Consider the following 144,179-nt stretch of genomic DNA (forward strand, 5'->3'; position numbering starts at 1 on the left):
TTGGTGTAGCCACTCTGGAAAACAGTGTGGAGGTTCCTCAAAAAATTAACAATAGATCTCCCCTATAATCCAGCAATAGCACTGCTAGTAATTTACCCAAGGGACAGAGGAATGCTGATGCATAGAAGTATATGTACCCCAATATTCATAGCAGCACTTTCAACAAGAGCCAAATCATGGAAAAAGCCTAAATGTCCATTAACTGATGAATGGATCAAGAAGATGTGGTTTATATATATAATGGAATACTACATGGAAATGAAAAAGAATATCTGGCCATTCGTAGCAACATGGATGGAACTCAAGGGTGTTATGCTAAAAGAAATGTCAGGCAGAGAAAGACAGATACCATGTTTTCACTCATATGTGGAACAGGAGAATCTTAACAGAGGACCATAGGGGAGAGGGAGGGGGGAAATAGTTAACAAGAGGGAGGGAGGCAAACCATAAGAGACTTTTAAATATAAGAGCAAACTGAGGGTTGACAGGGTTGGGGAGAGGTGAAAAGTTGTGATGAGCATGGAGGAGGGTACTTGTTGGGATGAGCACTGGGTGTTATATGGACACCAACCTGACAATAAACTATAAAGGAAAAAATTAACATGAAGCTACTGTCCTGCTATCTTCAAAGAATCAAGGTCATAAAAGAAAAACATGATATGTGGTTTCTAGATAAATAAAGACTAAAAAATTATGAAAACTAATGGTGTGTTTGTTATTTAATTGGGCCTTACTCAGAGAAAGACAAATGCTTCACTCATATGTGGGATTTAAAAAATAAAACAAATGATCAAAGAAAAAATGGAGATAAAAAAACAAAAATAAAAAATAAAAAAATGACTTAACCATAGAGAACAAACTGGTGGTTACCAGAGGGAAGGTGGGTATGAGGGTGGGTGAAATAGATGAAGTGGATTAAAAGTATACTCCTCATGATGAACATTGAGTAATGTACAGAATCATTGAATCTATATGTTGTACATCTGAAACTAATATATAGCACTGTATCTTAACTATACTTGAAAAATATTTAAAACTATAAGGAATATTATTGGAACAATTAGAGAAACTTGAATATGAATTGTGTGTTAGATAACATTATTGAGATGGGGCTGTTTCAAAGCCTGATACTTCAGAGTCCCATGGCTTGGACCCACAACTACTCTCTGGAGGAGAGTCTTGCTGGCTTGACCGAGAAAAAGATCACTCAATCTTGCAGTGGCAGAGGCCCAGAGTTTATGCGAAACCACAATACAAATGGCACCACGTTTTTCTGACCTTGGGCATCTTTGTTCCAATATCAGTAAACATGGCCACCCTCTGGAGGATGAGGGGGTCCACCAGGATGCTTGCCTGCAGGGATGCCATATGGCCTGTACCAAATACATTCCAATCAGGGGAATTTCTTCTCCCTGTATGGCACACAGACCCCTCAGAGTGTGCTGCCTCCTCATGAGGATTCACACCACTTCCTAACCAGAGCACCTCCAGGCACTGAGCTCTGAAACTTCAGCCTCTGCACTCCCCTGTTTATGCAATCCTTATGGTATTGAACTCCTCTCCTTTTTCTCTCTCAATGGTTTGACAAACAGATTTTTTTGTCCAGTCCTGTGCAAGGGTTTTCACTCTTTCTCTTTCTCTTTCTCTTTTTCTTTAGTTACTTTCAGGGGGAGTGTTTTTCTTGTGTGATTCTGATATGCTGCATTCTCCGCCTTTCTCTTTTTTCCTCTGTCTTCTCTCCATGAAAATAGTTCCCTATGCTCTGTGGCTCCATGGCTGTTCTCTTCCACAGTTCACCTCTCTGCACCATGCACCTGCCAAGTTCTCTGACTTTAATTATGTAGATTGTTGCATTAATCCTCAGATCAATTTCCTAGATGTTCAAAATGGTTCGACGCTGGTCCAGCTGTGTTTCACGAATGAGACAAGCTTAGGGTCCCCATATTACTCTGCCATCTTAACTCTTCAAAATGATTCTTAATGGAAGTTGAAAATATCAGATATTTTAGCTTATTGTCATCAACATTTACTTCCTCCAACTCCCTTTATCTAGATCTCAAGCTTCATAAGAAACTTTCCATTATTGAGGGACCTGTATATCTTCTTACAGGCAAAGAATGCTCTGATCATGTGCACTGCCACCATTCCACCCTCTGTAATAGTTATTTCTCCATTTAAATTAATAAACTATTTCTGCTTATGAAAGAAATTGAAAAAGACACAAATAAATGGAGAAACATTCCATGCTCATGGATTGAAAAAACAAACATGAAGTGTCTATACTATCCAACTCAATCTACACATTTAATGTAATCCCTATCTAAATACCACCAGTATTTTCTGCAGAGCTAGTAACAACAATCCTAAAATTTATATGGAACCACAAAAGACCCATAATAGCCAAAGGAATCCTGACAAAAACAAAACAAACAAACAAACAAACAAACAAACAAACAAAAAACAGAACAAGAAGCATAATGATTCTGGGATTTCAAGCTATACTGCTGTAGTCATCAAGACAGGATGGTACTGACACAAAAACATATACATAGATCAATGAAACAGAATAGAAAACCCATAAACGTGCTCACAACTATATGGTCATCTAATATTTGACAAAGCAGGGAAGAATATCCAATGGAAAAAAGTCTCTTCAACAAATGGTATTGGGAAAACTGGATGGTGACATGCAGAAGAATGAACCTGGACCAATTTATTACAATGTACACAAAAATAAATTCAAACTGGATGAAAGACCTAAATGTGAGACAGGAAACCATCAAAACCTAGAGGAGAACATAGGCAGCAACCTCTCTGATCTCAGTCAGAGTAACTTCTTACTAGAGACATTGCTGAAGGCAAAGGAAACAAAAGCAAACATGAACTATTGGGACTTCATTAGGATAAAAAGTTTCTGCAAATCAAAGGAAACAATCAACAAAACTAAAAGGCAGCCAATAGAATGGGAGAGAATAATTGCAAAGACATATCTGATAAAGAATTAGTATCCAAAAATCTATAAAGAACTTACTAAACTCAATACCCCAAAAACAAACCACCTGGTTGAGAAATGAGCAAAACACATGAACAGACATTTTTTCTAAAGAAGTCATCCAGATGACTAACAGATACATGAAAAGATGTTCAGCATCACTTATCATCAGGGAAATACAAATCAAAACCACAGTGAGATACCACCTCACCACCGTCAGAATGGCTAAAATTAACAACACAAAAAACAACAGATACTAAAAGGGTGTGGAGAAAGAGGAACCCTCTTGCATTACTAGTGGGAATGCAAACTGGTGCAGACACTATGGAGAAACTACAGAATTTCCTCAAAAAGCTAAAAATAGATCTACTCTATGATCTAGACATTGCACTATTATTTACTCAAAGGATTCAAAAGTACAGATTTGAAGGGGTATATGCAAACTAATGTTTATAGCAGCATTATCAACAATAGCCAAACTATGGAGAAAGCCCAAATGTCCATGTCCATTGGTTGATGAATGGATAAAGAAGATGTCTTATATATATGTACATACACACACACACACTGGAATACTACTTAGCTACCAAAAAGAATGTCTTCTTGCCATTTGCAACAATGTAGATGGAGCCAGAATGCATTATGCTAAGTAAAATAAGTCAATCAGAGAAAGACAAATACCATATGATTTCAGTCCTAGGTGGAATTTAAGAAATAAAAACAGATGAACATAGGGGAAGGAGGGGGAAGAGAAGAGAGGGAAACCAACCAAAAGAGACTCTTAATGATAGAGAACAAACTGAGGGTTAATAGAGGGAGGTCAGTGGGAGATGAGCTATAGATGGTTGATGGGTATTAAGAAGGGCACTTGTTGGGGCACCTAGGTGGCTCAGTCAGTTAAGCGTCCGACTTTGGCTCAGGTCACGATCTCACGGTTCATGGGTTCGAGCCCCACGTCAGGCTCTGTGCTGACAGCTAGCTCAGACCCTGGAGCCTGTCTTCAGATTCTGTTTCTATCCTCTCTCTCTGACCCTCCCCTGCTCACTCTCTCTCTCTCTCAAAACTAAATAAAACATTTTTTTTTAAAAGGGCACTTGTTGAGATGAGCACTGAGTTTTGCATGTAAGTGATGAATCACTAAATTCTACTTATGAAAAACAAATGAAAAGACATAAACTGGCATAAACTTTTAAAATTTCATCTCTTGAGCTTGGTTAATGTTAATTTGTTTGATTGGCTGCTCTAGTAGGTTTCCAACCCTGCAACCATGAGAGTCATCTGAACTGTGGTAAATTCATCTAATTTGGCTCATTTGTCCCTTTGTTTATTTGTGCATTCATTCATGTAGCATATGCTCTTGGTGACCTAAGTCTTATCAATGTTGTACATGCCAGTACTAGTTCTAATTTCTAGCATCTGTATTTTTTTGCTTGGGACATTTTCTGATCAGCTGGAGCTTCCAGGCTCCTACTACAGTAAGCCAGCAATGTGAGTAGTCAGTGGGATAGTGTATAATAAAATCTCCCGCTTTCTACTGACAGGATAACTGTGAAGTGAGTTTTCTATACTTTCTTCCAGAGTTCCTCAGCAGAATTATTTACTGGTTACCCACAGTGGCTACTTGATTGATAATGCCCACTTTATTCATTGTCCTCCTTCCCTAGCTCACTTCCTTGCTTCCCTACGAAAGTTTTTAGGATCACTTCTCAAATAAAAGACTTGTTCTCAAATTATCTCAAATCTGTTTCTGGGAAACCCAAATTAAGACAACTTCATCTACCCATTCATTCATTCATTCATTCATCATATTTACTCAGCATTTATCATGTGTTAAGTATTGAGTCAAGTCCTTAGCAACACATGGTCTCTTTAATCATTATTCATATCATCCCCTTCACAAGTGGCAGAGCATTTGACTGCATATCATCCCCTTTACAAATGAAGAAATTAATGCCTAAAGAAGATACGCAGCTGGTCCAACATCACAAAATGGGACTTAGTGCTGGAAGAGAATGCTGGCAGATCAGGTTGGCTGAGACCCGTAGAATCTGAGTTTTGAACTGAACATTATGGAAAAGGAGCTTCATTTGGGGGTAATAAGTTGAGAATATTGTTCTGGTATACAGGTTCATGTTATACCAGGTTCAATTTCTGGTATACAGTTCATGGCCCACCATTTTGCTTTTATGGTAGACTCACAATTACACATACCTATTTGCACTGACTGAAGGAACTTCAAAGAGGATTGTTGCTTTTACAAAAAAAAAAAAAGACATATAAAGTGAAAATAGTGTTCAGCATTTGTTTTGCAGTGAGCCATAATAGAAACAGTGCCCACCCAGGGCAGTGAGTGTCACCACCCAGTTTTTTCTCCAGCACCAAACTGCCAAAACTTTGAACTGTGTTTATGAGTATCTGTACTTTATTTCAATTCATTGTGTATGTCCTTTAGCAAGATGTATCGTAAGGGATCATAAAAGCCTAAGGAAAAAAAAATTTTTTTTTTGGTCTGGGAATGCTAAAAAATTTCTTCCATGTAAATTAATGGTAATTGTTTCTTCACTTTATGTCATTTCAGCTTATGAAAGATTTCACTTGAGTATTCTACTTTTGGAAAGCAGGGGAAAGCTGTAATACTGTTAGGGCTGACTTAGTAATTTAAAAAGCATTTCAATAAAACATATTTGAAATTCAAAAAACTATCTTTGTTTTCTGGGAAAGCAGCAGCAGCAGCAACAACAACAACAACAACACACACACACACACACACACACACACACACACACACCTGGATTTAAATCCTAGCTCTACTAAGTTTCAGCTGTGAGACATCGACAGGTTACTTATTCTAAGTTCAATTTCCTAATCCATAAAATGCATAGTATTCAAACTTGTTGTAAGAATTAATGAGGTTTATTCAAGCAATGAGCACTTAACGGATGCACAAATGCAATTTGTGGAAACAAACTGTCATGTCAGAAACTTTGTGTTAAGTACTAAAATACAGATGTGATTAGTACTATGCTCAACCAAACTAAAAAAAAACAACATAAAAAATATTTTATGTGATAAATAATATCTACATTACTATATTTAAAAATTTTGGTCTTTCTATATCATGACAGTTTACTGTCACAAAGCAAAACTAAAAAAAAGGCAAGCTTTAGGTATACTTGTTTTAAGCAATCTCAGAGTCCAAAGTACATTTATCATTTTGATAATTTTGCATTGTTCATGTCATTTATAAATTGAAATATCGCTTGTCGATTCCAAACTATATTCATGATTCTTCCCTAGCCAGATGTTTTTCTTTAGTTAGCATGAAGAAAAACAGGACATGTATTCTGTACCATTTTTAATAATTAATTCTTCTTTTCCATTAAAGTAGGCACAAAGCATGATAGCACTTCCAGGTTTTTGCTTCAATGACTTTTTTAAAAATTCCAATATAGTTAACATACAATGCTATATTAGTTTATGTAAAATATAGTGATTCAGCAATTCCATACATCACACAGTGCTCATCACAAGTGCCCTCCTTAGTCTTCATCATCTTTTCACCCATATGCCCACCAACCTCCCCTCTGGTAACCTCCAGTTACCTCCAGTTTGTTCTCAATAGCTGAGTCTTTTTCTTGGTTTTCCTCTTTTTTATTCCTCTTTTATTTCTTAAGTTCCATAAGAATGAAATTATATGGTATTTTGCTTAGCATTAAACTCTCTCCATATATCTTGTTACAAAAGGCAAAAATTTCATTATTTTAATGGCTGAATATTCCATCACACAAACACACACCAAATCTTTTTTATCCATCAATCTACCAGGGGACAAATGGACATTTGGGTTGCTTCAATAATTTGTCTATTGTAATGCTAGAATAAACATAGGAACATGTGTTTGTGTTTTTCTATTTTTTTGGTAAATACCCAGTAATGGGATTGCTGGATCATAGGGTAGTTCTATTTTTAACATTTTAAGGAAACTCTATATTGTTTTTCACAGTGGCTGCACAAGTTTGCTTTCCCACCAGCAGTGCAGGAGTGTTTCTTTTCCTCCACATTCTCACCAACACTTGTTTTTTCTTGTGTTGCTGATTTTAGCCATTATGACAAATGTGAGGTGATAGCTCATTGTGGTTTTGATTTGGATTTCCCTGATAAGAAGTGAAGCTGAGCATCTCTTTGGTGTCTGTTGGCAACCTGTATGTCTTCTTTGGAGGGATGTCTGTTTATGTCTTCTGCCCATTTGTTTATTGGATTACTTTTTGGTATTAAGTTGTACAAGCTCTTTATATATTTTAGGTACTAATCCTTTATCAGGTATCATTGTAATTATCTTCTTCCATTCAATAATCTTTAGTCTTTAATTTTGTTGGTGAAGGAGATTAAAAGTGCACTTCTCTTAATGAGCACTAATGAATTATTGAATCACTACACTGTACATTTGAAACTAATTAATACTGCAAGGTAGCTACACTGGAATTGGAAAACAAAAAAAATGAAGTTGACTGCAAAAAGGGCTCCAAATGACTTTTTAAAATAAGTACTGCTCCAGCAATGGATTTATGTGGGGAGTGGAAGGAATTGGGGCTTGAAGAAAAGTGGGGCCCATATCCAATGGAGTTTGGTCTTGGAATTTGGACATCATCCAGAAAGCTATGAGAACCAGTGACAGATTTGAGGTGCATGGGTGGCTCAGTAGGTTGAGCATCTGACTTCAGCTTAGGTTACGATCTCATAGTTTTGTGAGTTTGAGCCTCACATTGGGCTTGCTATGGTGAGTGAAGAGCCTGCTCTGGATCTCTCTCCCTCTCTGTCCCTCCTCTTCTCTCAAAAGTAAACAAACATTAAAAGAAAAAAAAAAATAACCAGTGAAGATTCAAGCAAGGATGCAATGAAATCATATTTGTTTCTTTAAAAAATATCCCACAGTGTGATTCAGTAGCCAAGTACTGTAATATGGATCACTATTGTGTTGGGTTTGGGGGATACAATAATGAATAAGGTAGTATGACTCTGTGCTTCTGGAGTTTACATTTGAGTTTAGGTAAGAAACAGTAAGGGTCTAAATTAAGGTAGTATCAGAGGGATTATGTAGAAGAAAATAGGTGTTATATAATAATGACCATAATAGCTAATAAATGTTTATCACCACTTATTGAACATTTCTTATATGTTAGGCACTAAACACTTCATATGTGCTGTGTGCCCATTCTCCACACAGCAGCCAGAATGGTTCCCATAGGTTAAATTTTGTCATACCTATCTTAAACTCTTCTAGGGGCTTTCCACCTCATTTAGTGCAAGTACCCATGACTTCAGGATGAAGTGCAAAGCCTGGGCTGTGGCCCACTCTGACTTCCCTGATCTCATCTCAACTCCTTTTCTTACTGTGTTCCATTCAGTGTCTTCCTAAGTGGTCCTAGACTTCACTAGGTACCTTTCTGCCTCAGGACCCTCTCTGTTTGAAATACTCTTCCTCTTATATCTCACAGCTCATTCTGTTAAGCCTCTGCTTAAATATCTTTTCAATGACACCTCTCTGACCACCCTGCATGATTCAACTCCTGTAGCATCCTCTATTCTCTTCACCTTCTTTTGTATTTCTCCTTAATATTTATCACATTTGTTGGGGTTTTTTTTCTCTACTAGATTATAAACTCCACGAGGGCAGGCTTTGTTCATTGCTTTTTTTGACACCTAGAGCTGTGCTGGTACAGGTATTTAATAAATATGTACTGAATGAATGAAAGAAGGCTTACAGTGACCCTATGAGGTCAGTATTATTTTTTTCCCTATTTTAATAAGGAAATTAATTAATTTATTTAATTAAAAGTTCTATATTTTTAAGTGGCAGAACTGGGATCTGCATGGGATCTTAAAAATCTCACTTTTGTTACTATATGCCCACATTATTCTAAGAGCTTTACATGTATTAACACTTAACTCTCACAATAACCCCACTTTACAGATGAGAAAAGTAAATCCAGGGATAGATTTATGATTTTGCCTGACATTTTTGCACTTGCTAATAAATTGGGAGCCTGTGCTCTTAAACATTTTGCTATGCTAATTTTAAAACCGATGCTTTGAGGAATATGCAACTTTGCCTCTTAATTGCCAGAAGAGTACGAGAGAGGAATAAATCTAGGATTACTAACATTATTATGATTGAGAAATGCCACAGATATAAGAGTCACCAAGTCAGCGAATGTAGGATGAGTTGGTTTCATTCTCCCTTAACTCCAGACATCCACATCCAACTGCCTCCTCATTTCTTCATTTGGATATTATGATACAAGGTCAGCTTCAGTAAAAGGGATGTAGAATAACTATGGCAAATTAGAGAAGTTAGCTGTCTTACACTAAAGTTCAAGCTAGTACACAGGCTTTGATTCATTAAGTCTTCAAGGACCCACCCAATTGTCCTTCTACAATAGCTCACAATGTCTACATTTCCATCATCAGAAAGGGATAAAGGAAAGAGACATCTCATTTATTTTAGAGTATCATCTGGAAGTTGCCTAATCCCACTGGCCAGACCTACTGACATGGCTACATTCAGAGTTTATTATAGGCAACCATGTGTCTGGCTAGATAATTCTATTATTATGGATGAAGAGAAGACATATTAGGAGTCAACTAGTAGTCAATCTCTATTATAGATATCCACTACAGTGATATAGGTATTTCAAATTTAACATTCCCCAAACCCAATTCCTGCTTGTTCTTCCAAAACCTCTTCTCCCAAATTATTCCTATCTCAGTTAATGGTGGAAAATGGAACAAATAAGCAGTTCAATTTTAGACATGTTGAGTTTTACGGTGCAATAGAACATCCAATACACATTTCCAATAAGGGGCTGAAGACAAATGGTTTCTGAGAGAGATCAGTGTTCAAGATTCAAACTTGTTCCCTGACTGAAATAAGTGATAGAGGGAGAGAATATGTATACGGTAATGTCAGACACTGTATAATATAGCAGGCAAAGGGAATTAACGATGGAGAGGAGGAGCATTATTGAAGAAGAGGGTCCAAGACACAGGAAGGGAGGATGGAGGGTGAGTTGGTTTCATTCTCCTACAGGGTGATGGACCTAAGGGAGTAAATTCTAGGAGGCAGTGGTTAGGGGTATGGAAGCCCACACAGGTCAGATATCATGAGAATTAAGAAGCAATTTTTGATTTGGCTATTACTGTCATTAACATAAGCAGTGTATTAAATGGGGGCAAATGCTAAATTTCAGTAGTTGAAGAGGGACTTAGAAATGACAATCCAAGTATAGACAGGTCTTCTGAATGGAAGGGACACAGTTAGTAGAAGGAGAATTCGTGAACAAGAAGGGGAACAACCAACAGACTAAGAGTCTTGAGATTTACCCCCTCACACACTAGCAAAAGGAAAAAAAAAGCTGTAAGAACGAAAAATGGCTCATACTTTAAGACAGGAGATTGGGGGAGTGTAAATAAGGGTGGAGGTGTGAAGGAGTTCATCAAGTGTATAATGCTAAATAATAGTATGGATAATAAGTACGATTACTAAGCCCTAACATTTATTGAACACTTACCATATTCTAGTCAATGTGCCAGTAATTTTTACCAGCAAACATCAGAAAATTTGAAAGACAAAGAGCAAAGTGGGTTCCTGAACCAGGTCTGACACTAATGAAAAGGCCTATGTGTAACTTCTTCATATTCAAAGGAGGATCTGGAAATCCTCCATGATTTTGGTAAAAAACAGGATATTCACTGTGCCATTTAACTAAGGACAGATTTATTTCTTGTCAGTCTTTAATTTTTTTGATATTCAGGAATTTCTGCCCCATTTTGATGCCCCAGGTTGTATAAAACTGAATTTCATTTATTCAGGCAATTTATACTTAGGTAGAATAGTTACAAGTATCCTCACATGCTAGATACTGTGGTAACATTTTGCTTTGATTATTCTAACAAAATTCTTCAAAGATTTTCATTCTCATTTGCCTATTTTGTTAATATGCAAAAAAATTCTTATAAGACTGATTTTAACTTGCCTCTTGTATAAAATATAACGGCAAACTGTTTCCAAATGAAGACCTGTAATGGAGGAAAGTGGAAAACAGTATAAGGAACTGAGGAAAAATTGAACATGATTTAATACTGACATTTATCATTAACTGTTCTGGGATCAGTTAAATTCCAGTAGCTTACTCTTTATAGTTGTTTATACTTGGGAAGCAGTATCTAAATATATCTATATATCTATCTATAGCATATATCTATATATATGATTAGATATACATATCTACATATATGACAGCTAAATACAGTGCTCTGTAAGATTGACTATTAAAAAAATCCTTTAAATACTAGATGAATGGGATCTCATACAGTACTTTAAGGGCTTAGCAAAGTTGCAGGCCGTTAATACTGCATTGTTAGTGATTCCATTTAGCTTTGCTAGTTTAAGTGTCACAGAGCCATAAAAAAGCCCTTTTAAATAAAATGGTGACCTTGGTACTAAAACTGAAGACGCATGGCTTTAAAAATGTGTTGTCACATAGGTCAAAATTAGCATCCATTCTGCTGATGTCTACCAAGAGGCCACATTCTTCCCCAACAACCTACCGAACCTCAAAACTGCGAGACAGACTTTCACCTTTTGGTAAACTAGTGACAAAGTGTTGCCGAGAGACCTAAGTGGATGACCTTGGTCCTCTGAAAGCTGGCTCACACTCTCAGGCTACCTCTGTAGTATTTACAGAAAGGGATTGGGGTCGAAGGCCTGGTATCCGGAGGCTCCAGTCCGGCCGAGGGTCTGGTAGCTATCAAAACCCCCCTCCCCCTCCCCTCCAGCGGATTTTCAGAGCCGATTTGTCTCCCACCAAAATCGAGAGCATCCGAGTCCTAGCACGTTTCTCGACTTGGGTAAACCAGGAGACTCTCCAACACTCCTGGGGGCGCTGGGGGCATTCGGCGTGTACACGCTTTTTTCTTGGGGGGCCACAAACCCACAAACAGCGGTGGCTCAAAGGAAATATCGCCCCCTTCGCCCCGACCTAAGATGGCGACCAACCCTAGTAGGACTCCGGGGAACCGCAAGCAATTTCCCCTTCCCAACACCCCCTGCGCTGGCGACGACGGCAAGCAGGAAGGGGGCGGACTCGGCAAGAGGGGGCGGACCACAACGCTGCACCTCCCGCGCGCACCCCGGCCCCGCCCCACGTCCCTGCGTCCCGGCCCGAGCCCAAGCCCGGCCGGGCAGCGCGCTCAGGCTGCTGGGATACTCGGCCCGCCCAGCAAGTCCTCCCGGCTTGCGCTGCGGCCGCGAGATCCGCGTTTTTCCCAAGATGGTGGCGCTTGGTTCGGGGTGACTGCAGGAGACGACAGAGCCTGAATCCCCTTCGTCAGAATCTCGACACACCGCCTTCCTCTCGCCTGCGCACCTCGCTATCACTTAGCCATCCGTAGGCCCAGGCACTCGCCTTTCGCTGCTGCCTCCGACTTGAGCTTCATCTCTGCGGACCTAAGCGATTACGGCCGCGGACAGCGGTGCCTCCTTCGGCTCCTTCTTGGGGTCGCGCTCGGAGCAGCTTACAGTCTAGCCCCGGCTCGGCGGGCCCCGCAGCTCCCTAGTGGGCAAAGGCAGCGGCAGAGCGTCGGCTGGTGACGAGCGCGGGATTTTCTGCGGCCCCGATACCCCCTCTCCCGGCCTTAGTCTCCGGAGAAGGAAGAGCGGGTCCCGTATGAGCCCCGGCGGTGGCGGCAGCGAAAGGGAACGAGGCGGTGGCGGGCGGAGGCGGCGAGCGAGGGCGACTACGACCAGTGAGGCGACCGCTGCTGCGAGGGCCACAGCCCAGGCGCGGGGGCGACAACAGGTCAGTGTGGCCGAGGACGAGGCCTGGGCCGGGGAGGCCGGGCCGCATTTCCCTTCGTTTTTTCTGTTGCCCAGGCCACCCTGCGGGGCTGGCTTCGGCAAAGGTAGGGACCCTCCCAAACCGCGGTGCGGCAAGTATTGGGGGCGCATGGTTTGGAGGGGTCGATGCCAGAAGTAGGCCTCGGGTAGGTAGGTAGCAGCCGCTGCTGCTCCCTTAACTGTCAGTCCTGGCTGAGGGCCTGAAGGAGGGTTTTGTCGCTTTAGGGGACGCGAGCGGGCCCGGGGCGGGGCGTGCAGGGCGTCGAGTGTTGGCCCTCCTTGGAGCGGAGGAGCGTAAGAAACAGGCCTGGCCTTTTCCTTTCAAGAGGAACTCTCTTTTCGAGGTTTTTGCCCTGTTAGTGAAAAATGTTTAGACGTATGCTTCGGTGGATCGGGATTTTGGGGGTGGACTGGCGGGGAGGGCGAATGAAGAGGAAAATCAAGCCCAAAGGTTGTGTTCCTAAATTATTGGGTTTTTTACATTAAACATGAGCTACCGGGCTTGCCAGAGTGTCTGTTAAATGCAAACCTGCAAACATTGGCAATTTTTATTTTCCCTTTTCAGTTGAGAAAATGAAAAGGACTCATCGTCATGGCGTGGAGGTTTTGTTGGTAAAGTCAGAATTGAATGTGGCAAATGCCTTAGTCCATAAAATTGTTAGCAAAATTTTAACATAGACACTCATTGAGTTTATTCTTCAGAGATAATTTAGTCTCTTAATTTTTTTTAAAACGTCCTATGGGCCTATTAAAACAGAAACATTACTAAATCTGTCTGGCATTATATTTATAAAGTGGCTAGGGTGCTGTTGAAAATGTAGACGAATAGCAATATGGGATTTACAGTCCAGAGTTACCCTCCATAAATCATGAGAGAATATGGATATGACCTATAATTTTGGAGTATTCCACTGCTTTCAATATTGAAAGAAGCAGGATATTATTCCAGAATATTCTAGGGGAAGGAAGAGGGCCTGAAATGGAAATAACCTAAAGTTTATAAGTACAGCTGTCAAAAGATACCTGTCAGAGTCACTATAGATACCCAGTAAATCTTGAGTGAATGACAAGAGGATGAGAAGTGTGTACTTCATACCTCTGACTAGTAAGCATTCTTTCTTGGAATATAATTGTGTAAACCATGTAAAAAAGTTTAGAATTTAGGAAGATAAAAATAAAATTTGGCTACAGTAGTATAGTGGAAGTAATTTTGGAATTAGATCTTGCTTATAAATCAGCTATTTATCATATTTTTAATGAAATGAATACAGTATTAGTGATGATGCTGATAAAACTAAAGAGTGACCCAGGAGCCCTTTAAAGAAACTAGTAATCATGACTGCAAAAGTAAGAAATAAATTCAACATATAATGACCCTGTATTTACAAAATTAGAATTGGAAACCAAGAAAGTCTTATTGTGTCAATATTTATTAACTAGCATTAGTGTGCTATGTATTATGTACACAATTGTCTAGACTTTGCCTAGTACCTGAAGAGTTTAACTTTACAGAGAGAGAAAAATTCAGAGAGGAACCTCTGATTCCTTTTCAGAGGTTTTGTAAGCTGTTTTTGTTTTATCTCTCCTATATTGTACATTTTTTTTCATGACTTAAATATTTTAAGTATACTTATTAGTCAGAATTGCAAGGAAGACACATTCTCATCTTGTCCAGTTCATTTAACAAGATTAATTGGTTACTTATAGTGTCTTTGACATTTAACATTTAATCATTTGTATTTCTTAAACTTTAGGTCATTTTTAAAATTATCCCTCCAAACCGCTCCCCCACAAATCTGAAATAATTTGCAGTTTCAAATAAGCAGTCAGTGGAATAATCCAAAACTGTGAATCATACCTAAATTTTTCAACCCAAGCACTTGAAATGCTTATATTCTTAAATGATTACTGGTTATGTACTTCAGTCATGTTGCATTTTTTTTGTTTAGACCTAAACTTGTATTGGTCAGAATGTAGAGACAATTTAGGTTATGTACACATGCAGCTGTTAAAAAGATTTATTTTCTCATTTTTATAAAGGAAGACAAATTTTCTCTTTTTATGATAATTCAAGATTAGAGTTTTGGCAGATTTTGACAGTCTCTGTCTCCCCGCTACAGTGCAAATGTAGATATAAATTCAAAGACATTACAGTATGTCCAGTGAAAACAGCTTTGGGATTAGATCCCATTTTTAATTCAGGGCTCACCCTCATTGTCTGATCTTGGCAAGTTACTTAGTTTTGGTGAGCTACAGTTTTGTCATCTGTAAAATGGAATGGTGAAACTAACTCAGGGTTGTTAATGAGGATTAAAGCTTGTAAAATGTCTAACAAATAGGCCCTTTGTAAATATGCTTATTTGAAGTCTTCTTACCCAGTTTTTCTGATTGGTCTCAAAGCACCTTACATACTGTGGACCTTAGCATGTTATCCTTTACATGGTTTTCATTCTCACTGCCTATGAACTCACTCTTTAAGGGTAACCAGAAAGTTACCAGAAAGTTTACTATTCATATTTGAGAATGGGTGAATTAGTTATGAATTAGTAAATAGCTAACATTTTTTGGGTTAGGGTTAGTCTACTATGATAAGCTTGGTTAGGTGTAAGGGATACAAAGATAAAAATCATGTCTCTGTCTTTTGGAAGCTTATAGTCTAGTTACTTTGTCCATATAACACCATTTTTTGTGAAACATTATCCCGTAATGGAGCCTCATTCTTCTGTGCTCTCCTAATCTTAGGACAGTTCTCTTGGACTCAACACTTTTCACCCGCAGCTGCTATTCTGAAGAATATATTTTTTACCCCTTTTCAACAACTATTTGACATATATGAGATACTTCATATCCTTATATCTTGGTCCTACTCCATCACCCAAGATCTGGCACATAGTGTGTTTGTGTTTGTGTGAATGGGGATATATTTAAGAAGATTTTTTTTTTTTTACTTCGACAGTTTCCTATAAATACTTTGATATTTTTCTGGGGTGATTATCATCCTATCTTCTAGATTTGTAGGAGTTTTATTTATTATTATTATTTTAATGTTTATTTATTTGAGAGACAGATACAGAGTACAGGCGGGGGAGGGCCAGAGAGAGAGGGAGACACAGAATCTGAAGTATGCTCCAGGCTCTGAGCTGGCAGCACAGAGCTCGATGTGCGGCTTGAACCCACGAACTGTGGGATCATGACTTGAGCTGAACTGGGGTGCTTAACCAACTGAGCCACCCAGGCATCCCTAGATTTATAAGAGTTTTAAACCTGAGTAGGACTATTCTTGAGCTCAGTTACTCCATTAATTTTACACATGAAGAAATTGAAGTGCAAAGATTTAAACAGATTCTCTTAAAGTCACCCAGAACCACAGTGTGAGTCTCTGGACTAAAGTTCAGGGCTCTTTGTACCCTATGAAACATCTTCTCTCCTACCTGTTGGGAGGAGTAGTTTGTGAGTACCCACTTTATGTTTGAGTGTTTTCTACACTATTATTAGAAGGCAGACTTCACAAGATGCCATCATTGGGCCTTTTCTGACCATAGCAGTGCAGGAAATGGAGCTTTTTCTTCTAATAAAGGAAGTCAAGTAAAATTACAGTAAATATAAATAGTTTTAATATATAAACATATTCTGTCTAAAGCATATGTTTAAAATATTTAAAGATGCTAAGTAATTTTTTTAATGAAATAAAAATCTGTAGTAAGTCCCTGCCTACTTTCATTTTCATTTAACCTGAGAAATGTCACATATAGTGTGCTTTGATCTAAATTATCTTTAGCAAGTAAATATCATTGTGGATAGTAAGTCAAAAAGATTATTTTTTAATAATTTTTTTTTATGTCTTATTTATTATTGAGACAGAGAGAAGCAGCCTCAGCTGGGGAGGGTCAGAGAGAGAGGGAGACACAGAATCTGAAGCAAGCTCCAGGCTCTGAGCTGTCAGCACAGAGCCTGATGCGGGGCTCAAACCCACAAACCGTGAAATCATGACCTGAGCCAAAGTTGGCCGCTTAACCGACTGAGTCACCCAGGTACCCCAAAAAGAAGATTATTAAGTTTAAGGCCAATCTGAGAATGAAACAAAGCTAGAATCTGTTTTTGGAATATTGGCCTTTTGCATATAGATTTAGCTGATGGTTGTTTTGATTCTAAGCTTCATGACTGTGAACTCCTTAAAATTATATATAAAATTTTAAGTGTTTCAGAGTCTCAGCAGGTTCAGTGGACAAAAGCCACCAAGAATCACTCATGTGGAGGAAGAAGCACTAATTTTGGTGTCAGAAGATTGTCTAGCTTCCTAGCTGGTCATGAGCAGGTCATTTATTTTTTAAAGCCTTTGTTAACTTCTTTCAAGTAAAGGTGATACTTGCTTTGTGTGTTTCAAAGGATTGTTTTCAGGTGTGATCACTCTCAAAAAAGTGGAATAATAAAGTGACCTTATGTAATTTAGTGACTTAACCTAAAAAAACAAATTGGTTAATATTAAATAGGCGAGTGGAACCTTGGTATATTTTCATGCTTTTCTCTATTAACGTGTTTAACCTTTTCATAGAAGTATTATTTTGGAAAATATTTAGTTCTGAATTTATTTTAAAGTTGTTAACTACATTTAAAATAATAACCCTTAATAATTAGTGACATACTGTCCAGTATTATTAATCCACAAACACCTCTAGTAATTTGCTTTACTTTTCACCTCTTCTTTTAATTTGACAAATGGCAAGTGAATCATATGCTTGACCTCAGGGGCATAGAAGTTTTGGAGACATAGCTTCTTATTGGATAGATTTTTCGAGAGTTTCAATTCTAGGAAGTCTTAGGAATCTATAAGGCATCACATGTGGATCATGGAAAAGAATCCTATGTAAGACTTTATTACAGCATCTCTGCTATAAGTAAAAGCATGAAGATAGCATATGAGACCTGAACACTTACTATACAAGTAGGATAAAATGTTCCTTAAATGACTCTTGGGTGGGTAGAATGGAGTTTAATGTGGTAATTCTTAACAGTTCACTATGTGGTGAACACTACCCTTCTAAGGTCAGTTGAGGTTAGTTTCTTTATGGTATGCAGGCTTGTAGCTCTTTGTTCTTAATGTGATGATTTATGTCTCCTTTATATCAAGAGGGATACCTTATCCATTTGAAGCTTCTAATAGAGTTCTACTCTTGAATGTGAGAGATAGTCTTAGCATTTCTTTTGTAGACTGTGACCACTGTTCTAACCCATTTACTTTTATATTCTTTGTGATCCAGAATGCATTCTGAATTCCCCCCCAATTAAATATACAGACAGTACAGAGAATAATATAACAATCATGTATGTACCATTCAAATTGAACAAATGTCATATTTTGTCACTTCCCTGCTTCATCTTTAAAAGTAATGTTATTTTCTTCTCAGATGATATGTCTAGCACTGCAGCTACTACAGGAATTTCTTCATAGTACTAACAGATTCTTCTCTTATCAGATGTAAAGCATAATCTCGTTCTTTGAAAGCGAAAGGATGAAATTCCCAGCAGTTTTTTTCTACATAAAGCTAATGGGTCATAGAAAGACATGGGTATTCATAAGCTTATTAATTACTTTAATATTTTTTTTCATTAGGAATTCTATTTATTGTTCCTCTGTGTGTGTGTATGTGCCAATATTGATAACATTATAGTGTGTCATAAATAAGGATATTAAATATTTACCTTTGCTAAATATTTACAGTTTTTATTTTGGGAATTAAAAAAATATATGTTTTTTGAGCACCTGTTTTATGTGACATGTATACTAATTGATAAATCCCATTTCACACAAAGAGTAATTAGGTAACATATTTCTTGTTTTCTGAAGTAAGCTGACAATGTGTCATATTGAATATTGGTTACAGAAACTATGCTGTTTAAGAAATTTTAAATTAGAGCTTCTTAAAAAAATGAAAAGTTTCCCTAGTTACTTAAGTTGCTTCACTTATATTCAATTTTTTTTTTCACATTTTGTTATGTCTGTGACATAGTGCTATAGAGTAAATGTTTATGTCCTCCTAAATTCATATGTTGGAATTGTAACACCCAATGTAATGGTATTAGGAGCTGAGTTCTTCTGGAATTGATTAGAGAGTAGAGCCCTCACTAACGGGGTGCCTGATAAAAGTGCATTACAAAAGATTTCAAGGAGTTCTCTTGCCTTTTCATCCATATGAAGACGTAGCCAGAAGACAGCTGTCTATGAATCAGGAATCTAGTTCTTGCCAGACATCGAATCTGCCAGCACCTTTATATTGGGCTTCTTAGACAACAAAAATGTGAGAAATTTCTGTTTACAAGCCACCCACTCAGTCTGTGGTATCTTTGTGTTAGGAGCCCAAAATGGACTAGGACTCATTAAACATGTTTAAAGAACAGAAAAGGAAAATAGAAAATTAAATGGATAAAGTTTGGTAGGGATATACTGTACTTGACAGAATGGAAGAGCTTAAAAAGGGACTATAGTGTTGAAATGAGAACTCTTAGTAGAACATATTAAAAAAAAAACAACTGAGCTAACTTTAGTCTTACATAAAACTAGATTTCTGCATTTCAGGTATTATTGTATATTTCTTTAAATTTCATTATTGTCCAGTGTACTATATTTCAGACTATCTTCAAAATGAAAACGGAAGGTCTTATGGTCTCACTTATCTCAGTAGGGAGTTCACTCACTCTAAAATTCCTCTTCCATTGTTTGGGCTAGATGGAAGGCAAGGAGGGGGTAAACTTAAAAATAGATGGATCTCAACTGGAGAATAGGTAAGTCACTTAACTGAAATTAAATAATTTTTTTGCTCCTGAATTGAAGATTTTGTGAGAACAATAAACATTTTAAAACATGCAGTTTTATGTATTCGTAAGTGCTTGATGAGTGAACTGCTTTCTCTTTAGTTTAGAACTACTTTTGGATGTCTGCTGTGGACTGATGAACTAAGTATAATGAGGAACAAAATCCTCTAGGCTTCAGAACTTTAAATAATTTTAAGTAGATAGAGGGACTAGGGGGTCAGTCCAGACAGTGGACCAAAGACCTGTCTATACTATAGTCCCACTTTACTGCCGATGCCTGTGCTGTATTTGACAGGGTTTCCTAGGAGGGATGTGTTTGTGTTCTACATATTTCTAGCTGACATCAGATGTTGAGAAATTAAGACTGATTACTGTAGCCTACAAATTTCTTTTTCTTAAGTGATCGAGATTTAATTCCCCAAAGTACTATTTTAGACATGTTTAAAATTTCTGTGACTACAATAGTATTTATTTTATATATTCTGGTATTTTTCCTTTTATAAAGTAAATAGATTAAGTTAGATTCTCTCTAAGGTAATGTTCAGTTTATAAAGTATTTAAAACAAAATGGTACTGTATTGTACCTTTTTATCCCTTTAAAACAGTACTTTTTTTTGAGATCTGTATGTTGGTATATGTAGGTCTAGTTTATTCAGTTTGCTGTTTGGTATTCCTTTGTATGGATATATGAAATATATGTATTTCACTGTTGATGAATATGGAATTATTTCCTTTTCTGCCATTATAAATAATCCCGGAGTGATTGTTTTTATACATTTTTTTTTTTGGTGTAGGTTTTTGGGGAAATTCATTAAAGTGTAATTGCCTGAATAGATTGTGAATAAACTTTAGCTTTACTAGATATTACTAATTCTTCATTAAAATCATTACACCACTATACGCTTTATCAGCAGTATAGGTACAGTTCATTTTCCAGCATCTTAGCCCATACTTGATATTGTCACATTTTAAAATTTTTGAAAATTTGATGGATATGAAATGATACTTCATTTTAATTTGCGTTTTCTTGATTAGTAATTCTGGATGGTGGGTAAATGTATTTGAACTTTATTATTTTGGGTATATTTAAATATTTTATGAATTAAATGTTTAAAAAGAATGAGACATTATCATACAGCATTTATGTTGTAAAGGACCTTGATGAACATCTTATTCATTCTTCTTCACAGTGCAGCCATTGTAATATTCTCTTACATGATATAGAATCTCATCTTTTGATGTCAAAATCATGAGCCTTTTCCTTTATGATTTGTATTTTTTATTCAAGAAACCATCTTTTATGTTGTCTGCCAGTAGTTGATAGGTTTATATTATTGTTTGGGTTTTTTTGCATTTAGGTCCCATGTGGGAGGGAATTAGGAATCAATTTTTTTCCATATGGTAAGTTAATTTTTTGAACATTAAGTATTGATTCTTCATTATTTTTCTACTGTCATCTGTTATGTGCTTGGGTTTGATTTTAGTTCTTTTCTTTTTAATTTAGTTTTTTGTCTTTCTCTTCTATAAACACCAGTACTACATTGTTTTATTTCACATAGCTCTGTATTAAGCTTTGGAATCTGGGAGTACAGGCCTCCCCTTTATTAATTTTCAGAACTATCTTGACTCTTAACTTTCATTTCTTCAGAACTTAAAATCATTTTATCAGATTCCTTTGGAGATATTATTTGGAATTGCATTGAACATATAAACTGAGAATTGATGTGGTTTATCTTGCTATTTATTTGATTCTTCTATATTTTGCAGTTTTCTTCAAAAAGGTCTTTTACACATTATTAAATTTATTGCTAGGTGTTTGATTAAATTTTTTGCACTGTAAATAGCAACTTTTTTATTTCATTGGGTCATTGCTGGTAATGATTTTGTAACCATCAACTTAGATGAACTCCTTCATTTCTAATAGTTTATAATTCTTTTGGGTTATTGTGAACAAATAACAATTCTGGCTTTTCAAGTGATTGTTTAAAAATGTAAGTCTAACCTTGTTATTTTCTATTTAAAATTCTTCTTTGGCTTTCCGTTGCTTTTAGAATAAATTCAGAATCTTTTATTGATCCACGAAATCCTGCATAATCTAGATTCTTTCTCCTCAGCCATCTCTTTCTCCACACTCCCCTTTGTTCAGAGCCATCTAACAGGACTGGCCTTTTCAGTTTTTTGAGCTGTCTAACCTCTTTCTAGTGTCAAACTCTTTGCCAGTGCGTTTCAATTTTCCTGGAATACAGCCAACTAATTTCACCTGTCCTTGAGGTCTCAGGGAATATTGCTAAATATTCCTAAATATTACTCTGGGAAGCCTTCCCTGAGACTTGCCTTGCACTCATTGGTTTTAGTGTTTTCTTGTATTAGGCTGTTTTTGAATCCTGCTTTTCCCGAGCAAGTACATAATCTAAACTATAATTAAATAAGTTCCTTACTCCTGACTTGAAGAGAAATGTAAATGGTTCTATTTTATTTTAATTAATTAATTAATTTTATTTATTTAAAGATTTTATTTTATTTTTTTTTTTAGGTAATCTTTACACCCAATATAAGGCTCAGATTTACAACCTTGGGATAAAATGTCACATGCTCCACCAATTGAGCCAGCCAAATGCCTTCCCTCCCTTTTATTTTAAATGTATAGTTTCAGGCATTTATGGTGGGTGAATGAAGGAATGTTCATGTACTGATTGATCTAAAAATACTACTCCAGTTGGTGACTGCCCAAAAGAATATAAATAAGCCATTTTGAGGGATTTTACTAGATATTAGAAAATTAAACATCTTCAATTTTTATATCCTTCAAGTATAATCTTTAGAGCAACAATTTTCTGTCTTTTTAAAAATTTTAATTTTTTTATTTAAAAAAAGGTTTTAACATTTATTTATTTTTGAGAGACTGGCATAGTGTGAGCAGGGGAGGGCAGAGAGAGAAGGAGACACAGAATCCAAAGCAGGCTGTAGGCTCTGAGCTGTCAGCACAGATCCTGACGCAGGGCTTGAACTCAGGAACTATGAGATCATGACCTCAGCTGAAGTTGGCTGCTTAACCGGCTGAGCCACCCAGGTACCCCAACAATTTTCTGTCTTTTAACAGATACAGTGTAGTTCACTTAAAATTGTATGTGGCAAGTGTTCTTAAAAGTACTTTGAAGTTAAATTAGAAGCCAGTGGTGTTATCCTTGAATCAGATTTTATGAGTTTATTTTTTTTAACTTTATTGTATTTTGAGAGAGAGGGAGAGAAAGTGTGAGAGCTCATGCAGGCAGAAGAGGGGTAGAGAGTGAGAGAGAATCCCAAGGAGGGTCTGCACTATTAGCTCAGAGCCCAACAGCAGAGGGGGGCTCTGTCTCATGAACTGTAAGATCATGATTTGAGCTGAAATCAAGAGTCACATGCTTAAACGACTAAGCCACCCAGGCACGCCAGGTATTTATGAGTTTAGGTATTGTATTTGGTAGGCAGATGAAATACAATAAATATGAAAGTATATGTTCATGATTATTTCAAGGAAAACCCACCTACTTTTAGTTAGTTCAGTATGTTGTACTATACGTTTTTTTCTTTTAAGTTTTTATTATTTGTGTCTATGCCTAAAACAGGCTGAAAGCTAGCATAATTCTAAGTTTAATTTTAGGTTAGACACGGTGTAAGATTGAACTCAAATGAACTAGTGCAGAAAGAACCTGGAGGGAAATTTCACAATACTGTCACTGGGACTGTGTGGTACATTTGCTTCTATTTTTAGATCATAGAATTGTTGACCAGAATATGTGATTTAACGCCAGGAAATTGAGATAAATCTGGTAATTAAAATTTCTAAGAGATTTCCACAGATGATACTTGATCTACTCTTAATCCATGTAATTAAACACTTAAGTAAAGGTACCTTATTGGTGGGAAAATAGCATTTTAATATTGGCCAATCATGAGTGTACATTTTGTAGTTATTCAGGTAGGTGAATAAGCATAACATATTTAATTTCTTAACTTCACAGAACCCAGAGGGAGGGGCAGGCTAAATGTCATTTTAGAGAGTTCAGTTCTTTTCCAATACACAGCGATTGTGATCCCAGAGTTTTACTCCTACATACCCCTATATATAACTGACTATATAACCTAGATTTGCAGCATAGTCTCAATTTCAAATATTGGATTAGGGTATTCTCATTAATCATAAAACCAAGAATTATAACATTTAAAAATTTTTTTTAATATTTTACTTACTTTTGATAGAGACAGAGCATGAGACGGAGAGGGGCAGAGAGAGAGAGGGAGACACAGAATTGGAAGCAGGCTTCAGGCTCTGAGCTGCCTGATGCAGAGCTCAAAACCACGAACATGAGATTATGCATGACCTGAGCTGAAGTCATAGGCTTAACCTACTGAGCTACCCAGTCCCCCAAGAATTCTAACATTTCTGTATTTCTAGAGAACCTGGTTGGTTGACCCATCCCCGCCTTTAAATATTGGTGTATATAATTTTTGAGAGAGAGCAAATGCAGGTAGATAAATGTAATAGAAGTATAAAAATAAGTGAAAATTTCTTAACTTATTCTAAAACATAACAGCTATTAAATGTAAGTGTAGAAAAACATAAAATTGCCAGGCAAATGCCAAGCAAATATACCTGTATAATTATAGATACCTGTAGCTTTTTTTCTGAGAGGAAAACCTGAAAGGTTTCTTTAAAAAAATCAGACCACATATATAATTTCAAACTTTATTGAAATATAATTCACATACCATACATTTTACCCTTTTAAAGCATATAACTCAATTTTAGTAATAGTTGTATGTAGTATATTCAAGTTTTAGTATATTCAGTTGTACAACCTCTAGCACTAATTTTAGAACCTTTTTATTATCCCAGAAAGAAATTCTGTACCTGTTAGTAGTCATTCCCTATGCTGTTCTTCAGACTCTGGCCATCACTAATCTGTTTTCTTTCTCTATAGATTTGCCTGTTCTAGACATTTCTTATACATGGAATAATAAAATATATGCCCATGGCTTCTTTTACATAGTATTGTATTTTCAGGATTCACTCATGTAGTATATAACAGCACTTCATTCTTTTTTTGTGCTGAATAATATACTATGAATATATACACTGTTTATTCAGTTAGTTGACAACTATTTGGATTGTTTTTACTTTTTGATTGTTATGAATCAAGTTTCCATGAACATTCATATACAAGCTTTTGTATAGACATACATATTCAGCTCTCCTTGGTATATATTTAGAAGTGAAACTGCTGGGCCATAGGGTATCTGTGTTTATCATTTTAAGTTGCCAAAATCCTCAAAAGTGGCTGCACCATTTTACAGATGAATCAGCAGTATATGCAGGTTCTTTCTGAGAGCACTACTTCCATGCCAAAGTTCATTGTCTCTTTATTTTAGTAATTTTTACAGGTGTGAAGGTATCTCTTGGTAGTTGATTTACATTTGTTTAATGACTAATGATGATAGAAATATTTTATGTACTGATTGGCCCTTTGGAGAGGATCTACACAGATCCTTTGCTATTTTTTAATTGAGACTTTTTGTTTTGTTTTGTTTTTGAGAGCTTCTGTTTTTAAGAGTTGGGGGACTGGCAGAGAGAGGGAGAGGGAAAATCCCGAGCAGCTCTGTGCTGTTAAACTCAAAGCACCATATGAGGCTCCATCTCACAAAATGAAATCATGACCTGAGCTGAAATCAAGAGTCAGCCGCTTAATGGGCTGAGCCAACCTGGTGCCCCTTTCCATTGTTGGGTTTTAAGCATTCTTTATGTTTTGGGTGCAAGTCTCTTATCAGATACATGATTTTCAAATATTTCTTCATATTCTGTAAGTTTTCTTTTTCACTTTCATGATTGTTTCCTTGAAAAACCTGAGTTTTAAATTTTAGTGAAGTCCAATTTATGAATTTTGGTTGTCTTTGGTGTTGTTATTTAAGTAACCATTCATTGCCTAATCTAAAGGTTACAAAGGTTTATGCCTATTTTCTACTAAGAGTTTTGTAGTTTTAGCTCTATATTTAAGTCTATCGTCTGTTTTGAGTTAATTTTTTTGTATGGTTTTGTTAAGATTTAGATCTGGATTGCATTTAGCATTTCCATGGATATTGTATGCAAATATTTACCTTATTTTTTTTCCACTTGGGTAGACAATTCTCTAGATCCTTTCTTCACTGATTTAAAATGCCACCCTTTTATATACTGTTTTCATAAACTAAAAAAAAGTAAAGTTTATCAAAGTATAATTTACATACAGTAAAATATACCCATTTTTAAGTGTACAGTTTGATGTATTTTGATGCATATATATCTTGTAACTGCTACTACAGTTAAGAACTAGAACATTTGAATTACTCCCCAAAAATCTTCCTTCAGTCATTTCTCTCTCTTGGCTCCAGGCAACCATTGTTTTGCATATTAGTTTCGCCTTTTCTAGAATTGTGTATAGTGCTCGCTTCAGCAGCACATATACTAGAATTGTGTATAAATGGTATCATAAGTTATATATTTTTCGTTTGGCTTTGTTCCTTTAGCAAGTATTTGAGATTTTTCCATTTTGTATTTATCACTTTTTTTGTTTTGTTTTGTTTTTTGTTTTTTTTTTAATACAGTATGGCTATATCTGTTTGCTTATTCATTTTTGTGTGTGTGAACATTTAGATTTTTTCCAGCATTAGATTATTGTGAATAAAGGTACACTTTGTGTGTGTCTTTGTGTGAACTTGTTTTCATTTCTCCAGGGTTAAACTTTAAATTGGAATTACTAGATCACATGACAAGTTTATGTTCAGATTTATAAGGAATTATTTTCCAAATTGTTCTATCATTTTGCATTTAGTATATGATATTCTCAAATTGCAGACATTCTGATGGGTGTGTGGTAGTATCACATTGTAGTTTCTTTTTCTTTATTGTGAAATATACATAAAATTCATCACTTTAACCATTTTTAAGTGTACAGTTCAGTGGCATGAAGTACATTCATATTGTTGTGCAGTCATCACTGGGACTCTGAAATGATTTCATTGTCCCAAAGTCAGATTCTGTATCCATTAAACAATAACACTCCACTGTTACTTTCTCCCTCCCTATAGCCTTTAGTGACCACCATTCTACATTGTCTTTAAGAATTTGACTATTCTAGCTACTTACTTTAAGTGTAATCATACAGTATTTGTCCTTTTGCTTCTGACTTGTATCCCTTAATGTTTTCTATTCCAAGGCTCACTTATAGCATGTATCAAATTTTCCTTTTTAAGGCTCATTAGTATTTCATTGTATGTAAAAATACCACATTTGTTTAACCATTCATTCACTGGACACTTGGGTTGCTTTCTCCTTTTGGATTTTATGAATACTGCTGCTATGAATATGGATGTACAAATAATTCTTCAAGTCCTTGCTTTCAGTTCTTGCATTTTTAATACTTAGGTATATACCGAGGAATGATATTGTTGGGTCTTATGGTAATTGTTTAATTTTTTTTTTGAGGAATCAACATTACATTTTCTACAGTGACTGTACCCATTTTACATTCCTACCAGCAATCACAAGGGTTCCAGTTTCTCTACATCTTTACTAACACTTGTTATTTTGTTATTAAAAAAATAATTTTCATACTCAAGTGATTTGAAATGTCATGGTTTTTACATTTGCTTGATGATTGATTTTCAGATTTTGTGTATTTGCTGGCCATGTATGTATCTTTGTGAGTATCCAAATACTTTGCTCATTCTTTTCAGGATACAGATTCTTTGTTAGATATATGTATTTCCTCTGTGCCATTACTGATTGTTTTATTTTATTCATTACTAAGAGAAGAAGAAAGTATAATTGTGAACCTGCTATCTTTTCTTCCGGGTGTGTCCATTTTTGCTTCATGTATTTTGAAGCTCTGCTATTAGGTGCATTTATATTTAGGAGTGTTAGGTTTCTTTAATTAGTTGATTCTTTACTGTTTTGAAATTTCTCTGTGTTTCTCTGGTAATGTTCCTTCTCCTGAAGTCTACTTTATCTGGTATTAGTATAACCACTCTTCCTTTGTTATGATTCATGTTTGCATATTATATCTTTTGCAACTTTGTCATTATGTGTAATGCCTTTTTTTTTAATGTTTTATTTATTTTGATACAAAGAGAGACAGAGTATGAGAGGGGGAGGGGCAGAGAGAGAAGGAAACACAGAACTGGAAGCAGGCTCCAGGCTCTGAGCTAGCTGTCAGCACAGAGCCTGACGCGGGGCTCGAACCCACAAACGTGAGATCTGACCTGAGCTGAAGTCGGAGGCTTAACTGACTGAGCCACCCAGGCGCCCCTGTATAATGCCTTTTAAATAGTTATAGTTGCATCTTGCTTTTTGATTGGTTTTTGCAATTTCTTGCTTTCTCAGTGTTCACTCCATTTACATTTATTGTAATTATACGGTTGGGTTTAAGACTAAAGTTATTATTTGTTTTCTCTTTGTCCCATCTATCCTTTTCTTTTTCCCTTTCCTGTTTTCTTTTATATTGAGCATTTTTATGGAAGTCTGTTTGATTTCCACTATTAGCTTATACCTTATTCCTCCACCCCAGTGGTTGTGCTAGTACTTCCAATATGTCCCTTATTATATTTTATATTTCTCCCTTCAGAAATACACCTTTTAAGAGTATATTGTAAGAATTTTAGTCCAGATTTTGTTTACTGTCTATTATCCTTTTTTGGTATTGTAGTCTTATATTTCTATATAATTTATAAACTCCACTTATTTGTACTTATTTCTTTAAACAGCCAATTGTTTTGTAAAGAATTTAAAAATTTTAAATTTAACTTTAAAAGCCATGTTATTAAGACAAATTTATCAACATTTTCTTACATTTATGCTCATGTTTACCATTTTCATTTTTCTTTGTGTCAATTTCTTTATGTAGACCCAGGTTTCTATCTTGTGTTATATTCCTTCTACTTAAAGATTTTAAAATATTTTGAAATGCAGGACTGTTGGCCAAAAAAATCTTTGTTTCTATTTGTATGACAACACTTCTATTTCACTTTTATAATTTTATTAAAAAAATATTTAAACTCAACAGATGTGAAATATGAATGTAATTCCACAATTAACATTTTGCTTTATGTCTGATCTATCCATCTGTTAATTTGTTTTATTTTTTTTGATGCTTTTCGAAGTAGGTTGCAATTATTTGTATTCCTCATCCTTCATTCAGCATGTATATTGTCAACTAAAACTTAGTAATTTAGTATTAACTAAATTTAGTAGATTGAATTTAGCTGAATTTAGTAAACTCCAGTTTTTTTCTTTTTCCTTTTTTAACATTTATTTATTGGGGGCTGGGAGTGAGAGTGCGTGCGTGCGTGCCAGGAGGGAAGGGGAGAGAGAGAATACCATGCAGGCTTTGCACCAGCACATGGAGCCTGATGCAGGGTTCAAACTCAAAAACTGTGAAATCATGACCTGAGCTGAAACCAAGAGTTGGACACTTAACCAAGTGAGCCACCCAGGCGCCGGTCCAGTTACCTATTTCTATGTAACGATTGTTACCTGTAAACATCAACATTTAGTTTGCTTATAAATCTGTACTTTGGGCAGAGATTGGCAAGCACAGCTTGTCTTAGCTTCAAATATGTTGGTTGGAATGGTTTAATGACTAGGGTAACTTGATAATTGGAGGCTGGAATCATCTGAAGGATTGCTAACACATCCTGGAGATTGATGTTAGCTGTCAGTTAGGACTTCATCTAGAGTTCAGGTCTAGAATACTTACATGTTGCTTTTGTATGTAGTTGCTAGGCTTCCTTGCCAAGTGGCTGGCTTACTCAATATATGGTAGTTAAATGCGGAGAGTATCTCAAAAGAGAAAGGCAGAAGTACATGGCATTTTTATGACCTAGCCTTAAAAGACAGAGGATCATACTCTCTTGATTGGAAGAATCACAGAGGCCACTCAAATGCAACAAGGGGTCTACACCCAAACACCTGATGGGAGAATGCCAGTGTTAACCTTGTAAGAGCATGTATGATACGTTATATTGTAGTGGCTATCTTTGAAAAATAAAATCTGCTACGTATATCATTTCATGAATTTTGACAAATAGGTACACCTTTACAACACAAAGTCCTATCAAGTTACAGAACCTGTACCGTTCGTAGTCAGTACCTGTCCCCACATTACTCCTCCAAATCAACCATTGTTCTGATTACTTCCATTCTAGATTAGTTGAGCTTGCTTTAGCATTTCATATGAGTAGTATCATAGTATTTATTTGTATGAGGTTTCTTTTACTCAGCATAATTGAGATTCATCTATATTGCTGCATATATCAGTTTGTAACTTCATTCTTACACTGTTGGCAGTGCCTAGCTGTTATGAATAAAGCTTCATTGAACATTTATGTGAAATTGTGCATGGATATATGTATCTTTTTTCTTTTTTCACATGCATGGGAATGTGATTATAGGTTATATAGTAGTTATAATACCAGGTCATTCCCCAAATCAGTTTGTTTTGTTTTACACTCCTACCTTCAGCATATGAGATTTCCAGTTACTCTGTGTCCTTGTCAACATTTACAGCTGTTAGTCCTTTTGATGTAGCCATTTTGGTAGATGTATAGTAGTTTCCTTTCATATTTGGAAGGATATTTTCACAATACATAATTCAAGATTGGCGTGTTTCTCTTTGAACCTTTGTTTCTGATGAGAAGTCTGTAGTTATACTTCTCTTTTTTCTCCTCTGTACTTAAAGTCTTTTCTCTCTGGCCCCTTTTTAAGATTTTATCACTGGTTTCCTCTGTGCTTATCTTGCTTGAGAATTGTTGAGTTTTTCTGCTTTGGGATTTTTTTGGATTTGGGCATTTATGTTTTCATCAAATTTGAAGAAATTATCAACTATTATTTCTTTATCTTTTATTATTTATTAATTACTATTTTTAAGCTTGTTTGAGAGAGGGAGAGAGAGAATCCCAAGCAGGCTCTGTCAGAGTGGAGCCCAATGCAGGGCTCGATCCTGCAAACTGAGATCATGACCTGGTACAAAATCAAGAGTCAGATGTTTAACTGACTAAGCCACCCAAGCACCATTTGATACTGTTTTCAGGTCAAATATTTCAGTTTCTAGAATTTCCATTTGATTTGTTTTTGTGTTCCATATCTTTATTCATATAGCCTTTGAATTTTTGAGCTTATTTATAATAGTATTTGAGAGTCCTTATCTACTGGCTCCATCAGTTCTTTCATTTCAGGGTCCATTGATTGGCTTTTCTGTGGATTCTAGGTCATAATTTCCTGTTGCATATTTAGTAATTTTTTAATCAGATGCTGGACATTGTAATAATCTGTTGTTGAAGGACTGGATTTTGTGTCTTTTTTAATTAAGAAATTTTTTTATGTTTCTTATTTTTTGAGAGAGATACAGAATGAGAGCAGGGGAAGGGCTGAGAGAGAGGGAGACACAGAATCTGAGGCAGGCTCCAGGCTCTGGGCTCTCAGCACAGAGCCAGATGCAGGGCTCGAACTCACGAACCCCAAGACCATAACCTGAGCTGAGGTTGGGCACTTAACTGACTTAAACAACTGAGCCACCCAGGTTACCCCTTCTGTTGTCTTTTAGAGTGTTTTGGTAGCCAGCTAAGTAACTTGCTGGTCACCTTGATCTCTCAAGGCTTTGTTTAAAGCTAGTTCTTTACAGATGTCCCCAGTGTCAGTGTATTTTCACTCTGGTTAGGGGAATTTAAGGATCTCCCAGTCTCATATGAGCACTGGGGATATTTCAACACACTGCTTCTCTTTCTCCAGCTTCAAGGAGTCTTTTACTGTTTAGAAGCGGACTTAAAGGGCTGCTAAGTGGCAGATTTCTGGAATCTTTTCTCTGCATAGTTGCCGTCCTCTGTGGCATTCTGTCTTAACAAATTCTACCCACTTCAGCCTCTGGAACTCTTGGGTGCTTAATTTTCACTTTAGTGACACTGTTGTCCTATGATTAGCTTTTCCCTTCATTCCTTGCAGATAGGTACCTCCAGATAGAAATCAGCATTGGGGGGAATCACTTCATTTCTATTTTGTCCTCTCATGGATCACAGACTTACCTGGAAACATCTGTTTCATATATGTTGTCTGGGTTGTTTTGTTTTGTTTTTTATAAGAAGCAGGTGTTAAATACTTTTGGATCTTTCTCTGGACTTACCTTCTGTTCCACTTACCTATTTACCTAGTGACAATACCTTATTGGGTTTTTAAAAGTAAACTTTTAAAAAGTTAACTTATTTTGAGAGAGAAAGAGAAAGAGAATCCTAAGAAGGCTCCATGCTGTCAGTGCAGAGCCCAATGCAGGGCTTGATCCCACGAACTGGGAGATCATGACCTATGTCAGATGCTTAACGGACTGAGCCACCTAGGTGCTCCTAAAATAATCTTTTGATTGAAATACAATATACAGACAGAAGAGTGCATGTAAAATGTACACATAGCTTGTTGACCTTTACACACTGAGCACATGTTTAGCCAGCATTCAGATCAAGAAATGACATCAGCAGCTCCTTTGAAGCCCCTTATACTTTTCGTTACTATCGCCTCTCCCCCAGGAATAACCACTATCTTGACTTAGAATAGAATAGATTAGATTTGCTTGTTTTTATGCTTTATATAATTAGAATCCATCACATTTAGTTGTGTGTGCGTTCTCTCACTTAACATATTTTTGGCATTCATCCACATTGCTCATTGTAGTCATAGGTAGTTGATAATAGTTGTGTATAGTATTCCAGGTTAGGAATATACCATGGTTTATGCATCTTGCTGTTGAGGGACATAATTCAGTCACGTTTAGTTTGGGACTACAAAGAATATTGCTACTCTAAACATTCCTCTAAATACATGCTCATTTCTGTTTATGTACATAGAGAATTTTTAAGTCAGAGTATGCATATATTTAGTTTTAGTAAACACTCCAATTTTTTAAAAGAGTTGTACTGATTTTAATTATACTCTTTACTGTTCTATGGTTTAATCTCTGGTAGAACAAATTTCTTGGGAAAAAGACATTCTTTTATTAGAAAATGGTGTGTTTGGTCTTTAACATTTTTATTAAATTGGCATTGGATTAAATTTGTGTTGATTGGGAAGAAATGATACCCTTCTTTGTACATGAATTCCATTTGGAACTAGTGCAAAATCTGTCCTCAGGCAATGGATCCTGATTTTTTTTTTTTTAGAATGGAGGCGTGTCAAGAGAACATACAGCATAGTCTCCATTACTATGTAAATAAAAATATGGATAAGATGATCCCTACCATGAGCAAGTTCTAATGTACATTTGTCAATAGATAGCTATAATTTAAGGTAGAACATAATAAATACAGGGTAGAAGTTATTAAGTTACTTAATGGTATTAGGAAGCTGTAGTAAGACCCAAAGACAGTGGTTATTTACAGAAGAGCTTAGAGAACCCTGTGAGATACAACCTTTAGAATGAGTAGAGTTTTTAACAGGGTATGGTAGATTGCTGGGGGATGGAGGTTAGCAAAGGATAAGGAAGTATTTCTGAGTGAAGTGTCCTGAGAAATAAAAACGTGGAAGTCAGAAATACAGATGGAAATTTTGTAATAACCAGTAATCCAGTGATGGGACTAGATCATCCAGTACTTGGTAATTATGTTATATAGTAGGCAGTAAGTGTTACATGAATTGGGTAGGGGTCAGTGATAAGGACCTCATGGTAAGTGGAGTTTGAAATTTATTCTGTAGGCTTTGGGAAAGCATAATTTGAGCTACAGAGTAATATAGACAGTGTCAGGGTTTTAGCAAGAGATATTCTAGCAGAGGGAGTAAAAGATAAAGGCAAATGGGAGGAAGAAATGAGGGTCTGTACTCTTTTGGTATGCAGGGGGCAAAAAAGAAACCAAGAGATATTTCAAAGATAGAGTCTATAGAATTTGTTTATAAATTAGAAGTGTGGTACACAGGAATGAGCATTGTCTCTAGAATCAGACAACTTGGCTTTGAGACACAACCTTTTATTTAGTAGCTGAAGGACCTAAACCAAGTCCCCTAACAAAACTTCCTTCCTCTTTTATAAGATGATTATTCTGAGAGGATCTTCAAGAACTAAAAGTATAAAAATGAATGACCCATCGGGCACCTGGGTGGCTCAGTTGGTTAAGCATCAGACTTCAGTTCAGATCATGATCTCACAGTTCGTGGGTTTGAGCCCCTCATCGGGCTCTGTACTGACAGCTAGCTCAGAGCCTGGAGCCTGCTTCAGATTCTGTGTCTCCTTCTGACCCTCCCCTGATTGCACTCTGTCTCTCAAAAATAAGTAAAAAAACATTTAAAAAAATGAAAAATGAATAAGCCAGAGTCTGGACTGGCATATTTGGGTCAAATTGTGTATAGTTTGATCTGAAATGTTTGGAAGATTTGGCTTTATTCTGACAACAACTAAAAACCAACAAAGGAAGAATTGGGATAGTTTTGAAATATGGGGGATTTCTGAGGTAGAATTAGTAGCATTGGGTGAGCAGTTTGCTGTACCAGGAAAGAAGGAGCCTTATTCTAAAGTTATCTTCAAAATATGACTCAGGGGCACCTGGGTGGCTCAGTTTTAAGCGTCTGACTTTGGCTCAGGTCATGAGCTCATGGTTTGTGAGTTAGATCCCTACGTCAGTCTCTGTGCTGACCGCTCCAAGCCTGAAGCCTGCTTGGAATTGTGTCTCCTTCCCCTGCTCATGCTCTGTCTCTCTCAAGAATAAACATTAAGAAAATAATAATAATAAAGTAAAATATAACTCAAAATTTTCCTATTTGGGTGACTGAGCTGATAAAGCTATTAACTCACAGCTACTATTATCTCTTAATCTGTGCGACAAATCTTGCTCATGCCTCAGAGTGTAGTTAACATGTCACTTAATGAAGAATGCCGTCCGTTTTCCTAAATTGTCAGAACTCTATATGCATTTACCATATGCTGTGTTTCTCCTTAACAAAAATTATGCATTGCAATTACATTATTTATTGTGTTTTTTATTATTTGTGCCCATTTTGCCCATCACATGAGGACAAGAGATTATGTCTAGTTTCTTTACCACTGTGCCTTTATCCACTTCATATGCACTCAAAATCTATATATATAATTGATGTGTAACACTATTAATTTCAACTAGTAGACATTTTTTGAATGAATGATTAAGAATTTGAAGTTTAACAAGTTTCAACCCATACAGCAGTTAGGCTAAATAAAATGAAAGGGAGAAAATAAAGAATGGCAACAATATTTTCATTCTGTAGCTAGAAGGACAACAGGATTAGCCATGTTGGAATGAGTTTTTGGGAAATAATGGAATTTAATTATATGCTAATGATACTTTGGAGGGTATGTATATCAGTGGTAATTGAGAGTAGCAGGCTTATAACTTGAGATAAAGACTTAAAGATATAGAGTTAGGGATCCTAAGTATAGACATGCTATAGAAATGGATGGCATTGCACAGAGAATTAATTTAGGTTCAGAAAAGGGGCTAGTGCAAGAAACTTGGGTGACCAAGAATGAGGCATAGGAAGATGAACTAATAGAAGACCTAGTTGCTGTCTTAGAAGAATATAGGTGGCTACAGGATTATGAAAGCCAGTAGAGGTGAGGAGTACTCGTGTGAAGTGTTATAGAAACAGTAGGATTAGAGGCCACAGTATTTAGAATACACAGCAAAGATGATCACTTCTATAAGAAAAATGTCAGTAGGTGGAAGGTTTTGTATATAAGCAGTTGAGGTAATAATGGTTTTCAGGTCTTTCCAGCAGTTAGTTAAAGGGAGGAAAATAAGGAACTGGTACTCAGAGGTTAATGTAGTTGAGGAGTTATGTGGAGAGTACTATATGAAAGTAGTATTTAAACATTTTATTCTAACAACAGAATGGATGAGGAAAGTCTTCAGTTGTGAAATTTATAAATTTACAAAGCTTAAAAGTGTCAACAAATAGCCTTACCCATAAATTTAAGACATCATAACCATGGTTCGAAGGCAAAGAGAAGTGCTGAGGGAATACAAAAATGATGGAAAAGGTAGCCTGTGAAATTAAGTTTTGACCAGGGTTAGAAGGAAGTGAAGGAAATAGGCTATTGAAGGGGAGGTGAAGGACATAACAAATGTAGTAATAATACACAGACCTATGTCTATGTGTGTTTTCATATATAGAATGAAAATTAACAGATGGAACATTTTGGGAATAAATGAAAATGTTAGGGGGACAGAATGAGTTAGAGGGAATGTAGATGGATAAAGGATAGATTACATTTTTATTCTTAGATTATTAGACTGGGCTTTCTGTTAGAGAGGGACACATAAATAAACGCACTAGGTCTGGTATTAGGGTGCTAATGGTTAAATTTGCAAAGAGACTATCATTTCTGGTGCTTAAAGTTTCTCTTATCCTGTATCACACTAGATTTGGTATATTTTCCTATGATTATGTGTTTCCAATCTTCTAAAGCACAGTATTTCAGATTGGGATCTGTGTATCACCTGAAATGTATGTTAAAAATACAGATTCATGTACCCCCCACTTTATGCACTGTCTCAGTCTGAAAGTAAAGATCAAATATCCATTTTTTATAGATTTCCCTAGTAGAGTCTATTGTGGAATAGATTGAGACTTGGTTCTCTAAGGTTTTAAAGCTTGGTTAATTTAAAAAATATATGCCATGTATTCATTTTCTATCATCAGCCTACAACACTAGATGTGTTTATATTTGTTTTATTTTTAGTGAGAGCCCAAGTGAGCAGGGGAGGGGCAGAGAAAGGGAGAGAGAATGCCAATGAGGTCCTGTACTGACATCACGTAGTCCGATGTGGGGCTTGATCCATAAACTGTGAGATCATGACCTCAACCAAAATCATTGGATGATTAACTGAATGAGTCACCCTGGCCTGCCCCACCCTCAGCCCCCATGGGTTTCCTAATCTTTGGGAGTTGGTTTCTTCATATATGATCAAAGGAATGATTAAAAGACTGCAGTTCTTATTCCACTGAGAAATACAAGTGAGTTAAGAATTTACAGTGATGGGGCGCCTGGGTGGCTCAGTCGGTTGAGCCTCTGGGCTACAGCTCAAGTCATGATCTTGTGATTTGTGGGTTTGAGGCCTTCGCCAGGCTCTGTTCTGACAGCTGGCTCAGAGCCTGGAGCCTGTCTTCGGGTTCTGTGTCTTGCTCTCCGACCCTCTCCTGCTCATGCTGCCTGTCTGTCTGTCTCTCTCTGTTTTTAAATAAAACATTAAAAAAAATTCACAATGATTATTTGGGTGTATGTTTTAAGCTCAGAATTTGTTTTTTGATGGGGTATGGTATTTTTATTTTGTTTCGCCCTGGGTTTTTTGGGATAAGTTTTGATAGACGTTATATGTTTGATTTAAGAAATAATCATTGCTTCCATGTATTGAGCTCCTTTTTTTGTGCCAGGTAGCATTGTCCTACATATTTATAAAACATTTTCTCTAAAACTCACAACAACCTGACACCTGAGATTCAGATATGAAAGAACCTGCCCAAGTCTTTAAATCTAGGGGTTAGTGGACAGATGCTCATAAATGTACCTAACATAGCAGATGCTCATGATAAGTTAAGATATTACATATTATGTATAAATACTTATCATAATCTTAACATATCATAAGCATCTGCTATGTTAGGTACATTTACCTATAGCTACAGTTTTCATGTATTCAGCCCTTTTGGAGGGAGGGAAGAATAAAGAAAATGACAAGGTCTAAAGTTTGAAAGCATTCAGGCAACAGGGCCTGTCTAACTACTGTTGCTTGCATCCTGGCAATAGCATTAAGGATTGTACTTAAAATATCACTCATTAAGCCATATAGCATTAAGGCAGTAGCACTTGTCTCTTGGTATGTTTTCGTATATTCATAAATATTACAAAAAAGGAATTTTGGCAAAAAAAATTTTTTTAGTTTATCCAGTTGTCTCTGAAAAGAATTGAGTCAGGTGTTTTATATTTTAGGTTAAAAATCTGTAAGAACCTGATTTTAGAATTCACCAGCTCCTCGAAGTGTGGCGAAATATGGTATGTTTCTGTTTTATTTTTTGAAATTCAAAATTGCATGCATATCGTAATGTCATAGTTAGAATAAGGACAAACATGTTTAGCAAATTTGAGTGCCTGCCATTTTTAAGCATTGGGCTAGGTGCTAAATCACTATGCTGCCAGGTAGACTGTAAGGGACATAAGTGAGAATCTGAAAAAATTAGGTTAGTATGCTGTGAGAAGTGAAATCTTATGCATGAAAAGATTGAAGGGGGCAGGTTTGGCTGTTAGATTGTGAGTTAATAATAGCTTCCATTTGTTAAGCTCTTACTATGTGCCAGACACTGTTTTGAGCAGTTTAATATGTTGGTTCATCCTCAGGACAGCCCTCTGAAACAGACCCTACTGTCTTAGTTCTCCCTATAAATGAGGCTCAGAATGGTTAAGGAACTTGCCCAAGAGTTGCTGTTTAGTAAGTGACCAAACAAGGACTTGAATCTAGATTGTCTCTGGAGCCCGTTTGTGCTCTGTTAAGCATTGGACCTCATATAAAAGGAGACAGTAGAGAGAATTTGACTCAGTAATTTTCAAAATACACCTAGCTCTTTAATGACTTAATTTACCTCAGTTGATCACTCAAGAGGTTACCTTTCTCATTATTATGTTTACAGGTTGGAAAGTTAGACTTCATTGGGTCTTCTAAATCAGAGGGAACCCAAGAGGGAACATTGTTCATTTCAGAGATGCCATTGCCTCTTTCTCATGTGACCTCAGGAATGTTCTAGGCTCTCATTAGGAGACAGGTAGCTATGATAGGGAAATCTGGGAAATTGGATTATTTTTTCCAGGGAGTATAAGTCCCATATATTATAGAGTCCCATAAAGTTACTTGAATACACTAAGGCCAACTCTCACCCTTATCTGAATTTGAAGCCCAAGTTCATAGGCTGCTGTAGAGATATGGACTCAAGCATTGATATTTCAACTCTTCTGTTAGTATTCTCAGATACCTTACTGTTTTATATTGAGTTTTGGGTCCATGCTGGTAACCACCTTCTGAGGTTGGCTGTTGTCATTTTGGAGAGGTCTTAACTATCAAGGGTATTTTTTCTTTCTCTTAATTTTTTCATTTTTTCCTTAGTTCACTTTTTGGATTTGGCCTGGATATACAGTTTGGTAGGGAAATCAAGTAGAGGAAAACTAGTTGCACAAAATGAGTTCTCAATACTGGAATATTTCAGATGTATGTCTTTGCCGGAACTATGTAAGATTAGGATGCCTGATAAATTTGAACCATGACAACCAAGAAAGTTGAGCTAAGGCCAGGTAAGGGGATAAAAAGATACTAGGCTGAGGGAGGAAGGAGAACATGTTTTTATATTTTGCCAGTCTCTTTCACAAATTGAATATTAGTAGATTTATGGCTGAGAAAGAATAGAACACATTTTCATGGCGTACCCAACCGGTTTGGGCTAATGTTAGAAGATTACTCTTCTTAATGTAGGACTAGACTTTGGGGGTGTATGTGTGTGTGTGTGTGTGTGTGTGTGTGTGTGTGTGTGTGTGTGTAACTGTAACTATCCCTTAAGCATTTGGCTTCCTGGAAAACCTTGTGACTGTTAATCTCATTTAAACAGTTGCCATAAATAGTGGGCTCTCAATCCATATTCAAAATCTTTGCATATATTGAAGTTATGAAACTCTGTATGGTAAAAACTAAATCAAACCAAAAAATTCTAACCCTGGATAGGAAGTCAGTAGATCTGAGTTTTAATCCTAGCTTTAGCACTAATTCTAAAATCTTGGGCAAGTCAATTAATCACTCTAAGTCTGCTTAATTTGTTTTGTTTTTTCCTTAAATTGTTGCTGTAGTATCTGCCCTGATTAGGTAGAGCCAAAGTTGTCATGAGACTCAAAACAAGATACTGTTGACCAAAGTGTTGTGTAAACTGTAACACTCTAAAAGTACAAGGGATTATCACCACACTTTCTCAAGTGAAGAGATCATTTAAGGGAAAAAAATAATGCTGGAAAATAGTCCCTTAACAGCATTTCTATAATTACTCTTCTGATGAATGTTGCATTGACACCTGATTTGAAGCTTTGAAGATTTTTTTTTTTTGAACAATGAATTGGATTTATATATTAAAGTGTTCTAACTAAAGATTTGTTTAATTTATTAGAGTTATTAAACTACGCTCAGATCAAGTTAGCAGCTAGACTGGTGTGACAACCTGTTTTTAATCAGTGACTCAAAGCTGTGATCACCCTGATGTCACCGAATGGCCACAGCTTGTAAAAGGTAATTTTGAATGTTATTTTACAGCCTTTAAAAAGGCTGTTATTGTAAAGTAAAATATGTGCTGTAAGAAATGAAGAAAATGTATAGTTGGCAGGAATAGTGCAACTAGGAGAGCTAAGTGTTAATGTGCTTCTCCATTTAAATATCCTTTGTAAAATATTTTAGGCTTCCTCCCCCTAGATTTATCTGTATAAGTAAATAAGAAAGTATTGCTCAAAAATTTCAAGTTTTTAAATAAACAAGTTATGAACATTATAAAAACTTTGGTAAAAAAAATTCCCAATGTGCATTTTAAGATGTGCCTTTTATGTGGTGAGAGTTTTAACTAAAATACTTCTCTAGAAATTTTTACAACTTCAATAAAACTTGGTATAATTTCCTCTCCTAGAGAGTTATTGTGGAGGTAAAAGGAGTAGCTTGCAGACTGGACAAGCTGCCCCCATTATTGTAAGTGAGCTTCCATTTGAATGTTCTAGCTCATGCAGCGGTATGTGAATTACTAGGCATTTTGTGATCAGTTTTCTGTGATCCAAATCAAGACTGAAAATTGAGACCCTTCCAAGGTTTATTTTTTATTTTCTAATATTACTTATTGTTTATTTTAAAATGTCTTTTCTGGTTTGTTATTGTGACAAACTAGGTTAACTTAAGGCAGTACTTTTTCTTTTGAGTATGTCCTGAGCATGTCGTATACTGGATCCTTACTTCCAAAAACTTGACAGTAATGAGTAAAGACTCTTGAGTAGCCAAAGTAAAGCTTGGAAACTAAAGCATGATGGTAGATATTTCATAGTTTTGAGAATCACAATCATACTTTTAGGATTTTTTTGGTAAATTATTTAGAATATAACAGAAATATAAGCGGAATGACTAGAAGTTTATTCAAACATGTACTGTTACTTATTACTCATTGCAAGAAAAATGTTAGCTAGTTCTGTATATAATCACTTTTTTCTTAATTAAAAAACCATTTCCATTTTGAGTAGAAAACAACTTGGGCTAACCATGTTTAAGAGACCAAGGATAGATCTCTTTTAGGGTAATACTCTTTGAATCCTTTCTTATTCTTTTGTTCTTCTGTTAGACTGAATTGGTTTAAATTATTTGCTTTGACTTATAAGTGGTTTTTAGTAGCTTACTTGAATATATATTAACTATATAATTTGCTGACAGTTTGATGCTAATGTTTACATATTCTCTTGTTTAGGAAACCGAGATTGGAAAACAGAGTGTAGTTACCATTTGATAATGTATTTAACATCTATCTCATTTCTCAAAATTTTGTAGCAGTTATATATTGTGCTTCTAAGACTTGGATTTGTTTTCCTTCCTGTGTCTTATCTTTTTGCAGTAGTATTTTAATTTTCCTGTCATGTCTTCATTTTTTCCCCTCTTTCTCTTCCCTGTTAATTTTGAAAGTTTTGCCGCCTACATGTTTGAAAGCTTCTAATCTGCCTCTCTTCCCTTAGTGCCAGCAGGTTTATTTTTTGTTTTGCAAGCCTGCTCTGCCTCCTTACAGTATGACATCTGATGCTGGAGGGTCGCACTTTCAAAAATGAGTCAGCTGGTACATGGGGTTATCATCAGTTTTTAGCTCTTCTGTCTGAGACATACAAACAAGTTTGGAAGCAATCTTGGGGTACTTACCCACAAGGCTGGTGGAGACCAGGTGTGTCACAAAGGTGATTTGCTTGCTCCCTGGGGAAGAGGGTGGAGTGAAATTTTTCCATTTGTGTCAATGCCAAGTCACTGCCACCTCCAGCATGCCCCAATTGTTAGTTCTAATATAACTTTGTGCAGAATTGAAAATGTAAATATACTGCAGAGGAGCTAAAATATTTGAGGTGCTGGAGTCTTTTTGTTGTTGTTGTTGTTTTGTTTTTGTTTTTGGGCATTCTTGTCCTTGGACTCTGAATGAACTGCATTGAGGGGTAATTTTGAAAATATGGTAAAGAAGTGAGATTTTTTAAAAGCTAAGAAATGTGGAACGCTGTTTTTGTTTTTTTCTTTCTTTTTTTTTCTTTTTTTTTTTGCTGGTGGCTCTGAGTTTAAGATTCTTTTGTTAAAGTTCAAAATTAGAAATTTCAAATCAGTGATAAATTAATAAATCACGTCCTTATGATGTCATTTTGTAAATTTAGCTTTTTGATCTCTATATATTTTGAGTTTGAGTGCTAGAAATCAATATTATGATGATTCATCTTACTATATATTGACCAATACTGTTTATGAAACCAAATAGGATAACAGGAATTTATTTTTTTTAACAGCATGGTAGGAATAGGCAAAATTGATTCATATCGCAAAATGAAAATAAAAGACTTTTTAGTGTAACTGGCAACTATTTATAACTGAAGTCAATTTATAATCTATAGTAAAATTTTAATATCCCAGGTTGGGATACGTAGTGCATCTTGCCAGTGTATTTTCAGGGAAAGTTAATTTCATTGTTGAACCAAGATAATCATGATTAGAATGGCAAATCTGACTAAAAGTGTCTCAAAATTCACCAAGGCTGTTAGATTTAAATTTGAATTATCCAGAGCAGAAGTTGGCAAACTTTTTCTTAATGGGCCAGATAGTAAATACTTTAGGCTTTGTGGGCCATATATCCTTGTCAGAGTTTCTCAGCTCTGCTCTTTTAGTGTTTTGAAAGCAGCCATAGACAATATGTAAATGAATGAGTATGGCTGTATTCCAATAAAACTTTACAATAGAATAAAACTTTACAACAGATGCCTGACCCAACCCTTAGTTTGTTGTCTGAGGAAATAGTTTGCTGACCCCTGATGTAAATATAGTTTGGGACTGTGAATACCAATGAATACTTTCAATATTGTGGATAATCAGTAGTTGGCTGTAGAAAGTTTCATAGTTGTATGTTTTTATTATAAATATTTGATTTGTGAATAATTATGATTATATATTGCTTTGTATATTGATATCCAAATATAGTGTTTACAGTTTTCCTTAAAAACAATGTGCTTTTTTTTTATTCGTCCAGCTTTTATAAAAACCTGTTGAGTGACAGTCTGACTTGATCATGTTTTTTTCTTCTGTTTAAATCTTTAGTTACTTTTAAAACTGTTAACAGTTAAATCTTGTTTCCAAATTTGTCTTCTAAAATAGTATGTCTGCCCTTTTTGGAATATGGAATATTTTGCTTAACTTTCCTCAATTGCATTTTACAGATCGCCAGGAGAACCTCAGTCTGACGACATCGAAGCTAGCCGAATGTAAGTGTAACTTGGTTAAGGCTATGATGTCTTTTAAATTACCCTAGATTATTTTAAAGGTATCATATTATTTGAAAATAATTTCCAGTTAAAAGAGAATAATACACTAAAAAATAAATTGGGAGAGAGGAATGTGCCTACTATTTTCCCTACCAAAATAAATATGTCTAAGTGTGGTAACATATCAGTATATTTCTACTTTTAAGTGGATAATTGTACCCTCCTGGATTCTAAGGTATTTTTGGTCACCTAGTTCTGGAGTCGAGCTCCAGCTGGTCCAGGGTCCCCTGAAGGAGGCAACTGCGTTGGCAAAAATGGCGGCGAGAGAGCCTCTGGCATCTCTCTGGCATCTCTATCTTGCCAGGTTTTGTGCCTTTATTTATAGATTTATGACATCAAAAAGTGGAATTTTTACAAATAATTCTCAGTGATAAAAATGCTTTGAAAAGGGTGCAGAAACAGATTTTACAGAGGCATTTTTGCAGAATTACTCTAATTACAATGAGGTAATTTACACATCATAGGATAACAGGATATTCTCAGTGAAAAGCGGGTAACATACATATTTGTTTGAACCTGTAGTAAATCTTACAACTAAGAAGATAGCAGGATGTTTTCAGTGAGAAGCAGATAGCAAACACATTTTATAACAATAATGCTAAGATTCAGGCAAAAACAAGGCTAGGAGGCATTCTATTTGGTTCATTAGAGGAAGAATGTGTTCATGATGGTTAGTTAGTAAACCTTTTGTCAGCCTTGTTCTTTGATATTGAAGGTGTAAGCCCCATAGGCACCCTAGATGTGCAGGCCTTTGCATATGAGTTTAAGTTGTAACTACTCTTACCTATCCTCACAATGGGCACAATTAGCATATGTATGCACTGTAACTTATGCCTGGCTCTTGTTTGTTTCTTATTCCTAAATTAGGCTCTTTTTCTGTGCCAGAGTAAATATTATTCTTGTGTTCTTTAACCCTCTTTATTATCCATGTATTAAATTTGTGAAGCTCAGTAGAAGAGCCTTTCGACAAACATTTGCAGTGCTTTGTTTAAATTCCTCTTTTTAGAGTTGGGAATATGGTTCTTCCCATGAGGTATCTGTGTGGGGAATATCTGTCTGACTTGGAACATTGTGAGGCCTAATCAGTAGCAACAGGCTTAATTTCACATGAGCAGTAGTAGCAGAAGGAGATGCCAGTTTCAGCCTCTCATGGCAGGAGCCGTGCAATATCTGTCATTTCCTTACTGTGACCAAGTCATCCAGCAAGGCCCGTGCGGCTCCCAGCAACCTAGACGTTGTGGAGAAATGGGGAAAAGTGTTCAGGTTGACAGTCATTAAATACTCACTATATATAAAGCAGCTGGTGATGGCTTATGGCTACAAAGATGCATAATAATTAGTCCCTAACCCAAATAATTTTATAGTCTCCTCAGTATGAAAGACACAGAAGGAAATCATCTTTATGGTAGAATTATACCGAGGATGCAATAGGAACATAAAGGAATACCGGGTTACCTAAGTATTCAAAAAGAACCTAATCCAGGTGACAGGGAAATAGGGGTGGCCAGGGAAAGCAAAATTAAATCTTATAGTGTAACTGGAAGTTAGATAGCCAGACACATGGGCAGGGTTGTTCTAGACAGAAGCATGGGTAAAGTTACAAAGCTGTATAGTGAGTGTAGAGAACAGTAGGCAATTGAGGATTTTTAGATCATAAGCAGGAAAGTGAAAAATAACACTGGATAGAAAGGGCCTTGCATGCTATGTGAAGGGCCTGGCTGGGCCTGTCTCTCATAAATTCTGGACGTCAATAAAGAATTTGCTAAGGAAGGTGCTGTAACCTTGTTAGACATAGGTTTTTAATAGTTTTGGCAGCGGAGAAATAGAATTGAAGTCCATGGTGGCAGGGTGACCAGGGCTTTAGGAGTTCAGTCAATGACAGCCTTAAGAAGGGCAGTGATATAATAGGAATTCAAGAGAACATCCTTTGGATTTAAGAAAAGTATTTAGAAAGTGAAATAGTTAAGACCTCAGTGACTGGTTGTAAGAATTTAAGATTTAAGGTCAGGTAATAGGAAGGTGGGAAGCAAGGTTTCTGAGGTAGTAAGGGTTGAAATGAAGAATATAGGTATAGGAATTGCTTTTGAATAAGAGCAAAGACCCCTGTCTTCTGAAACTAGATGAGGTAAAGATGGATATGTGATGCTAAATGTGTTTGCAGATGAGAATGGGAGAAGACAAGGTCTTTTTTTTTTTTTAAGTTTATTTTGAGAGCAAGAGAGGACAGGGGAGGGGCAGAAAGAGAAGAAGAGAGAATCCCAAGCAGAGACCACTGACAGCATGGAGCCTGACCTGAGGCTCTATCCCATGAGTCGTGAGATCATGACCTGAGCCAGAATCAACAGTCAGATGTTTAACTTGACTAAGCCACCCAGGTGCCCCAGTCAAAGGTCATTTTTACTTGGAGTATTTTCTCCCTAAATTTGTGTAGGTCTGCTACACCACTGTTTCTTTGTCCTTTGAGATGATACTAGATACTTGAAAAGGAGGTTCAGTTGTTGAATAAATTTGGGAACTGCAGAATTAAACAGGTTTCTTTACTGAAAATAGTGGGATTACTTTAAAACTGCTGAATTATACATCGTGAATCTCCAAGAAGGGATTGTAAAAATGTATTTCTCAAATTTATGTGTCCATGTAACCTTTTTCTTCCCCCATTTTTTTGTGTGGTAAAATACATGTAACATCTTTATTATTTTTAAGTGTGCAATTCAGAGGTATTAAGTACATTAATATCATTGTGTAGATTCTCCACAGCTCTGTTCATCCTGCAATACTGAAACTATCTCCTTTAAACAGTAACTCCCAATTTCCCCTTCTCCCCACCCCCTGGCAACCATCATTCTACTTTCTATCTATTATTTTGACTACTGTGTTTCATGTATATTTGTCTTTTTGTGGCGGCGTATTTCACTTAGCATATTTTCAAGGTTCATCCATGTTGTAGCATATGTCAGAATTTTCTTCCTTTTTAAGGCTGAATAATATTCTGTTGTATATATATATAACACATTTGTTTATCATTTAACCCATTGATGGACTCTTGGGTTACTTTCATGATATGTTCATGACAGCACAGATACCTCTTTGAGACCCTGCTTTCAGTTCTTTGGGCATATACCCAAAAGTAGGCTTGCTGGATCATATAATAATTATTTAATATTTTGAAGAATCTCTGTACTTTTTTTCATACTCTTGTCATCACTTGTAATTATCTGTTTTTGATAATTGCCGTCCTAATGCAGTGATTTTTTAATTCTAGTTTTGTGAGTATGTAACTTTTTAAGGAACATGTTTTAATAGGACTTTGGGAACACAGAGTTTAATTAGGGAATTTGAGAAGACTATGAATGAACACTTGGAAAGTGACTATGGGGAATGGGGGAAAAGTAGACCAAATATTATTGAGTCTCATGCTACTTAGTGGTTGAGGTTAGGGAACTTACCATACTTGGAGGTTAAATAGCCAGAAAAGAGGCATGATATTTCAAGGTTGGTTTTTAGCAGAGCAGATGGGAAAGAACTACTAGTGACATGTGCATAGGTTGTTAACACTGAAGTAAGTTGAATTTATATGTCATTGCTGGTGGCCATGATTAGATACATTGTAGTGCCAGACGGAGGTATTAGACTGGTTATCAAAAGCCTTGATAGGTCAGAGAGATTAATTTGGTGTAAATGAGATTTTAATAAGGATAGATGATAATGATCAGGGGTGGGTATGTAATATGCCTAAAGTAATGATTGGCTGGCATAGACAGGAGGTGAAGGTTTCTGAAGAAAGCTGAGTAAGTATTTTGGGTGAGAGGGAGCTAAAGTCTTGGAATAGATCGTGACCACAGACCTTAAAGTCAGCATTCCAGTGTTATAACTAGGGGCAAAATAGAGCCTTTAGTATATGGGTATACTTTGCCAGAAGAGAGGGGAAAGGTATTCAGGTAGATAATACGATTTCCAAAGTGTAAGTTGTGTTTGTGTTGTGTTTTATTTTGTTTCAGTGGACATTGTTTTAAATACAAGCAATCAGAAGAATAATAGTGTACTTAACGGGTTTTACTGATCTATGAAACCCTCACAAAAAAGGGATGCAAGATAAGCAGTGCCTTTTGAGTTAAAGCCAGGCTTTAGTGAAAGCTAAGAGGTTGAAGAACCATTATATAAAGCAGTTGAAGATTAGGGACAACCTGTATTATAAATGTGTTTCTAGAGATCATAGTTTATTAGTGGATGAATCAATAGTAAAGAATAGAAAAGAGTACATGAAGCTTGGCATTTTGTAGTAAAAATGAAGATAGCAAGAATGTGAGATAGGATATGAATCACAAGATTCCAGATGAAACTCTGGTACTAAGTTCTGGTTGAATTCAGCAGTCTTTCATACTGTTTAACTTGATCATGTTAAGGTAGAATAGCAGGAAATTAGACTTACCATGATGTCTTGATAATGGTGTCTATGGTTCCAGACATAATCATTGTAATGCAGCTCTCTTTGTGTCTGTCCCCATTTCATAAATTCCTGTACCTGTCGAAGCCATAACCAGGCAGTAGTTTAGTAAGGTGAGTAGGTTCAGGCTTATTCTACCATAATTTTATGAGTTTTTATGTACAAAATAGAAAATGAAAGATTCTTGGTTTTACCTAAGAGTTATTCTAGGATCTTTGAATAATGGCAATATCTTATATTTAAATTTATTAAGTATGATTTTTTTGGGGGGCACTTGGAGACACATTTGCATTTGGCATCCTTTTAGGGAACATGTTGGGTGCATTCTAAATGGTAATTAAATGAAATTAAAGAATATACCTATTTTTAGGAATTCTTAGTGTTGCCTATTTCCTAGGGTGCAGAAAAACAGTAAAAATCTTTAACAGTTGCACGCCATGTAACTAGAAATAGCCTAGAAATAGAACTAACACAATAACCCAGATTTTTTTATCCAATTGTATGAATATTCTCCTGTATTTTTTAAAAATTTATATATACCACATAGTGGAATCTTTTTGTATATATTAATTTAGACTGGTCAGTTTTTTTTTTAATGATTTCAAAGCAATTTCTAGCAACTTCAGATTTCTTATCCTTTGGTAGTTACTATCCAGTCCTATCTTCAATGCTTAGGCTGTGTTTTCAGGTGTATGACTAAGTAAATTAAAGAAGGGTAAATGTATCAAGTGATTTTTGGTTTTGTATATATCAAGGCTATTTAAATAAATAATTTTCTGTAAATGTTGGTATGACCTAGGACCCAGGCTTCAGGCCATCATTATTTTTCCTCCAGGTTGGAGTTCATACTTTCTATTTCCAACTCTGACTTACCCACTGAATTGTAAACTAAAGTATCAATAATTAAATGTCTGATTCTCAAACTTAGCAAGTCCAAAATAGGTCTTGATTTTCACCATCTCAAAACTACTTGTTTTGTAATCTTTTTGCCATCTCGATTATTAGCAAGTCTTTTTTTTTCCCTTCCAGCTTATCCAGAACTTTGGAAGCATCTTTAATTTCTCTTCATCTCACTCAAGTTATCAGCAGATGGTGTTGGCTACACCTTTAAAATATCATAATTGTACCACTTGTTTATTTACATCGTTTCCACATCTATCACTCCAATTAAAGCCATTATCTTGGGCCAGAAGAATGATATTGTTTCCCGGTACTCTTCCTCGTTCCTTCCTTGCTCCTTTCATTGTATTTTCTGTGTAGCATTCAGTGTGATCTTTTTAAAATCAAAGTTAACCATGTTATTTATGCTCAAAACTTTTCAGGGGCTTCCTGTATGTCTCAGGGTAAAATCTAAGGATCTTCAACACCCTGTAATGAGCTCTCTTTCGCTTGTGTGGCCTTTCCATTTCTTTTGCTTATCTTTATCTACACTGGCTTTATGATCTTGCCCTTATGTTTTGATGTTCTTAAGATTTGTGCCTATTGTTTGTGACCCTTCTCTATGATGTCTACATGACTTCCTTTCACTTGCCCCAGAGATCTCTGCTCAAATGATGCTTTATCAGAGGGACCTGCCTTGACCAATTTTATCAAAGAATGGTTATGTTCTTTGTTCTCTATTACCCTTGCCCTATTATATTTATCATTATGGGATTTAATGTCATTTGGCTTCTTATTGGTTTGTTTGTTGTCTGACTTATTTAATACTAGTATGGAAGCCTAATGAGAGTGCTTGGCCTACGATAGGTAATCAGTTAAATACTTAATATATGAAAGAGTAAAATGACTAAATTAATGCAAAATATTTATTTCTGCCTTTTTAATTCCCTTGCAGAAGTGTAGGGAGACTTTTCTGGGATCAGTTTATGTGGAAGTAACGGATATATATACATATATACACACACACCTACATACAACCCATGGAACTTATGTAGTAGCACCTGACTTACCATATGATAAACCACTATACTCAGTACTCCACATGCATTCTATTATTTGATAAGAAAGGTGAGCCTTTTTAAAACACAAACAAGAACAAAAATATTTATTTCTTTAGGTATGTAAAGTTTAATTTTGTGAATTCACAGTTTATTTATTGACATATAGTTGACACATAGCAACACATTAGATTCAGGTATACAACATAGTGATTCAGCAACTCTACATTATGCCATGCCCACCACAAGTATAGCTACCATCTGTCAGCATACAACACTATTACAGTACTATTGACTATATTCCCTATATTGTACCTTTCATCCCTGTGACTTACTCATTCTTTAACTGGAAGCCTATATACCTCTTGCTCTCCTTCACCCATTTTGCCTATCCCACCCCTCTGGCAGCCACCAGTTTGTTCTCTGTATTTATGGATCTTTTCTGCTTTTTGTTTGTTTTTGTGTTTGTTGTTATTTTTGGGGTTTTTTTTTTAGACTACACATGTAAGTGAGGTCATATTTGTCTTTCTCTTACTTCACTTAAAATAATACCTTCCAGGTCCATCACTGTTGTCTTAAGTGGCAAGACTTTGTTGTTGTCTTTAAAGCTGAGCCTTTTAATCAGATTAGACTATGGAGATAGAGCTTGTATCCTCTGATAGAGATTGTAAAGAACTAGTACAATTTCTTAAATTTTTGGTAAAATTTATCAGTGAACTCATTTGGTCCTAGCACTTTCTGTTTTGGAAGGGTACATATTTATTCAGTTTTCATATTAGATATAGGCCTATCAGGTTGTCTGTTTCTTCTTGTGAGTTTTGGCAGACTGGGTCTTTTAAGGAATTGGTTAATTACATCTACCTTTTTCAAATGTGTGGGTATAGAGTTATTCATAGTATATCTTTTAGCCTTTTAATGTTCATGGGATCTGTTGTGATGTCCCCTATTTCATTTGTGATACTAGTAATTTGTGTTCTCTATTTTTTCCTTCATTAGCCTGGCTGGCTATAGAGGAGTGTTGATTTTATTAATCTTTTCAAAGAACTAACTATTGATGTTGATTTTAATCTATTAGTTTCCATTTTTCAATTTCATGGCTTTCTGTTACAATGTTATTTCTATTTTTTTGCTTACTTTGGATTTGTTTTTCTAGTTTATTAAGGTGGGAGTATAACTGATTAATTTTAGATCTTTTTTTTCTAATACATGCATCCACTGTTAATACATTTCCCTTTAAGCACTGTTTTTGCTGCATTCCACAAGTTTGGTAAATTATGTTTTCATTTTTATTTAGTTCAAAACAGTTTATAGTTTCTGTTGCAATTTCTTTGTTGACTTGTTTAATCTCCGTGTGTTTGGAGATTTTCCAGTTATCATCCCATTACTGATTCTGTAGGAAGAGGATAACTGTTGTAGTGCAAGAGTAGACATTGTATGATTTCTATTATTTTAAATTTGTCAAGTAAGATAAATCATATGGCCCACAATGTGATATATCTTGATGAATTTTTTGTGTGAACTTGAGAAAAATGTGTAGTCTGCTGTTGTTGAAGTAGTCCAGTCATGTTGATTATATCTAATTGTTTGATGGTGTTGTTGAGTTCAACTATATCTCTACTGATTATCTGCCTGCTAGATCTATCCATTTCTGATAGAGGGGTGTGGAAGTCTACAACTACGATAGTGGATTTATCTATTTTTTTCTTGTAATTCTATCAGATTTTGCCATATGTAGTTTGATGTCTGTTAGGTGCACACATGTTAAGGATTGTTCTGTCTTCTTGGAGAACTAAACTATTTATCATTATGTTGTGGCCGTCTTTAGTTCTTATGACTTGCCTTGCTTTTGAAGTCTGCCCTGTCTGAAATTTATGTAGCTACTCCAGCTTTCTTTGTATTATTGTTAGCATGATGCATTTTTTCCTTTACTTTTAATCTGTATCTTTGTATTTGAAATGTAAACAATATATAGCTGCATATTATTTAAAAAATTTTTTTTTAATGTTTAATTTTGAAAGAGAGAGAGAGAGAGAGAGAGAGAGAGAGCGCGCGCGCGCGCGCGCAGGTGGGGAAGGGGTAGAAAGAGAGGGAGATCCAGAATCTGAAATGGGCTCCAGGCTCTGAGCTGTCAACACAGAGCCAGACGCAGGGACCGTGAGATCATGACCTGAGCCTAAGTCTGACGCTTAACAAACTGAGCTACCCAGGCAGCCCTTGTTGTCATTTTTTGATCCACTCTGGCAATCTGTGTCTTTCAGTTGATGCATTTAGACCACTAATGTTTAAAGTGATTCTTGATATATGTGAATTAATACCTAGCATTTTTGTTACTGTTGTCTGTTTGTTGCTCTTGTTCTTTTAATCCTATTTTTGTCTTCTACCCTCTTTCTTCCTCTTGTGGTTTTACTTAAGCATAGTATATTGTTCCATTTTCTCTCATTTGTAAGTAGATCAGTTAGTTACTCTTCATTTTTACTTTTCTTTTTGGGGGTTGGCCTAGAGTTTGCAATATATATTTATATCTTAACCTAGTCTACCTTCAGGCAACATTCTACATATAACAGGGAATATGAGTACCTTATACTATTCCTTGCTTCTGTCCTTGTATCATGGCTGTCATTTCAATTATATTTTTAAAATTATATATCCATATATAAAGATAAATTGTTGGCATTATTATTTTGAACAAACTGTTACCTGTTAGATCAATCAAGATAAAGAAAAATAAGTTATTTTATTTCCACTTACTCCTTCCTCAGTGGTCTTTCCTTCTATAGCTATGAGTTTCTGATCTATATAATTTTCTTTCTTTCTAAAGAAGTTCTTTTAATATTTCTTGCAAGGCACTTGTACTGACAACAGATTAACCTAATTTTTGTTTGTCTGAGAGTCTGTTTCTTTTCTACTCTTGAAGACTAATTTTACAAGGTACAGAATTCTTAGATTGGTGGGGTTTTTTTCTTTGATGCATTTTCATTCCACTCTGGAATGGAACAAACTTGCATTGTGTCTGAGTAGTCAGATGTACTTTTTATTTTTGTTCTTCAGTAGCCATTTTCCTCCTGGTTTCTTTCAAAGTTTTTTCTTTATCTTTGATTATTTGTAGTTTGAAAATGATATACCAAATGTGTTTTTTTGGTTTGGGTATGGTTTTTTTTAACTTATATATATCTTTTTTTTCCCTCTCTTTTGGTGGGTGTTTTTTGTTTCTTTTAACATTTATCCTTTTTGGTGTTTTCTGAGTTTCCTGGATTGGTGATTTGATGTCTGATACTTATTTGGGAACATTCTCAGTCATTATTGTTCCAGTTGTTCTGATTCTGTCACTTTCTTCTTCTGATATTCCCACTATGTGTATATTATACTTTTTGTAGTTCTCCCACAGTTATTGCATATTGTTTTTGTCAATCTTTGTTCCCTTTGCTTTTCAGTGCAGTTTCTTTTGGTATATCTTCAAGTTCAGGGTTTCTTTCTTCAGTTGTTTCCAGTTCACTATTAGGCTCATCAAAGACAGTTTTCATTTCTGTTACAGTGTTTTTGAACTCTGGCTTTGAGATTTTGGGGCCTTTGGTTTTTCTCTGCTTACATAGCTCTGCTGTTCTTTCATGCTGTTTTATCCATTAGAGTCCTTAGCATATTAATCATAGTTTTAAATTTCTGGTATGGTAACTCCAGCATCCCTGCTATATTTAGTTCTTTGTGCTTGCTGTCTTTTCAGACAGTGTTTTATTGCCTTTAGTATGCCTCGTAATTTTTGTAGATCGCTGGATATGATTTCCCAGGTAAAAGTAATTGCTATAAATAGGCCTTAATAATATGGTGTTGCAGAGCAGGGGGAAGGGAAGCATTCTGTAGTTCCTTGTTTAGGTCTTAGTCTTCTATTGAGCCTGCTTGTGCCTCAGGACTGTGAACTTTATCATTTTTTTCCCCTCTTAGGTGGAACAGGATGACTAGAGGGGGCTGGAGTTGGATGTTTCCCTCTCACAGGCTGGTTAGGCTCTGATAATACTGGCAGATTAGGCTGTAGTTAACTAGTTTCCTCTCAAGGTACTCTGATGTATCTCAAATACTTCCTTTTTCCTCCCCTCCTAGAAGCATGAGGGGATTTTTCTCTAGCATTTGCTGTGAGAGCCTGGTTGAGCTTTTTGAAGTAAATATCACAAAATTGTGGGGACTCTGATGTGACTAAGTCCCCTTGGGAGTTTTTAACTATTAGACTTTTGTGTGGTGAGCCTCCAGGAGTCTGTCAATTGCAGTTTAGTGTTCCTTTCACATCACAGGTTCCTCTGATGGTTTCCTGCTCTCTGTTTCGGTAAGCCATGGCTGTGTGTATTTGCCTAATGCTAATGAAAAGTGTTAGGCATTGAAGTGGCCTGAATCATAGTTGGTCTACTTTTCTACCAAAAGAAGCATCATATAGGGGCATCTGGGTGGCTCAGTCAGTTGAGTGTCCAACTTCAGCTCAGGTCATGATCTCGAACAGTATGTGGGTTCGAGCCCCATGTCGGGCTCTGTGCTGACAGCTGGAACCTGGAACCTGGAGCCTGCTTTATATTCTGTGTCTCCTCTTCTGCCTCTCCCCAACTTGTAGTCTGTCTCTGCCTCTCAAAAATAAATAAATGTGAAAAAAATATATTTTTTAAAAGAAGCATCATATAAACTTAATACATTCTATTTTAAATAGAAGATATTGTGCTTCTGGTTAAGAGTAAGAATGGATGAATAGTAGGGCTTCCTCTGGCTGATCTTCTCAGAAAGCAGAATGAGCAAAACCTGGCAGGCTTTGTTCAGGTACTCTAATAAAATGGTTTTTAGAATCAGTGTGAATTTTGCATTTTATTCATTATATCTTATGTGTCCCTAAAAAAGTTCTGAGAAACAGTAATGGACATTATGTACTTTATTACATAGAACTTGCTAGCTATAAATGGGATTCAAAGTTAAAAGATGTAGTCAAAATAAAAAGGATGCTAATCCCTCTAAATTACTTAAAAGCAGGACTTCCTGATTTAGTAGGTCCTTTATTAGCTTCTGCAGTATTCTTCCTACGATAATTTTAAGGATTAAAGGACACAACATACAAAAACCATTCACTGTAGGTTAATATAGGTTAATGAATATTGTTTTTGTTATCATTTCAGCTTGTAGTGCTACCTTCTACCCAGTTGCTCATAACAGAAACCTAGGTATTCAGCTCTTTCCACTCATTTACCCCCTATATGCTATATTTTTTAAGTATCTTTTGCATTAGTTTCCTTCTCTTCATTCCTGCTACTACTGCTTTTTTTCCTGGTTTATTAGAATAGTCATCACCTAACTGGATTGCCTGCCCCCACTCTGGTCAGCTTTGATCCCAGTTTACAAAATGGAATTATCATAAAGGCAAATTTGGCTTCATCACTGACCTGCTTAAACCCGTTAGTGACTTGTATTGCATGTATTCTTATCTAGTGGTTTATAAATAGTATGTGAATCTTCTGTAATTTTTTTGCAAGATGGAATATGTGTGCATTTTTATGAGGAGAAAGTCATTCACCTTTATTAGATTACTTCCCTGCTGACTAAAATCAGAATTCTCTATTTCTTAATAATGTCTCATAATCTGGCTTCTCCCTGCCGCTTCATATTTTTGAGTCCTGTTTTGAACTTTATTTGTTGAACTTGTAATTGTCATAAGATGTTCTCAGGCCCTTGTGCCTTTACTCATTCTTTTCATACCTGAAACATTCCTTGTATTTTGTTGTGTCATCATCTCCTAGTCATCCTTTGTGGCTTATCTTGGCTAAGTTGTCTTTCTTTATATTACCATAAATCCGTATTTCCTATGATATTTAAGTCATCCAGCTTTCATCTCTTTTAAGCAGTAAATTTCTTGAACAATGAGCCAATATAAAAATAGCTAGAGAACTTGGAATACTTCTGGATTCTCAGGCAGAGTTTAAAGTATGCTGAAGGAGACATTTGGAAGTCATCAGTTATTGCCTTGAAAAAGATGAAACTGTTCAAAGAGAAATTTAAAAGAAAGTGGACTGTGGGGAGTGTAAACATTTCTAGCTTTGGAAGGGAAGTCCCTGAAGAACAGCCAGAGAGAAGGGAGGAAATCAGGAAATGTGTCCTGAGCGCCCACAATAAATTTCCAGGTCTGCATTTCTCAGCAAGGTTAAAACAAAATAAGGAGTGAAAAGTGATGACTATCAAGAATAGTTTCAGTATCACTAGATACAGAAGTTAGGTTATTGGTGCAGTAAGCCTTGACCTTTTCGTTTCCCACACAGTTATTCTTGTTCTCCACTGATGTTTCTGGACTGTTGTTATTCTCTCAGCATAAAAATACTTGCTCCTTTGAAGCTGTGCATTCTGGCTGTCATTTTTATGGCTATGTCTGTCTTCATTGTTAGTCACTTCTCAGTCTTTGAAGAACTCATACTCCTCCACTACCCCAGATCCTTGGACATCTTTGTGTAGCTTAATTTGTAACTCCTAGTGTCTCAATTCCCCAACCATTTTTTGTTAAATAATCTTCACCTCTGTTTTGCTGCTCCTTTCCATCTTCGTGGGCATGCTAATGTTTATTGTTTAATGTTAATTAAAACACCCACCTCAGGTTGTAGTCTCTGTATGCTTTCTTACTTGCTTTCTCTCCTGTTTTTATGTCCTTGAGAGGTGTCCTGTGGCCCCTCTACTGTCTTCTAGTCTCAACATTCTGGTTCTTCTACTTCTGATGTGGAATGTTCAGTCAGATCCAAGAGACTGAATAATCATTATATATGTTGCCTTTTCACTCTGTTGATTATTTCCTTTGCTCTGCAGAAGTTCACTGTAGTCTCATTTGTCTATTTTTGCTTTTGTTTTATGTAGTTTTGGTTGTGCTTTTGGTATTACATTGCCCAATCCAGGGTCATGAAGCTATGTTTATTTGAGTAGTTTTACAGTGTCAGGTTTTATGCTTAGGTTTTTATTTTTTAATTTTTTTTAATGTTTTGAGAGAGAAAGAGTCTGTGTGTGTGTGTGTGTGTGTGTGTGTGTGTGTGTCTGTCTGTCTGTGCGGGCATGCACATATGTGTGCATGAGCAGGGAAAGGTCAGAAAGAGTGGAGGATGGAAAATCTGAAGTGAGCTGTGTGGTGAGATCAGAGAGCTTGGTGCAGGGATCAAACCATGAGATTATGACTGGACCCCAAGTCGAATGCTCAACTGATTGAGCCATCCAGGTGCCCCTATTTGTTTTGATGTTTATTTATTTATTTTGAGAGAGAGAAAGAGGGAGAGAAGGAATGAATGTGAGCAGGAGAGGGTCAGAAAGAGGGAAAAAAAGAGAATCCCAAGCAGGCTCTGCCCTGTAAGCACAGAGCTCCATATGGGGTTCGATCACATGAACTGTGAGATCACAATCCAAGCCAAAAAGAAGAGTTGGACACTCAGCCAGCCAGGCCCCGTATATTTAGTTCTTTAGTCCATTTTGGTTAACTTTTTTTTTTAATGTAGTGTAAGATATAAGGATCCAACCTCATTTCTTTTGCATTTGGATATCCAGTTTTCCCAGCACTATTTGTGGAAGAGACTCTTGTTCCCCCATTGCATAACCTTGGCACCTATGCCAAAGTTTATTTGATCATATATGTGAGTTTATTTTTGGGTTCTCTGATGTGTTTCATTGGTCCATGTCCTGTTTTAATGCCAGTACCATACTGTTTTGGTTTCTCTAGCTTTGTAAGATGTTTTAAGTCAGAAAATATGAGACTGGCTTTGTTTTTCTTTCTCAAGATTGTTTTTGTTTGGGTTTTATTGAGATTCCATATGAATTTTAGATTTTTTAAAATTAAAACATGCCATTGGGATTTCAGTAGGGATTGAATTGAATATGTAGATTGTTTTGGGTCGAATGGGCATTTTAACAGTATTAAGTCTTACCATGAACACAGCATTAAGTCTTACCATGAACACAGCATTTTTACATTTGTGTCTTTAGTTTCTTTCAGCAGTATTTCATAGTTTTGATTGTACAATAGTCTCTCTTTATCCATGCTTTCCCTTTTAGTGTTTTCAGATACCCATGGTCAACTGCAGTCTGAGAGCAGCAGATGATTCTTCAGTATTGTTAGAATTTGGTCAGTAGTAGTCTAACACTGCATCACAATGCCTCTATGATTCACCTTATTTCATTTCATAACATAGGCATTTTATTATCTCACATCATTAAGAAGGTTGAGTACAGTACAGTAAGATATTTTGAGAGAGACCACATTCACATAATTTTTATTGTAATATATTATAATTGTATTTCATTATTAGTTATTGCTACTCTTAACTGTGCTTAATTTATAAATTAAACTTTATCAAAAATATCAGTAGGAAAAAGTATCATCTATAGGTTTTGATACAGTGGTTTCAGACATCCATTGGAGTTCTTGGAATGTATGCCCCACGAATAAGGGGAGACTTATATAAGTCTTCTACTTCCTTGGTTAAGTTTCTTAGTAAAATATTTTATTCTCTTTGATGCTCTTATAAATGGGAATATTTTTTAATTTCCTTTTGCTCACTGTTTAAAGAGATATAACAGGATTTTGCATCCTGCAATTTTACTAAGTTTATTAGTTCTAATAGTTTTTTTACAGGGTCTAAATTTAGGGTTTTCTACACATAAGATCATGTCATCTGCAAACAGAGATAATTTTGTTTTTTCCTTTCCAATTTGGATGCCTGATTGCTCTGGCTGAGATTTCTAGTACAGTTTTGAAAAGAAATGGTAAGAGTGGGCATCCATGCCTTGTTACTTATTTTAGAAGGAAAGCTTTCGGCTTTTATTATTAGGTAATAATAATCTTAGCTCTGGGCTTTTCATATATGTCTTTTTTTGTTGTTGTTGAAGTAATTTCCTTCTTTGTCTAGTTTGTTGAGTGTTTTTATTATGAAAAGATCTTGATTTTTGTCAAATCATTTTTCAGTCAGTTGAGGTGATCATGTTATTTTTGTAATTTTGGTAATTCATCGTATTGGATTGATTGATTTTCATATGTTGAAACATCCTTACTTTCTAGGAATAAATTTAACTTGGTGATGATATAACTCCTTTAATGTATTGTTGAATTCTACTTGCCTAGTAGTTTATTGAGGATTTTTGCATCAATAATCATCAAAGATATTTGTCTGTATTTTTCTCTTCTTGTCTTATTTTGGCATCAGGGTAATGGCCTCAGGGGATGAGTTTGAAAGTTCTTTTCAGGTTTTTGGAGGAGTTAGAGAAGGATTCTTATTTTTCTCTTTTTTTAATCATTGGTAGAATTCTCCATTGAAACTATCTTGTCCTGGTTTTTCTTCTTTGGGGGGTTTTGTATTACTGATTCAACTTATAAGTTGCTTCAGATTTTTTATTTCTTCATGATTGTGTTCTGTTAGGTTATGTTTCTAGAAATATATTCATTTATTCTAGGTTTTCCAGTTTTTTGGCATATTTTGTTGACAGCAGTCTCTTAGGATTTTTATTCTTATGGCATCCTTTCTAATGTGTCTTTTTTCATTTCAGTTTTTTGAGAATTTTTTCTAGGTCTAATTAATGATTTGTGGATATTCTTACTAGTCTCCAAAAACCAATATTAAATTGTTGAAGTTTTATTTTTCTATCTCTGTTTCATTTAATTTTTCTATAATCTTATTATTCCCTCCTTTGACAAACTTTGAGTTAGTTTTTCTAATTTCTTGAAGTCTTAGGTTGTTGATTTGTAGTCTTTGGTTTTTAACATAGGCATTTACTACTGTGAACCTCCCTTTCCATACTGCTTTTGTGGCATTCCATACAATTTGATACGTTGTATTTTATTGTCATTTGTCTCCAGATAATTTCTACTTTCCCTTCTGATTTCTTCTTTTGACATGTTTGTTTTTCAGGACTATGTGGTTTGATTTTCACAAATTTTGTAGATATTCAGGTTTTTCTTCTGCTTTTGATATCTAGCTTTATTACACTGTAGTCAGGAAAAATACTTGGTGTGATTTCAGTCTTCTTAAATTTGTTAAAACTTATTTTATGGTATAGCATGTGGTCTCCTGTGGAAAATGTCTCATGTACAACTGAGAAAATGTGTATTCTGTTGGTGGGTGTAAAGTCATGTGTGTGTCTTTAGTCCATTTGGTCTAATGTTCACGTCCTCTGTTTCCTACTCGATTTTCTTCCCCATTATTGAAAGTGAGATATGGAAATACCCCATTATTACTATGTTACTATTTCTTTTCCTCTTTAGTTGTTTGTCATTGTTTAGTATATCTGGGTGCTCTTCTGTTAGATATGTATATTCATAATATATATTTCTGGTGAATTAACCCTTTTATTATATAATGTGTCAGTTGCTTTTTTTCTATATATATGTGTGTATATATATATAGCCATTCATATATAATTTTCTTTTCTTTTTTGGTTATTATTCACATAGATGTCTCTTTCCATCCTTTCACTTTTAGTCTGTGTATATCCTTCTATTTAATGTGAGTCTCTTGTAAGTAACATATAGCTGTGTCTTGTCTTTTTTTTTTTTTTTTTAAATCCATTCAGCCACTCTGTGTCTTTTGATTGGGGAGTTTAATCCATATACCTTTAAAGTAATTACTGATAGGGAAGACTTAATATCACCATTTTTATGTTTTTCTTGTATGTCTTGTATTTATTTTTTTCCTTTTTCTCTGTGAGGTCTTCCTTTGTGTTTCATTGATACGTTTTGCAGTAACATGCTTTGATTCCTGTCTCATTTTCTTTTGTGTATCTTCTCTAGGTATTTTCTTTCTAGTTACCATGGGAATTACATAAGACATCTTATAGTTGTAATTTATTTAAAACTGATGGCAATTTCAATTGCATACAAAAAAATCTGCTTTTTTCTGTCTTTCCCTCATTTTCTTTCTGAAGATACAAATTACATCTTATGTTTTGTATCAATATATATTTATAGTTTTTAAAAATGTTTTCATCTTTCATATCTACCTGATTGATTTAATCACCACCATTACAGTATTACAGGATTCTGTATTTGTTTATATATTTACCTTTACCAGTTTTATATTTTTACATGATTTTGTATTTACCGCCCCTTCCCACCCTTCCCCCCAAGTTGAAGAACATCCTTTTGCATTTTTTGTAAGGCAGGTGTAGTAGCGATGAACTGTCAGCTTTTGTTTATCCATGGAGGTCTTTATTCTTCAGTTAGAAAGTCAGTTTTGCCAGATACAGTATTTTTGGTTGGCACTTATTTTTTTCAGCACTTTGAATATATTATTCCACTTCTTTCTGGTCTTTGTGAGAGATTTCTGCTGAGAAACATGCTGATAGTCTTATGGTAGCTGCTTTTCTACATGACTAGTCATTTTCCTTTTGCTGCTTTCCAAATTCTGTCTCTTGACTTCTGACTGTGATTATAGTGTGTTTTAGTATCAACCTCTTTGGGTTCATTGTAGTTGGAGTCCTTCAGAACCTCTTAAAGTTAGATATCCATTTCCTTCCTTACATTTGGGAAGTATTTGGCCACTACTTTTTCAAATAAGCTGCCACATTCTTTGTTTTCATGGGATTCCCCTAATTGCATATATTAGTAGGGTTAGTAGTGTCCTGTAAGTGTCTTGGGCTTTTATCACTTTTCATCATTTTTAAAATTTTCCTCTGACTCAGGAATTTAAAATGGCCTGCTTTTGAGATTGTTTTCTTTCTTTTTTTTAAGTCTGCTGTTAAATGCCTCTCGTGAATTTTCAATTGTTTTTGTATTCTTTTTATTTCTAGAATTTTTGATTAGTTCTTTTTATGTTTTTTGTGATGAATTCTTTTTCGTTGTTAATGCATGGGGATTTCATCTAGTTGTCTCCTCTTCTCTTGTAGCAAATTGAGTTTCCATAAGACAGTTATGTTGCATTTTTGTCAGGTAATTCATAGATCTCTGCTTCTTTAAGGTCATTTCTAGAGGTTGGTTTTATTCTTTTAATTGGAATTGGACTGATTTTCTGATTTGGGTGGGATGGTATTTTGTAGTTTATAATGTGCCTTTTTAATTTTTTGTATAGATTTTTGCCTCTGATAAAAACAACCACCTCTTCCAGTCTCTTTGAATTGGCTTGATAGAGGGGAAGACCTTCATTAGAGATTCTTGGTATTTCTCATATCTTTTATTGTGGTGTATTATTTTTGTACTTGTAATTTCCCAATTAAAGATTTTGTTGGTTTCTTTTTCAAGAGCGTCAAGTACTCTAGTAAGCTAGTGTTTTCTGTAGCCTCTAGGCATCCAGTATATGCTGGTTCCGTCAGTGTTCCCAAGTCTGGCCAACAAAAACTAGTCCCTTCAACAACTCCTTTCACCCCAAAAAACAGGAATGTTGGACATAATTCCAAGGGGTGAAGCTGCATGTTGAGCTTTTCATCATGAGTATGAACTGTGCCATCTTAGGGAAGCACAGTTGAAATTAAATAGTTTTTCTTAAACATTTCTGGCTCTTTTTGGCTTTGAGCTTGCTTGGGGTACTACAGCTTTCTAGCTGGTTTCTGTCTCGTAAGGGGTTTTTGGACCATGTACGTATATAAGTTAATATTTCTGTGAGGAAATTAAGTTCTGGAGCTTCTTTTTCCTCCATCTTGCTGACATCTCTCCTGGTTGGCTTTGATTTTTGTTCAGATAAATTTAGTACTTCTCCAATTCATTTGGCTGGAGGAAAATACCAGAAAATTCATTTGTCACCTATACAGAGCTAACTTTGATATATAGTAAATAATCCTTAGTGTAATTTCAAAGGTCTATGTAAGAAAGAAACTCTCCTTGTTTCTCAACAGTATAAAAACTATTATTTCTAATAGCTCTGAGGTTTAGTCTACTCCCTGAACCCCTAAAAGAGATGATTTTGTAAGAGTGATCCAAATATTTATCATTATTATTATAGTTGTTTTTGTTTTATTAAGTACTGGATTGATTCAAAACTAGCTTTAACGTCAGAAAACATGGTATTAGTGCCATTGATAACATGTTGGTTTTTCTATTTTGGCCACTGATGGCTGAAATCATTTCCTCTGACAGTTGACCACTCAGAAGTTATAGTATGTGTGGTAACAGTATTTTCCCCCAGTGTTTTATTTTGACACTTACAAACATGCAGCAAAGTTGAAAGTGTTTTGCAGTTAACACAATATGCCTACCATCTAGATTTTACTATTAATACTTACCTTGTATTATCACATATCCATCCTTTTGTCCATCATTCCATCTTTATTTTTTCATTTCAAAGTTAATTGCTGACCTCAGTGCTCTTCCCTAAGGATGAAACTAATTTTTAAAAGATTTCTGTCAAGTTTTCTAGAGTAACTCTGGCCCTGTACATGTAGTTTATTCCATAGGACATTTATTTGCAGAACTGTCTCACTGAGCCAAGGAACTAAAATAAGTAAATAGAAAGTGTTATCTGTTTTATGTATTTATTTTATTTATTTATTTACTTATTATTTTTGAGAGAGAGACACTGAATGCAAGCACAGGAGGGGCAGAAAGGGTGGGGGGGAAGACCCAGAATCTGAAACAGGCTTCAGACTCTGAGCTGTCAGCAGAGAGCCTGAGGCAGGGTTTGAACCCACAGTCCATGAGATCATAACCTGAGCCAGAATTGGACTCTTAACTGACTGAGCCACCTAGGTGCCCCAGTGTTGTGTGTTTTAAATGCATATTTTGAGTTGTCTGCTTTGAGAGCTTTCTCATCACATCTCACTTGGCACTCCTCCATTATTGACTCAATAAGAAAAGTCCATGAGATGTGAAGAAAATATAAACTATAGAAAGTGAGCCATATTTCTTAACTTTTTGAGAAACTCCTGTACTGTTTTCCAGAGTGCCTGTACAAATTTGTATTCCCACCAGCAGTGCAAGAGGGTTCCCTCTTCTTTACATCCTCACCAACACCTTTTGTTTCTTGTGTTGTTGATTTTAGCCATTTTGACACATGTGAGGTAATGCCACATTGTAGTTTTGATTTATGTTTCCCTGATGATGAGTAATGTTGAGCATCTTCTCCTGTGTCTGGGCCACCTGGATATCTTCCTTAGGAAAATATCTATTCATGTCTTCTGTTTTTTAAATTGGATTGTTGGGTTTTTGAGTATTTTATGTTTTTTTATATATTTTGGATGCTAACCCATTATCAGATATGCCATTTGGAAATACCTTCTCCCATTCGGTAGGTTGCCTTTTAGTTTTGTTGATTGTTTTCTTCGCCATAACAGAAGCTGTTATTCTGATGTAGTCCAAATAGTTTGTTTTTGTTTCCCTTACCTCAGGAGATAGATCTAGAAAGAAGTTGCTGTGGCCATTGTGAAAGAGGTTACTGTGTGTTCTTCTATAGAATTTTTATAGTTTCAGTTGCACTACTAAGTATTTAACCAGAGAAAATGCAAAAATGCTAACTCCAAGGGATCCATGGCACTTTGGTGTTTGTAGCAGCATTATCTACAAAGGCAAAATTATGGAAACTTTAGCCCAGGTAACCCAACAACTGATGAATGGATAAAGAAGATATGGTATATATACACAATGAAATATTACTCAGCCATAAAAAAGAATGAAATCTTGCCATTTGCAGCAACACTGATGGAGCTAGAGAGTATTATGCAAAGTGAAACAAATCAGCCAGAGAAAGACAAAATACCGTATTATTTCAAAATACCGTAGAATTTAAGAAACAAAATAAACAAACGTGGTAGGGAGGAGGACACATTGGAAGAGAGAAAAACCAAGAAACAGACAATTATAGAGAACAAACTGATGGTTACCAGAGGAGTGGTGGGGACTTACAAGTGCACATGTGATAAGCATTAGGCGTTGTATAGTAGTGTTACATTGTACACTTGAAACTAATGGATTTAAATAAAAACTTAAAAAAGAAATAAGCCATAGCTCCTTTACTTGTAGTTTTGATTATGAGTGGCAGATGAGGTGTCACTAATAGTGATCCAGTTAGGGAAGGGTCTCTTCATTTCTTTCCTTTTTGCTGTCTCTTTTTCTTTTCTTTTCTTTTCTTTTTTCCTCTTCTCCTTCCTTTTTCTTTCTCCTTTTCTTTAATCATAGTTGGAGAAAAGTGCACATTTTGCTGCATTGATTTGTTGAGGGGAAGAGTGAGGTGACCATGTGATTAGATGGAAATGTCACTGGAGAGCAAGGAACACAGACTCTAAATTAAGAGTTGGGAAATTTTTTCTGTAAAGGGCCAGGTGGTATTTATTTTAGGATTTAACAAGCTGTACAATCTCTTTTAAAATTACTCTGCTATTGCAGGCAAAAACAGTCATAGACAATATATAAATTATTGAGCTTGGTTATGTTTTAATAAGACTTTATGGGGTTTTTTGTTCATTTGTTTTTGTGGCAGGCTAGATTTGGCCCACAAGCTGTGATTTGATGATTCCTACTGTATAGGGATTAACCTTGAACAAGTTATTTATAAAAGTAACATCATTAATGTACACATTGCCAACATAGAAGCCTTTTTTAATGCTCTAGATTAGATGGGGATACAGAATTAGAGATAATTTAGGATGTCATTGGTGTGAGAAAAGAAGAAAAATGCTTAATATGGTTGATTCCACTGATAACATGAAGGTTCTGGGATAGCCTCTTTTCAGTCCTTTTTCAGCTGTGTAGCTGCTATTTTCTGTGTCTTGAGCAGAGAAGCAGAGTGAATAGAGAAGCCTACGTTCCCCTCTCTGGTATTAAATCTCCCCTTACTGGTATTAAAACCCCAGGTTTTTGAGTCAAGCCTGGGTTCAGATCTCTTATCAGATGTATGACTTGTGATGTAACTGCTCTGAGCATCAGCAGAATGATGGTTTATCTAGCCAATTCCTAGGCTTATGAAGATCTTAGTAAGAGTCATAACAGTAATAGCTAACACGTGGTGCTTACTATATCCCAGGCAGTGTTCTAACTATATGTGTGTATATATATATATATATATATATATATATATATATTCATTTAATTCCCTCACAACCATGGTAATTGTATACCATCATTTTAATGATGAGGAATCTGAGACACAGAAATGTTAAGTAACTCATTCAAGGCCACATAGTTAATAAGTGGTAGAGCCAATATATGAACTTGGGCAGTCTGGCTTAGTGCAAGCTCTTAACTGCTAGGGTTTACTGCCTTCTAAAGTAAGAACATCTGTAGCACATAGGTTCTCAAGAAATTATAGCTGTATTAACTTTCTACAGAATGTTTTGGTAACTCTTCAAAAAACTTAGTGTACTTGTGAGATAGCATAAATATGAGATGCAAATTTTGACTTTTCAGGTTTTTTTGCTTTTTTCAATTACATATTATTTTGGGGATTTTTTTTTTCCTGTAAAAGAGTCGTTAGTATTAGTATTAAGAATTGTTTTGAAATGAATCACTTTCTGTGAAGCAGTCTAGTGGAAAAGAGCCAGAAGACCCCTGACTCCTGTTTTTGTCCTGATTCTGTATTTTCCTTTGTGTGATCTTGGGTACATAATTTTACTCTTTCAGTTCTATCTCTTTTAGCTGTCAACTGAAGATAGTCCTCAAAGTAATGGGATTCAAATGAGATAACCTATGTCAAAGTGCCTAACAGTGTGTCTTAGTATGTTATCAGACTCTCATCAAATACTAATACCTTGCACCTACCTATTATGTAGAATAACCTAAACCTTAGAACTGAAAGGAATTGTAAGATGGGAGAACTGAGACCCAGAGAACTACTCATTCAGGACTGTATAGGTAATTAGAGGCAAAAGGAGTTGTCACTTAATGTACGTCTTCTAATTTCTCACTCTTCCCGTAATTTTACTGTTCATACTCCTTTGTGCGTTACATGTAGATTTTTCTTAGGAAAAAACTGACACTCCTATTAAGAAAAATAACTAGATTGTTTGGTACTTTGAATTTTGATAATTAATCATTAAAAATCATAGGGACAGTTTAGTAAATCTTAAGGCTCTTTAAGTCATGTATATGAAGTTATACATTTCCTCATTTGTATTTATTTTTAATATACAAGTAGCGTGTTTATTATAGAAAAATTGGAATCAAAATATGGAAGAATTAAAAAAATCCATTCATTCAACATCGGTTAGAGAAAATTACTATTAACACATTGAAATAAAAGTGGCTTCATCTTAAACTTACAACTTTGTAACTGACTTTGTCAACTAGTGATAAATGAGGAAGACTATCCCTTCCCAAATTCAGATCTTGGTAACTTCATTTATTCCATGTGAATTGTTATCAGTTCATTTAAGTAATCCCATGTTATATAAATGGGCATGTCATTTTTTCCAAATTTCATAGATACTGTATTTTGCATAATTGTCCATTTAATTTCACTGATTTTTTTTTTATTTTTAAGACTTTTGATATGTGTTCATACTTTTCCTCCATAATAAAAATACATACTTATCTACATTTTCACTAGGGAAAGCTACTGTATTTGGGAGATGATGGTATAAATCTTCTAGAACCTATATTTGTCTTTCTTTACATGTCACTTTAGTATTTTGAATAACGTCGTATCTCGAATAATCTTTAAATTTCAAAAGTTGGATTGTTTGTAGCTACATATAAAATAAGTAATGCTCATGAAATTTTTAAGTGTGTTTTTTAGGTTTTTTTTCCCTCTGTATGCATGAATTTGCATGGCACATTTAAAAGATAGATGCATCAGAATGAATGTTTTTGAGTTACAGTTAACCCTTGAACAACATGTTTGAGCTGTGTCCATTTACATGAGGGCTTTTTTTAAAATATAAAACTTACATATTGATAAATCTGGTACAGTACTGTAAATACATTGTCTTATGATTTCTTAATATTTTTTCTCTAGCTTACATTAATATGAGTATATAATGCATATATGAAATATGTGGTCTTTATATTATTGGTAAGGTTTCTGGTCAATAGTAGGCTATTTGTAGTTAAGTTATGAGAGCATCTAAAATTATTTGCAGGTTTTCAACTGTGAGATGAGAAGTGTTTGTACCCCTCATGCCTACATTGTTCAGGGGTTAATTGTGCTAATCTTTGCCACTTGATTTAGAAACAAAGTCCTACTTTTGAGACAGAATTGGACTTAATTTGTATGTCCCTTATCTACTGCTCATTTACCTTCCTGTTCAGTTTCTCATGATTAACAAGATGTATCTCACAATTAACAAGATGTGAACTCTACTGCCTTTTGCCATTTACCCTTACATGTTAGTAAGGTAATTAATTGTAGGAACATTTTTAGAGTTAGGTAAATTTATTTTTTATGGTTTTGATTACTTGTAGTTTTTATTCCTGTGTAAGTGAATTTGAGACCAAAAAGAATAGCTATGAATTCTGTTTCCTTGGATCTAGACCACTTTCCTTAAATTACCATAATCTCACATCACCAAAGTAGAAGCAGAGATCTTAGAATTGAATAAACCATAGAGACAGATAATTGTAGTCCAGCTTCTTGCTTGATGAAATAATCTCATCCTCAGTATCTTTGGAAGCTCTACTGAAACAGCCAATGAGGAAGGTTAATCTACATACTTTAAATTCACAAGTAAATGATACATAAGATTTTGCCCTAAGGGAACTTAAAATATTCCAGGTTCTTATGACATGGGATTAATGGGCAAGTTTAAGAACATATTTTCAGTTCAAGATTGTATGCTCAGTATCATTTTCTTACAGTATAACATTTATAGGTTATTTTTAAATCCCTGATATGGTAGATAATTGGAGAAGAAAACCTTTTTTGTTCCAAATAGAAGTTGTTAACTATAAATCAAGTATTTACAAACTATTAAAATAGTAGTTATATAAAGGAAATTTGGATTGATACTTTTAACTAGACTCTTATTTTCATGTCAGTTTCTTAAAGTGATAAAATACTAAAACTCTTCACCATAAACCTTCTGATTTTCATCTGTTGTGCTAGTTTAAGCACATATACCATCAACTAAACTTTCACCCCCTTTTTTTAAGCAAAAGAAAAACATATTCTGTTAAAACAATGATTTTGATAAATATTGCCATTCTTTATCATAGTATCTTAGCATTTATCTAGTTAAAAGTTTCATTTATATAAATAGTGGATCTCTTTTATACACCTCATCTTAGTATGCCAGTATTTTACATTAGTGCTTGACTAACTTGCCTCGCCTTTTGATCTGTTGAGCTTTTTACATGAGAGCTGTACTAATCTTAATCACTGTGCTTATTGTTTGAATGTTTGCTACAGGAAGCGAGCAGCTGCAAAGCATCTAATAGAACGCTACTACCACCAGTTAACTGAGGGTTGTGGAAATGAGGCCTGCACGAATGAGTTTTGTGCTTCCTGTCCAACTTTTCTTCGTATGGATAACAATGCAGCAGCTATTAAAGCCCTCGAGCTTTATAAGATTAATGCAAAACTCTGTGATCCTCATCCCTCCAAGAAAGGAGCAAGCTCAGCGTACCTTGAAAACTCGAAAGGTGCCCCTAACAACTCCTGCTCTGACATAAAAATGAACAAGAAGGAAGGACAAGGAGCAAGAGATGATTTTAGAGGTAAGATGTTCTATTTTTAATTGAGAACCTTTGACTGAAAAAGCAGATTGGAGATTTAAATAATTTGTGAGGTTCCTGTTTTGTCTAATTGTGTGACATTAAGACATATTAGTATAGTGGTATTTATTTACCACGGAATGTACTTATTTATTGTGGCAAAGGACTAATAACTGAACCAATTATTTAACTATATTTTACAGTTCTTTTTTTTTAATGTTTTATTTATTTTTGAGACAGAGATAGAGCATGAGCAGGGAGGGGCAGAGAGAGAGGGTGACACAGAATCGGAAGCAGGTTCCAGGCTCTGAGCTGTCAGCACAGAGCCCAATGCGGGGCTCGAACCCACGACCATGAGATCATGACCTGAGCCGAGGTCAGAGGCTTAACTGACTGAGCCACCCAGGCGCTCCCATTTTACAGTTCTAATGGTCTCTAATTAGAAGCAGATTAAATTCCAAAAGTTTCTTTTTTTTAATAGATTGATTGGAACTTTTGAACATTTTGTGCTAGGAAAAATGTATTAAATGGTAATCTCCTAAACTAGGCTACAGAATCTAATGAAATTATCAAATAGCTGGACTGAATATGTAGAATGAATTGTAGAAACTAAGCACTAAGAGGTGAAAGAAGCAGAAAGAATTGGTGGCAGTCTTTTCAAATTCTGAGGGCAAAGTAAAATTTTGTAGCTGTTACTTGAGAAATAATTGAATTTTTCTTCCTAATATTCTTCCCATATCCTTCTCAGCTTCCTCTAGGCATTTGGTAAACTCATGCTGCCAAGAATCATCATCTATCTATTAATGGCAGTCTTCCTCTATTAATGGCAGTCCTCCTCCAAGCCTTTGTTTTCTAAATGATCCTATATTCCAAAATTGTTTAAAGAAAAATTTTTTTAATCTTCAAATCCAAGCTTTCTTTTCCTCAGTGAAGGAAATCAATGTTAGTAACAAAGTAGTTGAATTTCTGAATAACAGAGGGCACACAAATACCGGCCAGAGGTATTTTAAAAAAGGAAGCTTTTTGTTTAAGACATGTAAGTTGGAGAATACCTCGACAATTTTCAGTAACATGATTTGAATGCAAGTTTAATTGGTGATATGGAATTGTATTATATCTTTTATTCTAATTTCATCGTTAGCTAATTTCATAACTGTATACAACTTATTGCTCCTAAATGCATGGTTCCGTTACATGAATTAGCTCACACAGTGTGAATAATTAGGTGAATGTTGTCAGTATGTACAATGGGGAAGTTACATTGACTCCGTTATACTCATTTCCCCATTAAGTGTGCACCACAGAGTAATAGTTACTTTTTTTTTTTTTTTTTTTTTAACATTTTACTAATTTTTGAGAAACAGAGACAGTGTGATCAGAGGAAGGTCAGAGAGAGAGGGGGAGACACAGAATCCGAAGTGGGCTCCAAGCTCTGAGCTGTCAGCACAGAGCCTGATGCGGGCCTCAAACCCACGAACTATGAGATCATGACCTGAGCCGAAGTTGGACACTTAACCAACTGAGCCACCCAGGTGCCCCAGAGTAACAGTTACTAAATGCACAATGTACTGGTACAGTTGAATACAGCTGGCTATGGAGATTATAGTACCCAGTAGATGGACACATCTTTTTGGCTATGTGCCTCATTGTAGGTGCTTATTGAATATTTATCCCCAATCTTTGTTTCCCGTTTTTGCTCAAGTCTATGTAATTTATCAGTTCCTTGTACTTTCTTCCAGTATGTTACTCACTGTACTCCTCCCCCCATTTTTCTGCAACTTTCTATATTTCCTATAATATTTTTTCTACTAGGAATTACTAATGCATTAACTACACTAGCACTTTTACAAAGTTCTATACATATTTAATAGTTTGCCCCAAACTGTTTTTGCATAAAAATGTTAAGTATAAAATTTTACAGAATAACTGTGTTTTCAGAACACACATATATTATAAAATATACAGGAATACCCTTGTGAGAATGTTCCTTCATTTAACATTTTCTTAGTAGAAAATCTTTTTATTGACAAACATTGTGAATGCTTATATCTCTAATTACAGTGTTTTTTTTTAACTAATTTGTCTGAAAAACAATTTATTTAAATTTTTTTTTAATTTTTTTAATTGTTTACTTTTGAGAGAGAGAGAGAGAGAGAGTGCAAGCAGAGGAGGGGTGGAGAGAGAGGGAAACAGAGTATCCGGAATAGGCTCCAGGCTCTGAGCTGTCAGTACAGAGCCCGACGAGGAACCCGAACCCAGGGACCACAAGATTATGACCTGAGCTGAAAAGTCAGATGCTTAACCGAATGAGCCACCTAGCTGCCCCCTCAGTTCAGTATTTTAAACAAAACTCTAGGGAAAAGTATTTTTATGTTTTATATAGAATTAGAAGAATTTCAGAATCACTTGAAGGTGTTCTGAACAGCATGTCAACAAAAAGGTGTGTGGGTCTAGAATGTTGCTGTCCATTAAGATAGTTCATGTTACTGCACGCAAAGCAACTCTTTGTTAATAAGTTTATGATTTGATGAATAGATACTACACTTGATCTTAGCCAAAAGGCCGAGAAACGATATGATTTGATGAATGGGAAGCAAGTTTTTATATCCTAACAAGACAGTTACTTAAAACAGGTATTTATTCTGTTTTGGTTACATTTTAGGAAATTAGATAGGGGTTTTGTGTTGTCTTATAAGAAGGTGTTATAATATGTTTTCCAGTGAAAATAATGGGAAATAAGCTTTTCCGGAAGAGATTACTGATGTTAAGCAGAATCCCCCACTATCTGAAAATAGAGCATTCTCATGAAACCTTTTGTGAACCAAAATGGCATATAATAAACGAAGAAGTGCTTATCATTAATTTCTATATAAAAAATTTTGAGGTTCTCTTACCCAAAAAATGACCGTAGACTTTTCTGATACCTTAGGACATGTCTTGCTAATGGATGCACAAAATGAGATAAACACAGATGCTCACAGACACAATTCAAAACTAGGGCAGCTTAAGGCTGAGATGCTGAATGTAGTTCCAGGAGAAGGAGCTTGGCAATGCTACTCTTACTGCTCAGATTATATGCTGCATCTATAGGGGCATCTGGGTGGCTCAGTCAGCTAAGCGTCTGGCTTCAGCTCAGTTCATGATCTCATGGTTCGTGGGTTCGGGCCCTGCATTGGGCTTTGTGCTGGCGGCTAGCTCAGAGCCTGGACCTTGTTTCAGATTCTGTGTCTCCCTCTCTCTCTCCGACCCTCCCCTGCTCTCGCTGTCTCTCTCTCTTTCTCTCTCTCTCTCAAAAATAAATTAAAAACAAAAAACCTACTTTATATGCTGCATCTATAATGGCAAGCTGTTAAACAAACACTAAACTCTCTTTGCTTTTTAATTTTCTTAGTATAAATGAAATAGCCTAATGGAGACTTTGGAAAAGCAGTCCTCTATATCCTGGAACAAACCTGAGGATTAACTCATAAAGAGTTAAAACTTATAAAGGAAACTATAGGTGTTTTAGGGTATCTACTAATAAATATTAGGAGATTTTTGTACGCACAATGTGAGTTAATCATGGCTTCCCCTATTTATCAGGAAATTTAACCGTCAGAAGTTCACCAGTGGACTTCCACTTAGGTAATTGGCAAACTTGTGTCAAATGCTATTCTCCAGGTACAAATGAGGATTGGAATACTAAGTGTTTAGTTTTTATAGTTTGTTATGACAGCATGTCTGAGAAGACCACAGTTTCAGCAGATCATCTTTTAGATACAGAATGATTAATTTGGAGTTAGAAAAAAAATCTCAGTAGATAATTTAAGTTGACATACTCATGTAAACCAAACTAGTATGTAACTCGGGACACAAAACTCTTGGGGTACAGTCCAACATTGACAGACATCTTTATATCAGTTGAGAATGACGTACACTAGCTGGTCATTAATGGTTCCATATCGTTTTAGTAATTGGTTAGTCTTACCTGTCTACAACATTTGAGTACTTTAAATAATACCAGACGTGATAGTCATTATGGATCACAAAAACACACATTTAAACACATAGATAGCATGAAGCTTTCAGGCTTTTGAATTATCTTTACCCAGAGAGTTCATTCCTCCTGTAGCCTTTACAACAGGTCATATAGTTGATTTTTTAAAGTGAAATTTGGTTATCTAATGTTTCAAGGATATTTCCACTTCTTTTATTAAGGAAGTTGTTTGTAGCATCAGAATATTTTTATTTCTTTATTTCTTTTTTTTATAACTTTTTAAATGTTTTTTATTTATTTTTGAGAGACAGAAAGAGACAGTGTGAGCAGGGGAGGGTCAGAAGGAGGAAGGGAGATACAGAATCTGAAGCAGGCTCCAGACTCTGAGCTGGCTGTCAGCACAGAGCCCAACACAGGGCTTGAACCCACAAACCGTGAGATCATGACCTGAGCTGAAGCCGGATGCTAAACGACTGAGCCACCCTGGCACCCTTATTTCCTTATTTTCATTTGAAATACAGTCACTTGTGTTCTTATTTGACTTTTAAAAAACAATTTATTGTTGTCCCCATTTAACCTGATATTCATGCAAGTCGTAAGAGAACAAATAATGTTGTCAAGGTAGATTTCTCAGCTTTGGTAAGGTTAAATTTTGTGATTTTTTTTAGCTTATAAATGAGAAAATGAAGGGTGGGCTTTTTGCTTTTGTTTTTGATAGTAGATCATGAGAGTTGAGTACATTTGTAGCCAAGCGAATTTTTATTTTAAAATGTTTTCTTTTCCTATTTTAAATTGAAATTCATGGTAAGTATCATATTCTGTTATTTGATGTGTTGAATCTGCGAGTTGTCAATTGCATGATATTCCCAACCATTGAGATTTACTACTCTTTGAGTTGGATGGAATGTTTTACATGGTTTCCTCTTCAATCATTGTACTCAATGCTTTCTCTGAAAAAGTCAAGCATTATGAAAGCTCAGCTTAAACTGCATAAAATAAATTAACATTTGGGTCGAAGATGTTTTAGAAAACAGCATATTGGGGTGCCTGGGTGGCTCAGTTGGTTAAGTGTCTGGCTTCGGCTCAGGTCATGATCTCATGGTTCGTGGGTTCGAGCCCCACGTCAGGCTCTGTGCTGACAGCTAGCTCAGAGCCTGGAGCCTGCTTCGGATTCTGTGTCTCCCTGTCTCTCTGACCCTCCCCTGCTCGTGCTGTCTCTCTCTGTCTCTGAAAAATAAATAAAAAACATTTAAAAAACGTTAAAAAAAGAACAGCATATTAATATTCTTTTTTGTGTGTTTGAGTAAGCAAAGCATAAGAGAGGCAACACACAAGGAGTTTTTCTTTGTTCTAATGTGTTTCATCCATTGGGGTTCCCGTTTAATTAAGTTTATGCATTCCATAACCTCCAAACTTAATTCTTCATTCCTTTCAAGGGGATATATATATATAGATTTAAATTTTCTTGGTGAAGAAAGTGAGAGCCATATGTTTATCTGGTTCTTGTCTGAAAGAGAGTGATGGCGGCCGTGATCGTGTAGTGGTTAGTACTCTGCGATGTGAAAGAGAGTAATGGCAAATATAAAAATATTCGAAAAGGTGATAATGGAGGTCTAAGTTACTATATAGTGATAGATGTGAGAGGAAGTAAGATGCATGCCAGCAAATGCTACAGACTCTCACCACTGCAGTAGTCCCTGTCTCCAGGGATTTTTATCTCCAGATTCCTTGAATGTTTTCTTCTCTTTGTTTCTTCTCTGATTTCATTAGACGTTCAACATGTTAACATTATTGTAACTCTGAAAATGTGTAATAAATTGATATTTAGTTTGGCTTTTCATTGCCTCCTGTCATTTTTGACTCTTATAGGGTTATTTCTTAATGGGGGAGAATGGATATAATAGAAAAACATACTAAAACTCCCTTGTATTTAAATACTACAGACTGCAAAAACAATGGTAATTAAGTGCAAAAACATCTTATCTTATAAAATTTGTATATGTATAAGAAAAGTACCAGGAAATATTAAGCTTTTAATTTAGAGGGACAGTCACTACTGGTGTTTTAAAGACTCTGAAGGCAAGATGGAAAAGGGTCAAAAGCTTTTTTCTGTATAGGTAAGGATCAACTAGACTGCAATATTAAGTAGATACCAAAAAGAGCACTAGCTTATTAACAAAGTGGAAATTTATTTCTGACTCATCTGTGACAGCCGTGATATTCTAGGTTGGCAAAGTTCTTGACGCAGTCATTGAGAAATGCAGCTGTAGTGACATTGTTATCTTTTTTTTTTTAATTTTTTAATGTTTTTTATTTATTTTTGATACAGAGAGAGACAGAGCCTGAGAGGGGGAGGGGCAGAGAGAGGAGACACAGAACCGGAAGCAGGCTCCAGGCTCTGAGCTAGCTGTCAGCACAGAGCTTGACGCGGGGCTCGAACCCACGAACGTGGGATCTGACCTGAGCCGAAGTCGGAGGCTTAACCGACTGAGCCACCCAGGCGCTCCGACATTGTAATCTTTAACACATGGCTTCCAGAGCGTTCTATGAGCATCACCCGATTAGCCAGAAAGAAAAGCCTTGGCCTGAAAGTAACAATCTCAAAAACCTGGGAAAGCTAAGATATGTGCTCCAAATCTCTCCAGAAAGAAAGAGAATATTTTGGTGACTACATACTAGTCTTTTCTCTTGTCGGCTCATAAATTACCTTCTCACCAAATTACCATGACTTTTTCCTGTTACTCTGTACGGTTTGATCCAACCTGATTCTTGGATGCAGACGGAAATGTTTGCCAGCTTCAGGTCTTATGATTAATGGTGTATTAATTTTTTTCATTCACCCACAGCATAACCACCCTGGAAAAAATGAAGACTCCAAAAGAACCAGTTTGATTTTGAGATATACAGAAGTAAAACAAGGGCTGTTTATTTAAGAGGATGCTGAAGGAACCTTTCTTGGCTTCTCAGTCTGTTGAGAACAAAGTAGTGAAATAAGAAACCTCTCAGAAGAACGGTGTTTCTTCTCTAAAGTGAGGTTGTAAGAAGTGTGATGAATCAAATCAGCACATGATAGCTTGGTTCACATATTTACAAATTAAAGCTGCAGTCTACTGTGACTGCAAACAGTCGAAAGAGTTTGAACTCATTAAATGCTATGTATTCATGAAAATGTAAAAGAATGGGTGAGGTTGTTGCTATTGGTTCATTGAAAGAAATAAGTAAATATATTTTGTTGAATCTAAAGATTAGATCCATTTTATAAGAGCTGTACATCATAAATGGTATTGAGTACAAAATGTTTGGCTGTCTTTTCACTAAAACTTAAGACAAAATAAACATACTTAAAAAATAAATATTCTCCTTTTTTCTCTTAATTTTCTAGATGTGACTTACCTAACAGAAGAGACGGTGTATGAAATTCTTGAATTATGTAGAGAGAGAGAGGATTATTCCCCTTTAATCCGTGTTATTGGAAGAGTTTTTTCTAGTGCTGAGGCATTGGTACAGAGCTTTCGGAAAGTCAAACAACATACCAAGGAAGAACTGAAATCTCTTCAAGGAAAGGATGAAGACAAAGATGAGGATGAAAAGGAAAAAGCTGCATGCTCTGCTGCTGCTATGGAAGAAGATTCAGAAGCATCTTCTTCAAGGATAAGTGATAGTTCACAAGGAGATAACAACTTCCAAAAATTAGGTCCTGATGATGTGTCTGTGGATATTGAGGCCATTAGAAGGGTCTACACCAGATTACTCTCTAATGAAAAAATAGAAACTGCTTTTCTCAATGCACTTGTATATTTGTCACCTAACGTGGAATGTGACTTGACATACCACAATGTATACTCTCGAGATCCTAATTATCTGAATTTATTCATTATTGTAATGGAGAATAGAAATCTCCACAGTCCTGAATATCTGGAAATGGCTTTGCCATTATTTTGCAAAGCAATGAGTAAGCTACCCCTTGCAGCCCAAGGAAAATTGGTTAGATTGTGGTCTAAATACAGTGCAGACCAGATTCGCAGAATGATGGAAACATTTCAACAACTTATTACTTACAAAGTCATAAGCAATGAATTTAATAGTCGCAATCTAGTGAATGATGATGATGCTATTGTTGCTGCTTCAAAGTGCTTGAAAATGGTTTACTATGCAAATGTAGTAGGTGGGGAAGTAGACACAAATCATAATGAAGAAGATGATGAAGAACCCATCCCTGAGTCCAGTGAATTGACACTTCAGGAGCTTTTGGGAGAGGAAAGAAGAAACAAGAAAGGTCCTCGAGTGGACCCACTGGAAACTGAACTTGGTGTTAAAACTCTGGACTGTCGAAAACCACTTATCCCTTTTGAAGAGTTTATTAATGAACCACTGAATGATGTTCTAGAAATGGATAAAGATTATACTTTTTTCAAAGTAGAAACAGAGAACAAATTCTCTTTCATGACATGTCCCTTTATATTGAATGCTGTCACAAAGAATTTGGGATTATATTATGACAATAGAATTCGCATGTACAGTGAAAGAAGAATCACTGTTCTCTACAGCTTAGTTCAAGGACAGCAGTTGAATCCATATTTGAGACTCAAAGTCAGACGTGACCATATCATAGATGATGCACTTGTCCGGGTAAGTTGTGGTAATGCTTAAAAATTAGTACTAGAATACATAACGAATGCTGGGGAGATTGTAATACATTTCAATGATTTCATTTTATAAGTGACTATTCGAAAAAATGTGTTATATGGTTTAGGAACACATGGACATTTTGTATTATAAATGTAAATATATACTTTTGTTGTTCCTATCCAAATTTATAAATGTGTTCCACAAACTATTGGTTGTCTTAAATAATGGTCACTCTTTAAAAAAGAATAGATTTTCTAAATATGGTCAACTAACCTCAAAGGTTTTTTTCTCTATTCAGAAAACGAGTGGATGTTGGGAAAAGACTAGAACACAGGAACAAAGGAAATGTAGAGATACTCAAAGTGGGAAGAGTGGCACAGTAAAATCATACCATAGAATAATAAGTAGTATCCAAAAGTTCCATGCCCTAAAATTTAGAGTTCGGTTTTTGTAAAATTGAAGTGATCTAGACACTTTAGTGTGTGTTGCTAGTAAGAGTTCCTGTGGGTCACTCATAATGCCCCTGTATGGCACTGCCTGATTGTGGTATTTTTAACCACTTAAATATCCATATGAACTACTCTGGGTCTTGGAGTTTGTTGAAATTTCTGGGAAAACAGCAGTTATTCCAGGAATCTTGAAGTTAATGGTGTCCTTTATCATCAACCCAATCCAGGGAGATTGAGCTAGGAGAATATTAGGAACACAAGTACCCACCTTCTAACTTCTTGTATTTCCAGATTGATTGCCTTTTGTTCATTCCTTTTCTCAGCAGAAAATAAGAATTTTAGTCCCCCCATTTAAGAATGCAGGCCTGTTTAGAAGACAAAAATGAATAGCCAGTTGTGTACTAAAATTTACATTTGCTAGGGTGCTTTATTGCAGGGTTTTTTTGTATTCAAAATATTAGATACACCTATCATTACTAGTTCTTCTTGACCACTTCAAGTAAGATTTGATGTCAGCTAAAATTAAGATGGAGTTAACTTTATATATTAGTAAAAGGTAAATAGCTAGGAAATAGTGGTATTTATTTAAAATATATTTTGGTTTTAGAATGGATTTGTCTAAATCTGAATATTCATAAAACTAAACCAGTGGAAAAAGTTGTTTGGCAACTCAGAAACTTAAAAGTTTCAGAGATTTTTGTGCCTGTTTCGTTATCTGGTTTTTAAAAACATCAAATATTTTTCTAGTGTTGAAGAAAGGTTCTACATTATTTAAGCAACTCAAGCAGTTTTTCAGCAGAGGCAGAAAGGCATTAATTATTTGGAGTAATTATTATCATTGCTTGCTTTCTGATGCTCTTTTTATTTTAACTCCTACAGTTTTGAGCTACATAAATAATTAATGCACTTAATAATGTGTCATGCAGTCAGCAACTTAAATAGTTAAGCAGAAGCAGAATGGTAGCGTATCATATGAACGTGATTGATGGTTTGTGAAAAGTACTATGAGGTCTATGAATTTTGATTGTTAGAGCAGAACTGCAAATCCCAAAACAATATATTTTATGTTTGACTTCTTGGGTTAGGATTCTTACATCTATTTCCATCAAAAGCTGTGTCTGGCTTTTGAAAAGCAGTGAAATCACTCTGTGTAAGATTCAATCCAGAATTTTTTTTTTAAAAAGTTGTCCACCTTCTTTATCTGCCTTCTGCTAAGAAATCTACCCAGCCTAATTTTTCTTCCCCTTCCTTGTTTCCTGCCACCACTCCCTTAGTAAAGCAAGGCTAAGAATCAACAGAAGTTCAAGTACTTGTTGTATACTTTATTCTGTCATCTAGAAGATTGAGAAAATGGTCATTATGGTTTATAAGGCCTTTTTTAAAGCAGAATTTAGAGTAAAATTAACTGAACTTTTAAATTATGCTAAGAATTTGGGGGTTTTTTAGTGAGTTCTGGTCATTATATCAAACCTTAGTATTATAATTTGACCAGTTATAAATCAGAATTCACTAGATAATATCTGTGCTTAAATATTACCAAGTCCACAAGAGTAGTTCAATTTAGAAATCTTCTTTGTGAGGCCCTTTGCCAAGAAGTAAAGACATAAAGAAGAATCATGACCACTGAGAAGCTTCGTAGGGGTTCTAAATGCCCATACTAAGCAAATTTTACTCTTCTTTCCTGTTTACTTTCTTTCTTTCTTTTTTAATACCAATATGAAGGTCAGAAAAATTAAATCATCAAAATAGCCCTTGTGAGTCAGTCAGGTTGATACTCTATTTTTAAAAAATATTCAAAGAAGGTGTGATTATGATAAAGTCATATGGTTTTAGTAACAAAAAGTAGTTTAAGGTTGCCCTCTCAGCTGAAATCTCAAAAGTACTGATGGGTTTTAACATCTTATTCCTCAAGGATCTACTTTTTTTTTTAAAGCCTCATTCTTTCTTCTATATCAGTTTGACAAACAAAATAAACCTATTGACAACTTTCTTATGGCCTGCTAATTTAGGGTCAGGAAGAGAAGAGGAAATGAGAAACTTTGTGGTGAGCTCAATATTAATAATTAAATAATTAAGGTTACAGGATCATAGACATTAGGAGCTAAAAGGAGCCTTGAAGTTCATCTACCTGCTCCTTAGTTTACAAATGAGGCCCAGAAAATAGTGACTACATACATGACAGTCTTGAGTATGTTTTCTATAAGGTCTTATTTTTCAGTTAATTGACTGGCATGGAGGAAAAGGGAGGGGTAGTACATTCAGCTAATAATTACAGATTTTTTTTTTTATGAAACATATGTTCGCCATTTTCTTTTACCATGTAATTCAAATCATACTAGCAGTTTACTTCCTAACTGGAGTTTTTTCTAGAGAAACTGTCTTTGATGACAGCTGAATTAGTGTTTACAGTATTTTATTGAACCTTAAATGCTATTGATTGTAGGACACACTATTAGTACTAAAAGAGAAAAAGATTTCCAGTTTGTTGTGAGATGCTACCAATTATATGATATATCCTGATTTCAGAGATCTTAAAATGCAAAAACAAATTTGAATTTTAGTATCAGTGAAATATGATAGAATATTAATTGCCTTTTCACAAGTAGAAATCTCAGAATCTTTTAAGAACTACTCACATACCTATAAGTTACTGGAATGTTTCCCCCAGGACTTACTTTCCTATTTTTTGTTGTTTCTTAGAAAATAGTTCAGTGATAGTCATGAGCTCATCTGAATTAAAACGGTCCTAACATAATTTTTTTACAGTATTTTACTCATAATACTTGTCTATTTGTGTATTCTTTTAAAAATAGATACTTTGTTATTTCCTTAGACCAAGCAATCCCAAAGGAAAAGGGTGTAAAATTTTATTCATACTTTTAACTTTATGAGATTATATTAGGAGAGTATGAGTATCATTGAAGACAGTATTGCCATCTAAGACATACCCCGAAGTACCTTTACATCTGAGTGGGAAATTTATTTAAAAAAATTTTTTTCTCAAGGTTCTACCCTCTAGAGATTCAGATTAGGAACTCTGGTGTGGAGCCTAGGAATCTGTATTTCTGGTTGTGTCTGTAGATACTTCATTAAAGCCAGTCTGCAAACCAGTATTTGGGAAGATGGCAACTGGTGCAGTTTATATATACATATTTATTGAGACCATTTTTATATACAAGTACATACTTGGGAAACTGGGAGTCTTTGAGAGGGTGATGAAAATAGCAGGTTTAGAATAGGGATTGACAGTGGTGTGAGTCCTGGTTCAGATTAGGTTTTTTGTTCTGGGAATCCTAGAATTTTGAGTGGGGATCTAAAGACTAAAAGAAATGGCTGAGTAGAACTGGATAGAAAAGTGCAAAACTGAACTGGAACAGATAAAGATGATAAGCACAAATGTAAAGCCCCCTACTACCAATTAGTTCTGCTAGTCCCTTCTAAAAAATCATTCTTTTTTTCTGGGCTCTAACAGCACTGGCTGATGCAGACCCCAGTATTTTCCTTGACAAACACCCATAGTTATTGAAATAAAATCTGATTCTTTTGTTTAACAGTTGACCTATAGTGCTTTAAAAATTAGATTATCTTGTGCTGTTCTGGGTATGCTTACTTTTATCTTGTACATTCACTATATTGTGCTTAATGCAATGATTATTGTTTCTTATGATTTATTGTAAAGGAAATGAAGAATTTGATCCCTGATTTGTGTCCTCAAAAGATTAGGAGAATGAAGCAGATCTACATAGATGCTCAGCATCATATAATAATCTAAAACAATGAAATTTGTCAAACTCCTTACTTTTACATGTGAGAAAAATGAATCTCAGAGTCTAGCCTGTGAAAGTAAACGGCAGACTTGGAACTGTTAGAACTCAGGGTTCCTGGTCTCATAAGCAGATATGATTATGGATTTGGCTATTACACATTTAAACTTTATATGTAAAATATTAACAACTTTATGTTTATAGGGAAATTAAGTATACTTGGATAATCTGAAGATCTTGTTATACTCAGTAGCTTAAAAGTGTAAACAGAGTGTTTAACCATAGTCTAGTAAGTTGACTGAAGTTCTTTAAGCCAGCCATTGTTAGAGATCCTAGGTTTTCTTAAGTAGTAGGTCTATTTTATGTGAATACTACTTAAATATCCATACCATTAAGGAATTTTTTTTCAAATATGGATAAAGATGACTTTGTCAAGAATAATAATAGCCCAGAATACTCTAAAATTTTAAAGGATAGGGTTTTCCTTTTAACACTTTACATCTGGCAAGTATGATATTTTTATATTAAGATGTCCTCCTACCTGGGTATTCTGGGAATGCTTTGATACCAGATCAATTTTTTAAAAAATGATCTCTCTAGGATTTCATCTTCATGGCCAATTAAAAGTTCAGAAATTGAAAATCGTTTTGTTCAACAGTTGATGAAATCAAGTCTTAGTAAGAAGAGGAAGTCATATAAGGAAGAGGTAGATGCTATTACATCCAGTCTGTTATTGTTTATTTTAACCCAGTAAACTGCCTTTTGCCAGTCTTCATATTAAATTAATACATAATATACTCTACTTTAACCTATATATATAAAAGTACTGGTCTGTATACTAAATGATTTCAATTCAAGGATGCATGCAAATTCTTTTCAGAATGTTTCAAATTCTAAATATTTTACTGTATTCAAGACAGCTTTTGATTTCATAATTCCGTTTTTGATTTTCATAATTCTGTTTTAAATGGTATTTATTCAGTATATATAATTTACAATGGTATGTATTTATAATTCAGTTCTGAAATCATTCTCTACTTGAAGAGTGGGTTGGAAGTGGTTGTGTTTAAGAAAAATAAAAATAAATGTAGCCCCTTAATAGCCTCTGTCAAATGATAACTGGTAAATTTTATGTTACAGTTAAAAGTAAAAATTGTTTTTTAAAGGTAGGGTCCCATGTATATATAAATGATAAAGTATTTTACAGGACCACTTAATACATACCTGAGAATGATAATTTAACAGATAATAATGGGAAATTTTTGCCTGCAGAGTTCAATTACCACCTATTTTTCAAATCATTCTTTTTACATATTTATATTTGATTACATCCTGATTCTGAAATCTATGTTTGTTGTAAAAACTAATTGAAAATATAGAAAACATGAAGAAAATAAAAGTCATTTATAATTTCAAAAAAGATGATTGCTAGTCATTGAAGAGAGGTCAGAAGGCATAATAGTTAAGAGCTTCCTCCTGGATTAGAATCTCTGTTCTATCATTTACTAACACTCAAAGCAAGTTACTGAACCTCTCATTACTTTGGAGTCTTCATCTGTAAAATGGGATTGAAAATATTCCTGGCCTCATACGTTTGTTGTGAAAATGCAGTGAATTAATATGTAAAGTGCTGAGAATAGTGCAACAGCACATAAGTGCTGTATACTGTTTTTGCATTGTTACTGAAATATTTTTGTTCTATATAATCTGGGTTGTTAGGTTTCCAGGCATGCCTGAAAGAATTTTTAGTACAAATAAAAGTAACAATAACAAAGGCATTATTGTACAGGGAATTCATCAAGTGCTTCATATATATTAATTTTCTAGTAGTGTGTCATTTTCATTTTATAGATGAAACTAAAGCAAAGAAAGATACAGCTATATATTTACAATTATAATTATAGAATTTTGCATTGAATTATTTTCGCACTCAGGGTGGTGAGCAGTATGGAGATTGATAGAGACAGACAGACGTTTAATAATTTATAAGAATAAAGTTAGAGGCTCCTAGGTGGCTCAGTTGGCTGAGCATCTGACTCTTGATTTCAGCTCAGGTCATGATCCCAGGATTGTGGGATCGAGCCCCAAGTCAGGCTCTGTGCTGAGTGTGGAGCCTTCTTAAGATTCTCCCTCCATGTGCCCCTCTCTCTTACTCACATGTTCTCTCTTTCTCTCTCTAGAAGAAAAAAAGTGCTAGGAACATCTTTAAAAAAAAATGAAGATAAATGTGTTTCAGTGTCCTATGAAGTGTCAGGTGGAGCTAAGACTACAACACATGGCCTCTGAATCCTATAGAATCAAATCCTTTAAAAGATATCAATCACATTGATAGAGTCAGCCCTCATTTGTAAATGTTAATGAGGAACTATAGGAAGCATAATTTAAATATCAGATAATCATTTTTTTTCACCTTGGAATGCATTATGCTTTTGATATAAGCAGATTTGTCTTTGTGTTATAAGGGCATATATATAAACATTGACTTATATTCCTTTGACACCTAGGCAGGTGGGAACTGGAAGAAGGAAACTAGGAATGCGTTCCATGGCAATATGGGATGTTGGCGTGATGGGTAAACCACATTGGAGCTGATAATTCTGATTTAGTTCTCAGCATTCTTTATTTTCTGTGGCTTGAACAGGTTTCCAACTGGAACTATTTTTCCCTAAGGTTCTTTTCAAACTTGGGACTAGGCTATAAAATCAAATTGTGAATCTTTTTTTCAGGGATCAAAGTTGTTTTAAAGGGTTGCAACATGATGTGTTATTTTAATAATATTGCCTGCTCTACCTCTTTTTTCCATATATTTTTATTAAGCCTTCACATCTTTGCCGTATGAAGAGTACTATCCCTTTTTTTTCTTTGCAGATGAGGAAACAGGCTTACCTGAGTCGCTTGCTTAAAATTTAAAGTTTAAAAGTTAAGTGATAGTTGGAACTACTAGAGTATTTATTTTGTCTCAATTCACAACACTTACAAAAATAAATTATCTTTAAAAACTTGGCATAAAATTTTTTTGGTAAATATTAGAGACCATTGTAATACAGGACATTTCTTAAAGCTAAAGATTCTAAATTCGTAGACTCTAAATGTTGAAGTATCAAGATAATTTCAGCCTTTGTTCTTAAAACTTTTTTTGACCGCAATCCAAAGTAGGAAAGAGATTATTTTACATAGCAAAGGTACATACATGTATGTATATCTGTCTGTACATATAGTTGGAACAAAAGTTTTACAAAATAGTAGATGCCATTACTATGTGGTACACATTCTTTTTCTTCCCATTGTTGGTCTTAACCCGCTAAATGAATGGGCTGCACACTAATGAGTGGCAGTTGACAGTTTGAAAACCATTGACCTAGGACATCTGGGCTGATTCATGAATTTGAGGTTTTATTTTTATTAGACATACTAGAATGTCTAAACCAGTGCTGTTACCTAATTACTTAAGGACTGTAATAGAATTTTAAAAATGGTTTTGAACAATGTATACATCATCAAAATAACTAATTGGAATGGTTGGAATAACTTGAACAGTCCTAAATACTCTTGTTTTGGCAAATTTCAAATTTTTTAACAGCAGAGGGCATTTTAAGTCTATTTAACAAATAAAGTGGGTGATCAATCAGACATGCTATTAGTAAATTTCAAATACATTAAAAATTGAAGTATAAATAGTTCGCAGTAGAATTTAGTCTGTATTTTCTGATTAATCTCTTAAAGACTGAGATCACTTACTATGTATGTTCTTCTATAGATTCAAAAAAGTATCTGGTAAAGATTTATAGTTGAAAAAATTTTAGGTACTAGGCTTTGATAACTGTAAGAAATTAAGAGTAAGGATATAAGCAAGCATATGTCTCATCTGCTTTAAAAAAAAAAGTGTATAGGAAATGTCTTCTGATCCATCAAGAAGTGGCAATTTGTACTAAGTGCTAAAGAGACCATAAGCTGCTTCCCTATTTGTCCAGTATGTTTCTTCTCTTAATTGAAATTATTTTATTTATGGCTTAATACATAACAAAACTTAATTCCTTAGTTTCTATTCTATTAAATGTAAAGAATTACTAGCAAACAAATTAAAATCAGACTTAATATATTCCACTGTTTTTGCAGAAACAATTTAGTTTGAGTAGTCATGTTATTTGGCTATGTCGGCTTCTTTCTATGTCTTAACCTAACAGCTCAGGTTTGTTGTACAGAAGTAACAGAAAATCTAATTTTAATTTTCTACTATATGTTAATTTCATAATAAATCAATAGTTAGAAAGTAACTCTTTTATAATTCTATGCCCATTTATTTTCTGTCCTATATTTCTATTATCTGTAAGACTCAGTCTTTGTCTTTACTGGCTTTTTACCGGTTTGCTTCCCATTTCCATTTTAAACAAACCAAAAGTCAGTATCTTATTTGCTCCATAGCCCAAATCCTTTTTATTTTTTCTCCTTATTTTTATTTTGCTTTCATCCTTAAAATGGTAGTCATCTTCTTTTTGCTCTTTTTTACTCACTAGCTAGAGATGATCGCTATGGAAAATCCTGCAGACTTGAAGAAACAATTGTATGTGGAATTTGAAGGAGAACAAGGAGTTGATGAGGGAGGTGTTTCCAAAGAATTTTTTCAGCTGGTTGTGGAGGAAATCTTCAATCCAGATATTGGTAAATATTTTGGTGATGTGATCATGATGTCATATCTTTTTGAATTAAGGATTTGTTTACCTAGATTTGTAAATATTCTCAGTTGCAAAGAGTAACAGTAGGTTTCAGTCTGGATTTTCTAGAATCACAGAAAATGACTGAATTTGTGGGTTTGGGGGACTGATGTGGATCACTCATTTATTCAAGTTCTTATTTAGATTACTTAGCCAAATATTTTACTGTAGGAAGTTATCTCTTAGGTAAAGAAAATTGAAAACCCTTTAGAATAGTACATTAGAACAATTGAAGGATTTCTTTCCTCTTTTTAGTTTAAAACATTCTTCAGACTCAATAGCATTTCTGTAATGAGAGTTTCATACAACAGTTGTCTGAAGAATGTTGAGAATGTCTCACAAGTGTATCATGTTCAAAGTTTAGAAACCCTAACTGGTATCATATTAATTAGGTTTATTTGCTACAGGATTTCATGGGGCATAATATTATGCTTTCTCAAACTTTCTGAACTTCAGAAGCCTTTTTCCACCTCACATTTGATAACATTTGCCTCCCAGAAGTGTTTTTTCATTGAACAGCTTGTCTACATATCTCAATCTGAAAGTTGAAGGATTTGAATTTTACTGATAGACAAGTAGGCACATTGGAAGTGGTAAAAGACAATAGCTTCCTGGATAGTATTCTGAACTGATTCAATTTATATAATATAACCACTTAACTTGGTTACCAGATTTGCTTACTTTTAAAAACAGTGCATGACAGTTGTAGGAAAAGGATTCCGTTAAAGGTACTGTTGGAATTGTGAAGAATATCATATAGAATCATGCAGATCATTTCCTATAAGCTTTAAGAATTTAGCTCTTAACAGCCTGTTGGTTGTCAGTGTGTACATTGAATTCAATTTTCTGTTTTTGGCCTTAGTTGGTCATCTATATATGTGTGTGTGTGTGTGTGTGTGTGTGTGTGTGTGTGTGTGTGCGCAAATGGAAGTATACATTTTGAGTTCATGACATATATAAAGTTAAAGTAAGACTATGTTTTAGCTAATGTTTATTAATAATCAGAAAATGATATAATTTGCATATAGTTTGTTCAAAGTAAACCAAGACACATAAAACCATGCCTTATTTTTGTGATAGAAAAATAATTTGTGAGCTTCATAGGTTTGGTAAATTTTTGCTCTGGGTTCCTTTGTGTCTCGACATGTTAAACATTAGCTGTAAATAAAATATACTTAACATTATATGCAGAAATCCTTTTAGAAAAAAAAGTAAACAATTCCACTTTATAGTAAAGTAGTTGAAATGACAGTTAAAAATACCAAAATGGAATATTTTATAAGAACTATCTTTTATGGTGCATTTCTTCCAGGGATGTGGCAAAAATTTGCCCAAAATAGAATCACTTTGAACCTTAAAATTATTATCTTTCATTTCATACACAGAGATGAGAGTGATGATGAGTGATGATTGAGACCAAGGACATACATTTGTGAGATTTCATCAGATTTATTAATTGTAATTGTTTTTAACTGTTCTTGTCTCTGTTAATACCATAGTTATAGCTAAGTGACATTTTTCTTTCAGTAAGTCTTGTGACTTAGATTTGTAAAAAAACTTCAGGTCTAAACTGTGAAATTCAGATAAGAATTAGATAATTTTCAGAGTATTATTTCATGAATTATAACTTTTCAATAGAAAAACGTTCTAGCTTACTTTATACTGTTACAGTCAGGGTACATTTTACAGTTCCCTTTGTATTTAACTTAAACTAAGTGTGAAAATAAACATTTTTAAAGCTTTCAAAAATCATACAAATTGATATATTTATGTGCCAAATTGATTTCTAAAGTTTGTTCTATTGGCAGTTGCCCTTTTTCAGACCTAATTCTTAAAATATTTTCATTCAGTTGCATAGTAACAACTGAAAAACATTTTAGCAAAGTAATAAGTCATAAATTCACTAAAATATCATATAATCTTTCCTTAGGTATTGTTTGTCTAAAGGGAAGAAGATAATCTGCCTTAGTAATGGTATTCAGATAGGTAAAATAAAACATTCCTACTTTTTAAAATGAATGATATAAAAAAAAATCTCCTAGCTTGGGTTTTGAATAGTGAAGACCATAGGAAATTGAAAGAATGCTACAAATACAAACTACACTTTTGTTTTACTTACTGGTTCACAATTAATGTGTATGTATATTAAATAGCCTTGGGTTTTAGACATAATCTACCTTTATCAAATTTATTCAAGTTTATGTACTTGACGTCATCTGACTTGGTCCGGAGCTAGAAAAACTTCATGGGATTATTGTGCAGTTTTGAAAAAGCAAAAACTTTCCTTTAATGAAATTTAAAATTGCTGTTTGAAAACATGTAGATTAAATGTTTTTATAAGTGAAACATTTTAAAAATATGGTAGCTTTTTCCTCTTTGGTTTTGCATTTATTTTTCAGTCAACCAGTGGTAAATTAATTTATTTGTACTAGTAAAAGGTTAGAGATCTTGAATTTAATGAACATATTCATATTACTTGTTTCCTTGGCTTAAACTGACATACCATTTACCACAATTTATAACAATCACATTTATTTGAACTCAAGTCTCTCAAGTGCTAATCAAATAGAGAAAACAGTTTTTATATGCCTACTCTGTATAAGTTTGCATGTGTAATTATTTTGTTTGTATTGTTAATCTTTTTAATAAAAATAGACAAGTAATGTATTTTTTAAAATTTCTTATAGGTATGTTCACATATGATGAATCTACAAAATTGTTTTGGTTTAATCCATCCTCTTTTGAAACTGAGGGTCAATTCACTCTGATTGGTATAGTGCTGGGTCTGGCTATTTACAATAATTGTATACTGGATGTACATTTTCCCATGGTTGTCTACAGGAAGCTAATGGGGAAAAAAGGAACTTTTCGTGATCTGGGAGACTCTCACCCTGTAAGTCTGTCATTTTTTATTTGATCATTTAGCTTTGTTTAAAAGCAAAACTATAGCTTAATTTATATTAAAAAATTAGTTTTCATTTGGAATCAGTTTTATTTGTTAATATGCATACCTAAAAGTTGTTTTAACCTGTTGCAGTACCATGAACACTTAAAAACTCAGTAATATTATGTATTACTTTCAGCAAGCAGGTTTTGTAAGATTCGTTCTATAGGAAAGGTTTTTGAATCATTTTGTTTTTTCTCTAAACCACATGGGATTGCCTGGTGAAATCAAAGCTGTTCTGGATAAGGGGCTTGGTGGCCACATTTAGTATGTTGTTTCTGTCCCCAATCCCTCCCTCACTATAAAACACCTCTGAGGTTCGTTCATAGAGCCTAGTGTAAAATCCATTGCTAAATTGATGCTGTGGTTTTCTCAGCACTAGATGGGACATATCTGTGACTGACAGTCTTTCTTTACAGTAAACTCTTTGGGGACAGGAAGGATACTTCCTGTTCTTTTGTCCTTATTGTCATTTTTTTCCCCCAGAAAGAATAATACTAACTTGTATTTTATTGCTCTGTGGTAGCCTAATTTTTCATTTCTGTTTTTAGGTCCTATATCAGAGTTTAAAAGATTTATTGGAATATGAAGGGAATGTAGAAGACGACATGATGATCACTTTCCAGATATCTCAGACAGACCTCTTTGGTAATCCAATGATGTATGATTTGAAGGAAAATGGTGATAAGATTCCAATTACAAATGAAAACAGGAAGGTAATATGTGTTTTTATATCATCATTGTCTTTGTCTCTTTATTAACAGTTTTAGCACATATATGCTTATGATTGTTAAAGAAGTGTCTAAAATAGTCCATACAAAAACTCAAGACATCAAGTAATCAAATTCTTTTAAATGAACTAGCCCCAGTTTTTAAATATTGGCTATGAGCTGGTATGAGAGCACATAGTTGGGCACTAAACTCCTTTTCAAGAAAGGGGACAGGAATAGGAGTTAGTGACACATTATGGCCATAATAAAAAGCAAGAAACAGGGTATTTCTAATAGCATATTTCTAATATGCTATACAGGGGAGAGAAACTGGGACCTCAGTAAGACCCTTCACCTAATAATAATTGCCTTTAATGTATAAATATATATGGTGACTTAAATATACTAGTGAAAAGTGTTCTTTAAGGTAGATACATGTTTTCAGTATGCATCTGGAAACCGAGGAATAACCCAGAACATAACAGGAAAATTAAGATAATATAAACCTTTAAAAAACATCTTATAATGCAACTTTTGGTAAAATAGTATAATCTCTAAGTTAGGATTCATTCACCTTTTATAAGTTGTCACAGTACCTTTATGTATTTGGTAAAACACCAACATTTTTGCTGAACTAGATACAATAGGCAGTTTCCTAAATGTTCTAGCACAGGCAACATGTGGTTTCCTGGTTTGCTCAAATCTGGTACATTGCAATTGTTACTTTTTATAAATGGATGTATACATGGTTTAAGTATCTCTGTGTTTGTACACCTGTTTGAAGGAATCTCAAAATTTTAAAGAGGCCCAGCTTTTATTTTCAGTCTTGTTTAATACAATATCAAAATTGATACTTACATGTGTAATTTGTTTACATGGCCTATTTATAGTTCAGTATTGACTATTGCAGAAAGTTGTAAAATTGTTAAAGGTACAGGCATATCTCATTTTATTGAGCTTCACTCTATTGCATTTTGCAGATGTTGCATTTTTTACAGATGGACGGTTTGTGGTAACTTTGTGTTAAGCAAGTCTGTCAGCACCAGTTTTCGAACATTTGCTCACTCTGTCACATTTGGTTAATTCTCACTTATTTCAAACTTTTTCATCATCATATTTGTTATGGTGATCTGTAATCAGTGACTCACTGAAAGCTCAAATGATGGTTAGCATTTTTTAGCAATAAAATATTTTCAAAATTAAGGTATATACATGGTTTTCTTTTAGACATACTGTTATTACAATCTTAATAGACTACAATATAGTGTAAAAATAACTTATATGAACTGGGAAACCAGAAAATTCACTTGTATTGCTTTATTGCAATGTTTACTTTATTGTAATGGACTGAAACCAAACCCACAATATCTCTGAGGTATGCCTGTATTTGCCTTTATATGTATAAAGTTTTAATCTTTAAAAATATTCTTGAGTGTTTGTTCTTTCTTTAGGAAAATGAAAACAAAACAAAAACTATGCAGCCCAGTAGCTTGTTATGTTTTGTTTATGTAGCATATTATAAGAAGTTCTTGTGGTTAATGTTTTCTGCAGGAATTTGTCAATCTCTATTCTGACTACATTCTCAATAAATCAGTAGAAAAACAGTTTAAGGCTTTTCGGAGAGGTTTTCATATGGTGACCAATGAATCTCCCCTAAAATATTTATTCAGACCAGAGGAAATTGAATTGCTTATATGTGGAAGCCGGGTAAGAAAGCAAAAAATGTCTGCAAAAATATCATTGATTTATTGTTTGTAATGAAGTGGTAAATATATTAAGCCATACTTTCTTGAATTTGCAGAATCTAGACTTCCAAGCACTAGAAGAAACTACGGAATATGATGGTGGCTATACCAGAGACTCTGTTCTGATTAGGTGAGGTGCTTAATTCTTAAAAGGAAGACTTAATTCATCAGAGGGGTGTGTGCTTTATGCTTTAGATCTTCATCTCCAGCTATTACTTCCCAAATGAGCAAACTCACAAATTCTCATTCCATAATATTAAAAGCTTATCTGTAATATAGTCACTAGTTTTCTTTGTTAATCTTATGATTTACTTCTTAAGCGTTTTATGTACATCACATCTTTTCTTCAGCATTTGGTATATAAATTATCTAATATTCTTAATGGTTCTGATTTGTATGTGCTTATTGCTAGTTAGAAAATAATGAAAATAGAGCTACTGTCTCTGAATGTTTCTCCTTTCTTTTGAACTCCCTATTTGTGAACTGTTACTTCCCTACCCTATATGAAGCACCTTTTATGTGATTTGTTACATTCTTTGATTTAATCTTTATGATAATATGCCAAGATACATAGTAATATTTGTTCTACACCTGAAGAAACTGAACCCCAAATTTTCACAGAAAGGCAGAAATTCCCAATATTATCTGCTGCCAGTCAGGCAACTGCTACTGTAATATCTCCTTACTGCTACTGTAGTATCTCCTTTTCTAAGATACACTATTCAGTCTTAAAAGGCATAGGCTTCTTTCTTCCTCACAGGGATTATTAGAAGAGCACAAAAATGCCTTTCTGGCATATCTTTGGGATGGGGTAAGGTGAGAAGGAATGCAAACATAACTTCCTAGAGGTTGTCTCTAAAAGTTATTGATCTACGACTCCACAGTGTGTGAACACCAGAATAAGTATCAAGTATAATTAGAAATAAATAATGTATTATGTTAAATTATCTTCCCTTATTCTTCATCCTGGTGTGAAGGAGTCTACTGGTATTTCCTCTTTTTGCTATACATACCTTAAGTCATTTCTAGCAATCTTGAACTTATATATTCTAAGTAACCATTGTTCTACTTATTTCAGGTTTCAGAATTGACACACGAAAGGTTTGAGATAAGGTGAAAGAAAATGACATGATTCACAAGGAATTCATAGTGTCTCTGTTAGTGATAGTGATCACAGATAGGATTTTGTAGCCTTAGTGTTTCTCTGAGAATAGTTGAAAATATCTTGTGTGTTCTTTATTGAGAAATTATTTTTTAAATTGAGGTTTTAATTTGATTTCTAGCTTCTATAATAACATAATTCCTACTTGATACATATCTTAAGGTCATAAGTATGATTTGAAAGGAAGTGAAAAGTTCCAAATCATTCTCATAGTTAATGGTATTCTAAATATCTTAAAACAAAATTGATTTTCTTATTTTGTCAACATAAATATGAAAATATTAATTCATTAAATAGAATTTTACAACTAGTAGGAAGTTGAAGAGTTAGAATAGTATGATAGGAGCAACTGAGTGGCTCAGTTGGTTAGGCGTCTGATTCTTGATTTTAGCTCAGGTCATGATCCCAGCTTTGTGGTATCAAGCTGTGTCAGGCTCCATGCTGACTATGGAGCCTGCTTTGACTTACCTCTCTCTCCCTGCCTGTCTCTCTACCCCACTGATGCGCACACACACACTCTTTCTCATTCTCTCAAGAATAACTCTTAAAACGTTTTTTAAAAAGTATAGCATGAATAAGAACAAAGTATAAAAATGTTGAGTCACAAACAAGTTTTTGTGTATATTTTCCCAGTTGCTGATAAGACTCTCCCTGATTTCATTTGACTACTAAGAGACATAGAGATATCTTTTTAAATGCCCCTTTTTACTGTTTGGGGGTGAGGTGAGAGGTTGGGGCTGCAGGTGTTTTTTTTTTTTTAATGCTTATTTATTGTTGAGAGACAGAGCATGAGCACAGGACAGAGGAGGGGGAGACACGAATCTGAAGCAGGCCTCAAGCTCTGAGCTTTCAGCACAGAGCCAGACATGGGACTCAGACTCACAAACCATGAAATCATGACCTTAGCTGAAGTTGGACGCTTAACCAACTGAGCAACCCAGGTGCCCCTGCAGTTTTCTTTTTAATTGATAGTTTCCATCTCAAAGGCTTGATCGGATTCAGATTTGATTATCCTCTCCCCACAGTTCATGTGATTCGTTTCCTTGAATTTTTCAATATTATATCAGCCTTTATTTCTAGATAATTCTAACTTGGTTTGGTCTGTTAGTTTATAAATATGGTACTCTATTTTACTAACCTTTTGTTAAGTTTTTTTTGCTCTGTATTCATGAGGAATATTGACCTATAATTTTCCTTTTTTGTACACATTTACCAGGTTTTACTACCCTCACATAGTTAAAAAGAGTATCATTCTGTATTTTCAGAAATACTTCTGTAAGATTGGCATTTTTTTCCTCTTAAATAAATTTGTTCAGATTCATCCGTAAGACCATTTGGGCCTGGATATTTCTTTGTTGGAAGGTTTTTTTGGGTTTTTTTGGAAATTTATTTTTAATTTTGTTTTGAAATAGCTATAGATTTATTGGAATTTTCTTTTAAACTATAGGTTGGTCCTGCATACCCTCCATCCACTTTCCCACAGTGGTAACAGATTGCCTAACTGTAGCACAATATCTAAATCAGGAAATTGGTATTGGTTCAATCTACAGACCATACTCCGATTTCATCAGTTTTTCAGTCATTTATTTATATGTATGTGTAGTTCTGTGTACTTTTTAATCACATTGTAGAGATGTGCAAAAAGCACTATCTTAGTCATAGTGTACAACTTTTTCATTTGCCAGAAGTATCCCTCTTGCTCTTTCTTTGTAGGCATATTCCTACCCCTGCAGCATGATTCCCTTCAGATCCATCAAAGTTATATATATCAACAGCTTATTCTTTTTTATTCCTGCATAGTATTCTGTGGCATAGATGCACCACATTTGGTTTAAGCATTCAACTGTTATTAAAGGACACATGGTTTGTTGTCAGCATTTGGCTGTTAGGAATAAAGCTGCTAAACATTTAGGCCCAGATTTTTACATGAATATAAATTTTCATTTCTCTGGTATAAATGCCTAGGAATGCAATCCTAGGTTCTATGACAAACTGCCAAACTATTTTCCAGGTTGCTGTACCATTTTACATCTCCCTGGGCAATATATGAGTGATCCAATTTCTTTATATCATTGCCTGCATTTGGTGGTATCAAAGTTGTTATTTTGTTCATTCTGGTAGGTATGTTGTAATGTGGTATGGTGTAATTTGTATTGTCCTAGATGGCAGCGATGTGGAATATCTTTTCATGTACTTATTTGCCATTTTATATTGTTTTTGGTGAAATGTCTGGTTATTTTTATTGTTGAATTTTGAGTTCTTCATATATTCCAGTCCTTTTTGAGGTATGTAGTTTTCAAATACTTTGTCCTACTCTTGTAGCTAATCTTTTCATCTTTTTTAGAGAATGTTTTGCGTAGCAGAAGTATTTAATTTTGATGAGCTTTGATTTTTCATTTTCTGGATCATACTTTTTGTAAAGTCAGATCTAAAACCCTTGGCCTCCGGTCTTGAAGATTTTCTCTTTTATTCTAAAATTTTAAAGTTTTACATACAATACTGAAATCTGTGGTCTGTTTTTAGTTGATTTTTATATAATATGTGAGATTCAAGTCAAGATTCTCTTTTTTGCCCATTTGTTCTCATACAGTTTATTGAAAAGGCTATATTCCTTTCTTTATTGAAGAATTGTTTTTGTATCTTTGTCAAAAATCAGTTTGTAATGCTTATCTAAATCTGTTCCGGAATTCTCTATATTCTTCCTTGATCTATCCCTGTCAATACTGCACTGTCTTTATTAGTATACTAGGTAAGTAGTAAGCATTACTGTTTATAGAATGCTTACTCCAATTTTAAGTGAAAGATTTCTTGCCTGTTCCATATGTTAGCTACTCTTTGCTTTTCCCTATCAATTTTGTATTCACTTTGCGCCTACACAAAACCTTGATGAGATTTTGATAGGAGTTAACACTGAGATCAAATTGGGGGTAAATGGCATTTATACTGATGTTGACTCCTCAGCTACAGTTTAGCTCCCCATTTATTTAGGGGTTTTTTTTTATTCCTTTCATCAGCATTTTATAATTTTCAACATACACATTCCATACATGTTGCTTGATTTATCCTAAGAATGTGATTTTCTTTGTAGTGACTGTAAATGGTATTGTGTTTTTATTTTATTTTTGTAGTGGTATTGTATTTTAAATTTTTGTTTCCATATGTTGCTAGTATATACAAATGTGATTGATTTTTTTCTTTTATAGTTTATTGTCAAGATGGTTTCCATATAACACCAAGTGCTCATCCCTACAAGTGCCCTCCTTCTTGCCCATCACTCCCCTTTTCCTCTCCCCCTCCCACATCAGCCCTCAGTTTGTTCTCAGTATTCAGGAGTCTCTCATGGTTTACCTCCCTCTCCCCAACTATATTTCCTTCCTTCCTTCTCCCCCATGGTTCTCTGCTCTAAGTTTTTCCTGTTACAAATGTGATTGATTTTTCACATGTTGATAATATATCTTTTGGTGTTGCTGAATTATTTTAGAAGGTATTTTGTTTGTTTGTTTGATTTTATTGAGACCACTTGGGGCCTTCTGTGTAGCTAGTCATGCCATCTGTAAACAGGGATAGTTTGTGCTTCTTTTTAAATTTGTATGCTTTTTCTTCTCTTTTTCCTGCCTTATTATGCTGCCTGGAGCCACAGTGTCAAATAGGAGTAATAAAAGTGATGAAAACCTTGCCTTCTCAAATTTAGGAGAAAGCATTTATCTTTATTAAGCTTTATATTAGTATAGTAAGTGCTCTACAAATTCAAGGAAGCTCCCCTCTCTACCTTGTTTGTTGAGTTTTAATTACATAGAGGCTTTTAGTTTTTGTCATGCTTTTTCTGTGTGAGTTGATATAATCATGATTTTTCTTTATCCTCTTTGATATGGCACATAATATAAATGGATTTTCCATTATTGAACCAGCATTGCATATCTGAGTCACTTCTATTTAGTTCGTTGGTGATTTTTGTGTCTAAGTTCATTAGAGATATTGATCTGTAGTTTTTGTGTTTGTTTTATGTTGTCTTGGTCTGGTTTTAACCTCAGGGTTAATTCTGGCCTCATGAATGAGTTGGGAAGTGTTCTGCTTTCTAGAAGATTGTGTTCAAGTGGTACTGTTTCTTAAATGTTTGGTAGAATTCTCCAGTGAAATCATCTTTGCTTGGAAATATCCTTTTGAGGGGGTGTTTTAATTTCAAATTCCATTTGTTTTGTGTTTGTAGAACTGTTAAAGTTCTCTTTTATATTGGTGGGTTGTGATATTTTATTCATGGAATTGATCCATTTTATTTAAGTTGTCAAATTTATGTGTGCAGAATTCACAAGATTTCCTTTTTATCATTCTGATGTCTGCAGACCTGTACTGTTCATACCTGGTTTTATTCCTCATACTGGTAATTTGCATGTTTTTCCTTTTTGAACGTGTTAGTCTTGCTTGAGAGGTTTGTAGAATTTATTGATTATATTGAAAACACAGCTTTTATTTCCTTGTTGTTTTCCTCTTTCATTGCTCTTTATTCCTTCTTTGTTTTGGTTTAGTTTGCTCATCTCGTTCTAGGTTACTGAGGATAGAAACAGTGATTGATGTGAAACCTTCACTCTTCTGATGTAATCATTTAGTGCTTTAAATTTTATTCTCACCTTTGCTTTAGCTGTATCCCAAATTCTTAAAATGTTACATTTTCATTTTTTCTATGACTTTTTTAAAACTTACTTTGAGGCTTTAACTGTTATTTAAATAAAAATTATGTTTAATTTCTGGTGTTTTTTGATATTTTCCTCTCTCTGTTATTGATTTGTAGTTTGATTCTTTATATAAAGTGAGAGAACTTAATCTTCATGACTCCCCAATGCTTTTGAATTTGTGAATTGTGTTAGTAGAATGTTCTATAAATGTTGGTTTAGATTCTATTTGTTGATGATTTTGCAGGTGACTAATAGTTCTATCAGAAACTGCTCAGAAAGAGGAGTATTGAATGTTTCATCATGGTAGATTTCCTCCTTTTAGCTCTGTCAATTTTTATGTCTCATGAATATTTTTTGATTGGTGCCTACACTTTAAACCTCAGTGTATCTTCTTTGTGAATTGATCCTTTACCATTATTTTGTGCTGTCCCTCTTAATTTCCACTGATTTTCTTTACTCCAAAACCTACTTACTCATCTTTTAATCTTCTTTAACAAATTGTGTGTTGTGGGGGGGGGGGGGAAGCATGCACATGTGAGTAAGCCAGGGAGGGGCAGAATCTTAAGCAAGCTCTGTGCCTAGCATGGAGCTTAGTCTCAACCCTGAGATTATGACCTGAGATGAAATCAAGTTGGACACTTAACAGACTAAGTTACCCAGGCGCCCCAACACTTTCCTTTTAATTAAACTTTTTATTGTAAAATCATTGTAATTTGGCATAGAGTTGTCAGAAATCACACAGATAGACCCTGTGGGCATACTTTACCATGTTTCCCTCAGTGGAAGTCTTTATAAAACATTAGTACAAAATCACAGCTAGGATACAGTTAAGATACAGCAAAGTTCCATCACCACAAGAATCCCTTCTATTGCTCTTTTATAGTCAATCACACCCATACCTTTACCGTATCCCTACTCTGGTCCCTAACCCCTGACAACCGCTAATCTGTTTCTGTTTCTTTAATTTTGTCATTTCAAGAATGTTGTTTTAAGTGAATCACATATATTATGTCACCTTTTGGGATTGGCTTTTTTTATTCAGCCTTGAGAGTCATCCAGATTTTTTCACGTATTAATAATTTTTTTCTTTTTATTGCTGCATAGTATTTATTCCTTTGCTCTGGATTTACCAGCCTTTTTTAACCGCTTGTTTGTTGAAAGACTTTAGACTTCTAGAGCCATTATGAATAAAGTTGCTATGAATAATCTTGCATAATTTTTTAGGTAAACATAAATTTTTATTTCTCTAATAAATGTCAAGAGTCTACTTAGTTTGTTTTTTGTTTTTTTGTGGTTTTTTTTTTTTTTTTTAGTTTGAGAGTTTTGTGCACATTCTAGATTTACTACTTTGTCTTTTCCTCCAGTGAATTGCTTTTTCACATATGTCAAAAATCAGTGGAGCGTATTTATGTAGGTCTCTTTCTGGTATTTATCTCTTTCTCCTTTTTTTTTTTTATATTTTGAGGCTCAGAAATTTGGAGTATACCTTTCTTTAATTTTTTTTTTTGTACATACCTATTTAGAACCATTGTGTCTTACTGGTGGACTGGTCTTTTTATCATTATATAAGGTCCCTCTTTATGATTTAAAATTTTCTATGCTTTGAATCAAATATGAATATAACAGTTCCTATTTTTTTAATGTTTGCATGATATCTTTTTTGTCATTGTACTTTCACCTGTTGCTGAATTTGAAATGAATTTCTTAGAAATAGCATAAGGTTGAGTCTTTTTTTTAATCCCTTCTGTTAGTTTGCCTTATAATTGGTATATTTAGACAACTCATTTTAAGGTAATTACTCATAGGTTAGGGCTTATATCTACCATTTTGTTTTCTCTTTCTCTCTTTGTGATTGCTTGTTTCTACCTTTTTGCCTTCCATGGATTATCTAGTTACTTGAGCATATGTTAGGATTCCCTCTTGATTTACATTTAGTGTTTTTGGAGGTGTGTTGTTTAGCATAGTATTCTTCCTGGTTGCTATGGTATTACATTCTACTTATGTGAAAGTGTGTAACATCACTTCCAGTGAAGTGTGGAAGCCTTGCTTCATTTAGGTTTCTTTCCCCACTTTTAATAATTGTCTTGACTATTAATGCTTTAATTATTTTTGTATCAGTAATCATATTTGGTTTACAAAACTCATGAGAATGGTAGTCTCTTGTATGTACCTGTATTTTTCCCATTTGCATTTTTCTTTGCATTTGCTTCAGGAGTCCATCTTTTATCACTTCTTTCAGTCGTTCTTCAAAGACAGTTCTACTGATGACAAATTCTTTTAGTGTTCCTTTGCGGATGTCTTTATTTCCCCTTTATTCCTGAAGAAATAGTTTTGTTTATGGTTTTCGAAGTTGGTTCAGCTTCTTGGATTTGTGGGTTTATGTCTTTTGCCCAACATGGAAAGGTTTTGGCCATTATTTCTTCAAATACTTTTTCAGCACCACTCTCTTTTCTTTCTGGGCCTCTAATAATTTGATATTATTCCACATGCACCTGAGACCCTGTTGTTTTTTTCTCTGGTTTCTCTCTTGTTCAGTTTATTATTCTCTGTCATCTTTACTATAGAGCCCATCCAGTATTTTTCTCTTACTGTATTTTTTTAATTCCATAATTTATATTTAGCTCTTTTTATTATTATAACTCATTTCCTTCCTGAGATTTTTCTGTTGTTTCACAAATGAAATGTTTTGTGGGTTGTGGATCCAGTGACAAATTTTGTTTTACAGAGACATTGTGGCACTATTCTGGTCTACTTTATTTATATCATTTCGTGGGATCTCCTTCTAGTCCATAATAGTGTTGTTTGAGGGGACGGAAATGAGCTGCTTCTCCAGGATGAGTTTCATAGTGTATTAGGCCCATGGGGTTGGAGAGCTCTTCCTGAGCTCTGTGCCTGTTGTGGTAGAATCCTTCTTGCTGGTGTTGCTGGTCATTCAGTGTCTCTGGGCTAGGCTCAGAAACTCTGAGGCTCTATAACCAATTGTGGCAGGTATCCAGTACCAACTGTTTGGGTTGAGAAGGAGACTCTCAGGCATGGCTTCTTTTTTTTCTTGATTCCATTTAAGATCTTTATCTTCTGTTTCAGTGGTATTATCATTGTATTTAATTTATCCTGTGGTTTTTCTAGTTTAGTTTTAGTTTCCTCAATTTGACATATTTTTTTCTTTTATTTCCAGTTATTCCCTAGTTCTGTCATATCTTCCAAAATCTTTTCATTTTCTGAAATTTTCTATTTGAGTTGGATCTGCTTCCTCACCCACTGATGCTGATGCCAGCCATGTCTTGTAGTGTCAGTGGTGTTCCTTTTCATTTACACTCAAGGATGTATGGGGGATATCTTGTCACCTAGTTTTCTAGGTGTTATCAATAGGTCTTTTTATTTTCTCATCTAATTAGTTCTGATTTTATGGGAGAGATTAAGATTAGGAAGATTGGAAAGACAAAAACAAAATAACTGTCACCACCACCATCATTGTCCCAAAACCTCTTTTCTATGTCTCTTCTAGTTTTTAGTGTTCATATCCTTGCCTGAATCTATTGTTTCACTGGGGGTTGCAAAATGGTGATTTTGGAAAAAAATTTGCTTCTCTTCATTCTGCATATATACCTGCCATTCTTTTTCTTCATCAATGATTGCTATTTGATTTCCTTGAGAAACAGTTCTACTAAAAAGTCATAACAAAATGTATTTAAATATTTTATAGTAAGGAGTTGATATAATAATTTCAGTAATGACAAATGAGTTTGGATTTTAGTTGTGGTGGGGTGGGTTTTTTGTGTGTTTTTTTTTCTCCTTTTTCTGAATATTGTTATGAATTCAAATTTTATATGTTGAGTGTGTTTCACATTCATTATTAGTGACATTCAAACTGCTTAGTCTTGATATGCTTTTAACATATACCTCATTACATTTTGAAATTTTTAGGTCACCCTTGAGCATTCTTAACTCTAGGTCTGTAATAAAGCCATTTTATAAGAAATTATTGGGAAATGGCATTTTAAAAGTCAACGTGGGGTACAAAATAAAACCTTTGCTATTAAATGTTAGTGCATACAGACCTTTACCAGAGGACAGAACTAGGAAATTTTTTTCAGTATTTTCCAGAAATCACCCCATATCAACGTAGAGATATCTTCCACATTCTTTTGTATGACTGAATACTGTTATTGTATGGAAGCAGTATAGATGTAGGACATGGTGTTTATTCCTAACCTTTTGCTGTTAGAAATAATGTCACAGTGAATCATCTCAAAAATGGATTATTCCATATATATATGTATGGCTATCTTTAAATTGCTAAACATGGGATTGTTGCATCAGATGGTAGTAGATACATGTGTTTTTTTACTAGGTAATGCCAAATTCTCCTTCCAGTGATTGTAACATTTTGTAGTCCCACCGGCAGTATAGGAGTATTTCTTTTCCTACAGTTTCCCAAATTCAGTTTACCTATCTGCCAGTTAAGAAATGGTGATTTGTGTTTTCCTTATTATTATGAGAATGGGCCATTTTTTCTTGTACTTCAGAGCTATCTGTATTCTTTATAGTTTTACTCATTTTCCTACTCAGTTATTGGTTATTTTCTTCATTTTTAGAAACTTTATATGTTAGATTTAGCTGTTTAACCCTAATAAATTTGCAAATATATTTTTACTAGTTTATCTTTTGATTTTGCTTACAGATTTTTTGTTTGGTTTTTATTTTTTGCCAAGTGAAAGCTTTTCTGTTTATATACTTAAAAATACTAAACTTTGGGACACCTGGGTGGCTCAGTCGGTTAAGCCTCCGACTTCTGCTCAGGTCATGATCTCATGTATGTGGGTTCGAGCCCCGTGTCGGGCTCTGTGCTGACAGCTCAGAGCCTGGAGCCTGCTTCTGATTCTGTGTCTCCCTCTCCCTCTGCCCCTCCCTGCTCATGTTCTGTCTCTCTCTGTCTCAAAAATAAATAAAACATTTAAAAAAAATTTTTAAATACTAATCGTTTTCTTTATTCTGCTTTGGTGCGTATTTCTTTAGGTTTTTTTGTTTGGTTGGTTTTTTTAAGTCATTTTCTTCCTCTTTTATTTCTGATCTTTGTGTCCCTAGTAGAGATTTTGTTCATACTGCTTCTCCTTTGGTCACCTTATTTGTTAACCTTGTATTTCCAAATTTATGTTGCATATTTCTTGAGTATGTTTAAATATTCTCATTTGTTTGAGATTTGTTCTTTTTTTCTGTAGTGTTTTTTTAATAATAGTTTATTGTCAAATTGTTTTCCATATAACACCCAGTGCTTCTCCCCACAAGTGCCCCCCCATGACCATCACCCCCTTTCCCCCGCCCCCTCCCCCTTCAGCCCTCAGTTCTTCTCAGTATTCAATAGTCTCTGATGATTTGTGTCCCTTGAGGGTGTCATGCTAAGCAAAATAAGACAGAGAAGGACAGATACCGTTATGTTTGCACTCATAGGTCTAACAGGAGAAACCTAACAGAGGACCATAGGGAGGGGAATGAGGAAAGCGAGTTGAAGATTTGTTCATTTTTGAGCTTTGTATTTCTGATTAACGATGTTCTCTTCTATCTTCATATTGGAATGTGGGAATTACACGGTTTTCATTCTTCACAACTGAATTTTTCAAGAAAACATTTTTTTCTGCTAGGAAATTTAGCTTCTTATTTACTTATTGGACTTGTTACATAATGTTTTTCCCATTTATGTTTCTATTGTTTGGATTTTTCTGACCTATTAGTAGATCTCATTGGGGAGAAGGGTGGCTTTTCATGGTTTGGGTGGCTTTAGTAGTCTTTTGATCAAGTGGCTCCCTCTTTTGTTGTTATGGTAACACCAGTTTCTTTAATATATGGTTTTGGGGCCTAGCTCCTTCTAATTCTTCAGTTCCATCTTGTTTAATTAGGACCTTTTTCATTAGCTACTTCCATCCTTTACAGCCAGAAGCTACTTTCAAGGGAGACTTGTACCTCTCAGCATGCTCCCCATCCCTTCCAGGTAGCATACCTACCTGTCATTTCAAGTCCCTGATAACTTTTCCAAGACCCTTCCTTTTAGCCACCCTGTTGCCAGCGCTCTTACCTGTCTTTAGTAGTTCATTCTTGGGGTGGGGCTCTGCCCTTCTGGGGTTTACTGTAACCTGTGTTACTCTTCTGCACATCTCCCTCTTCCATCCTGGTCCCACTGGACTCTGCTAGTTTGGTCTCAGGTGTTCGTATTCCAACTTACATGTTAGTTGGGAGTTTCCTGCTCTGTTTTCCTAGTTTTAATCTAAGCATACGTTATGAGTGTTTTTATCAGATTTCCTCTCCTTTTGATACAATTAGGTTTTGGAGATATAAATATGATGTGATCCATGCAGCCACCGCTAAAAGTAGAAATGCAGAAGCTTCTTTTTTTTCACGTTTGGTTTTCTAAATAGTTAGCATTCCTAATCAGAATTTTAACATAATTATTCTGCCCCAATAGAAAGCTCTGGGCTATAGGAAATTCGTTTTTTCTTGATCTAAACTGTGGAATGATTTTAGCTATTATTGAAAGATGCACATGCAAGTTCCAAGTCTAATTTCCTGTTGTTTATGATGTAGTTCTTCATTGTTTTCTGTAGGGGAGTGGGAGGTTTACAGAAACTGAGGATGTTAGAGTGTCAGGGAAAAGAAGTAAGAAGACTTTGAGGAAAGCCAAGAAGTCTGATAAAGCTGCTAACCTGTGTCCGAAGTATTGGCATTTGCACCAACAAAAATGCCAGCGTTTTGATAATAGAAATTGTATACTGGAATACTAGAATATCAAAAACTGGAATTACAATTACATGTGTAGGAACTGTGATGTTCTCTGACAAGATTCTGGAAAGAGCCTTTCAAATAAATATTAAAATGTATTCTTTGACCAATTTAAAACATTTTTAATTTTTTTCTAACATCTTGAATTTTTTTTAGCTGAGAATTAGTATAGATGTTAAATTTATGGATGCCTCATTATTCAAACAAGCATGCCAAGATTGCTCTTAATGAGCTACATTTTTTTAGAGTGCTTATAATAAGCATTGTTACAACAACACGACTTTTATCACATAGGTTTTAGTAATTCCAGGGACTAAATCATTCTCTTAAAATAATTGCATTTAAGAAGTATTCTCCAAGAGCGCCCGGGTGGCTCAGTCAGTTAAGTGTCTGACTTCAGCTTAGGTCATGATCTCATGGTTTGTTAGGTCAAGGTTTACATAGGACTCTGTGCTGACAGCTCAGAGCCTAGAGCTTGCTTTGGATTCTGTGTCTCCCTCTCTCTGCCCTTCCCTCCCCCTCTCTCTCTCTCTCTCTCTCTCTCTCTCTCTCTCTCTCTCTCACACTCACTCAAAAATAAGGATTTTTTAAAAATTAAAAGTTATCCTCCATCCTCACTTACATAGCACATAATTTCAAAATGTTCTAGTTTATATAAAAGTATGCTTTTGTATTACTACTATTAGGTGTGTGTGTTTCTTTTAATTTTATCCTTAATCTCTACCACCTTTGGCGCCCATCCCCAAAATTAAGTAAGGTAATGGTAGATAAAGAGAATGAGGAAGTCAGGGGTGGGGGGCATAACTAAAAATATATATACCCAAAGACATCTGGAGTTAATTTTTTGGAATATTTCTTTTCACTTATTTTCAATTCACAGGATTTGGGTTTTGGATTTTGTCTTTACTGATTACTTTACTGAATACTGATTATATGCTGTGAGTATACCATAGTTTACATAATTATTTCCTATTATTGGACACTGGGGTTTGCCAGTTTTAGAATTTTAAATAATGTAGTGAATTACGCTTTTATGATTTTAAAACTTTCCTTAAGTTAAATTTGTATAAGTAATCCATATATCCTAAATAACCAGGAGTGAATGTTTAGGGTTTCTGATACTAACTTCCAACTTGTCTCCCTAATAGTGTTTTAATAAATCATGAACTCATATTAGTGTTCGTTGTAAATGAATGCCAAACTAAAATCCGTATTCTATCTTTTCTCCTTAGGGAGTTCTGGGAAATTGTTCATTCATTTACAGATGAGCAGAAAAGACTCTTCTTGCAGTTTACAACAGGCACAGACAGAGCACCTGTGGGTGGACTAGGAAAATTAAAGATGATTATAGCCAAAAATGGCCCAGACACAGAAAGGTAATTATTAAATTATGGCTATATACCAGAAACCTTACATTCCATACCATACATATGTGAACTGTCCAGTAGCTTCTGAGCACTTTTACAATTTTATATAGAACTCTCCAAATCACATGAAACATTAGTTCAGAGAATATTTTGCTGTTACTGTTTGAGGAAATTTTTAAAACTTTGGCCTAGTTCAAAATTATTACAGGGCTCACTTGATTTGGAATTTTGCATATTGATATGATTCTTTCAGTTTTTTCATTGAACACCATATTATATAATCTATTTAGAATGGTTAAATTGAGGCTCAGAAAATTATTCAGCACTAGATTTCATAATATTGACATTTGAATCCAACTTCCTAATCTTGACTTTTAATTTTATTCTCTCTTCATTATATATAGTTAACATTTTTTTAATAAGGATCATATGTGAACAGTAACCTATTTATGGGTTTAAATATTGAAACATCTCTATTAGTATTCCACATTATTTGCTGTATAATGGCTTTAATGTTAGTTTTTTTTACATTTGTTACAAAGGCATTTATATAGTCATATTGCCAAGAATATTTCTAAGCAGCATTAAAGAACATAGACTTCGAAATCTTGAAAACTGGATTTGAATATTATCTCCATTTTAGAGTAACTTCTCAGTGATGTCAGCCCTATAGTAGGGATAATGATACTTCCTCTGTAGGTTTATTGTGAGAAGATTTAGTTAAAATAGACCAAACAGTTAAGTACCTAAAACAATATCTGGGATGTCATAATAACTCCATGGATGCAGTGTTATCACCAGTCATCATCATCAGCATTAGTATTGAATATATGTAAAAGATAAAAATAAACTGATACTTGACAGTTGCATAGGAAAAGCAAAAAGTTTATCTTTGTTAGTTGCATTAATGTATAGTCTGCATTGCAAACCATCTCAATTATATATACCATCTAAAAGTAGGATTATTTAATACTGGGCATATTTCCCATGATTTATTTTCCTACCTTTTCCCCTCCTCTCTCTTCAGGTTACCTACATCTCATACTTGCTTTAATGTCCTTTTACTGCCGGAATATTCAAGCAAAGAAAAACTTAAAGAAAGATTGTTGAAGGCCATCACTTATGCCAAAGGATTTGGCATGCTGTAAAAAAGAAAAAAAAGAAAGAAAAAAAGGAAAAAAAGAAATTTAAAATTTTAATACATATAACAGGAGGGATAAAATTGGTGGTGATAGAGTCCCAGTACAAAAAGGCTGTAAGATAGTGAACTACAGTAGTCACCTATGTCTGTGCCTCCCTTCTTTATTGGGGATATATGGGCTGGAACAGCAGATTTCAGCTACTTATATGAACAAATCCTTTATTTTATTTTATTTTTTTTTTTGGCGTGAAAGTGTTATTATTCTTTCACTTGTATGTACAGAGAGGTTTTTCTGAATATTTATTTTAAGGGTTAAATCACTTTTGCTTGTGTTTATTACTGCTTGAGGTTGAGCCTTTTTGAGTATTTAAAAAATATATACCAACAAAACTACTCTCCCAAGGAAAATATTACCACCATTTGTAGACTGTGTAACCTTCAAGTATGTGCTATTTTGTCCCTGTATCTTAACTCGAAATCAGGAATTGTGCTTTAAAAAAAAAAAAAGAAAAAAAAAAACAAACAATTTGCTTTGAAACTTGAAGTCTTGAAAACAGTGTGATGCAATTGCTGCTGTTCTAGTCCCCAAAGAGTTTTCTGTGCAAAATCTTGAAATCAATAAAGATGGAAGGGAGAACTTGGAATGTTTTAACTGCAGCCCTCAGAACTTTACTTTAGTAACAGCACAACAAATTAAAAAAACTCATGCCACAGTATGTCTTCATGTGTCTTGCAATGAGCTGTTTCAGTAGCCAATCAATCCTCTTTCTTAGTATATGAAAGGACAGGGATTATTTTGTTGTTGTTGTTGTTGTTGTTGTTGTTGTTGTTGTTTTAAGTTTACTGGGGAAAAGTGCATTTGGCCAAAAGAAATGGTAGTCAAGCCTGTTGCAAGAAAGTTAGGAAGTTTGTTGTTTATTATAAACTCAAAGCATGTGAAAGTGCACTTAAAATAAAATTTTTATTAATTATTACCTGCATTTTAAATAGACAATCCAAAGTCTTCCCTTCATGTTGCCATCATCTTGTCTAATCAGCCATTTTATCAAGGCACATGATCAGTGTTGCAACATAATGGAAAGGATGGCTTTTGTGCCTTGTTTTATCTAGTCATACATTAAGCAGACCTGGAAATGAATGGAGCTATTACTCTTAAATCCTCTTTACATTGTATATCCCCAAAGATTAAGTTTTACTTCAAAGAGTAAGTGTTAAATATTACTTTCATGTACTATGGAAAAGTACAAATAGGTTTAAATTACTGGACATTCGGAAGTAAGTAGTTTCCCCTTTCTAGTCTTCTGTGTCTGTGGTGTTAATTTGTTTTATTGCAATATAAAATAAAAGGATTATGTATTTTTAACTAAGGAGAGACATATTGATATATCCTTTTACTACAAGCTACATACAGCTAATGTGCTGAGCTTGTGCTTTGATGATTGTTTTAACAAACTACGATCAACTGATGATTTGTGTGAAATTGGTAGGGAAAAAACAGCTTTTCAAATCACTGGAGGGGAAAAAGGATGTCTTTGAGGATTATTCTAATTATTTTAGTAATTGAGACACATCTGTTATGTACCATATTGCTAAATAAAACAGTGACATTTTTCATCATAATTTAGTGGAAAAAGAAAGTAATGCTTTCCATCTTGTGTAGGTAACGTTTTTTTTGTTTTTGTTTTTTCTGGGCCAGCCTTTAGAACACTGTTAAGGTATGTACACTACCTTGATGCAAGGGACTCTCATGCTACTACAGTTATCTTAGAGTATCTCATCCATGTGCTTGTGTATAATGAAAGTGAGAAGGAGAGAAATCAAATACTCTAGGGGCATTTTATAATAAATTCGTGAAGAAATGTGTGCTCTTCAGTTCTTAAGTTCTATTATCACAGTATTGAAGTTCTATAATTGTATTAACATATCTGTATGAAGTTTGTGAATGGTAATTGAGTATAGGTTATCAGATATAGAATTCACATTAAATAGACTTTTAACAAACAGTTCAAAATAAACCTACCCTTAAAAATATTTTAAGAGAAAAAGTCATTGGTTGTCCATACTAGCTGCTCTCACTTGCTTAATTAACTATCCTGGGCATATTACCACTTATCATTGCCTCCTGTTCACTACTGTTTACCAGAATGCCACTGACCAATATCTCAAGGAAAAGGAAAACAGAAAATTTTGACTATAAGGACTACTACTCTACCCCAAATGTTATATATTAAAGTACATTTTTGCCTAGACAACTCTTTAACATATTTTGATTATCTGTCAATCAGCCAGGAAGGTCTGGGGACAAAATGAACCATAAAATAAAATAATTATCTTTCCAAATAAAATAGAAACCTTTTTTTTTTATCATTTTAGAAAATTCCAAACATGCAACATAAAAATACAACTTGCAGCCTGGGAGCTTCAGCAAATGAGTTGGATTTCCTGACCCTATACTGTATACTACTTTCCTGGGTTGTGGCTAGTTGTATGAGAAATTACAATTTCCCTAGCCTCATTTGGGGATACATACTTGTGTAGGGAGAACAATATACAAACAAAAAAACAACTTGAAAATGAGTCTTCAAACTGAACTGCTGATGTTACTCATTCGTAAGTTGTGACCTAGCAATATCACTCCCCTTTCCCATAAGAACACAACTCAGCTGGGATGTTAAGTCCTTTTTGGGGTTTTTCTCAACAATGTCCTAGTCTGTTACAGGAAGGATTGTTTTCCTAAGGCTACTTATAGTCTTGATCCCCTTGCTATCTATCTGTTTTTTTTCTTCTACTAGCTTCTTAAGGACCATCTCTACCCCTCTCACCCCTTCCTTGAGCCATCGAAGAATTCAAAAACAAGCTACTATTTTACTCCCTCTCTTGTCTTCCTCTACTCAGTGTTACTAGTCTATAAAGAATTTCCTGGGGAGGACAGTGTTAGAAATGCAAAGTCCGAAGGTGTTTTCCTCTTCCTTGTTCAAATCCAGTAGGTTGGCTTTTGTTAAAAAAAAAAAAAAAAACTGCTGTAAGATTTTGATGGAAATGTCTTACTGTGAGAAATGCTGCTAATCCATTTCTGTGCCACTGAAAATTCTCTCCTAAAGAATACTCATAACCTCCTCAATTGTCAGTAAGAACTCTAATCATGCCAACAGCTTGAACTTAATTTGCCTGGTTTTTTTTGTTCCTTTGTTTGGATGTATACTGTCCAGATCTTGGATACTATAATTAAGGTTCTTATCTTTACTTGCACAAATCTCTCTGGTCAACCTCAGCCACTCTTTATGATTCTTGCCTAAATTCATATTTTCTGTTCAGACTATTGCCAGGGTATCTTTTTGGGACCTCAAAAGTCAATACCAAAACTTCATCTTGCATCTCTACCTACTGTTGTTTCTCCCTTAAAAGGGTCACTTTTCATCCCAGTCACTGAAATCTTTCATCTCTCAGTTGTCACAGCTTGAATCAATACTTTTCCCACCAGTCTTTCCAGTTGTTCATTCCTCCGTCATCATATTTCCTTTCAGGTCCTGGTCCATTAAATCACGTGGTTGCTCTTAGTAGTTTCCTAACCCCCCTGTTAACCTCCCCTTCCAGTCTTTTTTATTCTACTAAAATGCAGTTTTGCTCATTTAAATGTCCCCTGCCTCAAAATTTGTTCCCTTTACTTAGCAGCCAAAGCCCTCCATAGCCTGAGCCCCACATACTTTTCCTCTTTTGCCTTCTATTATGGGCACTTCTCTCCCTGCATCCCCACCCAGCATCTACACTTGTGCCTAATTATATCATATTTCTCAAATACCCTTCAAAACCAAAATTTAAAAAGCACTTCACACATAAAAACTTAATTGACCCCCAAAGTGCCCATCTGACCTCAAAGCAACCCACACTCCCATGGTAGCACAGTGTGGTGGGGCACATTTCTTATTTCAACAGTGAGGAGTGATTGGAATTCCCTACCTAGAATGTGAGGCAATTAAGATTGCATTGTTTTTATCATCTCTCTATCAGCTTGTCACTAGTTGAATGATTGAAAATGATTTAGCATATAGACTGTTCAATGAAGCTTCCTGTTAAAGATGGCCTCTGTCTCTTGTCTACCAACACTTCCCCCCCCCCCCAAAAAGGTGGTTGTTGTTTTTTAAATTTTTAAGTATTTGAATGTTGTGTGACTAAAGGACTTGGTCTTTGGGGAAGTGTCTCCCCAGAATCATTGACTGTGTTTCAACTGATGGAAAGATAAACTAGTAAGAGTGAGAGGATGAAAAGGACAGATTCCTTGAGAGCAAGGATGCCCTCTGGATGTGCTCTGACAACTAGGAGCCTCTGTGCAGCCATGCTGTCTGTGGCCACATTCCTCTCCCAGTGGAGGTGGAGGCAGGTGTCACACCATCCCACTGTTGCCAGCCCCTCATGTCTATCAAGGAGCAATCTGCCAAATACTATGCATTTGTACTAAATGAAGCACCACAACGAATGCCTGTTTTTCAAGACCCTCATAGCCATGACTACAAATCAACCATCAAATCAGGATTCTTAGGTGCATTTGAGCAGGACCTGGAATAATTATCTTAGCTATCTTCTGGTCTTTAGGAAACCACAGAAAACGGGATAAAGCAGGTGTCTGGTAAACGGTACACAGCTGTTGAGGGTACAACCTTCAGAGTCAGGTGACTGGTTCTCAGTCCTGGCCCTGTCCTTCCCTCAGCTTGGATTATGAAATCCAAGTTTACCTCATTGCTAGTTATCAGGATCCAGTAAAGTTGAGATAACAGATGCTAGACAGCCTTATGCAAGACATCCTAAGAGACTGAGATAGATTCTCAACATTTGCCAATTAAGAGCGGAGTCCATGGAGAGGTCTCAGATACTTATAGTGAAGATTTCTTTGACAAGAGTTGACCCTCCTTCAACAAAATTCACCCTTAAAAAAAAAAAATCCTGTACCCATGAGGAGTGACTGTTTTTCCCTCACTACTTACCCAGTTCCCATGACCAAAACCCCTGGTAACCACCAATCTTTGTCTAGATTTGCTTACTTGGGACATTTCATGTCAATGGAATCGTGCAATATGTATCCATTTGTATCTAATTTTTTTCACTGAGAACAATGTTTTCAAGGTGCATCTATGTTGTAGTACATATCAGTACTTCATTTCTTTTTTGGTTGAATAATATTTAATTGTATTGATATACCATATTTTTGTTCATTTGATGGATATTTGTGTTATTTCTGCTTTGGGGCTATTATAAATACTACTACTATGAACATTTGTGTACAGGTTTTTATGTGGATGTAAGTTTTTATTTCCCTTGGTTATGTACATAGGAGTGAATTGCTGGGTCATACGCCTACTCCTTTCAAGATGTATCAGACCTTTCCTAAGTGGCTGTTACCTACCATCTGTGTGTGAGGGTTTCAATTTCTCTACATCCTGGTCAACACTTATTATTGACATTTTGGTTCTAGCTATACTAGTGGGAGTGAAGTATTTCATGGTTTTGATTTACATTTCCTAATGACTAATAATGTTGAGCATCTTTTCATGTGCATTTTGGCCATTTGTTTGTCTCTGGAGAAATGTTTATTCAAATCTTTTGCCACTGGGTTCCTTTTATTGCTGAGTACTTTATTTTGGATGCAAGTCCCTACCCAGATAAATTGCTTGCAAATATGTTCACCCATTCTTTGGATACTATTTTCATTTTCTTGATGGTGCTCTTTGAAGCAGGAAAGTTTTCAATTTTGGTGCTGTCCACATTCTCTATTGTTTTCCTTTGGGGACTTGTGCTTTTGGTGTCATCTCTAAAAAAAAGTTACTTAATCTAAGTAATGAAGATTTATACTTGTTTTCTATTAGGTGGCTTATAGTTTTAGCTCTTTGATCCATTTTTGCATATTGTGCATTGTAGGAATCCACCTTCATTCTTTGGCTTTTGGATGTCCAATTGTCTAAGCACAGTTGTTGGAAAGACTTTGTTTCCCTATGATGGTCTTGGCACCATTACTGAGAAATAATTAACCATAAATACAAGACTTTATATTTTGGAATTGCATTGTGCTTATGCCAGTGCCACACTGTCTTGATAATTACAGCTTGATTATTTTAGCTAGGTTTTGAATTTGAGATGTGAGTCCCCCAACTTTGTTCTTTTACAAGATCATTTTGTTTATTTGAGGTCCCTTGTGGTTCCACACAAATTTTATAATCAACAAAGTACACAGCTGGAATTTTGATAGAGATTCTACTGTGTTTTATAAGGAATATTGCCATTTTTAACAATATAAAGTTTTCCAGTCCATGAACATGGGATGTCTCCACTCGTTCAGGTCTTTAATTTTTTTCACTGATGTTTTACAGATTTTAGTGTACAAGCCTGGACTTCTTTGGTTAGATATTTTCCTTGGTCATTACTTTTGTTGCTATTACTATAAACACTATAAACAGAATTGTTTTCTAAATTTTATTTTGGATTGTTCATTGTTAGTATGTAAAATATAATTTTTGTGTATTTATCTTGTATTCAGCTTTTCATATTTACCTGTTTATTCCTTAGGAATTTGTACCTACAACATCATGCATCTGTGAATTGAAATAGTTTTACTTCTTTAATTCCACGTTGAATACTTGTTTTTCATGCCTAAGTGCCCTGGCTAGCACTTTTAGAGTAACCTTGACTGGAAGTGGCAAGATCAGATATCTTTGTCTTATTATTGATTTTAGGAGGAAAGCATTCAGTTTTTCACCATTGAGTGTGATGTTAGTTGTGAATTTTTCATAGATGCTTCAGGTTGAGGAAATTTTCTTATATTCCTAGTTTGTTGAGTGTTTTTATCGATAAAGGATATTGGATTTTGTCAAATGCTTCTCCTGCATCTAGTACGGTATATTACATTCATGGATTTTAGTGTATTGAACCAGCCTTGATTCATGAAATAATTCTATTTGACTGTGGTACACAACCCTTTTTATATGGTCCTGGATTTGTCTTTGCTAGTATTTTTTTTTTCAGAATGTTTTATGTATGTTAATAAGAAATACTGATCTGTAGTTTTCTTGTTAAATCTTTGCCTGGTTTTGATACCAGAGCAATAGTTGTTCAAATATAGTTCAAGTGAACTGCTTGGAGGCCTTGACCCTGTGAACTTTAGATTTTAGGGAACACAAGGACGGTACCGACTCTTCCTAGAAAGGGCCCTTAGTTAAGATGTGTCTTGAAGGGACCTTTAACAACCGAATATTCAATAGTCTCTCATGATTTGTGTCCCTCTCTCTCTCCAACTCTCTTTCCCCCTTCCTCTCCCCATGATCCTCTGTTAGGTTTCTCCTGTTAGACCTATGAGTGCAAACATATGGTATCTGTCCTCCGCCAGACTTATTTCGTATTATGTGGAAACCAATTTGACAATAAACTATTAAAAAAATTAAAAAATAAAACATAAAACTGAATAAAGGGCACATCGGGATGCCTGGGTGGCTCAATTAAGCATCCAACTTTGGTTCATCATGATCAAACAATTCATGAGTTCAAGCTTCGTATCCCACTGTGTGCTGTCAGCACAGAGCCCGCTTTGGATCCTCTGTTTCCTTCTCTCTGCCCTTCTGCTCATGTGCTCACACTCCCTCTCAAAAAAATAAACCAAAAAAAAAAAAAGGACATTCACAAATAATGGGGCTTAGGTGTATGTTTCCCACTTGCCACATGTGGTTATAAGACATGAGCCATCTTGGAAATTACTCCGCCTGTGGGCTTCTTGCATGAGGCCAGTTACCCCACATCTCAGTACCATCACAGCAGAAGTTGTAAGGGGAGGAGAAATGGAAAGCTGCCAACAAAACTAGAGATTCCCAGTTGGGGTTCCCAGTAGGATATACTTCACAAAGGAAAGCTGTTAACCCCCATCTGTCTCGAAGGGTCAACACCCTCTTATAGCTGCACAAAATGGATTAGGCAGAATCCTTTTCTCTAATTCCTTCCCTTTTAGAAGGGCTAGAAACAGCTCTAAGTAAGAAGAACACTAAGGGGAGGAAGAGAAAAGAAACTGGTTGCTCATACACCTATCCTCAGAGGAAGGCCTAAGTGAGAATTAGTTTTCAGTTAAAGAGAGTTTCACTGGTGTGGACTTCATATCTAGAAATGTAGATGCTTTGTTTCTTATCTGAAAGTGACCAGGAAAGCTACCAGACCTAAGATTTCATCCATGGAAAAACAAACATTTCAGAGCCAGAGAGCAGGTTTGCAAAAAGGGGGAAAAAGTTGTCTTCTGCTGCTCCAGTCTCCCCTCCCCTATACACTACTACAGTGCTCATTACTTAGTAAATTAGACCTATGGAAAGAACTTGAGACATGGAAGATGATAATATTTATGATAAGGAGAGAGCTACAGAAGATTTCAAAACCTGCCCCTTCTATTCCAGCTGAAGTGTGAAGTTTTTTTTCCTTTCATTGATATTTACCAAATACCAACTGAATGCTTGCCTTGTTGCAGGTTTGCTGAAGTGTTAGATTGATTCAAAACTTTGCTCAGGGGCACCTGGGTGGCTCAGTCAGTTAACCATCTGACTTTGGCTCAGGTCATGATCTCACAGTTCATGAGTTCGAACCCCGCACCAGCCTCTGTGCTACAGCTCGGCTTGGAGCCTGCTTCGAATTTTGTGTCTCCTCTCTCTGCCTCTCTCCTGCTCACATTCTGTGTCTCTCAAAAAAAAATTTTTTTTTAATTTTTAAAATTTCTTAAACACTGCTTTGCTCAAAGAGTCTATTACAAGGAGATAGTCTAATAGACCAGACATACATGTAAATCACTAAGGGTTATAGAAGTATGTAAATATAATCTGAGCAGTGATTTCAGAGCCAAATTTTTTTCAGATAGAGATAAGGGTTTAGCACTATCTTAACAGATGGCTAAGATAAGTAGAAGGTGTTCAGTATTCCTGAGTGTGAGGAATAAGAGGGTCAAGATGGGATTAGAAAGGACAATGAGGGGCCCCTGGGTGGCTCAGTTGGTTAAGCATCCGGCTTTGGCCCAGGTCATGATCTCATGGTTCATGGGTTCGAACTCCGCATCGGGCTCTGTGCTGACCGAGAGCTCAGAGCCTGGAGCCTGCTTCAGATTCTGTGTCTCCCTCTCTCTCTGACCCTCCCCTGATCGCACTCTCTCTTGTCTCTCAAAAATTAAAAAAAAAAAAAAAAAAAAGACAATGATAGGGGAGATCATGGAGGGCCTTGTAAACCATACCTGAGGACTTTTGACTTTCAACTTCATTTTGCAGACATTGAGTAGCAAAGATAATCCATTTTACATTCTAAAGAACTGCACATTTCTGGATTAGGTGAGCAGGTTTTGGAGGGAAAACTAGTACAGTTGGGTTTAGTTGTTTTCGTTGAAGTGTCTGAAAGATATTCAAGTGGAGCTGTTCAGAGAAAAATTTTAAAATATATGGGTCTAGAAAAAAGCCTACACAGAAGATACAAATGTTGGCTCTTAAGATTATAATTCATATAGGTCATAGGTAGCATTTGAATTACACATGGAACTTTCAGTAAAGGAAAATTGTTATTATTAGTTTGCTTATGGTTATCTGTGTTCCACTAGAAACCAAGCCCTATAAAGGCAGGGACTTATTCATGGCTATTCCCCCTATGCTAGTAGTAGAATGTAAATATGATTTATGGAGGTACACACCAAAGTGTTTCAGAAATTTCTTTTCATCCTCCCTGCTCTACCTTTGCACACCACTAGCCAACACCCACCCCTCAATTACAATTCTTCTTACAGATAAATTAGCTAAGTGAAAATATTTCAAAACTTTTGAAATGTGATGTAATTGATTTTGGACTTTACGTATCAATTGTTCACGGTTCAGGACCCGTCGTTGCCTGACACTACTAGGTTTGATCTACTTCTCAGTGGGCCTAAAAGGGCCTAAAAGTAATGAGATGAAGTCTATTGCTTGAGGCAAATTAGAAGGCAGCATTGCCCCAGAGATAACACCAAGGGCAAGAAGATAATCTTCAAGTACTTCAAGCTGAGATTGAGTAAGAGCCCAGTTTGCCACAACTCAACAATGTATACCTGGGCCTGTCAAATGGAAGTTATTTTCTTACCTAAAAATGCATTTCAAAATTGCCCCCAGTGTGCTTGCATTTGGCACTCAACCTGGTGAAAATGCCGTTTGCCTTCATTACATATTATTAATAAGATAGACATTTTTCAAATTTAAACCATGTTCTCCAAAATATTCATTATCGTTCCATAGTGCTTATCACAATGTATTATTTTGTTTGCTTCATTAATGCCTAACTGTCAATTGTAAGCTCCAGGTCAGTAGAAACATGTCTGTTTTTCTTTCTCTCAATGTCTAGTACAAAACTGTTGAAGGAGTCTGTGAATGAAATTATATTTGCAAAGTCAAAGGGCCTGATTTGACAACTGGACTTCCAGATCTCTACAGAAACTACCAGTCTACCAGTAAAAGGTAGTATAGGAATTGTTCCTGGATGTGTAGAAGACACTCGTAGCTCTTCTGGCATTCAGGTGCTCCTCATACTTTCTTTCCACTGTTCAGGGACAGCACAATCCTTATGAAGGTAACTGGTTTGGAAAAGCAGTAAGAGTAAAACCAGTTTGTTTTCCATATATTCCTAAGATGGTAGTGAATAAATAGATCATATTTTCCTAAGTGACTTGACTTTTCAGAGAGCTGCTTTATTCCTCTCTATCCCAGTTCTCCATCTCGCCTCCCCACTCTAAAATCATTTGTAATCATTTATTTAAGGATGGCTTTTTGTTTCTCATGATAACCATCTGTGTGTTTTCAATGCTTTTACTCAATAACCCGTAGAGGAAATTATTAAAATTCATATTGAACCCACATGAAGTGGAAACAGTCATTTGGGACAGTGCAGTCCATCGCAATGTGTGACAAGAGAAGCCTCTGTCTGCAAATGGGTCTCATGTCAGCCATCTGATTTCTCCAGTGACACTAAACCTATGATTAATTAGTCATATGCTTTATAACATGAAGTCTACTTTCTTAGATTACTTTTGTTGTCATCATGGGACATGGGACATTAAGAGCCTTACCATTATGGAATTTAAGAAACAACAGATGAGCATAGGAGAAGGGAAGGAAAAATAAGATAAAAACAGAGACAGACAGGGGTGCCTGGGTGGCTCAGTTGGTTAAGCCTCTGACTTCGGCTCAGGTCAGATCTCACGTTTGTGGGTTTGAGCCCCACGTCAGGCTCTGTGCTGACAGCTAGCTCAGAGCTTGGAGCCTGCTTCCGGTTCTGTGTCTCCTCTCTCTGCCCCTCCCCCTTTCATGCTCTGTCTCTGTATCAAAAAAAAACCAGAGACAGACAAACCATAAGAGACCCTTAAATACAGAGAACAAACTGAGGGGTACTGGAGGGGTGCTGGGTGGGGTATGGATTAAATGTATGATGGGCCTTAAGGAGGGCACTTGGGATGAGCACGGGGTGTTACAAAAGAAAAAAATTAAATGTAAAATTCCCACTTTATGTATTTATCCCATTACTATCTAATTGATGATTAAAGACTTATAACTGCCTTATATTACCTCAGAAGAAAACATGAAATATTAACTGACTGCTGGAAAGCCCACTGGAGAGACAAACGACATCCTGTTTTGCTCAAGGGCAGTCATCCAGAATCTGTTTTTGTGACAAATCAAAGTAATTGTATTGTGGAGGTTTGGGGTTTAAAATGACCTAAAAGATCATATTACCTAACCCTCATTTTATAAATGAGGAAACAGGTGTCAAACTGTGAAGCACTTTGCCCAAGATTACTCTGGCCATTGCACTCATGTAAATAAAGGTAGAAAGCAGAGATTCTGCCTCCCACTCTGTGCTCTTTCCACATTATCAAGCCAGTTAACTTCAGCTTGCTTCAGACAATACTGTCTTTGTTTAACCTAAGGAGGTTCACTATAAGAGATCTCTCTATATAAGAGATCTTTCCTAGTTTTCAAGTCAACTAGTTTTCATTTGTTTTTATTGTAAAAGGGTCAGAAATTAGAGTGAAGTTTCCATTCCCACTCCCTTCCCATGCCACCGAAGGAACAAATTTGCTGACATTTCCCAAATTACTGTCTTTTACTCTCTTTTTATAGTAAAAGCAATATTGGCAAAAAGAATCATGTTCCTCTTAGAACACTGAAAAGTGTTGTTTGGTGTAGAGATGAAGGCTGGTGTGGAAAATTGAAGATGCCCTGGTCCTAGTGCAACCTGCCCTTCATTTGCTGCCTATTGGTCTATGCTTATCTCTGTGTCTTTAATTCAAAGACTACAAAGGCCAATTGTGACCCAGGTCCACTTTCTTTCTGTTAAATCTTGTCTTGATGTCATGGTTTTATAGAAGAGGAAAAGCCTTTTTTCTCTGGGTTCAGAAGCAGTTTGAAGTCAGGGGTAAGATTTTTGTTGTTAAGTATGAAAAAGTTGTTGCTGGGTAGAAAGGGGAAGGGTACCTTAGGGGGAAAAAAGTTTGTTCTTAATGAGGGAATTGCTTCCAATTTGTTTTATGATCTCTTCAAGAATGATTTTCTGCCCTCTTCCTGCATCATGCATTCTGATTACTGTATTATGCAATAATTTCTCACTTCCTTTTTCCAAGGGACTGCTAGAAGAGTAATCTTGAAAAAGAAAATGTGTAGGCTGCAACAGACCTTGGATTCTGTTCTCCAGAGACTTAGCTCTTTCATTCATGAGAAACTCTTGCCTTAATAGGGTTTGGATCTGGATCAGCAGTGCTGGGAACATTTGCCCATCTTCTGGACCATGAGGGTTGTTCCTGGATCTTGGCATTTTCTTTTTGGGGTGTTCCACACTTCGGTCTCCATACACTATGTGGTTTAAAAGCTTGCCTTTTGATTTCCTGCCATTGCCTGAATCTAGTGGATGACTCTCCACAATGCTTGATGGCCTGGTGGAGAAGTCCCTCATCATTCTTTCCCCCTCCAGCGGTAGCTTGCTGTCTAAGGGAAGTTTTCTCTGCTTTGCTTCCAGCTGTGGGCTACCCAGAGACTCTAAAGATAAAACCAGAGTTGGCTTGCCCTCCTTTCTGGAGGGAGACTTACTGGTTTTTACAGTTGCCCTGACACTTTCTTTCTTGGAGTCTGCCTTTAAAGTCAGAAGCTGGCTGGAAGCTGGCTGGGCCTCCATCTTCTTCAGCAGACTACTGCTCAGGGATGTGTAGAGTCTGTCTTTGTCCAAGCTGAGTCTGAAGAGCATCTTGTTCTTCTCCCACCCTCCCCTATTCTGGACTATTGCCTTCACTGCTACTTCACTCTCATTCACCAAAGTAGAAGTGCAGTTCTATAACATGTTCTTAGAGATAAGCTGCTTGACCAGGTCCTTTTTGCCTAGCAATTGGGCATGTGCCAGCTCTGACCTTTGGAGCTTCCAATGGCATTGTTTATAAAAGGCTTTCTGCTCTGTTAGCTGGACATTAGCTTCATATTTCTTCATGGACTCCAGAAAACTGAGTTTCTTTTTCAACAAATTCTCTTCTTTCCAGTTGTAAAACAGAATTGAGTTTCCATAAGTTTTATGTTCTCTCCAAATGTGAAATAGCATTTGTTTCCTTGATTGCTGATGCTGTCCAGCAAGTTCTGACGTTCTCTATGCTGGTGGTTTCTTCATAAGATACCCAGTTGAACCTGGGCATCAGACATTTCTTTGCCCATCAGGGACCCGGCAGCCAATATTCTGTCAGGAGACTTGTGAGGGCACTTAGTGATATGTGGGCACTATGATCAAAGGGTTCTGTTTTGAGTTTCAGTGTTGTTAAGAACTCTGTGGGTTATCAGAGCACACAGTCTGGTAATCAATACTCCTCCTAAGAGCAGAGGTTCTGGGAAACTTATTCATCAGCCTATTTATTGCAAGCCCAGCTTCCAACTAAGAACTATTTTTAAGGGGTAAGGGGCTTAAAGGCCAGCTACTCTGTCTCACTCTGATTGGAATGAATTGTCAGGGGCAGGGCTGATTTGTTCATGTGTTTACTTTTGAGTAACTTTAAGATGTTAGAGATTTTTTAAATTTTGTTTCCTCTATCTCCCTGGCAGGTAGGGAAAGGCAGGCAGGGAAGTTTTTAATAAGATTATTAGCAGAGATATGTGTTTTAGAAGCCTAATCTAAATAGTCTAATAGAAGAATGTTTATGTAAATGAATGAAAAAGGTACTTTATATATAGTCAATATGTGAACCTCTCAAGATGAAATTGGTCAGTTGATTGGAGTTGGACCCCTTCGTTAATGGTGATATATAAGAATTTTTTCAAAGATGAGACCTCCCAACAACCAAAAAAAAAAAAAAAAAAGTGGGGGGAGGGTTTGGGAGAAGTGGAGAAGGAAGAAGAAGAAAAGATATAAATGAGGATATTCTTCTTGAAGGCACATCAACTATTAACAGTCTGTTCCTGGATGCTGAGCTCAAGAGATGTGGCCCTAACTGGATGATACACTTTCTCTAGACAGCCTCAGACAGGGTGACAGCAGGTGGGCCACAGAATCCCCTAGATAGTGCTGGTGCCAGCTTGCAGAAGCCCTAAATTTTTAACCCCAGATTTACCCCTCAAACCATAGCCCCATTTACATAAGTACCTTCAGATAAGTTGCTACATTTGTTCTACCAGGAATTTAGTGTGTTTGTGACCTACCCACTTTCCAACTCAAGATTGTTACTTGTGAAGGTTTCCTTCCTTCCTTTGTTTTTTAATAACTGACCTTTTAACAACTATAATCTTCCTCTCCTTAGGTCCATTAAGTGTCACCCATATAGTATGTAAATTATTCATCCCTTTCCTTTTATTCCTATCGCTCTTACTCCTGTTTTCCAGGCCTTTCTCAACTCTTCTCAAGAAATAAGACCCCGAGGTGCCAGGTGGCTCAGTCAGTTAAGCATCTGACTCTTGATTTCAGCTCAGATCATTATCTAACAGTTCATGGGTTCGAGTCCCACCCTGGGCCACACACTGACAGTGCAGAGCCTGTTTGGGATTCTATCTCTTTCCCTCTCTCTCTGCTCTGCCTCTCAAAATTAATAAAAACTTTTTTTTAATTTTTAAAAGGTAGACCCCAACTTCTTTTATCTAAACATTGTATTCCTAAAATGCCAGGGAGTTTTCCTTTAGCTCAAGAAACCTTCTTGCACCCTTAAACTTTCCTGTGCTTGTTTTTCTTCCTTAACAGTTACTGCTTTGCCAAACCCTACTATGTAAAAAACACAAAGCTTTAATAGCTCCCTCACATACTTGGACCTTATCCTTTGCTTACATTTAGGGTAAATGTGGTATTTATATTAGTAAACTGAAATGTATAAAAGTGGCTTGTAGGGATGCCTGGGTGGCTCAATCGGTTAAGCATCCAACTTCGGCTCAGGTCATGATCCAGCTCATGGGTTCGAGCCCCACATCAGGCTCTGTGCCAACAGCTAGCTCAGAGCCTGGAGCCTGTCTTCGGATTCTATGCCTCCCTCACTCTCTGAATCTCCCCTGCTCACACTGTCTCTCTCCCTCTCTCTCTCAAAAATAAATAAAACATTAAAAAATTTTAGAAAAGTGGCTTCTAAATTGGAAAATATTATATAAATCTAAATTAGTTTTCATAAATCCAGATTGTCCCCAAACACCATGCCAACTGTCTCCACTGAATGTCTGGATGGATGCCATTTGGAGGGCTGACTCCAAAACTGTGTCCAGTCCAAGGGATAGGCAGATTTGTCTAAGCCAATCAGGGTAATGCAAAACCTGCTTTGTAACAGTGATTGATTTGAGTCTGGGCTGGCCAAAACCACTGTCAGCCCGTAAGATATGACAGGATATTTATTATGACTTGGGGGGAAATATGCTTGCTCTTACATGAGTTTTGGGAAGCAACACTCTACCTAACTTTGCTCTAGTTGCTCTTTCTCCAGTTTCTATTGTCAGCCATCCTACCACCAAGAGCATCCAGCCTTGGTATAATGCAGACCCATAGATTGTTGTGTGGAGGGACAGAACCGACATGGTTGAGCCATATCATCAAATCACCCCAGAAGTTGTCAGCTAACAGTATCTTCACTGATAAATTTCTATAACTGACATAAGAAAATTGTACTTATTAGCAAAATGTTAGAATTCCTTTTAAGGGCAAAGTGGCTTTGTGAAACTTGATCCCAGCACACTGTACAGAAGGACCCTCTTTGACCTCACTAACCTTAAATAGTAGCAGGATAACCATTACAACCGCTTGGGCAGTTTGGTTGTCTGTATTGCAACTAGTAAAGTGGCTGAATTTACCCAGTTATTCCCCTCCCTCCTCATGATGGTTTCTCTTAGTCTGAGCCCCTACAGGTCAGGTCAGAAATGCTACTTTGTTTATAGTCAATAGAGCCTAGCACTACACTTTAAAACATCCAAGGATAATGTCCAAAATTTGACAATATGACATCAACAAACTGGAATAGATGCTAGATGTAAACAACCATAGCAGCAGAAAACCCATCTGCACCTGAAATCCTGCCTTTAATTATACAGGTGTGCATATAATAGAACAACTTCACCACTGTAGGGCATCTAAGAGATTAGTTCAACATAATATTTTGTGAGGATTAGCTCTGTAATGATTTACCAACTTTTGGAAAAAAAGAGGAAAGGGCCAAAAAGCCCTTCATGGATGTCAGCACCAGCAAAATGTAGAACTGTACCATGTCCTAGATGAGGAACCAATAGTACTGTCCCACTGTGATTATGGTAGTAACATTTACACTTCCATTGACACATCATACCAATGTTATTTTTTCCTAGAGTCATAGTATTGTTAGCTCAGATAATCAGATCACTATACTCTTGAGAACCATGAAATATACACTTTGAAATTTGTTTAGTTCAGTGACTACAGATTGTACCTTAATCTCATGTTGATGTTTCTTAAATAACATTAAAAAAGCATAACCCATGTTGGGAACCTCCAAGATATCTCCAACTCTTTGTTTCTGACTCTTCCTACCTAGTTGTCCCCCAAGTCTTATACATATATATCATCTCAGAAATGGTCTTCACATCATTTCTTCTCTTTGGCCACTACTCCAGTTATCTCTCACATAGACTAAGAAGGCTTTGTGACCCTATCCTATTTCTGGTACCTAGGGTCTGAGTGGCACAGTAAGACCACCCTTGATATTTCTCCTCCCAGTATAATTTAGAAATATGGAAATAATATTACCTTAACAAGAGGTGCCTGAGTGGCTCATTCAGTTAAGCATCTAACTTTGGCTCAGGTCATTATCTCACAGTTCATGAGATTGAGCCCTGCTTCAGGTGAACACAAGCCCTGCTTTGGTTGAGCCCTACATCTCTCTTTCTCTGTCTCTGTCTCTCTTTCTCTGTCTGTCTGCTCCTTGTTCACTTGCACCATCTTTCTCTTAAAAAAAATTTACCTTAACAAGGACTTACCTTAACCTGACACAATACCCTGACCTTCTGTTACAGTCTGTATCAATTAAAAGAATTGATCAGTCTCAAAAATCTCTACACAAAGACTGAAAAAGTCTAGCCCTGGAGAAGACAATCACCAAGAGGACAAGTTCATACCTATAAAAGACATAGCCCATCAATGCAGAGAATATATTCCTATAAAAACCTGGTACTTTGAGTGAATAATACCTGATGGCATCAGCCACTAGGATCTTCTCACTCACTTCTTTATACTGTAACTTCTTCCATCTGTAGTGTGTTTAATGTCAGTTCTGATCCCATAAAAGCAGAGGACTTCCTTGTGAGTTAATCCTTACTTTATTCAGCTTCTGAGATCACAGAATATAAAAATAGGAAAGTCTTCCAGGTGTCACAAATGATGAGGGGTCTGAAGGCCAGAGAGGATACTGGACTTGTCAAGTTTTCATAGAGAACTAGACCCAGGGATCAAATCTGGCACACCAGGCTCCCCTTCCAGGACTCTTTGTACTACACTAGGTTGTCTCTGCTTATAACCTTGTTGGGGGAGATAGCTAACAAAGGGCAAGGCTGAGGAGTGCTCTTTGTGGACACAGCAGCAGAGAGCTTTCATGTCCCCTTCATTCACACTGAATGGGCATGTTGTTTCCCTTTCACCATCTGCACAAGTTCTGCCTGCTATAGAGGGGGTGGGCTTCTCCCCTGCTATCCTTTCTCTTGATGGGCAAGTAGAGCTCTTGCTTTCAAGCCTCTTTTAGAGCATAAGCTAAATCAAAGATTGTTTGAGAACCATTTCATAGACACAGGCAAGTTCTGCCTCTGAGGCTCCAAATGGGACCTGCAGCAATGCACAGGCCAAGATGGAAGGGTCATTGTTTATGGGGATTCTTCTCACAAGATACAGTGTGGGCCCCCACACACTTGTGACCTGAGATAGGAAAACTACATCCATTCTTCTCAATGTCCCTAGGCAGCTCTTCCTAGCAGCAGATACTTTTTCTTTGAATCCCTGATCGGCGCAACTACCATGCTCCAAATTCCAGTTAACCGCAAAAAGAACTTGGAGGATATAATAGGCCTGTCACACAGGCTGGGAATCACCACCCATCTCTAAAACTCAAATAATCCTGGATACCTATTGAATTATGAAAAACTTCTACCCATTCTGGTGAGAGATACTTTGTAATGTTATTGATTTTTTTCACAACAAGCTCTGCTTTCAATGTCTTTTGACCTAACTGGCATACTGATTATGTACAGGGATTCGGTACTTTTGGTCGACAATGGTTCCTGTTTGGCAATGAAAGTGGGTAAAAGTTAGCAATGTCCTACAACTTTGTTAACAGGTTATTAAAAAAAAACTCATTGTCAGATAAAATTGTGCCATAGGCCTTAATTAAAACATTTTTTTAACAAGCACACAGAGGACTATTCACACAAGAGTTACTGTAAGCTCTCCATCCTTTCAAGATTTGCAACCTTTAAACTTACATGAAAAGTTTGTGTGAATCAATTGTAAGTGATTCAAAGACAGCCTTTGCCACCTTACCACTAACATTAGTCAAAGCAGATAACTTCTGATCCATGGAGAGAGTCTCTATTTTTAGCCAGAATATATATCTTGAATAACCTCAATTTTACCAATGCAAGCCAGTTTTTTTACATCACACTAATTAGCAAACACCATATTTTTTGGTAAATAGTAAAAACACATTTCTAATATTTACTATGGCACTGGCAAATGTTCTAGTGCACATTGGATATATAATCACTGAAGCATGTGTAGTTGCTTCTTGTGAAGCACTGCCCTTGAACATACATTCAACTGAACACCTAGGAATAAGTTTCTGGGTGAATACCAGCAGCACTTGGGGTATAAGGCTAACAGAAACAGTATCGAGCTTTTTATGCTGTAGTATTTTTTATAACAGCTTTATTAAGATATAATTAGTATACCATAAAACTCACCCATTTAAAATGTACAGTGGTCCTTGAGGGTGTCATGCTAAGCGAAATAAGTCAGGCAGAGAAGGATGGATACCATATGTTTGCACTCATAGGCCTAACAGGAGAACAGGATAAACCTAATGGAGGACCAGGGGGAGGGGAAGAGGGGAAGAGAGTTGGGGAGAGAGAGGGATGCAAAACTTGAGAGACTATTGAATGCTGAAAATGAACTGAGGGTTGAAGGGGAGGGGGGAAAAGAGGTGGTGGTGATGGAGGAGGGCACTTATGGGGAAGAGCACTGGGTGTTGTATGGAAACCAGTTTGACAATAAACTATTTAAAATAAATAAATAAATAAAATGTACAGTGGTTTTTAGTATGTTCAGAGTTTTACATCCACTGCCACATCCTCAGAACATTTTCATTACCTCAGAAAGAAACTCTATACTTACTAGTTGACACTCCCCATTAGCTTTCAAACCTCTTAGCCCTAGGCAAACAATAATCTATTTTTTGTCTCTATGGGTATGCTTATTATGGACATTTTATATAAATGGAACCATAATATATGGCCTTTTGTGTTAGGCTTCTTTCACTTAGTATGTTTCAAGGTTTATTCATGGAGCATGTGTCAGTACTTATTTTTATTACTGAATAACATTCCACAGTATGGATATAATACAACTTGCTTATTCAGTCATCATTTAATGAACATTTGGGTGTTTTCCACTATTTTTCTATTATAACTAATACTGCTGTTGAAGTTTTGAACAGTCATATGCTTTCATTTCTCTGGAGTATGCCTAAAAGTGGATTGTATGACATATGGTAACTATGTTTAACCTTACTGAAGTTGGAAAACATGTTTTTCAAAGTGTTGCACCATTTTAGAGTCCCACCAGTGGTATAGGAATGTCTTATTTCTCCACATACATCTTTACCAACACTTGTTTTTATCTTCCTTTTTGATGATAGTAAGAGCCTAGTGGTATCTCATGGCTTATATTTTAAATTCCTGGATGCCTACTAATGTCTAGCATCTTTTTATGTACTTACTTTTCATTAGTATAAAAAATGATGTAAGAACTAGCACACAAGGACATTAAAAACAGTTACTGTGACTACATTTCATATGTTCAAAGTAAAGACATGAGAGATATTTTTAAAAGGACTTGAAACTTCTTGAGGTTAAAACAATAAGGCTTGAAATGAAAAATCCACTGAGTGTGATTAACAGCATATTAGATATTGAAGTTGTAGCAGTAGAAATTATCCAAAATGAAACACAGAAAGGAAAACAACAAGAACTGTGGAATAGCTTCAGTCAACCTAATAGGGGTAGATATAAATTAGAGTTCCCTCAGGACAGGAAAGGCAAAGGGAAAAGATAAAACATTTAAATAAATAATAGCCAGAGATTTCCAAATCTGATTTTTAAGAATCCCTAAATTCACAGAATCAAAAATATCACTGAAATCTACATACAAGAAGGAAATAATACCAAAACATAATAATGAAATGGCTCAAAAACAGTGATAAAAAAAATCTTATACATAGCTTTCAGGCAGAAGAAGTACATATTGTGTGGGAATATTGTTATATAACAGAATGAAGAGTATCAAAGCTGGTAACTACTTGAACAAATATATAAGATTTTTCTTGTTTCAATCTCTTTAAATGATAACTGACTTTTCAAACATAACATATATTTTGGAGTTTATAACATAGGTGTAAATCAAATGCAAATTATGGACTAAAGGTTGTACAGAAGAAATGGAATAAAGTATTATAAGATTCTTAAGCTACACACGTTATTAAACCATACTGTCTGTGACAAAGATATATACTATAAACCCTAAAGCAACCATTAGATTAACAAAACAGAGTTGGAACTAATAAGCCAACAAAAGACTTAAAATAGAGTTGTAAAAATTATTTATTACAGGTTGAATTGTATTCCCCAAAAAGATATGTCTTCATCCCTGATACTGTGAAAGTGACCTTTTAGGGAAATAAGATCTTTACAAGTGTAATCAACTTAAGATAAGATTTATTAAATTGGAACTGAATTCAATATAGCTGGGGTCCTTATTAGAAGAAGAAAAAAAAGACCCACAATGAGAAGATGGGCATATAAAGATGAAGGCAGAGATTGGAGAAATGCATCTAAAAGCCAAAGAATCCCATAGATTCTTGAAAAACATCAGAAGCCAAAAGAGAAAAGGAAAGATTCTCCCCTACAAATTTCAGAGAGAACATGGCTTTGCTGACATTTTTATTTCATATGACTAGTCTCCAAAACTATGAGACAATGAATTTCTGTTGTTTTAAGCTATTCTGTTTGTAGTATTTTGTTACAGCAGCTCTAGGAAACTAATAAAAAATCCAAAAGAAAGTGGGAAAGGGGAAAAAACACTGATGAGATTAGTGGAAACCAATTAACATGATGATTGATTTAATTTTAGATATAACAATAATCATATTAAATATGAATCATATAAAAACTGCAATGAAAAGGCAGAGAATATAGGATTAAATTACAAAAAAAAAAAAACCGCCCAACCAACCATATGCATTCATCATGAAATGAACTTTAAATCTAAATACACGAATAGGTTAAAAGTAAAAAGATGGAAACATATACCATGCTTAACACCAATCAAATAAATCCAGAATGACTATGTTAATACCCACAAAGTATGTTTCAGAGCAAAAAATATTAGTAGAAATAATAAAGTTTACTTTGCAATTGTAAAGGAACTAATTTAACATGTGGCCTAATAATTTGAAGTGTTTATTCACCTAACTGATCTTTGAAATACTTGAAGTGAAAATTGATAGAAATGCAAGGAAAAATACAAATCCACAAAGTTAGAGATTTTAATAAATCTCTTTCAATTATAGATAGAATAAATGGGCATAAAATCACCTTTAGTCACCTTTACTTAAGTTAAATTTCTAAAACACTCCATACAACAGCAGCAGAATACACATAATTTTTTAAAATTTTTTATTTAAATTCTAGTTACTTAACATACAGTGTAAAATTGTTTTCAGGAGTAGAATTTAGTGATTCATCACTTACAGGTAACACCCAGTGCTTAACACAACAAGTGTCTTCCTTAATACCCATCAATCATTTAGCCCATTCCCCACCAACCTTCCCTTCCAGGAGCCCTCAGTTGGTTCTCTATAATTAAGAGTTTCTTATGATTTACTTTCCTCTCTTTTTTCCTCTTCCCCTTTTTTCATCTGTTTTGTTTCTTAAATCCCACATATGAGTGAAATAATATATTTCTCTTTCTCTGGCTAATTTATTTCACTTAATATACTCTAGCTCCATTTACATTATTGCAACTAGCAAGATTTCATTCCTTTTAATGGCCGAGTAATATTCCACTGTGTGTGTGTGTGTGTGTGTGTGTGTGTGTGTGTGTGTGTGTGCGTGTGTGTGTGTTCTTTATCCATGTTCCTAAATATCATTTAGGCTCTTTCCAACAGTTTGGATACTGTTGATAATGCTGCTCTACCCATTGGGGTGCATGTACCCCTTCGAATCTCTATTTTTGTATCATTTGGGAAAATACCTAGTAGTGAAATTGCTGAATTGTAGGATAGTTCTATAAGGAAACTCCATACTGTTTTCCAGAGTGGCTGCACCAGTTTGCATCCTACCAAGAGTGCAAGAGTGTTCCCCTTTCTCTGCATCCTTGCCAACACTTGTTTTTTGTGTTGTTAATTTTAGCCATTCTGACAGGTGTGTGGTAGTATCTTATTGTAGTTTTGATTTGCATTTCTCTGATGATGAGTGATGTCAAGCATTTTTTCATGTGTCTCTTAGCCATCTTCATGTGTTCCTTGGAAAACTGTTTATTCATGTCTTCTGCCCATTTCTTAACTGGTTTTGGTTATTGAGTTTAATAAGTTTTTATAGATTTTGGATACTAATTTTTCAACAGGTATGTCATTTGTAAATACTTTCTATTCCATAGATTGCCTTTTAGTTTTGTTGATTGTTTTCTTCAACCATGCAGAAGGGTTTTTTTTTTCATGAAGTCCCAATAGTTCATTTTTTATTTTGTTTTCCTTGCCTCAAGAGACATATCTAGTAGCAAGTTGCTATGGCCAATATCAAACAAGTTACTGCCTGTGTTTTCTTCTAGGATTTTGATAGTTTTCTGTCTCACATTTAGATCTTTCATCCATTTTGAATTTATTTGTATGTATGGAGCAAGACAGTAGTCCAGTTTGACACTTCCATATGTTGCAGCCCAGTTTTCTCAACACCATTTGTTGAAGAGACTGTATTATTTCCATTGGATATTCTTCCTTGCATTGTTGAAGATGAGTTGGCCATATACTTGTGGGTCCACTTACGGGTTTTTTATTTTGTTCCATTGATCTATGTATCTGTTTTTTGTAACAGTATCATACTGTCTTGATGACTACAGCTTGTAATATCGTGATGCTTCCAGATTGACTTTTTATTCTCAGGATTGCTTTGGCTATTTAGGGTCTTTTGTGCTTCCAGACAAATTTTAGGATTGTTTGTTCTAGCTCTGTAAAAAGTTGGTGGTATTGCATTAAATATGTACATTAGTTTGGGTAGTATAGACATTTTAACAATATTTGTTCTTCCAATCCACAGATTGTTTTTTCCATTTCTTTGTGTCAGCTTCAATTTCCTTCATCACTGTTTTATAGTTTTCAGAATATTGATGCTGTACCTTTTTAATTAGGTTTATTTCTAGGTATCATATGGGTTTTGGTACAATTGTAAATGTGATGGAGTCCTTGATTTCTTTTTCTGCTGCTTCATTATTGAGGTATAGAATGCAACAGATTTCTGTACATTGATTTTTATATCCTGCGATTTTGCTGAATTCATGTATAGTTCTATCAAATTTTTTGGTGTTCTTTGGGTTTTCTACATAGAACGTCATGTTCTATGCAAATAGTGAAAGTTTTTCTTATTCCTTGCTGATTTGGATACCTTTTATTTCTTTTTGTTGTCTGATTGCTGAGGCTAGGACTTCCGGGACTATGTTAAATAGTAACATATAGTTATAGTGGACATCTCTGTCTTCTTCCAGACTATAAAGGAAAAGCTTTCAGTTTTTTTCCATTGAGGATAATATTAACTGTGGATCTCTCATATATGGCCTTTATGGTGTATGAAGTATGTTGCATTTATTCCTACTTTCTTGAGGGCTTTTTTTAAAAATCAGAATGTATGATGTATTTTGTCAACTGTTTCTTCCGCTCTATTGACAGGATCATATTGTTCTTATCCTTTCTTTTACTAATGTGTTGTATCATGTTGGTTGATCTCTGAATACTGAGCTGCCTTTGCAGCCTGGGAAGAAATCCCACTCGATAATGGTGAATAATTATTTTAATATATTGTTGGATTCAATTTGCTAGTATCTTGTTGAGAATTTTTGCATCCATGTTCACGAGGGATATTAGCCTGTAATTGTCCTTTTTTGGTGGGATGTTTGTCTGGCTTTGGAATCAAGGTAATGCTGCCCTCATAAAATGAGTTTGGAAGTTGTCCTTCCATTGCTATTTTTTGGAATAGTTTGAGAAGAATAGGTATTAACTCTTCTTTAAATGTCTGGCAGAATTCCCCTGGGAAGCCTCTGGCCCTGGACTTTGGTTTGTTGGGAGATTTTTAATTATGATTTAATTTCTTTGCTAGTTATGAGTCTGTTCCAATTATCTTTTTCTTTCCGTTTCAGTGTTGGTGGTTTGCATGTTTCTAGGAATTTGTCCATTTTTTTCAGATTGCCCAGTTTGTTAGCATGTAATTTTCATATTATCTTATAATTGTTTGTATTTCTGTGGTGTTAGTTATGATCTCTCCTCTTTCATTTGTGATTTTATTTATTTGGACATTTCTATTTTCTTTTTTATAAGTCTGGCTAGATGTTTATCAATTGTATTAATGCTTTTCAGGAACCAACTCGTAGTTTCATTGATCTTTCCTACTGTTTTTTGTTTGTTTGTATCTATATCATTTATTTCTGCTCTAATGTTATAATTTCCCCCCTCTTCTGCTGCTTTAAGCTTCATTTGGTCACACACAGGCAGAGTTAAGAAATATGCTCTGGAAAGGTCTTAAGCTTTACCTCAGCTGACCCCTAAACTTAGAACATCTCCAGCTAATCAATGAATGACTTTTCTGACATAGAAACAGCCTACAGACTGGAAATACTGCCTGTTTTTGCAATTGCCAGTTTTCAAAAACAACAAAATCACAAGACATACATACAAAGAAACAGTAAAACATGGACAATTGAACAGAAGTAAATTTGGCAGAAATTATCTCTGAAGCAGCACAGACATTGGACATACTAAATAAGGATTTTTAAACAATTATCTTAAATATGTTCAAATAATTCAAGGAAAACACAGACCAAATAATAAACAAATAAAATAAATCAGTAGATTAAGCATCCAACTTCAGCTCAGGTCATGATCTAGTGGCTCATGAGTTGAAGCCCCATGTTAGGCTCTGTTCTGACTCTCAGGGTCTGGAGACTACCATAGATTCTTGTCTCCCTCTCTCTCTGCCCCTCCCCCACTTGTACTCTCTCTCTCTCTCTCTCTCTCTCTCTCAAAAATAAACATTAAAAAAACAAATCAGGAACATTATATATGAGCAAAGGGATAATATCAACAGAGATAGAAATTATAAATAGGGACTAAACAAATTCTGGGATGAAAAAATACCATAAGTGAATTAAAATTTTTTTCTAGGGTGTTCAACAGCAGTTTTGGGCAAGCAGAAAAAAATTAGAAAAACTGAAGACAGGACAAGTTAAATGATCAAGCTGAGAAAAAATAAAGATGGAAAAAAAATTAAAAAGTGAACACACCCTAAAGGACCTATGAGCCATTATCACTGGCAATATAGACATTGTAGGGATCACAGATAAAGAGGGGAAATATCATTAAAAAATAATGTCTGAAAATTATCTAAACCTGTTAAAAGACATGAATGTATAAAATCCAAAAATCTCAACAAATTCTAAGCAAGATACATCTAAAGAAAGAGACTCACATCAAGGCACATTATAATCTGTCAAAAGGCAAACAGAATTTTGAAAGCAGCGAGAGAGAAACAACTTATCATATACAAGGGATCCTCAGTGAGATTATAAGCTGAATTCTTTCAACAAAAATCTTGGTAAATAGATGGCAGTGGGATGATATATTTATGTTTTAAAGAAAAAATCTGTCAACCAATATTTCTATAACCAACAAAACTGCTCTTCAAAAATGGGGAAATGAAGGCAGTTCCAAATAAACAAAAGCTGAGGGATTTTGTTATCACTAAACTTGTCCTACAATAACTGCTAATTAAATCTATCCAGTTGAAATAGAAGGACACAAAAAGTATTTCAAAGCTGTATGAAAAGATTTCTGGTAAAGGTAAATGTATGTACAAATATAAGAATGTCTCAAGAATACCCAAATAACTTTTAATAATTCTACAATAAAGACAAATCAATTAAATAATGACCAAAGTACTTGTTAGAAATACATTTCTCCAAACAAGTTATACAAATGGCCAATAGCCACCTGAATAGATGCTCACCATCATTATACATTAGGGGAATGCAAATCAAAACCACCATATTCCCCTTCACACCCACAGGATGACTATAACTGAAAAATGGAAATATACAAACATTGTTGGTGAAGATGTGGAGAAATTGCAACCCTCATCTATTACAGGTGGGAATGTAAAATGATGCAGTCACTGTGGAAAACAGCTTGGCAGTTCTTAAATAAACTAAATATAGAATTACCTTATGACCCATCATTTCCTCTTATAGGTATATACCCAAAACCATTAAAGTATTCGAGTAAAAACTTGTACACCAATGTTTATAGCAGGACTATTCCCAATAGTCAAACTATAGAAAAAAAAACCTAAATGTTTAGCAATTATGTATGGTTAAAGAAAACATGGTATGTCTATACAATGTGATATTCAATCATGAAAAAGAATGAAGTATGAATGCATGCTACAATATGAATGAACCTTAAAAACATTACACAACATGAAAGAAGCCATATACAAAAGGCCATTTTATATTATTCAATTTCTATGAAATAGACTGAATTTGTAAATCTACAGAGATGGAAAGCAGATTACTGGCTGTCATGTGCCGTGAGAAAGAGGAATGAGGATTGTCTGTTTAATGGTTATGGGGGTTTCTTTTGGAGTGATAAAAATATTTGGAAACTAGATAAAGGTAATGTTGCACAATATTGTGACTATACTAAATGCCACTAAATTATACCTTTTAAATTGGTTAATTTTATGTTAATATGAATTTTACTGCAGTAATAAAAAATGACGCTGAAATCAAAGCCTGTTCCCAGGCCAAAATGGAATTAAATTAGATATCACAGGAAAAATTATGGAAAACCATTGATATTTGAAATTAATTAACACACACAGCAAAAATTAAATTAGGATGAATTTTGAACTATATGAAAATAAAAACAAACACAAAAAATTGTGTTGGATGTCACCAAAGCAATAATTAGGGCAACATTTATAGCATTAAGTCATAAAAAAGGAATGAAATCTTGCTGTTTGCAACGACATGGATGAAGCTTGAGAGTATAATGCTAAGTGAAATAAGCCAGTCAGAGAAGGACAAATACTTTATGATTTCACTTATATGTGTACTTTAAGAAACAAAACAAACAAGTGAAGGAAAAAAGAGAGAGAGAAACAAAGAAACATAGTCTTAACGATAGAGAACAAATTGATGGTACCAGAGGGAGGTTTGGTGGGCATAATAGGTAATGGGGATTGAGTGCACTTACCACATTGAGCACTGGGTGATGTACGGAATTGCTGAATCACTATATAGTACTCCTGAAACTAATATAAGAATATATATGAACTATACTGGAACTCATAGATAGATAGATAGATAGATAGATAGATAGATAGATAGATAGATAGAAAGATAGATAAAAGATTGTTGTTCCAATGATATAATATTGTATCTTAATATATAGAGACAGAGTCAGTGGTTTTCTTGGAAGCAGAGGGAAGAGAAAACTTAGTGGAAGAAAAAAGTTGAAAAAATTTAGTAGTGATGGATATGCTCAGTATTAACTATGGGTAGCTTATGGTCCATCAATTATGCTTTAATTTAAAAAGCACAGAGGTATACCTTGTGCTATGGAACAGCTGCATGTAGTTCACTTATGAGGCCCTCAGAACTTTATCCCTCAGTTTTCCCCCCCAAATAGTAGGTAAAATGGCTACCAATAATCCACATTTTACTCCAGGAGAAAGAGTTTCTTCTATCATGATTTTGAAAAAAAAAAATCCCTGTGAAGAGAACAAATGTGTTATATGCCTATCCCTATACCAATCATTGTATGATGCTAAGTAACCTTCTAAATTCCCTTCCCAGGGTTGTGAACATAGATTTTCTTTATTCTGGTACACACTTATATCCAACAAAATAGTTATATTTGGAGTTCATGAAGAGGCACAAAACTGGCTGTAAGAGGCAGCAGCATATCCTTCATCACACCCATTCCATCTAGAAGCTATGGACCCATTGCTACATGGCAAGGAGTGCATTCTCCATATACTATATTTGTTCATCACAAATGCTCCTTGATTTAATGTTCAGTCTTGTAGGTGGACTGGATAATCCTTGAGCCAAAGGCACCAGAAGTTCATTTTATTAAATTATAGGTGACTTTTAATTAAGTCACCATCAGAGATTATCTACATTCTCATTAGAGAAACTGTTTGACCATGTCTATCAAATTTTGTTATATATATTCAATGAGGTCTGAGTTTGAGAGTTGTTTTGCCTATGAATGTTTCTTCATTTAGAAAGTTTGCAGGATGTTTAATGCTTTGCTTGGCCTCTAGCAAAATAAGTGAATGGCATTAATAAGTCATGATTATTTCTAGAGCTCAGCTTTATCTCTATTTCCTAAATTCCATCCTCCAGAACCTGGTTGAATATATCACTTTTGAGGTCAGGTTCAGTGTTTGAAAATGAATGAGAACACTATCAATTCCTCTACATAGGGCCTTGAGTGGTATCTCTCTCTTGGCAATGGGAAGCACAAAAAGAAGGGGAGGAGGGATGGTGGCTTTCCTTGGAAATATTGTGCCTCTTTCTTAGCATGCCCCTCTTTCCACCTTGTAACCAGAGGTCCTAACTTTGATGATGTATCCTGAGTCTGGTTCTACAGTAATGGCACATGAACATCATGTGGTCATGGGATGTGGGATTAAGAATTATATTTATGTTTTGAGTCCAGATCCTTCTTTTCAATTTGGCGTGGCCTCTGTAAAGTTACTTATAGAATTTACATAGCCTAACACATATCATCCATAAAGTACATTTTATTCAGCAAATAAATTTTTAGCAAATATTCATTGACCTCTTACTATGGCCTCATTGGGCTAGATGCTGTAGACAAAGTGTTATATTTGTCTTCAGACTGCTTAGATTTGAAGTTGAGGGCAATGTCAATTTAGAATTACACCTGAATTAAGTGACTCAGAAGGTGTGTATATGTGGGACAATAAAAACATTAAAAAGGTGTTCAAATCTGCCTCAGGTAGTGGATGTTCGGGGTATCTGTCCTCCTTTAAGAGAATGAGAAACTGGAAAAAAGTTACTTCAGATAGAGATCCTCATAGATGATCCTGTAAGAGCAATTGGTTCAAGGGCCTGGAAAAAAATGTGAACATCAGGAAGTATGGTGTATGAGTGGTAGAAAGAGACAAATCATAAGTGGCTTCACATATTATTCTGCAGGATTCAGATTTTATTTGAAGCAATGAAGAATCACAGGAGGTTTTATTAATAGCCCTGGTTAAAACATGTGGAACTATATCAGGAATGCAAGGATGGAATCAGGGATCAGAGGATGGGGTATGCGGAAACCCTTGAAATTCTAAGAAAAGTTTCCCATAAAGTTCATAAGCACAGTTTTCTGAGAGAGAATCCAGAGCCTCCATTAGATCCTATAATTACCTATCAGCTAATATTCTTTGGACTAGAGGCAGGAGACCAGAGAAAATGCTTTTGTAATAGCTCCAGTGAGACATAATGAAGCTGAGAATCAAGGCACTTACACTGGGGTAGAAACATGTTCTGTGAACTGAAGAGTATTATATGAATGTTAGCTTGTTGTTAATTATCTCATTAATTCAGACTTGTTGAGCAAAAGGAAAATTTAAATCTGTGCAAAATGAAAACTAAATTTCTCCATTTCTGTTGTGTGGGGATCCAATTAAATCTTTTCATTTCTAATGAGAAGCTATTTGCTAGAATCTAACTTCTGCCCCAGTGAATAAGGAAGGATAAAACTGGACCATTGGTTAGCAAAAAAAAAAAAAAAAAAAAAAAAAAAGCTGTGCTTTTTGTTGTTTGGTTTGGTTTATTTGTTTGTTTTGCCAGTAGTACTATCTTACTTTATCTAGTCTCTGCTTTTCTAAATCTTATTTTGGGGGATGATAGTTAAGGTTTTTTGGAGGAGAGAACACAGTCTAGTCACGCCACTAGTATCCAGAGTTTATCCTTAGATAAAACTAGACCAATAGAGAGTTCTGTGTTTGGTCCCTCATTGAAGTGTCATATTGACTGTGCTCTGAAGTGATATAATTCATCTACACTGAAAAAAATGTGATAAGAAATGGGCATGTTGGCAGTACATCAGTAAAGCTTTAGAGAGACCTAGAGAGCCAAATCCAGGGACCAGTCCAATGTGAAGTCCAGGTTCAAGTTTCAGTTTCCAAGGTCCACTGTCCAAAGTTTATTTTTACAATCCAGATCCACATCAAAGATCTAAGCCTAAATCAAAATTCCAGATCCTGGTCCACGTTTCAGGTTAAAGATAAGTCCAAGGAATTGGACAAATTTAAGTGTAAAGTTCAAGTCCAAGTTTCATGTTCAGAATGAAGGTCCATGTTTCACCTCTTTATCAGAATTCAGGTGTCCAGGCTTGGGACCTAGAACATAGAGCTGGACCTCGACATAACATTGACCTTGGACATTGTTATTGGACCTCACATCTAGACAATAATGTTGGGACTTGACTAATAACCTGGGCCTTAGACCTGGGCTTGGTCCTTGGACTTGCATTTTGGATCTTGACCCTGGCCCAAAACCTATGCTTGGGCCTGGACATTGTACCTGGTTTTGAGCGTTTGATTGAAAACTTTCACCCATATTTTTCTTAGGCTTTTGACTCCTGATAGGGACCTGGACCTTGGATCTTCAACTTGAAATCTGGATCTGTACTTTGTATATTCTTCTCTTTTCCATCCCCAGTTCCCCATTCTGCTTTCTGCCAGTGATTTGTTTTCCCTCAAATTCTTACCGCTTCCTTCCACTTACACCTGTGATTTTCCAAAATTGTTACCTTTTTCCTCTCCACCCCACATCCATATTTGATTCCTGACAATACTCCATTACTATCTCTGACATTTCACATCCATCCCCCATTTCTTTTTTTTTTCTGTTTTTTAAATTTATTTTTAGAGATAGAGACAGCACAAGCAGGGGAGGGTCAGAGAGAGAGGGAGACACAGAATGTGAAACAGTCTCCAGGCTCTGAGATACCTGTCAGCTCAGAGCCCAAAGCGGGGTTCTAACCCATGAACCATGAGATCATGACCTGAGCCAAAGCCGGACATTCAACTGACTGAGTCACCCAGGCACCCCAACCATCTCCCATTTCTAAACCATGCCAATTCTCCAAAATAGTTTTCCAATGTCAAGTTTATAAATTTTTCTCCATACATTTCCCACTTCTAACTCTTTTCTAGGCCACTTTTATAAGATTTTATCATTCCTTTTCCTCCTTTTCACTCTGGCAAATTCCCCAATTTTCTCTGTCTTTGTCACTCTTCTCTAATCTTCTCATCTCTGCTGGTCTCCACTATTTCTCACTTAAGAAATCTTCTGATTCTTGAAATTTTCCTTCCCTTTTCTTTCTAATATCTCCCTTATGACACCTATTGATTCCCCAAGATTTTAATTCTCTCTTACTCTTTCACCTCATCTAATACAAACTGACTCTACAGGATTTTTTTCTTTCTTTCTTTCTTTCTTTCTTTCTTTCTTTCTTTCTTTCTTTCTTTCTTTCTTTCTTTCTTCTTTTTAGTCTTTATTTATTTGAGAGAGAAAGACAGAGTGAGAGCGAAGAAGGAAAAGAGAGAGAGGGAGACACAAATTCCAAAGCAGGCTCCAGGTTCCAAGCTGTCAGCACAGAGCCCAAGGTGGGGCTCGAACCCGCAAACCAAGAGTTCATGACCTGAGCTGAAGTCAGATGCTTAACCGACTGAGCCACCCAGATGCTCCTGACTCTACAAGATTTCTTGGATCTCCTTGTGTTCCCTGCCTATTCTCCAAAATTTTCTTCTTCTTTCTCCTTTATGTTCCCCTTCCCTTTAATATGACAATTCAAAATATTTTTTATAAGATTTATATTGGCACAGATCAAGGGAGACTACTGAATACTGAAAACGAACCATGGACTGAAGGGGGAGGGGGAGGGGGAGGGGGTGATGGTCATGGTGGGGGGCACTTGTGGGGAGAAGCACTGGGTGTTATATGGAAACCAATTTGACAATAAACTATTATAAAAAAAGATTTATATTGGCAATTAAATAAAAAATAAGCTCAAATTTACTTTCTTACTGTAAGAGCAAAATTAAGATGAATTTACTCATTTACTTCACAAATTCAGTATTTGTGAAAATGAGCTCCAAATCATATATTGTCATCAAAATTCACCCTTATTTAAAGTTGGAGAAAAATAAAATCAATCAAAGTAATATTTAAACAAATATAATTGTAAACTATCTCATATCATAGAAACAGTGATCTGAAAAAATGCCTGGGACACAAGTTGGGGAGATTATTTCTTCTTCTCAGAATACTTTCCTGAGAGGCAGTGTGTGCCATAACTTTATTCTGGGGACAAAGGAGCTGGCTGGTGTGATTTCTTTCTCACATCCCTCAGCACAAACACAGAGCCACCTACAGTAGGCAGCACAATGGCAACACTGACTGCCTAACTTGCTTACAAGTCCCACATAGCTGCATTCTGTCAGTACTACCCTTCTCAGTCAAGCTTTCCTCAATCCCAGCACAGTGGCTCATCTTTGATGAGCAAAAACCCCACCCACAACACTGCTCCTGACCTGAGAGTCCTACAATTCTCCATTCTACTAGAAGTAATATCAGGTCTATTTAACAAGCAGACTAGATCACACCTACTTAAAACACCACATTCTGGCCAAGGACCAAAACTTCTTACAGCAAGGAAGGAAAAGAGCAACCAAAACACAACACTAGAACACATGTGGCACACACCAGAGACACTCCTTTATAAAGATCTCTTCTTCATAAAGCCATTACTCTCAAGAGCAGGAAACATAATGGGTCTTCCTAACACAAAAAAGAAGACAAAGACTTAGACAAATGTTAATACAGAGGAATTCATCCTAAATGAAAGAACAAGATAAGTCACAGCCAGGGACCTAAGAGAAACAGATATAAGTAACATGTCTAATGGATAGTTTAAAGAACAATCATAAGGATACTTGCTTGACTTGAGAAAAGAAAAAAAGACTTCAAGGGAGATTTTTCCACAGAGATAAAGGAATTAAAAAAAGAATCAGACTGAAATGAAAAATGAAAGAACTGACATTGGAGACATGCTTGATGCAATAAACACAAGGCTGGAAGAAGCAGAGAAGTGAATAACGATACAGAAGACAAAACTATGGAAAATAATGAAGCTGAACAAAAAAGAGAAAGAGGAGTTATGGAACATGTGAATAGATTTAGGGAACTCAATGAGTCCATCAATGTAATAATTTTCATATTATTGGAGTCCTAGAAGAAAAGAGAGAAAAGGTGCCGAAGATTTATTTGAGGAAATAATAGCTGAAAACTTCCCTAATATGGGGAAGGAAACAGAAATCTAGATCCAGGAGAAACAGAGAACTCCCATTAAAATTTTAAATAGCAGGCCAACACTAACACCAGAAAAATCAAAATGAGAAAGACCACAAGTACATGGAGGTTAAATAACATGTTACTAAACAATGAATGAGTCAACAAGGAAATCAAAGAAGAAATGAAAAAATATATGTAAACAAATGAAAATGAAAACACAAAAGTGCAAAACCTTTGGGATACAGGAAAAGCTGTCCTAAGATGGAAGTATATAGTAATATAGACCTAGCTCCAGAAGCCAAAAACAAAAACTCAAACAAACCACAACTTAACCTTACACATAAAGCAGATAGAAAGAGAATAACAAAAAAAAAAAAAAAAAAAAAAAAAAAAAAAAAAAAAAAAAAAAAAAAAAAAAAAAAAAAAAAAAAAAAAAAAAAAAAAAAAAAAAAAAAAAAAAAAAGCCAAAAACGAGCATTAGGAGGGAAATAGTAAAGTTTAGAGCACAAATAAAGAGTATAGACTGATGGAACCAGGAGGTGGTTTTTTAAAGAATTAATAACATTGATAATCCCTTAGCTAGACTAATCAAAAAAGGGAAAAAAACCAAATAAATAAAATCACATATGAGAGACAAGAGGGGACCAACACCAATACAGAAATACAAACAATTACAATAGAATATTATTAAAAAAATTATGCCAACAAACTGGACAATCTGTAAGAAATGAATAAATTCTTAAAAATATATAAACTGCCAAAACTGAAACATGGAAAATAGATTATTTGAGCAGAACAAAGGCCAGCAAAGAAATTGAATCAGTAACCAAAAATCTCCAAATAAACAAAACTCCAAATATACCCAGGTTGAAATCTACCAAATATTTATTATTTATTTAATCTATCTATCGATTTAAATTCAAGTTAGTCAACATACAGTGTAGTATTGGTTTCAGGAGTAGAACCCAAACACTCATCACTTACCTACAACATCCAGTGCTTACCCCAACAAGTGCTCTCCTTAATACACATCACCCATCTACCCTAACCCCCAACCTCCCCTCCAGAAACCCCCAGTTTGTTCTCTATATTTAATAGTGTCTTATGATTTGCAAGATGTAGTCTACATATTCAACAGAATATTACTTGGCAATCCAAAAGAATTAAATCTTGCCCTTGCAAAAGCATGGATTGAAATAGAGTGTATTATACTAAGTGAATCATTTATATTTTTAATGTTTTTATTTATTTATATTGAGAGGGAACACAATTGAGGGAAGGGAAGAGAGAGAATGGAGAGAGAAACATGAGCGAGATCCCATTAACTGGGAGATCATAATCTGAGCCAAAACTAAGAGTCAGATGCCCAACTGACTGGGCCACCCAGGAAACCCTCTATCAAATATTTAAAGAAAAATTGATACCCATTCTTCTCAATATGTTCCCAAAAAAGAAAGGAAGGAAAACTTCAAAATTCATTCTATGACATCAGCACTGAAGCCAAAAACAAATAAAGACTCTGGGGGGAAAGGCCAATATGCTAATATGCCAATGTCCATTGTCTTTTCTTGGTTCTGTACCCCCACCCCTTTTTTCCTCTGTTTTCTTTTCTTTTCTTTCATTCCCCTTCTGGTTTGCTTGTTTGTTTGATTTGTCTGTGTGGTTGATGCTTTTGCTCCCTGTGTGTCTGTCTGTTTCCTTTTCAGGGCTACCTCAAAAAACAAGCCAAAAGATACATGGTGGAGAGTCCCAAATATCACTGAGTAGGGAAATAGAATAAATCAAAGGCACAACAAGAGAAACTGAGAGACCATTAAAAGAACACTTACGGAAATAACAGACCCTGGACAGTCAATGAGCCTCCTATAACAGAGCAGTGCTAACAGATGCACAGTGCATAACTAGTTTTTAAAACTGACAAGAAACAGAAAGCTAGCCAAAATGACAAAACTAAAGAACTCTCCTCTAAAGAAATTCCAGGAAAAAGTCACAGTCACAGAACTGCTCAAAACAGATATAAGCAACTTAACTGAACAAGAATTTAGAACAATTGTCATAAAATTAATCACTGGACATGAAAAAAGCATCAAAGAAGCTATTGATACAAAGACTAGGGAACTTCAAAATAACTGTGACAAGTTTAAAAAAAGGATTTAAAGGAAGTGCATAATAAAATGGAGGTGGCCACTGCACGGATTGAAGACACAGAGAGGAGGATAGGTGAATTAGAAGACACAGTTAGAGAAAAAGAGGAAGCTGAAAAAAGAGAGAGAAATTGATACAAGAGCAGGAAAGGAGATTTCGAGAACTGAGTGACACAGTCAAATGAAACAATATCCGTATCATAGGAATTCCTGAAGAAGAAGAAGGAGGAAAAGATCCTGAAGGGGTGCTTGATCAAATTATAGCTGAGAATTTCTTAAATTTGGGGAAAGAAATAGACATTGAAATCCAAGAGGCACAGAGAACCCTCTTAAGACATAACTTGAATTGACCTTTGGCACA

The 144,179-nt window shown here is 35.4% G+C and overlaps 1 protein-coding gene, 1 long non-coding RNA gene and 1 pseudogene across 4 annotated transcripts; 1 reads left to right on the forward strand and 2 right to left on the reverse strand.

The window, feature by feature from the left end:
- Positions 1 to 10,749: 10,749 nt before the first annotated feature.
- LOC115302918 lies at positions 10,750 to 12,057 on the reverse strand. The gene is made up of 2 exons (XR_003913720.1): positions 11,857 to 12,057; positions 10,750 to 11,068 (listed from the first exon to the last, which is right to left on the reverse strand). It is a non-coding gene; the product is annotated as an uncharacterized LOC115302918 (long non-coding RNA).
- Positions 12,058 to 12,766: 709 nt separating this feature from the next.
- On the forward strand, positions 12,767 to 109,316 carry UBE3A (ubiquitin protein ligase E3A). 3 transcript variants are annotated; one of them, XM_029950625.1, is made up of 13 exons: positions 12,767 to 12,849; positions 37,703 to 37,765; positions 39,910 to 40,028; positions 43,220 to 43,264; positions 68,944 to 69,251; positions 76,607 to 77,853; positions 86,581 to 86,725; positions 89,466 to 89,671; positions 90,274 to 90,438; positions 91,984 to 92,139; positions 92,234 to 92,307; positions 106,013 to 106,156; positions 107,175 to 108,908. In XM_029950625.1, exons 3-13 carry the CDS (start codon positions 40,009 to 40,011, stop codon positions 107,293 to 107,295), a joined length of 2,631 nt encoding a protein of 876 aa, XP_029806485.1. In that variant the 5' UTR covers positions 12,767 to 12,849; positions 37,703 to 37,765; positions 39,910 to 40,008; the 3' UTR covers positions 107,296 to 108,908. The 3 variants fall into 3 exon arrangements, with proteins under 3 accessions (XP_029806485.1, XP_029806486.1, XP_029806487.1); XM_029950626.1 differs by lacking the exons at positions 37,703 to 37,765; positions 39,910 to 40,028 and having other exon boundaries at positions 12,771 to 12,849; XM_029950627.1 differs by lacking the exons at positions 12,767 to 12,849; positions 37,703 to 37,765; positions 39,910 to 40,028 and adding an exon at positions 41,627 to 41,697 and having other exon boundaries at positions 107,175 to 109,316.
- LOC115303045 lies at positions 71,700 to 71,822 on the reverse strand (annotated as a pseudogene).
- Positions 109,317 to 144,179: the final 34,863 nt, after the last annotated feature.

Source organism: Suricata suricatta, chromosome 9, assembly GCF_006229205.1.
Source record: "Suricata suricatta isolate VVHF042 chromosome 9, meerkat_22Aug2017_6uvM2_HiC, whole genome shotgun sequence".
In the NCBI taxonomy this organism is placed as follows: Eukaryota; Metazoa; Chordata; class Mammalia; order Carnivora; family Herpestidae; genus Suricata; species Suricata suricatta.

Coding starts and splice junctions, on each gene's coding strand:
- UBE3A (XM_029950625.1), top strand. CDS start 40,009: ATGGCCACAGCTTGTAAAAG. Junction 40,029..43,219: donor ATGGCCACAGCTTGTAAAAG/GTAATTTTGAAT, acceptor TGCATTTTACAG/ATCGCCAGGAGAACCTCAGT. Junction 89,672..90,273: donor ATCTGGGAGACTCTCACCCT/GTAAGTCTGTCA, acceptor TTCTGTTTTTAG/GTCCTATATCAGAGTTTAAA.